The following is a 132,199-nucleotide window of genomic DNA, read 5'->3' on the forward strand; positions in this document are numbered from 1 at the left end:
TCCAAGGTAAGGAAAATTATTTATGTTTTGCAGAGACTGGCCATTGATTGTAATAGCCTGAGTTCTCTTATTGGAATTTGGTGCCGGCTGGTAAAGTAAATTTACGATAGATAATCATAAATGCTGTAGAAAGGATCTAACTCGGTGTTAAGGGTTTCCTCTTCTCGAAGACTTAACGTATTCAGAAATAAGGTATTATTGTATTGTAAATATTTTGTAAACTCTGCCAATATTTAATCATTGTATTGCACCGTAAGAACCTCGGCTCAGGTGCCCGTTCTTGAGTAAATAAAAAATAAACCCAAATTAGACAGTAGGAGAAGAAATTAACCATAGCAAAATATCCCATATTCTTTTGTTAGGTGCACTAGTGAACAACAGCTCTACTGACACTAATTATAGCTTAAGTTGTATAACGGAGAGTGGTAAGAGTTAGAAGGTGAAAATAAGAAGATAACCGTAATTTATATGGTTATGACATCAGGCAGATACAGTAGTCACAGCAAAATACGAAGAAAGGACAATTATGATACTTAACGTTGCAGTACATAAGGTATAAAATAGTTTACACAAGAGCATTAAATTTACCAAGAAATGAAATAGGGCTTTAAGGCTACCCCTATTATATTCAGATATATTTTAATGTTCATAGACACAAATTTTAACCAATACTATATAGGCGAACATATCGTTTCCAAATTACATGTACATCACATTTCCACTAGACGTTAAATTAACCAAGATCACCATTCAAACCATACCCATATAAATCATAATGATATCATTATATGATATGTGCTATCCCCTTAAAGGGTTAAAAGACATCACCAATTCCTCAACACATACATCAATTTCTAAAGCCACATAGAGCATTACAAGTACTGTAAACTCCAGAACATACACCAATGTTAACCGTTGAGAAGAAGATACTTCTTCTCAGGTGACGTTCAAATACCATTTCACAATTCTACATTACATAACCGACCGGTCACGTCCAGAACACTACGTATGGACTATCTATGCAGACAACTCACCAACACACTCATTAAACATGAGGATATAAAATCCAATTCAACTTAGAATAAAAAATCCACGTAATCAGCAGATATAATAAGAAGGGTAAAAAGGGACAATCACCACGGGGTATACCACTATTAGAAGTTTTAACACATGCCAAATACAATAATTACAATATAATTTAAGCAGATTTCACTTGAGACAGAGGAACCGTTCTTATTCTCTTGGCAACTAGTATAGTTACAGGGCTCAAAATCTGTAAGGTAGTACCCAGTCCAGTGCCCGAGTACGGTGCTTGGAGAACATGCACAGTCGTTTAGCGCTCCATGTATTTTACATGTACTGATAACAAGTGTCGCAGTTTTAAAGTCCAGTAGACTGAATTTACCAAGAAATGAAATAGGGCTTTAAGGCTAACCCTATTATATTCAGATTTCACTTGAGACAGAGGAACCGTTCTTATTCTCTTGGCAACTAGTATAGTTACAGGGCTCAAAATCTGTAAGGTAGTACCCAGTCCAGTGCCCGAGTACGGTGCTTGGAGAACATGCACAGTCGTTTAGCGCTCCGTGTATTTTACATGTACTGATAACAAGTGTCGCAGTTTTAAAGTCCAGTAGACTGAATTTACCAAGAAATGAAATAGGGCTTTAAGGCTAACCCTATTATATTCAGATATATTTTAATGTTCATAGACACAAATTTCAACCAATGCTATATAGGCGAACATATCGTTACCAAAATACGTTATAACAATGGGAACTAATTGAATACTTCTGGAAGAATTTGCTACCTCCAACAATTTTAGATACTTCTGTCTAAATGTCACCCCGAACACTTCTAGAGCATTTTCACTTTAAATTTCACTCAAATCACATGATTAAGTGTTGACTATAATCATTCCACCACTGTTGCACACGGAAAGAGCGTACTGTAAGATTTTGGTAGATACAGAATAATAGACAATATTTAAACTGTTTTAGGAGGAAAATGGGGGTGAAACTTATCCATCTGGTCACCGTGTGTAGAAGACACCTGTCTCAAAGCATTACATAGTATATACTGAAGAAATTAACTCTAGACACGCTTGTGCAACAACAGAAAAAGCTAATATGTATGTCAATCACCGTCAATCATCCATGTCATCGCCTCATGATTAAGAAAGCCAGATGTCCGAGAGACTTACTTCCATTGAGCGTTATTTGGCATCGAATATCATGTTAACTAGGGTTGTCATCTATTCCAAATACATAATTTTCTCATGTACCTTATGTACATAGCAGTATGTAGCCTACATTAGATTCTCATGCAATATTTTTAAACAACTTGCTCTCAACCTAATACATAACTTAAATGTTATTACATGTGTCCGCTAGTGTCATTATTTTCCTGTTCTGTCAAGTAATAAATAAAAATTATAAGTATGGGATCCAGCGTGTTTCGTTTTAATTAATTCATATTTTCTTCATCTTTTGCCCCTAACCTCTCCGTGATACAATCAGGTGATAGAATGGTTGGGACGGACATCGCGGCCGCACGGAGAGGCTCACTTTAGGCCGGTCTATTCGTCCTGGTGATCCGGACTTGATCAAGACCGACTCCAATCCTCAAGGGCCTCATACACGCGCAAACTTAGCCGGAGGTAAGTCTGTGCAAAGCAATCTTTCCAGACTAGTCTCTGCGTGTATGGCCGTTAAGTCCGCCGACAAAAAGTCCGCAGGTAAATCTCCAAAATTCTAACAGTGCTTGAATTCAGCCGGAGACTTCACGACGGAAGCGCCCTGTATAGGTGGCGGCAGAAAGTGAAAACGTAATAACATAAGAAGGTGAAACTGCGATCACTCGTCGTATTTATTTGTTGATGTACCATTGAAGTTAAGGTCCGCTGTTGATAGGTAGCGATTTGTTTGCCAGTGTTTTATGATTTGGTTTATTACCGATGGCTGAAGCATCGTGTTCCGCTGACGTGAGAAATTACTCTCATGAGTTCATTGTACAATTCATTGAGTTGTATATTGTTTCCATATCTGTGGAAAATTAAAAGCAAGGATTATTCCAATAAATTAAAGAAGCAAGAAGCTTATGAAATTCTCGTTGATAAATTCAGAGAGGTGGACGTTAACGCGGACAAGCACACAGTCATTAAGGGGATTAATAATTTAAGGTCCTGTTATGGGAAAGAATGTTAAAGAATCCATGTTAAGTGGAAGTGGTGTGGACATCATTTATATACCCAAACTGTGGCACTATAAATATCTACATTTTTTGTACGACCGAGAGCTCTCTTCTACAAGCACTGGAAATATGAGTGAAAATGAGGAAGAAAATAAAAACGTAAGTACACAGCTTAATTACACGTTATCTTTTTATTCTCGTAAGTAGGCCTAGATGGCTGGTTTACATAGGGTGATCTAGGAAGAACTGTAGAAAGAGGTTCCTCTCGTTCCTTGCTTCGTCTTTATGATTTCTGTTGTGCCCTCTTTCTAGTGGCGTAAACACTTCTCTAGTCTCTCCTAAATCACATGCGCCAGAAGAATATGTATTATTGCATTCTCTTCGCAAATAGTTATGCAGAATACATGAGGCGAGAACAATACTTTTCAGATTACACGGTGCTACCCCTATTTCTGTAGGAAAGATACGGAATCTACTGGCCATGATTCCGAAAGAATTCTCCACTACACGCCTTGCACGACTGAGCCTAGCGTTGAAAAGTTCCTCTCGGATGTTATTTCACGTTCACTGAACGGCTTTATGAAGTCAGGCCTGAGTGTAAAAGCCTCATCCCCCACAAAGGCGTACGGAAGACTCTTATCTTCCTCAACAGGCGATAATTTCAGTTGTCCCTCCAGCAATCTGTCGTAAAACTGAGTGTTTTCAATTGCCCCTCCGTCTCACACCCTTCCATTGATGCCAAAATCGAAGATTATATACTCATAGTCTGCATTCACCACAGCCATTAACATCATACTATGGAACCCTTTATAAATGAAGTTAAAGGAACCATTGTTAGGCGGCGGTCTTATTCGCACATGTTTCCCATCTACTGCTCCTAAACAGTTAGGGAATTGCCACTGTATCCCTAACTGTTTGCCAGTTTTTCCATTGTTCTTCTGAAGCAGGAAACTGAAACAAGAAGAGGTGTGTTTTAATAAAAATAATTTAATTATTTTAATTATTTATTTCAGGATGACGATGAAAGAGAAAGCATGTCCCCCTTCAGTGACGATCCACCCAAACCTTCATCCAGCCGCTCTGTAGGGAATTTGCTGCGAAAGGGGAAAGTAACGAGCAAGCAGGATGAGATTCTCGACTTAATGGGAAAGAAAATCACCATATCCAGTGAGAATTATCACGGATTTGGGCTTCATGTGGTTGAAAGTTTAAGAGATATGGACCCTGAAATGGCAATTTATTGCAAGAGGGTAATAAATGAACCTCTCTTTGAGGACAGGTAGGGAGGCTAACAAGATACTCTACAGTAGTACACTCCTCAATTGAGGAAATTTCAGGGTCTATGGTGCCTGAGTAAACAATGTTGATTTTGATTGCAAGTTAATTGTAAATTGTAATAAAAACTTACCTTGCAATATTCCTTCCGTAGAACCATGAAAATTGCCTTACAGACTCGAGGAATTATTCTTCCTAATGCTTGTGCAGACATGATGATGGAGAATTTCAGATCCTCGTAATTTCGGCCAGTAGCAAGAAACCTTAATGTTGCAGATAATTGTTCGCGAGGTGGAATCGATTCTCTCATTACAGTGTTTTCTTTCTTGATAACTGGTGCTACCGTCTGAAGGAGTTCAATAATTCTTAAATAATTATTCCAATCACTGGGTTCGAATCGTAGCTCACATAACAAGTTCACATGCAAGTGTTTTCTTCTTTCCAGCAACCAATTTTTGGTCCACTTAAGTCTTTTCTTGCGAGGCGCTTTTGTGCACAACTTCAACGCCAAGTAACATCTCATCTTCCACATTGACTAATTATACAACAAATTACCGTATACATTTTCAATATGTTTTACAACCAGGCAGGTGAAGTGCATAACCATACAGAAAACAGCTGAGCGCGTATTCAGCTACCTCTAGCGGCTTCGTAGCAAATCAAAATCTGAGCGTGTATGGGCAGTGACGTACATCCGACTTACCTCTCGGAGGTAAGTACGTACAGATAAGTCTCCCGGCACGTCTACGCTGTGCTACGAACCGATTAGGTTGTACAGTGTGTGAGTTGTTTACTTGGTGGTCGTGTGGTGTTAGTTCATGCTTCGTTTCTCGTGAAGGTTCCCTGTGATGGCTGCCTCCAGTGGAGGGGAGGCCCTTTTGGACGATTCGCAGTTAACGGTTGATAATGAAGTTGAAGTGGAAATGAAAGATGATTCTCTGAATAATCAATCTAACGATCAGCGTACTCAAGATCAAATACCTGACAAACAAACAACTCAGAGTAGTCAAAAGCCACCACCTCGGGTTATTCAGAAAGTGTATACCCGGGAACATTCTGGACCATATATTGTCTTGGTATAATCCGTAGCAGACAAAAATGTCGGACAACTTCACCCTATGGCCTTAGGCCGCCTTTTTTATGATAAGAATTTACCAGTAAAATCCATAACACGTCAAGGCAGAAATCGTCTTCAAGTCGAATTCAATTATGCTGTTCAAGCGAATGAATTTCTGTGTCATCCGTTACTGGAGACTATTCGTGCCCGAGCATATATACCCAGCTCAAGCATCTTTCGTGTTGGTATTATAAGAGGGGTAGATAAAAACTTGACTGAGGAGTCTATCCTCCAACATTTAAAATCTGATTATACGGTCAAATCTGTCCAGCGAGCGTTTACAACGTAAAGCTGTTGTCAATGAAGCTATTGAATACATCCCCACTGGATCGGTCAAAGTAGTCTTCCACTCACAACATCATCCACGTTATGTATCACTTTACAGTGTATTTCTTGATGTTGTACCTTTTATTTTCAATCCCATTATTTGCAAAAAAATGTCAACACTATGGTCATACTGTCCGACAGTGTCGGGCACAGGCGTTCCGATGCGGCAATTGCTCTTTGCATCATGCCACAGATAAGTGTACCGAACAGATTACCAAATGTACACATTGTAACGGAGACCATCCAACAGGACATGATACATGCCCTAACACAAACATCAACAACTTGTTAAGAAAATAATGAGCACTGAGCATATAGGTATCTTTTCTTGAAGCAAAATCAAAGCTTTCACCACCGATATATTACCCTGCTCAACATCCGCAACATTTTCCACCCCATCGCTAGCAAACATTACTCCTCCCCAGCTGGAAATCCGAGAAAACGTAAGTTTACTCAGATTATTACGCAATCACCAAGACCTCAACCCCAACCGGTGTACGATCGAGCTGCATATATGGCTATTCTTCGAGATCCACCTAATTCACTTAATGCGCCTGTGAGTGTCACTGGTCCCCCCCCCACCGCTCCTACAGTCACAACCCTCGACTTCTACAGAAAATATCATTTCCCCCATTCCACCTTCTGAACATACACAACATCCAGTTTATCGCCAAAAGGCCGAACTTCAGAAAGATATCCATAACATTATTATCCTTCTACTCCAAGCTGTAGATGGTCACCACTCTATCAGCATGCTATTTATCAACTGCGAGACCGACTATGCGTCATTTTTACTTTGTATGATCAACATAGTTCAATGGAACGCTAGGAGTGTCCTTAACAAAAAGAGTGACATTCAATTAATTATTAACGAAACCCGTGCGCATATTCTTGCGTTACAGGAAACATAGTTTTCCGAGCAAACAAACTTTACGATTCCGGGATATAATCAAGTACGGTACGACATGATGGCCCAGGGTATGGAGGGGCTGCCTCTTTTATTCATTCTTCTATATCATACCAATCATTACCCATCCATTATTACATTCCTCATACCTTTATTGTCGGCATTTCTTATCGTCAACTCCACCTTATTAACCTTTATTGTCCCCCTGGTGTTCATATTTCGGGCTCGAACTGGTCTCAATTTTTCCAACAATTCAATCATCTATCAAATATTCTCATCTTAGGAGACTTCAATCTGCATCATACAGCATGGGGTGGCACTAGTGATACCCCATTTTTTTTTTGCTAGGGGCTTTACGTCGCACCGACACAGATAGGTCTTATGGCGACGATGGGATGGGAAAGGACTAGGAGTTGGAAGGAAGCGGCCGTGGCCTTAATTAAGGTACAGCCCCAGCATTTGCCTGGTGTGAAAATGGGAAACCACGGAAAACCATTTTCAGGGCTGCCGATAGTGGGATTCGAACCTACTATCTCCCGGATGCAAGCTCACAGCCGCGCGCCTCTACGCGCACGGCCAACTCGCCCGGTTGTGATACCCCACGCGGCTCATATCTCCTCTCAGCATCACAACAGCATGACCTAACCCTTCTCAATGATGGTTCACCTACGCGCCTCACTTTACCCGGATCCACACCTAGTGCGGTTTATTTAACCTTCTGTCGCTCAGCTTTGACCCCCATAATTACGTGGTCAACACTCTCTGATTCATATACCAGTGACCATCATCCTATTTGGATTACGTATGGGGTTGGTAGACCTGTACACCCCAACACACTTCCTTACCCGCCAGCAATGTCCGATCCATGCGATCATTCGATGACCAGACATATACATCCTATCTTCAATATCATCTACGCCACAGCTCGGAACACACCATCATGTACTCGTCTCTAGTTACACTTCTCAATCAGTATCTCGATAGTTATCATCCCCTCAAACCATTTGTTACTTCCACCCCCTGCCCTTTCCAATACATCCATTGGTAGGATAATGAGTGTCACCAACTGATATTGACTCGCAAGACTTTATTTCGCACATATCGCCGATCCTTAACACGACATAATCATCTACGACTGAAACATCATATTACTAAAACTAAACTTATTTTCAATCAGAAACGGCGTGCTGCGTCGAGGTCGTTTATCTCCTCACTCAATTCACACATATCTGCTCTTCATTTATGGAATGCCATTCGCATGCTGTCGCGTGCCTCTCAACATCAAGCACAACGAGTCATACCACGTGATATTATTCTTACTTTTCTGCATTCTGTGACCCCTGATTATTCTGTACCACATTTTGAACTACCCCCCATATAATTCTCACCGTCATTACTCCAGCCGTTTACAACCCATTAAATTAAGCGAATTAACAGCTGTCCTTCATTCAGCATCTAAATCCACCCCAGATCCGGACTATATTACATACCATATGCTCCGGCTATTACCTTTGAGTGCAAAAATGTGCTTCTTACTCTTTACAACGATATTTTACTTAGCACACATATTCCCCTCATTGGAATGAATTTTTTCTGATACCCATACTAAAACCTAAAAAATCCCCTATTGATCCGTATAGTTATCGTGGTATTGTCCTCGGATCCTGTATTCGTAAGACGTTCTTAAAAATCTTACTACAAAGGCTGTTATGGACTATATAGTATTATCAGTTAATTCCTAAGTATCAATATGCCTTCCTTAAAGGAAAAAGTACCCATGATCCTATCAATATTTTTACTATAGACCTGCTCCTCGCCAAGCATCGAAAACAGAGTACTCTTTCCGTATTCCTGGATATCAAAAGTGCATACGACTCTGTCCTACTCCACCTTCTTTGGGAAAAACTCGCTGCGAAAGGCATACCTCCCGCCTTTGTTGTCATCCTACAAAACTTATACACCTATCGTTCATTAATAATTAAATCTTCATATCATCAAGTACCTAGCTGCTTTGCTTGTAATGGCTTGCCTCAAGGTGATATATTAAGCGGAATTTTATTTGCTATCTATATCAGCGATTTAGAACGTCTCATTTCACAGTATGCCCGGGTGCTTCTTTACGCGGACGATATAGTACTCTACACATCGCATGACAACATTGATATTGCACGACAACTGATGAGTGATGTCATGAGCAAGGTACATACATGGTTTCAGGATAATGGACTTCAACTTTCTGTTCATAAATGTGCGACGATGATTTTTACTCACAAACGTTCTTATGATCGCTCTCCACTTACTTTTGACGGATGTAGTATTTCTCTTAGTACTCATCACAAATACCTTGGAATAATCTATGATCAAAAACTCACGTGGCAGCGACAAATTACACCGATACGTCAAAAAAATGACGGATACCTTAAAATTCTTAAAACTGTAGTACGTCGTAGTTGGGGCACAGACCCCAACACTGCTTTTTCATTATACACTGACTGACAGAGCAAATGCAACACCAAGAAGGAGTGGTTCGAAAGGGATGAAAGTTGGGGAAAAAACAGAGACGGCACGGACGAATAATTGATGTTTTTTTCAAACCGATATGCAGGTTACACAATGCGCACGGCATCGACTCAGTAGGATGTAGGACCACCGCGAGCGGCGATGCACGCAGAAACACGTCGAGGTACAGAGTCAATAAGAGTGCGGATGGTGTCCTGAGGGATGGTTCTCCATTCTCTGTCAACCATTTGGCACAGTTGGTCGTCCGTACGAGGCTGGGGCAGAGTTTGAAAACGGCGTCCAATGAGATCCCACACGTGTTCGATTGGTGAGAGATCCGGAGAGTACGCTGGTCACGGAAGCATCTGTACACCTCGTAGAGCCTGTTGGGAGATGCGAGCAGTGTGTGGGCGGGCATTATCCTGCTGAAACAGAGCATTGGGCAGCCCCTGAAGGTACGGGAGTGCCACCGGCCGCAGCACATGCTGCACGTAGCGGTGGGCATTTAACGTGCCTTGAATACGCACTAGAGGTGACGTGGAATCATACGCAATAGCGCCCCAAACCATGATGCCGCGTTGTCTAGCGGTAGGGCGCTCCACAGTTACTGCCGGATTTGACCTTTCTCCACGCCGACGCCACACTCGTCTGCGGTGACTATCACTGACAGAACAGAAGCGTGACTCATCGGAGAACACGACGTTCCGCCATTCCCTCATCCAGGTCGCTCTAGCCCGGCAACATGTCAGGCGTGCACGTCTATGCTGTGGAGTCAATGGTAGTCTTCTGAGCGGACGCCGGGAGTGTAGGCCTCCTTCAACCAATCGACGGAAAATTGTTCTGGTCGATATTGGAACAGCCAGGGTGTCTTGCACATGCTGAAGAATGGCGGTTGACGTGGCGTGCGGGGCTGCCACCGCTTGGCGGCGGATGCGCCGATCCTCGCGTGCTGACGTCACTCGGGCTGCGCCTGGACCCCTCGCACGTGCCACATGTCCCTGCGCCAACCATCTTCGCCACAGGCGCTGCACCGTGGACACATCCCTATGGGTATCGGCTGCGATTTGACGAAGCGACCAACCTGCCCTTCTCAGCCCGATCACCATACCCCTCGTAAAGTCGTCTGTCTGCTGGAAATGCCTCCGTTGACGGCGGCCTGGCATTCTTAGCTATACACGTGTCCTGTGGCACACGACAACACGTTCTACAATGACTGTCGGCTGAGAAATCACGGTACGAAGTGGGCCATTCGCCAACGCCGTGTCCCATTTATCGTTCGCTACGTGCGCAGCACAGCGGCGCATTTCACATCATGAGCATACCTCAGTGACGTCAGTCTACCCTGCAATTGGCATAAAGTTCTGACCACTCCTTCTTGGTGTTGCATTTGCTCTGTCAGTCAGTGTATAAAGCAACTATACGCTCCTTTCTGGATTATTCCGCTTATATAATAGACATTGTATCAGTCACCTCTCTTACACCGCTTAATACCCTACAATTTCATGCCTTACGTCTTTGTATTGGAGCCCTTACGACTACTCCTACCAACGCATTACTAGTAGAAACAAGTGAATTCCCACTTGTGATTAGACGTCACATATTCGCACAAAATATCTGCTTAAACGGCTTGCCTTTTCGTCTTCTCCTTTAATTCCAAAATTACAGCTATTACAGGAACACTATCAACAATGTCTACCCCGTTTAGGACAATTTCCAGCTATATACACTGCTTATATTACTTTAAACAGATCCCGCACTTCGATTCTCAGGACTCCAACACTGCCCATGTACTCCATTCCATTTACTAGCCTACACTACATACCCAATATTATTTTTTCTCATAAATCTTTATTCTCAGGATCGTCATCTACTTCTGATTTTCCCTTTCCCATGTCGAAAAACTACGCATAACCCCTTCTGTTAGGGGCGTCGACATCTACACCGACGGAGCAAAACATTCTCAAGGAGTTGGTGCTGCTTTCGTTATTAGCGACTCCAGCACGGTAGAACGATTTCATCTTCTGACTACATTCTCTATTTTTTCTGCCGAGCTATCTGCCATCCAACAGGCTTTAATTTACGCACAACAACTACTATATCACCTTGACAGAAATGGCGTATATGTAACACTTGTATGGATACATGGACATTCCAACATTCTTGCTAATGATCAAGCTGACCTTGCGGCTTAAGAAGCTAGCCGTCTTCCAACCCCCCCTCACAGTAGTTATACCCCCTCTTGACTTCTATCCTAGTCTGACAGACAATGCCTACCGGTCCTGGCAAGACGAGTGGAATCAATCTGCGCGTTATAAAGGCACTTATTATTATCAGCTTCAACCATACATTTCAACAAAGCCTTGGGATCCAAGGGCACATATACACGCCGACATATTACTAACATAATTCGCTTAAGCTTCAACCATTCCCTTACCCCGCAATACAAGTTTCTTTTTTAAATTTAGTTAACCAGCCTACCTGTGTGTGTGGTGATTTAGAAGGGGATAGTAACCATCTATATTTTCAATGTCCTGTCTATTTTGCCTCCCGTCGTAAGTTACTCAATAGTCTGACACGAATGAAATTTCCCTTTCCTACTAGTCTTTCTTGTCTGTTATTTGATCTATCACCTGACCTCATTACAGTTATTAATAAATTTCTTGATGATGCTCAATTGATTCTATAACCATTCCTCATTCAAGACTATTTTACTGACCTATTTCACTGGCGTGTAAGTTTATTCACTCTTTTTGTTTTGGTCTTAGTTTTCTTCTGCTTTCCGTTATACTTTACTCCTGCTGCTACTGTCCTTATCGCTACTGAACATAGCTACTGTCTTTTGTCACTCCCAATACTCGTGCTTCAAACATTATCATACGTATTTCCGGTGCGTTCCTCTTTTGTCAACTAGATCAAACATCGCGTGTTATTGTTTTAGGTTAGTACTTTTATCTCTACAATACACTCTCCGGCATTTATCTCATTTTCCTCCTCAATCCTTCAATGTTTACCCTCCTATTAGTTTTATTTATTTATTTATTTATTTATTTATTTATTTATTTATTTATTTATTTTTTATCCCCTCATAGATCTTTCTTACATGTTTGTCTATCCCAATTGTAGACCCGGTCGTGTTTGAGTAGTAAAAAGACGCCAAGATGGACCACTTCGGCGTGAAGATTAGCACGTTTGTGTCCCTGTACTTTTTTCTATGTCTCCCTCCCTTTTTGCTTATTTGCTTACTCCCCTAGGCCACCCTCCGTACCACATAGCTGCACTCATTCAACAGTCTCATGAACGATCCCCTATACACCTGTCACCCTAACATGAAAAATTTTTCGTTCCATACGGGAATTTGCGTGACATGTCCACAGCTCGATCATAGTTACAGGTAATTGATAATTTTGTCCTCTTCATATTTCTCTCATCTACCTTCGGTCATTATGTTCCGGCTTCCATTTTGAACTAAGTGCAAGATTTTTTCGTGTGTGAACTGTGAATACCTAGACTGATTTCAGGGACATCCGTTTTAAACCCCTCCATTAATATGCGAAAACTTCACTTATCTTATGCTTTCTAGACTCTATCTTGCGCGTGATTTATTTTATTATTCGCATAGTGGCTGGACAACAGTAAAAGAGTCCAAAAGTATCAAGAAAGAAGAAGAAGTCTCCCGGAAGTCTGCGCGTGTATGGGGCCTTCAGACCGTAATATTAAAAAAAAATGGTTGGTTAGAAAAAATCGTGTGGCTATTTCTAGCCGAGTGCAGCCCTTGTAAGGCAGACCCTCCGATGAGGGTGGGCGGCATCTGCCATGTGTAGGTAACTGCGTGTTGTTGTGGTGGAGGATAGTGTTATGTGTGGCGTGTGAGTTGCAGGGATGTTGGAGACAGCACGAACACCCAGCCCCCGGGCCATTGGAATTAACCAATGAAGGTTAAAATCCCCGACCCGGCCGGGAATCGAACCCGGGACCCTCTGAACCGAAGGCCAGTACGCTGACCATTCAGCTAACGAGTCGGGCAACATGGTTGGTGAAGTAGCCGGATTGTTGGGATTGGATAACGCGAAATTATGACGTGCAAACTGAGGTAATTTAAGATGACAAATGTAACAGCATAGGGAAAACCGCTGTGTTTCAAGTACGAAAACGCATCGGCAAAAACTACCAATCACATATAATACATTAGAATCACATATATTCTACTAGAAAAGAGAACAGCAAGCTGATTATTTAGAAATTTCAGTTACCGGTACTCAAAAAACGTTCTCTTATATTTCACTTCGCTGGATAGATGAAAATACATTACAAAACCATTAAAATGATATTTAGAACATCATTTTGAATGTATCCTAATAAATTAAGGTGCGAAATTCTTCAATTTTTTCGTTCTTATGAGAACTATGAAGCATAATTTGTTGCCTTAATTTTGAATTGGTGGTGAATTTCTTATATCAGCACTCAATGAAAGGGAAGTACACCCGAAATAACGACGTTATTGGCCTTACGTCCCACTAACCTTTTTACGGTTTTCGGAGACTCCAAAGTGCCGGAATTTAGTCCCGCAGTTCTTTTACGTGCCAGTAAATTTACCGACACGAGGCTGATGTATTTGAACGCCTTCAAATAGCACCGGACTGAGCCAGGATCGAACCTGCCAACTTGGGATCAGAAGGCCAGTGCTTTAACAGTCTGAGCCACTCAGCCCAAGAACACCAAAAATAATTATATTAACACTTGAACGTCCCTGGTAACGCTAACATAATGTTGACATATGGCATAGCAACACTTCATACAATGGTGGTAACCTTAATGATGAAACGTTCAGACACTAAAGATATAATAGGTGGACGAGCTTCAGTTCGGTGTAGTCTGCTTGATAACAGATAACCACAGAGTGAAATGAATGGTAGTGTAAACCCCTGCGTTACAAACCCACCTAATCCCTCAAATTCACAATTTCTTCGGTTAAACAGTATACAGATTACTCCATCTGTCAGTGTTGCTATACTCCAAGATCCAGCCAAACATTTCCGCAGGCAAGCAGAGATTATTGCAAAATACACTTGCATCTATATCACTCGACACTTTCAGGCACATAGACACTGACGGGATATCACAATATCAATTATATTCTATCTAAATTAATATTTTTGAGGAACACAAATAAGTTCACCGTTTGGAATTAGAGAAACGTCTTCCCTAACCTCAGACTTATTCTCAAAATGATGTATGCACACTAGAGTTTTGTCATCGACTTAATAATCACGATATATATTTGTAATCCATTTCTTTCTTAATGTTTTATTCCGTCGAAAACTTCGGTATAGTTGTAGGAGAGGCATCGCCAATGTTAGGCTTAAACCTGGTTCATAACAGGATCAAAAGAAACTCATTCTCATATTACTGCGTATAATTACAGATCCTAAGTTTCCACTGACTCATATAAATACACTCGCACACTTATATTATACAAAGAAACTAAACTTTAATGAAATTACACCGACTACATACGATAACAAACCAAAACAAACCCACATTCCCAAAATATCCGGCTACTTGATTCGCCATCTTTGAACGATTGCGGGTAGCATTAAGCTCTGAGCATGATCGACTCAAAGACTTTAATATTACTTATCTAGACTCACAGAGCGCGCTGATGCTAAGTGGAATATTGAACACTTTCGCGCATCGCCATGTTGCGGGCGCTTCAGCTTCGAATGCATGGCTAGCACGTGGTAATGTTTACAGACCCCTGCATATTTCGACTTGAATCATGTCTGTAAGTGGATCTAGTTTGGTATTATATGTGACGGAATGATGATATATTGCCAAATATTTTCAAGGAATGTGGGAGCTGATACATTACGTTAGTTAAATTGATCGGCAATATTAGGCCTAAAGTTAGGCATTACCTGTGGAATGGAAAGATATTTGCGAGCGTGAATTCGTGTGCAGCCTTCATTTGTACGGACTGCTATCAGAAGGGATCTGGTATTTCTTTTCACATGTGAGTAGAAATTGAACTGTTAAAAAATAACTTTCATTTACCATAATCAAGAAGTAAACAGGTTAGAGGGTGGTTGATTCAGAGAACGCATGGACGTGAAATTTAGAATATTTAGGCTTCTTTTTCTTGGTTGCCTTTTTCCAGTTCATCGGGGATAATTGTTTAGAATTAAAACGCTGTTCTAAAAAAGACTACATATTTTTCATACAAACTGTGTAGCGGTATTACGGATTTAATAAACCTGGGCATAGAATCCGTAAGATATGATTGATACAACTTGATAAAACCTTCTAATATTAGGGTAAGGAATTGCTTCAAATGATCAATTAACTGAAAATTGATTTATTAGTATCGCATGTCTTAATTTCTCCAATTTTTCCCACTTGCTTTATAATAGAAGAATACAATTGTTAATACGCTATTCCAGAAAAATCTGACATTATAAAGTCTAAACAAAGCTCATTACAATCTTGTCGATCCTAGTCTGCGTTAGAAAACGCTAATCAAATTAACTTTTCACTATGGTATTAATCTTTTTTGTTTGCAAGTGCTTTACTTTCAATTTCATTTTATTTTTTTCTGGTGTAAATCATGGTGCTCATATTAGAGAAAAATTAGAACGCACTTTCAGTTTTAATATGCTCAGATAATATTAATTCAGAATGAGTTTGTAAAAGCAGTAATATTTAAGAAGATAATATTATGAGGAGGGTTTTACATCTTAAATGATAACATTCTTACTTAAGCCTAACCGGGTGAGTTGGCCGTGCGGTTAGGACTGCGCAGCTGTGAGCTTGCATCCGGGATATAGTGGGTTCGAACCCCACTGTCGGCAGCCCTCAAGATGGTTTTCCGTGGTTTCCCATATTCACACCAGGCAAATGCTGGGGATGTAGTTTTAATTAAGTCCACGGGCTCTTCCTTCCCATTCCTAGGTCTTTCCTATCCCATCGTCGCCATGAGACCTATCTGTGCCGGTGCGACGTAAAGCAAATTGTAAAAAATAAAACTTAAGCCTAAACCACGCCGAGAAACTCAAACTAACCCTAGACATTAATTTCATTTTAAGAAATACACAATAGAAGACTAGCACCAGTGTAACGAATGTCAGGAAGCATTTACCTACATCCAAATCACACAAACATGATAATTTAACTTCTACTCATACAATTACGTTATTTCATATCCAGACCAAACCAATCCCCATGGCACAACAGGCCCGAAAGGCCATGGCCTACCAAGCGACCGCTGGTCAGCTTGAAGGCCTGCAGATTACAAGGTGTCATGTGCTTTTTTTTTTGCTAGGGGCTTTACGTCGCACCGACACAGATAGGTCTTATGGCGACGATGGGATAGGAAAGGCCTAGGAGTTGGAAGGAAGCGGCCGTGGCCTTAATTAAGGTACAGCCCCAGCATTTGCCTGGTGTGAAAATGGGAAACCACGGAAAACCATCTTCAGGGCTGCCGATAGTGGGATTCGAACCTACTATCTCCCGGATGCAAGCTCACAGCCGCGCGCCTCTACACGCACGGCCAACTCGCCCGGTAGGTGTCATGTGGTCAGCACGGCGAATCCTGTCACCGTCAGATAGTTTCGCAATTGTAATCACGTATGCTGAGTGGACCTCGAACCAGCACTCAGATCCAGGTACAAATCTCTGACCTGGCCGGGCATTGAACCCGGAGCCTCCGGGTAAGAAGTAGACACGTTACCCCTACACCGCAGAGCTGACATTTCGTATTCAGAAAATGATAAAACATGTATCTGATTGTTTTAGAAAGATTTCTGCAGTCATATGCTTTTTAAACAATCTGTCCAGATGACTGAGTAAAATTTGCTGTAATGACTTATCTGAGAGGAATCATAAGCTATGTACCTTTCATAGAAATATTTTCTTTCACAGGTTTCCTTTTTTGTTGATTTTGAAGATTATTGTTATTGGTACAGGAGTTTGTAAATATTTAATTTGTGTGTTCTCCAGTCTGCTGAGAGACAGGTAATTTTTATCACACGATATGTAATCATACTTAAGTTGTAGACCGCCATTTGAACATGTCTTCATATTTTCAATAAAGCTAAATAATAGGGAACATGCATGATCCGGGGTTTTAATTTAAAATATGCTAATCTGATTCAAAATTGCATGCAGAATTCAAAAATGTGATCAGAATGTACAAATAATAACTCCAAACATGATAAAAATCTACGAAAATGTCACGTCACGCAAGTACGCGATCTCATTGGCCTGACGTCATCGTACAGGTTGACTGAATTAGCAGACGAAATAACACATAGTGTGCTGTGAGAAGCAGGATACACTTCGCGTATTTCTACTTTACGTTAGTGTCTAGTATGGTTAAATTCGAGGTCTATACATTGGATAATAATCTCAGTGGTGTATTTTAGACTTAAAATGAATCCTGCGCAGACAGTGAGGCAGAAAACTTATAAATGGTGTAGAGTTCCGATGTGCAATAGCACATCGCATACCATACCAAACAAATTGTTTATAAACGTTCCAAAGACGCTAAAACTAGGGAGAAATGGATTTTGGCGACCTGGAGAAATGCTGGTGATATATCGGAAAAGTCTACAGTTTATTTGTTTTGAAGATTTTAACGTAAGATGAATTTGTTTGAATTTTCAAATCACTTTTCCATGTCAGCTGTTCTGGTGGTAAAACTTTAGATTTTAATGTATGATGCTTTATTTAAATGCTTCAGTTACATCTTGGAATATGAAAGTAATAAACAGTGCATTAAATAATGCTGATTATTAAAGTATTCTCCAAACCTAACCTATGTTTTGGGTGATCCATGTCAAGATAATAAATCAAAGGGGTTATGAACCATTTTGACAGCTCTAATTCTACCAATATATCTTGGCATGGGACAGTTATGTATGTCTTTATTGAAGAGCTTAATTGGTAAAGAAATTTAGGCTATGTCTAAATACTCTATAATGTAACAAAGAATAGGCGTGTACATCATGAAAGGAAACAACGTGAATTTAACAAATGTATAACTACACAAAACCAATGCTTGTCTGTTGGGGTCTTATAAGTTAACAATGCTCAATTATAATAATGATCATAATATTAATGAAATAAATAACATAATTGCACACAGGTGAAAATAGTGATGTAGGTGTTTAAAATATTATCCAACTTAGCCTAAGTTTTAGGTTATACAAGCCAAGTCAATAAACCGAAGGGTAAAAATACCGCGCGAGTTGCCCGTGCGGTTAGGAGCGCGCAGCTGTGAGCTCGCATCCGGGAGATAGTGCGTTATGAACCCCACTGCCGGCAGCCCTGAAGATGGTTTTCCGTGGTTTCCCATTTTCACACCTGGCAAATGCTGAGGCTGTACCTAAGGCCACGGCCGCTTTGTTCCAATTCCTAGGCCTTTCCTGTCCCATCGTCGCCATAAGACCTATATGTGACGGTGTGACGTAAAGAAAAAAAAAGTAAAAGTCACAGCACCCAAAGACATTCCTGTATTGAGCGACTAAAATGTCACCAGGACACTTGTCTTTTCTGATATGCTCAGCTTGTTAAAAGCCAAATGTAATTAATGTTACTGGCTTCACGCCCCGCCAACTACTTCTACGATTTTCGGAGACGCCGATGTGCAGGAATGTAGTCCTGCAGGAGTTATTTTACGTGCCAGTAAATCTACCGACACGAGGCTGACGTATTTGAGCACCTTCAACTACCACCGGACTGAACCAGGATCGAACCTGCCAGGTTGGGATCAGAAGGCCAGCACCTCAACAGTCTGAACCACTCAGCCCGACTTGTGAAAACTAGATGAAGTCATATTTATCTTTATCATGTTTAACTTTTTCCCTCCACAAAGATATTTAATTATCTTTCATGGGCCCCGGAAGTGGGTAGGCCAGTTGTCCCAACCATAAATATATATTTTTTTGGGAATGATAGATTATAGCCCTATAGTACTATGATCTTTCTTTCTTTCCTTCTTTCTTTCTTTCTTAATCAGTTTATCCTTCAGGGTTGGTTTTCTCTCGGACTCAGCGAGAGATTTCACCTCTACCACTTCAAGGGCAGTGTCCTGGAACGTGAGACTTTGAGTATGGTGATGAAACTGGTGAGGAGGGCCATTACCTCGCCCAGGCGGCCTCACCTGTTATGCTCAACATGGGCCTTGTTGGAGGATGGGAGGATCGGAAAGGATAGACAAGGAAGAGGGAAGGAAACGGCCGTGGCCTTAGGTGCCTGGAGGAGAAGTAGGAAAATACGAAAAGCCACTTCGAGGATGGCTGAGGTGGGATTCGAAACCCTTCTACTCAGTTGACCTCCCAAGGCTGAGTAGACCCCGTTCCAGCCCTCGTACTATTTGTTTTCAGATTTCATTGCAGAGCCGGGAATCGAAACCGGGCCTCCGGGAGTGGCACACATTAACCACTACACCACAGAAGCGGACTAGTACTATAATTCTACCTGTATGTTTATGTTAGCGCTGAAATCCGATTTCTTAATTTACTAATGCTGAAAGCCCGAAAATGTAATGTTATTCTTTAATAGGGGAATCAGTCTAGAAGGAAATGTTGAAAGTGGTGTGATTTCTATCCAGGTTCGTTGTTATCCTAATACTATGGGTTACAGTACATTGCACGTATATAAAAGACGCCACTTACAAACTTGCTTGTTATCCGCGAATTTCTGCGGCCACAAAAGTCACTATTTTTCAAGAATGATGACATTTACACATGATAGATTGTCTGATTGTGCTGTTTTGAACCTTTCTTCTGTCATTTTGAAGTTATTCGCGATCATGAATAATAAACAATCGGCTTTTAGCAACGGCTGATGCACAACGGCTGGTAGAGCTCCATGCGGTACTGGATCGTGACGTCACAGCGCGCCGCTTACGTCAGAGGCCGTTTCACTCGCCTTGCGGAAAGGCACTATTAAATATTTTTTTAATGGTAGAAAACAAGGCAACATACCACAATGTAATACGTTTACGTACTATTTCATTGGTGTACTTTTCAAAAAAAAATATTTTTGAAAATGATGCATGTTCCCAATTATTGACCCTAGGTTTCTCAAGAGACAGATTGTCACGTGATTCTCGTCCTTTGAGTCTGGCCTTCTTGCCATACGTACAATGTTCAAGCACATCAGTTACAAACATAACCCTTATATTAAAGTGAGCGACATGATCATTTTCGAGGTACCGCTAGTGTATTTTTGTAGTAGTGTATTTTACAATCTTCTTAGTCAGTCTGCTAAAGGTTTCTTTTTTTTTTAGGTGCGCCACCTTTAGGCTACCCAAAGGATTTGGTAGATTGTTCAGTTCTTATACAGAAGTATATTTTAATATTATCATAGTCTTGATATTATGTATATTGTGTGTGTACACGGTAGTCGGTGTAGGCTGTCATTAATTTTATAAGGCGAATGTTTTCATGTGTGCGAAATGTAAGTTAAAGCATGAATTCCATACGATCTCCGCGTCAAGCTGAGGAGCGCCCGCAACATGGCGGTACGCGCATGGACATGTCTTCCCCAGTCACTCGCTTCTGCGCAGCCAGCGGTATGGGGCCTTGGACCGACTAGGTCTGAGGATTGGGGAGTCTGTCCCAATCCTTGGACCGTAATATAAAGAAACATGGCGGCCAAGTAGCCGGATTGCTGGTATTGGCTAACACGAAAATATCACATACATATTATATAAGCGGCGATAATTTAACATGTTAAATACGAAAAATCACTTTTATCACGTACGAAAACGCTTCGCCAAGAAGTGCGCACCACATATAATCAACTACAATTGCATATATTCTACTACAAACGATAAAAAGATAAATTTCAATTAGGCAAATGACGGTTTCTCTTAAATTTCACATCGCCGAGTAGAAGAATATACAGTACATGACAAAACTGTTGAAATGATATTTATCGCTTCATATGTAATGTTTCAATATAAATTAAGGCGCGAAATTCCTCAATTTATTCGCTCTCATGAGAAGTATGAAACATAATTTGTTGCCTTAGTTCTGAAGTGATGGACAATTTCTTATATTCAGCACACAAATGAAAGGGGAGTACACCAGAAATAATAATGTTATTGGCTTTACGACCCACTAACTACTTATTTACGGTTTTCGGAGACGTCGAAATGCCGGAATTTAGTCACTCAGTAGTTATTTTACGTGCCAGTAAATCTACGGACACGAGGCTGACGTATTTGAGCATCTTCAAATATCGCCGGACTGATCCAGGATCGAATCTGGCAACTTGGGGTCAGAAGGCCAGCGTCTTAAGCCCAACTACACCCAAAATTATTATGTTAGCCCAATTAATGGCCCTGGTAATGTTAACATAAAGGCCGGTCTCCACTGATTAACATTTAACAACAACATGTTAAATGTTAAAAGTGTTAAATGTTAACTGGTGACACCATCAACATGTTAAATGTTAAATGTTGAATACTGTTTCATTTAACATTGTGTCCACACTTAATAAACATGTTAAACTTAACTTTCTTTGTTTGTATATAGGTAGTTCATCATATCAGTTTGCGGTAATAAAGTTAGGTGGTGTCTAGTATTTTCAAACAAGGACAATGGACTCAGATGAAAAAGATTTGGCCTTTGTTATTGCCACTGTTTCTTCTTGTTATGATATACAAATGCAGTTTTATTAGACACATTTCCTCCCCTCATCCTGCTCATTGCTTCAAAAGCAAAACACTATGAAGTATAACCTTCGTCCGTTCCCGCCCCCCGACTTCAGACTTTTTCTGATTTTTTGCAATACTCGACTGTACTGGGAGCGGAGGTAAGCTAGGTTTTTTCGATGCACTCGTGGGAATAATTATAATATAGACTTCCTGGAAACTGTCGGCTTTCTTCGCTTTATCTCTGTATTCCTTTGATGAGACATCCCACAAACAAGGCCTTTCTATTATATCATTAATTAAGTCCAAAGGAATCTTGCTCCACTCCATTTCTGACTATAAATGTTAGTATAGTGTAGACAGAACGACGCGCGTACGCGTACCGGTACTGGTACTGTATTTGTAGCTTATAACAAAGAGAATGAGTGTTGCGGAGTGTTGTAACTATAATTCTACTTCACGAGAAGCACGTCGTTTGCGTCGTTTGGCTATCTGTTGACATGGAAACGGCAAGGAAGTTGCCGAAGCTGTGCCATCATCTCACGAACAACGAATTGACTTGAAATGTTTTCCACTTGGAGCGGAAAACACGCCAACATGTTAAAAGTGTTAACCTCAACATTCTGAGTTAACATGCAAAGTCAATTGGAAGACACAAACACAATATACATGTCAATTGTAACATGTTAAATTGAACATGTTGGTGTTAAATGTTAATCAGTGGAGACCGGCCTTAATGTTGATATATGGCATAGCAGCACTTTACACAATAATGGTAACCTTAGCAACGAAATGATCAGGCACTAAATATATAATAGTTTTTTTCCCATTCAAGGACATGGGTGCAAAAAACTCTATTGATTCTAAACATTGATATTTAACCACATGGACGAGCTCCAGTTCGGTGTAGTCTGCTTAAAGAGATAACCACAAGCATGAATCGGAAGGTGTTGGTAGTGTAAAACCCTGCGTTACAAACCCATATAATCCTTCCAAGTCACCATTTCTTCTGTGAAACAGTATATAGATTGCTCCATCTGTTACGCTTATACGTTTTGGTACTCCAAGATCCAGCTAAACATTTACGCAGGCAAGCACAGATGATTGTAAAATACACTTTCATCTAAATCAATCGGCAATCTGAAGCACATAGACACTGCCGGAATATCACAATATCAATTATATTCTATCTAAATTAATATTTTTCGTGGAACACGAATAGTTTGGAATTGGAGAAATGTCTTCCCTAAACTCAGACTTATTCTCAAAATGATGTATGCACACTACAGTTTTGTCGTCTACTTCAAAATAATCACGATGTATATTCATAAATCATATCTCTTTTAATGTTTTATTCCGTAGGAAACTTAAGTATAGTTCTTTGAGAGGCATTGCCGCAAACTAAAAGCTAGTCCACAGCGTACGCGCACTTTTTAGAGACAGATTCTTGTACTGTGTTGAGGCGTTGCCTACGAGATATACAAGGCCGGGACATAGCTACTAATTTGTCGCTGAAAAAGCGGTCCGACCGTGTTAACGGTTTGGCCACTAGATGTCAGGTTTCCGTTCTGTTCTTGGCGGACTTTTAACATTGTGATATGCGGAGTAATTGTGATGGTGTGTTGATTTTGTGCAATTTATTTTGAATATTGTTTCGGTCGGTGAGTGTCTGTGAGGTTGAGAAGAAGGTGCACTGTTGTGCACCTCTCTGTATTTCGGATGACACTAAAAAAAGCACGAAAATTGACGTTCCATAGTTTCCCTTCCGAGTGCGGTTTAAGGGAGAAATGGAAGCAAACTATTTCTACGCAAGGTGATATAGTAGGATCTCTTTAGGTACCTAGCAATTCTTCTCATAAAACAGATTTCAGTGTAAGCACATCAATTAAACTTCCTTCTGTTTTCATTGTGTATCCTGTTCACAAACATGAAAATGTCAAACGGAGGAAGCGTCCAGCTCCCAAAAATGACGTGTTGTCATCAAAATTTAGTAAAAGTTCCGATTCAGGTAACGATGAACATATCATATCTTCATACGTTAGCCACAAACGAAAAAGGAGTAAAAGCCCCTCTACAAGTATCTCTGTTAAATCTAAAAATATACGGATGAGAAAATTAAATACCAGATTACAGAAAATGATCTGTAAATTGAGAAGTAGGATACGGGTAATGAAATCAGAAAAAAAGGTTTACGGTATCTGAACTTGACCAAAAAGCAAACCAAATTGAAAAGAATGCTAAAATTGGTCATTTAGGAGGTTTATTCCTGTTAGAACGAATTTAATTTTCTTCTTCTTTCTTCATCCGTTTACCCTCCAGAGTCGTTTCTTCCCTCGGACTCAGCGAGGGATCCCATCTCTACCGCCTTACGGGTAGTTTCCTGGAGCACCAGACTGTGGGTCGGGGGATACAGCTGGGGAGGTTGACCAGTACATCGTCCAGGCAGCCTCAGCTGCTATTCTGAACAGGGGCCTAGCGGAGGGATGGGAAGATTGGAAAGGACAGACAGGGAAGAGGGAAGGAAGCGGCCGTGGCCTTATGTCAGGTACTATCTTGGCATTTGCCTGGAGGAGAAGTGGGAAACCACGGAAAACCACTTCGAGGATGGCTGAGGTGGGAATCGAACCCACCTCTACTCAGTTGACTTCTCGAGGCTGAGTGGACCCCGTTCCAGCCCTCGTCCCACTTTTCAAATTTCGTGGCAGGGCCGGGAATCGTAATCGTACCTCCGGGGATGACAGCTAATCACACTAACCATTACACCATAGAAGCGAACACAAATTTACTTTTACGAGAAGTAAAAAGAGAAATACGGTGAAACGACGCTAAATATTTGCGTAACGGGCATAACATGGCTCACCAAACAGCGGCATCAATAAGAATGTCAAAATATCAGATGTGCGGAGGAAAAGATTGAATCGCTGATAATTGGTGAAAGGACGATTAAACCCAAAGTTATTTATGGCCGCAATCTCGATCCGCTTATCGGATACTCTGAGGTACAAGTGTCAAACTCCCTATTAGATTTCTCTGCTTCTTTCGTGAATTACTCATTTCGTTTAAGCATATTGTAAGAAATACGTTCTAGAAAATAAGTCAAACAATTGCTCTTGGTCTATCTTTGATCTCATATCTGATTGCTGCCTTCTGAATTTACTAGTTTTAACGAATTTTTATAGTTGTTCGTATTCGAACGTGTTGCAATGTGCGGGCGAGACGGAATAGTAAAGGGAACTCTATCGGCACTTGCCGGAAGTATCTCGTGGACGAGTCTAGTGTGCTGTATTTCCCGGCCTTGTGTATCTCGGCGGCAACGTTTGAGGAGTAAGGCGGGAGCACTGACGGTTCCGGTGATACTTTCCTCTTCATCTTTCTTGATACTTATGGGCTCTTTATTCCGGTAATACTGCCAACTGAATGGAAAAGAAATCTGAATTGAATCGATAATATGATCGATCGATATGAATTTCTAATCATTTATTATCTTACGCGAACAACTGTGTCCCACACACAATAAATAATATTATATAACATTTATCGATGCGAAACTTGTTTCTAGCATGAATTCTATAGTTTGGCTTTGCTGTGTGAACTACAACAGTACGAGTACATAAAGTGTACGCCAGATGTCGCACAGTGATCATAAGCGATTCGTAGTTTGTTTTTCAATGGTTGCCTATACGAATCTCGAATATAATCGAGGTCGACCGATTCAGCACTATTATATGGTGTCTATCTATCACTAGAAATTGCGCGTGCAATATACGATAACAACAAACCAAAACAAACCCACAATTCCAACATTTTCGGCTACTCGTTTCGCCATCTTTGAACGATCGAGAGTAGCATCAAATACAGTAGAGACAATATACGACACTTACGGATTTCGCCTTGCTAAAATGGGAGACAATTCGACGGTGGCGCTCCTAGTGACTTGACCTGAATAAATCGCGCTAAATTCAAATATCAATGGAAATGTATATACGGAAATGGATAAATAAATTACGTCTAGAAAGAAAGTGGTATTGAGATATTAACTTCGAAGTTGCTAAAGCAATTCTGGATAAATTAATGAAGAATTATTTAAAAGGTCATTATTCAAAGACTGAAATTAGACATATAAACAAGGTGTGAAATGGACTGCTGTGAAATGGCTTGATCTTTCATTTATGCATTACTTTTTTAGCTTTAGCATACCTGCCTGAAATCTTACGGTTGGATTTGTCTTTCTTCCTCATTTAAAAACAGTGTATCATCACATTAAGACATTTGTCAATAAAAATATCGGCACATTCCTTACACATATGATGCAATGAATTAACATTTAATAGCTGGACAATTTTCCTCTTAACATGAAGCCTACTAACAGAAAGAAAATCTATAAAATCCCGGCTTTAATCTGAGAAGAGGGATAAAAGAAAGAAAAGTTTGAAAATGTTGTCGATAGTGATGCTTTGAGGAATATTTACGTACAATTAGAGTAAAAATATAACATACCCTTGGCTGTACAGTCGAGGATTTTTAAAGTCGCTGGCCTGGAAATGATCTGAACAGATCTTATAATTCTTATACAAGCGTAACGTCCCTTCTTTCTTGTACACTTTATCCAAATCGCTTCTGTGACATTTCAAAACCCACAGATCACACCTACAACAACACATCGGTATTGAAGGTTAACTGCTGCACTATACAATAAAATTTGCGTATTATATTTTAAGCCCGTTAAAACATGGGTCGAGCAGGTCAGAAGATTATGAAATACTATAAAAATCTCTGTCACTGGAAGAATATATATGCAAACACAATATTACTTACATGTTCTTGTCACGAGGGAACCTGAAGAACGAGCGCGCATTTTTTTCTACTTCGTAATTACTGCAGCCAAACACAGCACATACCTTTCCCCTCATGTTGACAGGAGATATCAAGGAATGGCACACGCTACTATTTAATTATGTCAACTCACTGAAAACGCATAATTAACACCAAAAACTTCACACAAAAATACACGTGCTCTTATGACAGAATCAGTACCGTTCAGGTCTATCCGCTAGAGTGTGCTCCAATAGCTGTCCCTCGATATCTCGCTCAGTGTCGTGTATTGTCTCTACTGTATTTGGTAGCATTAAGTTCTGAGGATTGCAGTCGGTCTTGATAATATTCGTATAATCGATAGTTATCGATGTTTACCAATCGTGAAATCGATATTATGCCCACACGTGGGTATTTTATGTCAATTTGGGTTTTTGGATGGTGAAGTGCAGCAAGATGAACCCACTGAATATATAATTTGTTTAAATATATGTGTGTAACGAGTTCTATTTCTTTAATTGACATCATGTGCTGTTGGGTATTTGCAGTGCATTTTTATTATATTGTGCAAGTTTTTTATTTCACGTGAACATAACCTACGTAACCCAACAACATGCAACACGACGATGTAAGTATTACATGGATATCTGTGCTTGAGAAACGATTTTAGAAGGAAACCTGTATTTTTGATTTTATGTCTTTTTTTTTAAAGGTGGTGTGGAGTATCATCAACAAAACATTCTGTTCTTTTAAAGTCAAGTAAGTAATGTGCAGTATTTACAGCCTGTTTCACAAAGGCTTTCTGGGTGATGTAGTTTATAAGTGTATGGTTTTTGTGATTGATTATTTTTGCTTTGTTATTTTAAATTTAATTATATTATACTACATACAAAGATTTTCTGGTTTGTGAAAGGAGAATGTATCTGTCTTCACTGTGGAAGAACATTGTGGTTGGACCTGTAGTTCCATTCCTAAATTTTGTGAAAGAATACGATATGGATCATAGTTACCCAGTTGATAGATAATAGTCAGGAGAAGGTAAGGGGTGAATGAGGGGATGATAGGGAATCTAATAGGAATGGGCAATGTGCTTTTATTGGATTATGATCATCTGTGTGGCATAGTAGGTGGGATTAGAATGGTATTGGAGTTAGGTACGATACCTTCTGAGAGGAGAAGAACGCGAGTTTACAAACAAGAGATCAGGGAGGATTAGAACAACTGATAAAGAATATGGCAGATGAAGACAAGTTACCGGTACTGTAAGTTTCAAACCACAGGGAGGTTGCCAGGAATATCGTTCCGAGCAAGTTAGCCATGCAGTTCGGATTGTGTAGCTGTGCTGCCATTTAGGAGATGGTGGTTTTATGAACCCAAGTGTCGGCAGCCTTAAAGATAGTTGTCTGTAGGTTTCCACTTTCATACCAGGTAAATGTTCGGGCTATACCTTAACGAAGGCCACAGTTGCTTTTTTCCCAGTCCTGGCCTGGACTTTCGCATCATCACCATAAGACCCGCTCTGAGTTGGCGCGATGCTAAACTAATAGGAAAAAATAAGAAAAGGCTGAATTATTGCCATTCATATTTCTAGAGAAGGTGTATGATATGAGCAAGAATGGCTGCGAGTCTGTGTAATAGAGAATAGTGTGGAAACTAAATACGTTGTCTGGTCTTATCTAAAGTAGCTTATATATATATAATTATATATATTATATATAGAGGCCTATATATGCAACTATTAGTGAGAAAATACCAGTGAGGTTTCGTGGCAAATGTTTACAATTTTATGTAGGTACTCATGAGATTCACCTAGACCTTTCAAATGATCTTCCTACTCACTGCAAATATTTTCACCAGTTTTTGGGCAGTCGTTGAACACATTAATACAGCATACAGAACATTTATTTGAATACCACCCTCTATTTATATAGTGCATTCCCTTGAAATTATTTGTCCACACATCAGTGATACATGCACAGACACCAGACTGAATAGCATATACAATATTGGAAAATATTTTACTGTCCACTTTGTCAGCGAATGTTCAAGTTTCCCTGGCTAATGTGACTAGAGTGTAGGCTCCTATAACATTTTCAATTTCCAACAAAGAATATTTTTAGCCCATTCAATTAATATTTAAGCCGAATTAATAAACATTCGCCCTCATTGGTAATAAATGTGCTCACGGCCTTAGTGCACATTATATCAGAAAAAAATGTATTTTGTATATTTGTAGTATAGTAATTGTGAATGAAGAAGCGTGGCAACTCTGTATGTCATCGCCCACAAGGTCACCTTCACGACTCCACCAGTATGGTAACTGGCTTGCATTGTGCCAACAGCAGGCATCAGTAAAAGATGGGGTGGGGAGTGTATGAGAAGCGTATAGTTTTATTGGCGTTGTTTTGTTGTGGAAATCGAGCTAAGGAGTGTTTTTCTACTGTGAAACCTCTGTATCAATGAACGATTTGTGTTTTGGACAATAACCTGGTTTAAAGAAACTAGTGCAACTGTTGATTGCGTCAGATTGGGCCGTCCTAGGGTGTATGCAGAAAGAATTTTTTTTTTTTTTTGTGCTGGTGGCTTTACGTCGCACCGACACAGATAGGTCTTATGGCGACAGTGGGATAGGAAAGGCCTGGTGGACACCTTTGACTTACAGTTCATGCAGTGCTTCTTGAAAGTAAGAGATCTGTCGAGCATCATTCCTAGATATTCTGGAGTGTTGCAGTGCTCCAGTTCGACCGCTGACCATTCTATCTTCTGCTTGTGAGTGGTTTCCCTGTTTCTCAAATGAAGAGCACATACTTGTGTCTTGGAGGGGTTTGTTTAAGCTGGTTTATACTGTAGTATCTTGAGAGATCTTCAAGGGCATTCGTAAAGGTATTCTCCACTGGGTGGATAGAGCAAGGTCATCAATATACAAGAAACTCTTGCTATTAGGGGATGTGAGCTAGTCGTTTGTATATACCGTACTGTATATTGAAAAGGATAGGAGCTAGTATACTTCAGTGGGGAAGGCCGTTCTTCTGTAGTCTCTGTCGAGAATGCTGTTGTTGGAATTCAACCAAAATCCTGTGATTTTGTAAAAGAGTGACGATGAGCCTAGTTACAAATATAAAAGGTACACACTGCATTTACTAACTGAAAAATTAAAGTAGTTACACTGGGTTTGATCCCAGGCTTTGTTAACGACATAGGGAGACGTCCTATTCACATACTAAAAAATATTCACTGTGGAAGAGTCGTTTAAGAAGCAGAATGATCGTGTATGCACGCTTCTCCAAGGAAGCAAGAGAAAAGTTCCATGTGTGCAGCATGGACATCACCCTGCTTCTGTCATGGTATGGTGGGTGGTTTCCCTGCGGGGAGCATCGGGGGTGCATTTTTGTGAAGGTGGAGTAAAGACTTCTGCAGTTGTCTACCAGACAGTGTTGGAAAAGGTGATACCATGGATCAATTCGAAGCTGTTTGAAGGGAAATCTTGGATTTTTTAGCAGGATAGCACTCCTGCACACAAAGCAAAAATGATGCTGCAGTGGTTGGCAATCAATGTCCCATGGGTCATTGCTCCTGTTGACTGGACTAGTGGAAGTCTGGACCTCAGTCCATTGGATTATTCTCTGTGGCAGAAGCTCGAGGCAATAGCTTGTCAAAAACAGCACCACAATATTGAGAAGTTAAAAAAGTCAATTACGTCAGCTCTCGAAAATATTCCACTGGACACGATTCGTGCAGCTATTGATGAGTGGCCTCAGTGTCTTCGCCGCTGTGTTGCCGCGCATGGTGATCATTTCGAATACGAGTATGTTCATTCTGTAGCATTTATTTTGGTGTTTTTTCAGAATATATGTATATTAATGGGTTTGTGTAGTTTTATTTAGTAGTTATATGCATTGGAAATACTGACAGAACTTATGGCAGTACGGTGGTGTATATTCCACAAAATCTATAATGTGTGAGTTATTCTGCAAAATTTATAATGTGGGAGTTTTCAATATTCCATCTAATGCCATTAATTTTAATTAATGGTGAAAGAGCCTGCGTAGCTCTTGCCAATTTCATTGTTCTTTACAATTGTGAATCTTTGAATGACATTCAAAATACATTTGAGAAAACGTCAGATCTATTGTTACTGGCATTAAAAACATATCCAGAAACTTACCTCCTTTGATTCACATCATCAAACCATACACATATGGGAAAAGGAATGTAGAGGAACTAGTTGAGTTTTGTGAGAGGAATGGAATGATTGTGGGCAACACATGGTGTTGGGAGGAAAACAGCAGGAAAGTTACAAGATATGGCTGTGGTGGCAGAAGAATAAAATCAGTAACTGATTACTTTCTGGTGAAAGGACAAATTGCAGACAGTTGATGTATATAACAGACTTCCCACGAGAAGCATATGGTGGAGATCATAGAGTTGTGTAAGCAAAATTGAGAGTGCAGAAAATGGAAAAATTAAAGGAGATAAGAGATGGTAAAATAAAAGTGTGGAAATTAGAAGATAAGAATGTACAGGATGAATTTCTGGAGAGACTGAAACAACAAATTCTAGTTACTGTAGTAGGAAGTGGGGAAGATGAATGGTTCAACTTGATAAGGACATTTGTTAGTGGGTCAGAGAGTGCTTATGGTCGAAAATCAACAAGGGTGAAAGAAAAGGAGACACCATGGTGGAATGAGAAGGTGAGAGAAGCTGTGAAAAGAAAGGTGAAAGCATGGCAAAAATGGAGTAGATATAAAAAAGAAGAAAGCAAAAGGAAGCATCTTGATAATAAAAGAAAATTTAAGAAATTAGTAACGTAAGAGAAGAAAGGTTGGAAAGAATTTACATGAAAGATAGAAATGGATGGAGCTGGCAGTAAAGGAATTATACGAAGTGTTGTCCGGCTCCATGGCTAAATGGTTAGCGTGTTGGCCTTTGGTCACAGGGGTCCCGGGTTTGATTCCAGGCAGGGTCGGGAATTTTAACCTTAATTGGTTTATTTCACTGGCACGGGTGGGGGCTGGGTGTGTCGTCTTCATCATCATTTCATCCTTATCACGACACGCAGGTTGACTACGGGAGTCAAATCAAAAGACCTGCACCTGGCGAACCAAACTCTTGGACATTCTCGGCACTGAAAGCCACACACCATTTCATTTTTTCTCTAATGGTTATGGACAAAATTGTGAAGGAGACAAAGTAAGCATATAGGAAAAGGGAGATGAAGTTATTACTATTTGCGGACGTTAGTGTGGTCTGGGGAATGAACAGCAAAGCAGTTCATGAACAACTTGATGTACTGAATGAAAATATGTGAGCTTGCATGTGGGAGATAGTGGATTCGAACCCCATTGTCGGCAGTCTTGAAGGTGGTTTTCCGTGGTTTCCCGTTTTCATACCAGGCAAATACTGGGGCTGTACTTTAATTAAGGCCACGGCTGCTTCCTTGCCGCTCTTAATACTTTCATATCCCACAGTCGCCATAAGACCTATCTGTGTTGGTGCAACGTAAAGCAGCTTGTAAAAATGAATTGCCTAAGAAGCATGGTAGGAAGGACAGAATGAGAAAGAAAGATGAGGTCGGAATGGAAATCCTAAATGAGAAAGTTGGTGGGAGTAAACTGAGATGGTTTGTACATATAAAGAGGACGGCAGCGAAAAGAATACCAAAACAGGTGATGGGAGAGGATGTTTGAGAAAAAGAGTGTATGGGAGACTTAGAACAAGGAGGATCAATTCAATAAAGAGGAGTGCAAGAGGAAAAAACGTGGACTGGGACAAAATGATGAAAGAGGAATGATGGAAGGGGAGAGAACCCTGACCCGGCAGGATCTGGATAAGATGATAGGAGGCGGATGATCAATGTGACTCGAGTTAGGAATATTCCATCAGCAGTATATAATTTCTTCAAGGCTAATTTGAATAAATTGTACAGTTTATGGAAACAGGCTGATAGGAAACGCTTGGAATTATTTGATGATCCTGATGAGGCTTATACAATTTTTATGAAATATTTTATTGAGTAATTCATTAAACTGATTCTGAGAGGAAAGTTTACACAAGGAGAAAATATCCTTGTTGGTGTACAAAAGAAATTATCACCGGGTGAGTTGGCCGTGCGGTTAGGGGTGCGCAGCTGTGAGCTTGCATCCGGGAGATGGTGGGTTCTAACCCCACGGTCGGCAGCCCTGAAGATGTATTTCTGTGGTTTCCCATTTTCACACCAGGCAAATGCTGGGGCTGTACCTTAAGTAAGGCCACGGCCGTTTCCTTCCCATTCCTAGGCCTTTCCCACTCCGTCACCATAAGGCCTATCTGTGTCGGTGCAACTTAAAACAAATTGTAAAAAGAAATTATGAAAATGAAAGAAAGATACAGAAAACATGAGGTCAGTAGTGCATAAAATTTGTTGTTGTATAGGGAACTTCATAAATATTCAAAGATTCTTGTGGCTAAGGCTTATAAATTCTACATCACTCATCCTGAGTTAAATATTAAAACTAAACACAGAACATTCTGAAATTTCATAAGAAGTAGGAAACACAATACAGTAGTTCATCAAAATATATGACATTCCCGGAATGCCCCCTTGTAAGTAGTAAAACCGAGCAAGTGGCTGTGCGGTTTGGGTCATGTAGCTATCAGCTTGCATTTGGGAGTCAGTGGGTTCAAACCTCACTGTCGGCAGCCCTGAAGATGGTTTTCCGTAGTTTCCCATTTTCAAATCAGGCGAATGCTGAGGCTGTACCTTAATTAAGGTCAAGGTTGCTTCCTTCACACTCCTAGCCCTTTCCTGTCCGATCGTTGCCATAACGCATATGGGTGTCGGTGCGACATACAGCAGATAAAAAAAAAAAAAAAAAAAAAAAAGTGAGCAATTAAGAAATAGCCGATGAATTTGCAAAAATTTTTCAAAGTATGTATTGCAACCAGCCTGCAAATTATAACATTTGTGAAATTAACAAAAATTGTATTAATGTATTGCTTATTTCTGAAACCAGTCAATGAGATTGAATACAAGCGAGCAGTTCAGAAGTTAAAGCCAAAGCAATCCAGTAGACCAGATGTTATACCACCATATCTTATTAAAGGTTGCCCAGATGTATTGATGCTTCCTCTGTGCATTATATATAACTTATCGGTAGTTAGTAGTCAACAATCATACCCAACTCTTTGGAAGTCGAGTAGAGTTTGTCCCAATTTTAAAGTCGGGTTACTAAAGTAGAAAATTATAGAGATATTTCTGTAATTTCTACTCCGGCAAATATATTTGAACGTATTCTGTGTTTTAGAATTTTTAATCGCACAAAAACATATATATCAGCATGTGAACATGGCTTATATCTGAGAATATACACGTCAATAAATTGGATTAATTTTGTTCAATTTATTTCAGACTCTATTAACAGTAATATATACTATGTTGATACGATGTACATGGACTTCACAAAAGAATTTGATAAGCTTGATCATGAGATTTTACTAGTGAAATTATCAAATTTTGGCCGTCTATGGACTGATGACTCAACAACAACAACATTGAAAAAATGACAAATGAAGCATTTAGAACATTAGGATTTATCATTGGAAATTCAAAATACACGGGCGAAAAAATCCAAACACGATGAAATAAGGAATGTAAAATATGGAAATTTTGGCAATATATTTGCCGTGGTAACATATTTAATTGATTAAAGGTACAAGAATACACGTTAATATCCGCGCGAGAAAAGCCATCACAACTGTGCCATGCTGGTCCATTAATAACAGGTATAATCGCCTGATTGTTGAATGCAGGCATGCAAACATGCATGCATTTTGTCGTACAGGTGCCGGATGTCAGCTTGTGGGATGGAGTTTCATGCCTGTTGCACTTGGTCAGTCAATACAGGGACGGTTAATGCCAGCTGTGGATGACGCTGAAGTTGTTGTCTAATGATGTCCCATACGTGCTCGATTGGGACTGATCGGGGGATTGAGCAGGTCAAGGCAACATGTCAACACTTTGTAGAGCACGTTGGGTTACAACAGCGGCATGGGGGCGTGAATTATCTAGTTGGAAAACACCCCTGGGAATGCTGTTCTTGAATGGCAGCACAACAGGTTGAATTACTAGACGGACATACGCATCTGTAGTCAGGGTGCATGGGATAACAACGAGAGTGCTCCTGCGTTCAGAGGAAATTGCTCCCCTGACCAGAACTCCCGGTATAGGTCCAGTGTGTCGACGCCGCAGACAGGTGGAATGTAGGCGCTCACCTGGCCTCCTCCTAACCAACACAGGCAGAACTGGCTTTCATTGGAAAACACAATAGACCGCCACCCCATCCTCCAATGAGCTCTCGCTTGACACCACTAAGTCGCAGACGGCGGTGGTTTGGGGTAAGTGGAATGCATGCCACAGGGCGTCTGGCTCGGAGCTATTCTTCAATTAACCGATTTTGAACAGTTCGTTGCGTCACTGTGGGGCCAACTGCTGCTGCAGGCGCAGTCCACCACACCATAGCCATATGCCGAATACGGCGGTGCTCCCTCTCGGTGGTGCCACGGGGATGTCCGGAGCCCGGTCTTCTTGCTAGCATTCTTTATCGTGACCACTGCTGCCAGCACGCATGTACAATGGAAACATTCCTGCCAAGTCATTTTGCAATAGCGCAGTAGGAAAATCCACCTTCATGTAGCCCTACTATACGGCCTTATTCAACCACAGTGAGCTGTTGATACTGGCCTCTTCATTGTCATAAAGGCATTCTTGACCCACTCACAGTCACTTCGTCCAATCTCACAGGTAGCTAATGCTCTGATCAGCGTCATTTTTCGGATGTATAAACGTGCCTACCAAAGTTCGTTAATCTAGCACAACTCCTTCTTGGTGTTTGGATGTTTTTTTTTTCTGCCAGTGTAATTGAATGATTCTAATACATTACTTGTTTTGTTCATGTGAGTCCTTTAAAAAAAAAATTATTTTACGCCCACAATGAAGCACTTTAATCAATCCATATACATAAGTCTTAAGAGTAGCTACAAATTTGGCTTATGTTTCTTCTTCTGCTTCCAGAACTTCTTCATTCTTTCCGACCTGGCTGCCCTTTCTTTGTCAGTTATGGTGCACTGTTTGTGTGTGAAAGTTTTTAGTTTAAGTCTCAAGTCTCTGTTTCTCAGGATGCTCTTCTCGATCTTCAATTTGCTGCATTGTCAAGCCTAACTCATCTAAATCATCTTGGACTTCTTTGAACCATTATTCTTGGTGTTACTTTTCCAAAAGTGGTTGGAAAGATGTTTCAGTACCCTGGTTTCTGGTAGTCTTGATATGTGGCAGAAAAATGCAACCCTCTTTTTCTGCATTATGTCCATTATTGACTCAGTTTCCTGGTATTCAATTTATTAGGTAATAATCACCATTGTCCATCTATTTGGTGCTTTCTGTTTATGATTCTGGCGTCTCCGAAAACCGTAAAAGAGAAGTTAGTGGGACGTAAAACAAATAACATTAATTATTGTTTATGATTCTTCTAAGGATTCTTCTTTCTGTCTTCTGTAATTTATCTGTTGTTGATTTGGTGTTCAAATTGAATAGTGCTTCACTAGCATATGTTGCTTCACAGTGGCATATACTGAGGGCTACCAAGGCTATCAGTGAAGCCCAAACCCCAAATGAGAACGATGGAAATCTAAAGCACATTGTAAAGTAAGCATCTGGCACAATGTTCCATTCATACAACTTGAAAGCAATGGGAAAAAACTTTGCATTTATTTTTGAGAGCAAGGCATCGGAGACTGATCTTGCAGCCCAAGCTCTGCGTTCCTCTCCCTTCGGCTCACCTCAGTTTGCTGCTGTGTATCCGATAGGTGCGGGAACCGGGAAGGATAGGTATGCGAGGCTTCGCCCCGTCAGATCGCCACTGCTATCAACCATGCATTCCTCGTGTATACTTCATCACCTCATACTCATCGATAACGGAGTGCTGATATTTCACTTCCGTTTTCTTCTACTGTTCATCCTTCTAGGGAGACACCGCAGGACTGCTGTTATAGGAGTAATATAGGTTTCTTTTTATAGGTAGATCTGCTAAAATGAAATGCCATCTTCCACGTTTAATGTTCTCTTTTGTTGCTTGGAATCGAACCCGTGATCATGGGTCGGACATGGTATCTGTATAGTCTTGGTGGTGACCTAATGAGGATGAAATGAATGGCGAAGACTTCATAAACAACCAGTCCCAAGTCAGGGGAATTAACAGTATGAGGGGGTTGGTTCTGAGAATTGAGGCGGGGCCATCGGACCAAAGGCAAACATTCTATCCATTTAGCCGCAAAGCCGGACTTTAATTTGCTAAACCTTAGGCCACTGTCTCCACTGATCAGGGGTTGAGTATTGGCAGCAGCAGCAGAGGCCAGGGCAGTAGCTTGTGAAGTGAAGCAGCCTTGGCAACACAGTTTGCTTCTCCGTCGGCTATTGGCTGCAGCTCAAAATGGTTAAGGGTTAACGTTCACTAAACCAATCATCAAAAAGGGGTAATGTAAGTCTAGTGGAAGCCCATGTCTCGATTCTAGCATACGCCGCTGTTGCTTCAGGTTTAATAATGGAGTTGTTGTGTTTGAATTTTGCATTTATCGAGAGAGATTTCTTCTTGTATATTGGCCAAGTGATACGTTATGCTTGTTTCAATTTAGTTATTCAATTTTCTACTGATACTTTCTCGTTTAAGTTCCAAGTAATAATAAGTAATAATGCGAGTATGCAGTAGGAAAAAAATACAGTTGGCATTTTTTTCTTAAATGTGTTGATGGTGTTATTGACAATGCAGAATTTCTGGGAAGGGAAAAAAATCTAAGCCGAAGTGTCAAATCAGCATATGCATCAATTATTTTATTGTACACATTCACACGCATATTGACGCATACGATCTTGCCTTTAATAAGAATGTGTGAGACTTATAATAAGTTAGCACTATCTGGGAAGCTGGTAAACTCTGCTTCACCATTAAAGGATCTACTGGATTGTATTGGTATTATTTAGCTTGTTATATTTTACTAGCTTGTATACCCATGCTTCGCTATGGAATTCTAGGTAAAACACCACAGGCCTACACGTTCTGAGTAAGATTGAATTAGTTTGCACTGCTCTTAGCGTTACTTGAGAAACACCACGGCGAGGTCACCATATGTTTTTTGATATGAAGTCTATGTTGGGAAGTTGTCATTACAATGACAGGCCTAATTTCCTACTACCAGTCACAGTCGAGTCTGTAAGTTTAGATTGTAATGGCAGGTCCCTTATTTACTGCCGATCAGAATTGATATAGGGAGTTTTCATTTCCTACTTCGTGTCACATTATTGACTACTTCCAGGCTTAGTCCTTCTAGATACCATTTTCCCTTTCTTGCTAAACTGTTCCCTTTTTGTACATACCATTACTCTGGTTTTCTCCGCATTAATTTTCATATTCCACTCCTTACAATACTTCTCGATACCATCAATACTTTTTTGCATTGCAGCTGGCATTAGTGTGAACATGCGTGTTGTCAGTAAAGACAAGACCAGGAATATTTTGATTTTCTAAACATGGTAGTGCAGATCTCTCCTCTCCGTCCTCCGGAAGATGTGGGTGTGAACCCCACTGTCGGCAGCCCTGAAGATGGTTTTCTGTGGTTTCCCATTTTCACACCAGGCAAATGCTGGAGCTGTACCTAAATTAAGGCCACTGCCTCATCCTTCCCACTCCTAGGCCTTCTGCAGTTATGGCTAATCCTTTTTCTCCTTATTGCCAGCTAATGACTTTCCTATCCCATCGTTGCCATAAGACCTATCTGTGTTGGTGCGACATAAAACAAATTCTTCCTCTCCATCATATTCTAGTATATCACTAATAAACAATAGAAACCAACCAAAATACCAACAGAAAAGATAGAAGATTGGTTGAAAAGTTCTGGGGTGAGCTAGAAGAGACAATGGACAGGATACCGAAACACCACACAACAATTGTAATGGGGAACTTCAAAGCCCAAATCGGGGAAGAACAAAAATTCAAGACCATAGGTGGGGAATATCCAGCCCATAAGAGAACTAACAGAATTGGAGAACAACTGATCGATCTATGCAAGAACTACAGTCTAGTCCTTAAGTCCTTTGCTTTTAAACGCCTGCCCAGGAAAGTGAAGACATATAGGTATCCGAACCCTGTGTTAGAGTTCCAACTTGACCACATCGCCATTAGTAGAAGAGATTCCAAAGAAGTGCTAAATGTCAAAGTCCTGAGAAGTGCAAACATTGATACAGACCACTACTTGTCTATGGTCAAAATTAATGTCATTCCTCTCACAAGACTTAGAGATCCCAGCTGCAGAAAGTCGAAAGTTTCAACATTCAATGCGACCACGTTGAAAGATTACAATGACTTCACCAAGACATTAGCTGGCAATAAAGAGAAAAAGGATCAGTCACAACTGCAGAAGGCCATATTAGATGCAGCTACAAAAACCATTCCATCAGCCAGAAGAAACGAACATCCATGGTGGACCACTGCATGTGATAATGCAGTTGTAGGGAGAAGACAAGCATGGCTCAAGTGGAACAGTAATAAGAGCAATGCTAACTTCACAAACTTCTTAACAACTGGGAAATCCACCGCCAGAATTATGTGCCATACGTTGGCCATCTCTATCTTTATCTGGTTCGCTTTTCTGACAAACTCCTTTCCTTATGTTACATATGTGTACTCATTGACATGGCTATTATGACCAACTTGGACTTCAAATTGTACACACAAACTTAGCCCAAAGAGATCACAGATGCCGCCTTTGTCATCCTGTGATTTTACGACGTTGTGTTCCCGATCTTGTCTATGTGGCTTTTACATGGCTCTTCTTCTAAGCTTTTATGTTGGTGAGGGGTTATGGCGAGCGACACTATGTTTCTCGACGCTTGTTTTTACAAGTGTTATTTCAAACGTTTTAAGACGTGAATGCTATTGGTCTCGGAGGTTTCTAACGTGCTTTATTGCACTTATATGAATGGCCTGATTAAGATAATTTAACTACTTTTTTCTTTTCATTTTTCTCCCTGTTATTTGGGGTTGGCCTCGTGAACCATGTTTGTTTTATATCACCTCGTGGCATTGTGCTTGATCACTATTTCTTTGTGGCCCGCCTTTGTACGTTTGTTGTTATCCATGTAACATTATTTATATCAGCTATGTTTTTCTTTGTGTCACAGCTCGGTACATTGATCTGTGTCTTACTATCATTGAGTGTCTGTATTGCGTGAATGAGCTCTGTTGCACCTTGGATGTGTGTTATGTCGACTTTATTCTACGGTTCATGTTGTGGAGGTCTCTATCTTATTACTCATGTATCAATTTGCTCTCTGATGTCCCTGCTATGTGGTTGTGTATTGGAAAAGGCTAGTACATAGGAGGTTTATGCTGCTTTGGCATTTGAGTTGTGTATGAGAGACATATTGATTATGTGAATTGGGCCTCTGATCTTGTGTGGGTTTGGCTTTGCATATCCGCGCGAGACGTTATTTATGAACCGTACTTCTACATTTTTCTTTTTCTTTTTTCTTTTTTTTTTCTTCTGACGTTGTTATATGTTCCCTGTTCCTTGGACCCTTTTAACCTATTGCATAAGTGTTCGAATGTGAGATATGTAGGACACATATCATATTGCTTAGTTGTGTCGTTTGTTCTTATCTGCATTTTCTTGGCCACCTGCATTTTTGTGTGTGTGTTTCCTTAGCAATGCCTTGTTTATCCCTGATCTCATGCGCCATTTTTGCGCGTGACACCTTTTATGATCTTTGGCCCGGCCATATTTTATCTTTTCGTCATTGTTGAAGTTCGTTGGAAACTATTGTTACATTTCATTTAATGACCGTGTGTCGCGATCAGTAAATACTCGTCCTGTTGATGTGGATATCAAATGGTATAGTGCTTTGGGCCAAAGTCTGCGTTATGCAACAACGCTATTTTGATCCTAATGTAACAATTTCTTTATTCTGTATATTTTTATTTATGAAGGTTGAACCTGTTGGCTGAATCTTATTATGGGTAATTTGTTAAGAATGAAGCCATACTTTCCAGTGTCGACGTATTTAACTGTAACATAAAAAGTTTCCAGTCTGTTAAACACACAACAATTTCAATATAAATTATAACACTATAAACATACCTGTAAAAAAATACACACTCTTATACAAAGAATGACGTGTTTCGTTCTACAGATTCTATCAAATCACTTAAAACATGCATATATATGTACAGCGTTGTTTATGTTGCGTAAACTTGTCAATGATAGAGAGTTTAGTGATAATATGAACCAGTATTGACAATAAATTTCCAAGTATTAATATCCGGTAATGAAAAAACTTCTGTACTTATCTAGACTGCCAATGCTAAGTCCGTTGACACCAAACACTATTTCAGGACTGTGGTCATGGAGAGGCAAATGGAAAGTTTTGCATATAGCACACTGCCCTCCTATGCTTCCCCTCTCCTCTCCACGAGCAGTGTGAAGATGGTATCATCTCAGAATTGTGGAAATATGCAGACGAAGATACCATTCAATGTATTCATGAGATTATAGCTGACATATGGTTAACAGAGAAACTAGTGATTGGACCTTTGCTATCATTCACCCTCTGTACAAAAAGGGAGACAAGTCTGATTTAAACAACTACAGAGAAATCTCACTCCTCTCGGTGACTAACGAGATCTTTTCCAAGATTTTTCTCTCAAGATTAGAAGCTCAGTTGGATTCCTGGATTGGAGAGTATCAAGCCGGATTTAGGAAACCAAGATCATTTGCAGAACAGATCCTGAACCATACCTGCCAACTTTCCCGATTTAGGCGGGAGACTCCTGATTTTCAACATTTTTACCCGCCTCCCGATTATTCTATTATTTCTGCTGATTTTAGCTTATTTTTTTGGTGAACTTCAAACATTTGTTTTCAAATCCCACCATTTCAGCTTTGTACACAAGTGGCTGGAAGTCCTTCGCTCATTGGCCGCTTTCAAATGAAATGTCAATGTTTATTAACGAGAAATACGCGCAAATGTGCGATGTTTATTGAAACCTTTATATTGGGATGCGTATATCGATTGTCAGTTTCCCGTTCTCACTTGGTATGTGTTCGTTCACATCAATCTAGTCGATTCTAGAGACTAGTCGCCAGATTTGGAGTTTTTTTTAGTCAGTGACAGAATGTGAAAGATAGCGACTAGTGACTTTTCTAGAGATTTTAGGAACCATTTGGAGACAATTCTGGCAAATTTTAATTTATTATTTGTTAAAAATAACATTGCGCTTCGCATAACCATGCGGGCACGTGATGCAATATATGTGTGCGTGAGTAAGAAAAGAGGCCACTTCTCGGTCAACAGTTCACGAAATAATTGTAAAAAAACCACTCAAGGGAATAAGATGTCGAATTTTCATTTCTGATACCTATGTATTGCTTAGACCGTCATCTACTCATTGCATGAATTTAATAGCCCTCCAACAATAATCACTGCTAAAACATGAGGTTTATTTAATACTAAGAAAAGCACTTTTTGCATAGTAAGCGAGGCTCCATACACTTACTCGCTTGCGCTCATAGCTGTGCGAGCACAAGATAAGATGACTCGGATATCTTATCTTATGATAAATAAACCCTAACTGGGCACTTTTAGTAAAGGTAATAGGTTTCATGAACATCCTCTCTGCTCCAAACATTTCCGATACCAATGCAGTCTTTCAGTGTATTTCATACTGTGGAGAAGTGTGTGATGAATGCATCAGTACGAAACCAGCCAAAGACGACAGCTACTAAGAGAAAAAATTATGACAGGAAAGAAACTTACACAATTTATCACTTCAGAGGGCAGGAGGTGTGTCAGTCATTCTTTCAATTTGTATTGGCTTGCGGCTCTAAGAGGCTAAAAAATTTAAAGGAACACTTCAAGAAAGAAGGGGTGCAGCCTAAAAATTCACTGAAACATGTTAAAGACTTCTCAGATAAAATCTATTCCGTTTGATGATTGTAAACATGCAGTAGACTTTATGAATAATGAACAAAATGAATTTGTCATGCCAGGCCGGATCCCTACAAAACAAAGAAGTGATCTCATGCTTCTCCCAACCAGCATGTCTAAGAAATACGTTCATACATGATAGCCTACTCTGACAGTTGTAAATCATTAGAGAGAATTCCTGTATCACTCTCGTTCTGGTATCTTATCTGACGTACATTTTGCAGTGACATAGTAGTTCAGAAACACATGACTGATCTTTGTATGACTTGTAGAAGCCGTTAAACTGTAATAGGGAAAATGTTAATTATGGATGAGGGGGAAAAAACAAATCTGATGGAGAAGGCTATACAACATCTTAATCACGTCCAAGCAGAGCGGACTGCTTATAAAAACACCATAGACAATTGTAGACAGTTGGAAACTCCATTGTCTCTTGGGCCGCATAGCTGTAACACATACAAAGGCACAATCCATTATAGTTTTGATTTTGCCCAACAGGTGCAACTATACGATCTGCAACAAGTTTGACCCATTTTCTTTCTTACAGGCTACAAAGTGGGTCTCATTGGTGTAGCGTATGAATCACTTAACAAATTTGTTTGGTACATTATTCCAGAAGCTTGTATTGTGGGTAAAAGAGTAAATACTGTCTTATCTCTTGTACATAACTTCTTGGAAAAATTTTCAGTAGTTGAGGAGCAGTTAGAATTCCATGCTGATAACTGTGTTGGGCAAAATAAAAAGATCTTAATGAGATACCTCATGTGGAGAGTTATGACAGGAAAGAACAGCAGTTGAAAAATTTCATTTGGCAGTGGGACACACAAAATTTCAACCCGATTTGTATTTTGGGTGTTTCAAGAGAGCATTCCGGAAAAATGAAAGTGAAGTTATTGAAGATGTAATTAATGTCGCCCATAAAAATTGTCAAGTATCTAGCTCTATTATTCCTGTCGCTGTTGGCACAGTATCCGGAAATGCAACAATTCCTACTTATGAATGGCAAAACAAGTTCCGTGCTGGAATGAAAAGCAAATTAGGAAATTAATGGCTGATGAACATTTCCTTGATTTGTTACATGATGTTGAAAAAATGACATGTTTGTCTTTCACAAGTTTCTGCAAGAACATGTTAGGCAAACATAAACCAGAGAACTATCGTGATATTGTACATGAGCTACAGAGACCATACCACCGTATGGGATGTAACATGTCGCTTAAACTACATTTCTTGAACGAGCATTTGGACTTCTTACCAGATAATCTGTCTGCCATTAGTGACGAACATGGTGAATGGTTCCGCCAGGACACTTTTCAAATGGAAAAGCATTATCAAGGCATTTGGAGTGCCACAATGTTGTCCGACTACTGCTGGACCTTACGAAGAGATATTGCCTCCAAGGAGGAAATATTTTTAGGTACATTTCTTCACTTTTCTTTACTCTTGTGTTGTATTTTTGGAATTCTTGTTGTGAGAGCGTCATTTTGCCAGACACATATAATACATAGGCTGATGTAAGCATTTACATACGCACTACCGTTGAAAGGTGTGGACAGGGCGAGTTGGCCGTGCGGTTAGGAGCGCGCAGCTGTGAGCTTGCAACTGGGAGGTAGTGGGTTCAAACCCCATAAGACCTATCTCTGTCGGTGCGACGTAAAAAAAAAAAAAAAAAAAAAAAGATGTGGATGCCTGTCTATTTCCTGGATTTGAATTTTGTCTTCACTAGTAAACAATTTCACAACTTTTTCAGTATCCATACCTGGGCTACTACAAGACTAATGTGCATCATGCTAGTCAACTTCATACGATTATGTTCCTAATCGGTAGGTATGCTATCATGTGACAAGTATTCGCTACCCTTCATTGTATCAATCAACACAGAATTAATTTCTAAGTTCTGAATGGAATGCAAAGTGCAAACACAAACAGATTTACTGGGTTATTCAGCAATTTCACTGAAAACTGGCAAGCAAAACAGAACATTCGTGGGGCTAATGGCTTTCTGCACGAAGGTGTAATTAACCTGCAAAGTTCAAGTCTTTTTCTTGTTTTTGCATGACTTTCCCCAACCTGCCTCCTGTGCTGAGGGCTGTTATTTCTGTTGGAAATCATGTTCCTTTCACAAGCAATGACAACAAACATTTTAAGGGATAGGAAAAAGTGATCTATTAAGTGATAATAGCGAAAATTTGTGGCACAATACACGAGATATTTTTTATATAGATTTAATACGACGTGAATTGGGACTTAGAATTGACGGCGTGCTAAGCAAGAAAACAACATAAATAGGAATGCACTAATGATGTTTCACTGTATCAAATTAAATTATTAAATTGGTTTTATTCCTTTCCTTACAATACTTCTACTGTTTAACACTAACAAAATGTCATCCTTACTTGACTTTCAGCTCGCTGTACTCTCATTACCACATAGTCCATCATATTTTCCTGAATGTACCTCTGTAATAACCCTTCTAAATGAACTTCCTAACTTACATGTACCCATGCGGTTCAAATGGAGGTCATGTAACTGCAGATCCCTATCTCCTACTCATCCTTTATGATCTACGAGTCTTACTCCAAGTTTTCCACATACTCACTTCATAGTCCTACACAGTATCCCACTGATAACAATCTCTGCTCCCTTAAACTTCTCCTGTGCTGCCATAACCAGATTGCACACATTCCAAACTATGTTGGTACCTATTCCTGCATGTCTTACGTTGTTGGTACCACCGTGAAAACCTACTACCTTTTCCTTACCTTACTCCTTTCCTTCCACTTTCTTCAACATCTGTTTTAACCTAATTCCAGGATAACTCCCTACCCTTGTTCCCTTTCCTCCACACACTTTTCCCACATGCCTTGCAGTGGAGTACCCCATGACTAAAGCCTCAGTGCCACTTAAGATCTTATTTGAATGTGGAATGTAAAATTCAGTTAAATGTGATTTAGTGTCAGTCAGCATTATAAAAATTCTTAATTGCTTAACTTTATGATACTGTTAATTAAATTTAAAAACTTTTACTGTATCTAGTTGGTGGTAGTGTAACATGGTAATTCATTTCTGCTATTTAACAAGTAATGTCATATTTATTCTTTGTTTCAGCACCAAAACTCAGAAGCTCTGCCGGAATGAATATAACTTGACTGGTCTGTGTAATCGATCATCCTGTCCTCTTGCAAATAGCAAATATGCTACCGTGCGGGAAGAAAAGGGTATCATCTATCTGTATATGAAAACAGCTGAAAGGTATGAGTTTATGATAATTACTGTGTTAATACAAACCTAAGTTACTGCAGTATTAAAATAAGTAGTCTTACTTGGAGGGTTCTTATGATTTGTTTAGAAAGCCTATTTTTCACTGTTGCCTAATTAGGGTTAAGTAATGTTGATTTTAGTCAGTCAGCGAGTAATAAAATTCCAAATTATCGTACGTACATTTTTTGGTTTCTTGTTAGTTGCTAATGCAAATACCTTTATTTCTTGTGTCATTGGTAACAAATTATTTTTATATCTATTGATTAATCACCCATCCAAAATATTTTGGGATTACTTGATGTTAACTGATTCTGATTCTTCTTCCTCTTCCAAGTGTTAACTGTAGGACATTTTTATAAAATATTTTATTCTGTACCTTTTGCATAAGAGTCAAATACTAGTTACTTACACTTCAAAGAGTTGTAGAACGTAATGCATGTAGAAAATACCGAGCAGCTTATTGTTTTGACAAATTTTCCATTTTTTTTTTTCATGCATCCTTTGTATTTTTTTTTGCTACTAACATAATAAAAATGTATTTAGATGTTTGTGGAATTATTATGTTTGAATGACTCATTGTATCTAGATTAAATTTCACACACATGTAGAGTATGGCTTTGGATAAGAGGCTACTTACTATCATGCTGTCTCTTAAGAGGCCATTTATTGAAAGAATATGTGAAGCAAATCTGAGAAAATTGTATGTCTGGGGCCTGTGAAAGTGAATAACTATGCTACCAAATGGTTAGTCCTATTAAAAATAAAGCCTGCTAAGTGCACTAAGAATTCATCCTACAAAGAAATCGTATGCAATTTTTCCCTGTCTAACATTTTTTGTGGAAAATATTTTTCACATGTGTTTTGGTGGTTGTTTTAACCGACCAAAACCAGAATAATGGGCAAACTACTAATCTTATTAGCAGACAGCAGAACTTTGAGCTCTAAAAATTGGCATTTTAGGTGCCTAACACAGGTTATTATACAGTTCAATTTAGGTTCTGTAAAATGTAAAATAGGTACTAATAATTTACTAAAGAATAACTGTAATGTAACAAGGTACCACATTTATTTAGTGAACATTAAAATAGAACTCCCCACATATTTCTCACTTTTAACATGTCCATATACAAACTGAATAATTTATTTCCTTCATAATGTTTTATTCATCACTGTTCCTGCAGTTTGCCTTACAATAGACGGCAAGCAATTCTAGGTTTTTCATGGAAACGTTTTAGCATTTGTCATTCAAACTTAACTTATAATCCGAGAAATAGCATTCTACTTTGACTGAAGAAATGGGACAATATTTTAGATTTGGAATGTGATGAAGATGTAATTCAGTTCCATCCTTGTTCTTTCCCATTAAAAAATCAGCAGCAATTAATGTCTTCAGTCCATTGCTTTCCTCCAGCATCATGTGCAACTTATTTTTTTTACCTTTTCCCAGAAGATTTTGCCAATTTTATTTTTGTCATTATGGAGTTCAAATTACACACACCATTGATTCTGAGTACTTGCAAGTTGGAGGACAGCCTGGTTTCTCGTGAAGATGAAGATGTTCTGGAGTGTGGCAAGACTGCGCATACCTAAAGCCGTAAACAATGTCTAACTTTGAATACTTTCTTTATGCACTGCTGTCACCTAATGACTGATATTGAGCACATCATTAACCACAGGCTGATTTAACCCTTAGCACTCATGCGGCGGGCCATGTCCGACAATGAGAATATCCTGCATCGAGTATGGCTTCATGGCTAAATGGTTAGTGTGCTGGCTTTTGGTCACAGGGGTCCCGGGTTTGATTCCTGGCAGGGTCGAAAATTTTAACTATCATTGGTTAATTTCGCTGCCACAGGGGTTGGGTGTATGTGTTGTCTTCATCATCATTTCATCCTCATCATGACGTGCAGGTCGCCTACGGGAGTCAAATCAAAAGACCTGCACCTGGCGAGTCGAACATGTCCTCGGATACTCCTGGCACTATGGCACTAAAAGCCATACAAAATTTAATTTTTTCCCCCCCGCATAGATTCTATGTCGGGCATGCCCAACATGATTTTCTTCCCTGTATAATTCCTTTGTCGGGTTATGCACGCATGAATTACAGGTACAGTAAGTTACTGCCTTCTTTTGACAACAATTTAAAGCATCTCTTTGAAATCAGGCTTTGTGGGCATTCTTTGAAGATCGTTAGACTTTGTAAACAGACATTGTTTAGCAACATGGCGTCATTTGATCAGCATGAGAAAGTAATAGCCAGACTTTTAGATGAAAGTGACATTGATTTCAGCAATAGTGAAAGTTATTTTCAATTAAATGGTGAGGAAGATATTGTGGAACTATATTGTGTTGGTGATCTGAGTGATGAAGATCCCAGTAATGAGAAAAGTATGCTAAATGGCAGTGCTAGTTCCTCTGCTGATGGCTGGAGGGAATCCCGTGACATGGTCTTGAACTTCAAAAGAACCCCATTCATAGGTACGTCAGGTTATAAGCCACCACGAGGGACTAAACCTAAGAGTGAACTTGACTTTTTTCCAATTATTCATGACTGATGAGTTATTGTCGGAAATTGTGCGTGAAACTAACCGGTATGCCAGTGTAATTAAAAGAAATAAGTTTCATAATGATAGATCCGTATTGAACTGTGATTACAATAGAGTAAAATAATATATTATTATTGGTCCACCTTTTCAATACAAAATGAAAATTACATAGGGACTAGTTTCGACCTAGTAATAGGTCATCATCAGCCTGAAGTAAATTAAAGCGTAAATATCGAAGAAAACATAAACAATGTAAACACAAGTACAGTCTTTTTAAAGGTACATACCATGTGGGAAGTTGAGTAGAGATATATTAAAAATAATAACTTCCAATTGACGAAGCACTGAGCGGAAGTTATGTAAAGTTCGGTGCGCCGTATATTATAAAAGACCACTGTGCACTAAATGATGTAATAAAGAAGAATAGTAGGTTGAATGCTGGCTTCTTCTTAGCTGTTGTATATTCGAAGAAGATTACGTCGTATTTTATAAGGTATTGATAGACGTAATCTTCTTCGAATATACAACAGCTAAGAAGAAGGCAGCATTCAACCTACTATTCTTCTTTATTACATCATTTAGTGCACAGTGGTCTTTTATAATATACGGCGCACCGAACTTTACATAACTTCCGCTCAGTGCTTCGTCAATTGGAAGAGTTATTATTTTTAATATATCTCTACTCAACTTCCCACATGGTATGTACCTTTAAAAAGACTGTACTTGTGTTTACATTGTTTATGTTTTCTTCGATATTTACGCTTTAATTTACTTCAGGCTGATGATGACCTATTACTAGGTCGAAACTAGTCCCTATGTAATTTTCATTTTGTATTGAAAAGGTGGACGAATAATAATATATTATTTTACTCTATTGTAATGCCAGTGTAAACATTCAAAAGGTTACGCCCCTCATACGTGAGTCTATGTGGAGGTCGTGGATAGATGTGACTCTTTCTGAATTCAAAGTGTTTTTAGGTGTAATCCTAAATATGGTAATGAACAGTAAGCCTGAATTACAAGACTATTTTTTAGAAGATTGCTTAGATAAGTGACCATTTTATAAAGATGTTTTACGCAAAGAGTTTTATGCAAATATTCTGGATGTTACATGTTTGTCCTCCACCTGTAGGGCCGGGCTGAGTGGCTCAGACGGTTAAGGCGCTGGCCTTCTAACCCCAACTTGGCAGGTTCGATCCTGGCTCAGTCCGGTGGTATTTGAAGGTGCTCAAATACGACAGCCCCGTGTTGGTAGATTTACTGACATGTAAAAGAACTCTTGCAGGACTAAATTCCGGCACCTCGGCGTCTCCTAAGACCTTAAAAAGTAGTTAGTGGGACGTAAAGCAAATAACATTATTATATTATCCACCTGTAGGACAACCACAGAGAGTTAGAAAATGCTGAACATTGCACCTGAATATTGTATTATACTTGTATTATATTTATTTTGTGTTTGCTTTATTTGATTTTTATAAATATGATGTCCATATGTTTGTGCTGTCTCTTATCCCTCTGCAAGCAGATTCTTAAATGGAGCTGGAGAGACGGGCTAAGGGTTAAGGAAGTGGACATTGTTATCAGTGGAATACTGTGTAGGAGGGGTCTTGACTGGAAGGGGCTCAGGGATTTAAATGAGACTATGCAGTAAATATGTGGGAAAATGGGAATGAGATTTCTAGATCCTAATGGGTGGAGAGGAAATAGGGATCTATGCATGGATGCCCTTCACTTGCACAGCAGTGGTACATATAAGTTGTAATAGGAGTTGAATCATGGCTAAGAAATGATATACTAAATGCAAAAATTTTCTCACAAAATTGGAGTGTTTATCATAGAGACAGTATGAGAATGGTAGGGGTGGGGAGTATTCATTCTGGTGAAAGAAGAATTTGTCAGCTGTTAAAATGTTAAAGATGACACTTAAGTATGTGGTAAGTGTCACAACTTTTACCGCACAGCACACACACGCAATCTATGTCTGGTTTGTGGAATCCCTTGTTAATACTCAGCTTGTAGTGAAAGCCGTGTACTGAAAGTCTAGCTATTACATGTTTTTGCTTCTTGTTCTCTCTGGTCCAGGACTTTTCCACCATAGCAGGCAAGCTGTAGAATTCCAGCTGTATTTCTTCTCTCTTCTTATTTTCGTTCCTTAGTAGCTTTTGATATGGTCCTGTTGATGGTCGGTGGTGTTGGATCCTGATGTCCTCTATGAAGTATGTTTCTCTCATCATTTCGTATAGAAGTCGTGAGGGGGCTGTCTTCCCTACTCCCATTGCCCTTTTCATGTACATTGCCTTCACCTTTTCAATTTTGGTTAATTCACCTATTTTTAACTTTTCCCGGATGATCTGTATGCCGTAGGTGATGATCGGGGCAATTGCACTTCTAAATAGTGCCATTGCCGTGCTGATAGATTCCTAATATGTATTCTTAATGTAGTACATTGCCTTGATTGCTGCCACTGTTCTTTCTTCTATGTGAAAACTATGTGATGATGCTGTTGTTTGCAGTGTAACCCCTAGGTATTTGAATTTGTTGACTCTCTCTACTGGAGTGTCTGCAAACATTATTTTGTCAGTTGCTGCTGCTTTACCATCCTTCCTAAAAGTCATCTGTACAGTTTTTTCTTGGTTTATAGTGACATCTTTTTTCCTGGCCCAATTCTCCAACTTGTTAATTGCTTCTTGTATTTCTGTCCTGATGAGAGATCCGATCACCATATCATCTTCATACAGGATTATAATTGTATTTGAGTTCACCTTAATGATTTTCATGATGTGTGCTGTATAGATGTTAAATAGTGTAGGACCGATAGGTTCCCCCTGCAATACACCCTTTGTTTGAGTAATCCGTTTTGATGTTTCCACATTGTTATTCATACATGTAGTTATACTTTAAGAGATCTTCCGTTATCCTTGCAATTGGGTGGTCCTTTTCAGTCATTCCTTTAAGTTTCTTGATAAGCTTCCTCCTGTTTACGAGGTCGAACGCTTTCTTGTAGTCTACAAATACCACATAATACTTCCTCCTAGGGTGTCTAATATGTAGGAAATTGCTTGCAGTGTACTCCTGCTTTTTCTGAATACAAATTGGGATTTGGGATTCTGGGATTTGATTGTCGATAATTTCCAGTATATTTCATTTAGAACTTTTGTGAACATCTTGAACGTAGCACTTTCTAATACCACTCCCCTGTATGAGTCCAAGCTTGTACTTCCTTTCCCTTTATGGAGAATCTTCATTGTTGCTGTTCTCTAGCTTTTCAATGCATTTGTTTATTAGATCCACCCAGTGTACCATATATGAAGTACAGTACTTATTTGATTACTGTTTGCATGAAGGAAGTATACCAAATGAATGGAGAGTTGCTCTAGCAGCCTGTGTGTATAAAGGAAAGGGTGATAAACATAAAGCCGAAAATTACAAGCCGTTCAGTTTGACATGTGTTGCGTGTAAGCTTTGGGAAAGCATTATTTCTGTTTATATTAGACATGTTTGCACAATTAATAATTGGTTTGATAGAAGGCAGTTCAGGTTTAGGAAAGGTTATTCCACTGAAGCTTAACTTGTAGGATTCCAGGAAGATAGCAGATATCTTAGATTCAGGAGGTCATACGGACTGTATCGCGATTGACCTATCTAAGGCATTTGATAGGGTAGATTATGGGAGACTAGGGCAAAAATGGTTTAATTGGACTAGACAAAAGAGTAACTAAATGGGCAGCTATATTTCTGGAAAATAGAACTCAGAGAGTAGGGGAATTTCTTAAGGCAGTTATTGGACTTTTATGTTTTCCTATATATATTTAAATAATATTTATTTTATGTATTTATTATTTAGCATATGGCACATAAAAAACTTTAAATTATTATTATCACATACATGAAATTATATAAAAGTTCTGGCTATTGAAGTATAACCTACATATATCTATATACAAATATTCAAGTTCTTTATGTATCATACAGCATCTGTTGTGACTGTTAAAAAATCCTTGAAGTCCTCGCAGTATGCATAGTCGTGCTAAGAAACAGTCACATTTTGGTGATGAGACTTTTCCCCACTTGTGGAGAGCATCTAAACATATTCCATAGCCAGTGCAGATACGATTGAGGGCTGTCCACACAGAGCGTGGTTGATCAAATCCTGGCGGTTTTTCCAAGAGGCGAATGTCGAACTTCTCTTCTGACAAAATTCTGGCTGTGGAAATAGCAGGGTGTCTTTATCTGAGCTGTTTTCGCTCCACATAGGCTACATTGTTTAACAAAGGCAGCTGAGGATTATCCATGATGTGATATTCTCGTATGAGAGCACTCTTCCTTCCAGCATCAGGTGGTGGAATATGGCTCAGAATGGGTAGCCAGTAAATGGAAGTAAATCGTATAGTCCCACTAATACGCATGGTCTGATTCAACTGTGTGTCTACTTTCTGTGTGTGAGCGCTGTTTATCCACACTTTTCTGCAGCTGAATTAACAAACCCAAGGGCTGAAATTCATAGTGTGTCTGCTGAAGATCCCCAACCAGTACCACACAGTTTATGCAAGAGGTAGTTCCTGCTCCTTAACTTGGCAGCTGCCTTTGTAAGATATTCCTTGTAGGGAAGTGATCCAAAATGACTCCTAGATATTTAGGGCACATTTTATGATGGATTCTGTTTCCCTCAAAGTACACATTGAGAATTCTGTTTGAAAATTTATTTGATAGATGGAAGCAGGCCACTTCTGTTTTAATTGGGTTGGGTTGTAGTCTCCACTGGCGAAAGTACTTGCCTAACGTATCCAAATCTGAAGTTAGGACTTGTTCAGTTACTTCAGATGTACTGTTCTGAGTAGCAATGGCCCAGTCGTCTGCATAACCAAACTTTTTAGGTTTTGTTGCTGGCATGTCAGATAAGTAGAGGTTGAAAAGCAGAGGGGCTAGGACAGAACCTTGTGGCAAATCATTGTTCAGTGTTTCCGGGGAGCTGATATTCTTTCCAATTACTACAGTAAAATTTCTTTCATTAAGCATGTTGTCAATTAGTCGTGTTGTTTTTGGCATGGGATCACCTGTAGTAATTAATTCAGCAGTGCATGTCTCCAAACTGTATCATATGCAGCACTTAAGTCTATAAAGGCAGTTAATGTTTTTCACTTAGTTTAATATCCTGCTTCTGTGAAGGTTTTGAGAGATAGGACCTGATCTGTGTAGCTGCGGTTTGGGCGGAAGCCAGCTTGTTGAACAGGTAGATTCTCAAAAACCTTTTGGCAAATTCTGTTATACCACAGCCTTTTGAGAAGCTTATAAATGACACACAGCAATGCAGTAGGACGATAATTCTTTGGATGGTCATGTGGTTTACCCGGTTTGAGTATTGCAATGATTTTCGACTGCTTCATATTGTATGGAACTGTACCTGTTGCTGTTATATCCGAGAAGAATTCTCATCTCCCTTAACCATCGTTTCGCTTACTTCCCAGAGTTCAGGAGAAATTCTGGATGTATACCATCACTTCCAGGAGCTTTGCCAGCTTTTACATCTTTCAGATCAACCATGATTTCAGGGGTGGAGGAGGGGTTTGAGTGCTCTGATTGTTCACTGATGTTCTTTTTGAGGATACTAAGTTTACATTTAATTTGCAGAGTGAAGGGTTTGTCTCTTGGTGCTCTAGATGTAGACAGTATATTTGCTGCAATCTTATTGGCTTATATGTGATTATTCTCCCTCACCTTCTTAGCTCCTAATTTGTGTAAGAGTGACCATGCTTCTCTGCTAGAGGTTTGGATGTTAAGTGATTCAACACTCTGGGTCCATCTGACACGGCTTAATTTTGTATGGAAGCGGAAGTTGAGTTAGCATAATTTCTGTTTTTTCAAATGAAATTTTCAAACCAATATTTTGAACTATTTCCTGTAAAGATTTTATTTGTTGTTTTGTTTCCTGAATATCATTGGCCAGAAGAGTTAGATCATCAGCAAATCCTAGACAGTTCAAATGTATGTTATCCTTGTGGGTTCCAATTTTTATACGGGCCGATGACCTTAGATGTTAGGGCCCTTTAAACAACAAGCATCATCATCAACAAGCACCAATTTTTGTTTATATTTTTCGAGTTGTTCTTGTACCATTCCCTTATAACGTACTCTAGTGCACAGTTAAAAAAAAGAGGTGACAATCCGTCACCTTGTCTTATATCAATTGTTACCAAGAATGGTTCAGGAAGTTCTCCTCTGAACTTAATTTTAGAAACTGTATTTTTTTTTAGAGTAAGTTCAATTAATTTAATTAGCTTTGGGTGAAGTCTGAAATTTCTTGAAATTTTTTTAATAATGATGGTCCGTGGATGGAGTTGCAAGCTTTCTTGAAATCAGTTGCCCCCTATTACAATAGATGGCACCACGTCGAGATGTCTCCGTGTGTACGTTCACCTTGCATGCCATCTACTGATATACCAGGGAATTGCTTGTAAATGGCATGCCATTGGAGCATGCTATATTCCTTACCATCTGGTAGCCATTTCGAGCACGAGCTGACGTGTGAAGTGTGTGTTACATTACCGTGTAACTCTGCTGTATTTTTATCGTTAACTATTAAATTAACTATATATTGTAGTTGTTTCTATTTTTATTTGTTTTTAATTGTTATGGAGTGGTCTAAAGTCGCGATAGATGTCCTGATTGAGGCCTACAGCAGAGAATTGTGGCTCTACAACAACAAGTCGCCCTCATACCACAATAAACATGCGAGACACGTGGCTTTGGAAAATGTGCGTGAGGCTTTAAAAGAAATTAGACCATCGACAACAAATGGTGACATAATTAATAAAATGAAAAGTTTACGTACTACGTTTGTGGCAGAACTAAATAAAGTTAATAATTCAAAGAAAAGTGGTGCTGGGATGGACAAAGTATACAAACCTTCAATTTGGTACTTCGAAAAACTTATGTTCTTGAAGGACTATGTCCAGCCCAGAAAAGGGACCAGCAGTGCAGCTCTCTCCAGATCACACGATGCTTCCCAAGGAACAGCCAATACAGTAAGTACGGTAATTTGTAAGAATTACGTAAGAATTGGATATTCTTCTTCTTCTTTTTCTTATTATTATTATCTGATATAAGAGTATACCAGTACAATACAGTAGGCCTAGTAACATGTGAATTGAACTGGAAACCTTTATAATGTTCATAAAATTAATACTAACATTCTGTTGCTTATGTCCTAGTATTATATTGTGATAAATTATGGAAACTGAAACATGAATCCAACATTTAACAGTTATTCTTCATTTCAGGTTGAATTTACATGCAAAGCTGTTCCAACCTTTGATAAAGTCCCTGTAGTTGGAGACTGGGAAGTGATGATGCCAGTTCCATCAACATCTAGTGATGTACCACCACAGTTAATTGCTTCACTGTCACCATCATCACCAAATCAACCATCACCACATGAAAGGAGCATATCAAAAGGCCAGAAAAGGAAACTAATTGTGTAAGAGGAAGACAAACTCCTTCAACAAGCTACTTCAGTTCTGGAATCTGTGACAAGGGAAAAACAGCAGCTGTCTGATCTGGATGCATTTGGTGTGTTTGTTTCTAGTGCTTTAAAACAACTAAAGAACAAAGCCCTTGTCTTTCAAGGGAAGAGAAAAATATTTGATATTATACTGAATCTGCAAGAAGAAGACCACAGGCTGAGTGAGTAATGAAGGAAGCCTGGTTTAGATGTTCTTAATTTTAACACTGCAAGTTTTTTCTTTACTATGTTACTTTCTTGTAATTTCACACTGATATGATTTTTCACATACAACACAGTCAAATTAAAATACCACCACATACATGTGGAATGAAATAAGCATAGATTGAATTATAGTACATTTTTGCCTTGTTTTCTTTCCTATTTATTATGTTGATTTTTGTAATTCACACTGGTATTTTTTTTTTTCAGATACAGCATAACATAGTAAAAGCTAACTTATAAAATACTAGCAGTTACATATGGAATGACAGAAGCATAACTTAGATTAAAATATGAATTATGATACATTTTACATTTCCAGCTTAACGCAACAAATTAAACATAATGAACTTTAGTCAAATTTCTAGGAACACCACATTCCACATAGTTTAAATTTAATTTATTTTATTCACATTTATTGTAAGTTAGTTAGATTTCAAAGTATACTTCTGAAATATTAATAATTACAATTCTTTATCGACTCCCACTGGCATGGCACAAAACCAGTAGTATTAAAGTATTCTTGGTAAGTATCTTTTATTTTCCTAGCATCCTCTGCAGACCTCTGCCTCCCTACCCTCTGTAATCCTACAAGATTCTCCTTCCTCCATCCACCAGGAACAACTACACACTGTTCTGTATCTTCCCTCTCTTCTAGATGCCCTACATATCTTTTATTACCTGTAGTTAATAAAAAATTATGCAGTGCACAGGCAGATTGTTATTATTTCCACTGTCTCCACAGGAAGCTCAATTTTTTTCAATAAAATTCTAAATCTGTTGCACAATATGCCAAATGCATTTTCTGATGTGCGCCTAGCCCTGCTCAAGCGATAATTAAATATTTTCTGGTACTGAGTGAGATTCCCTTTTTAAGGCTTCATGATGTTTTCTTGTAGAGGGAAAGCATCATCTGCAACTATCACATAGGGAACTTTGACAGTGCTCCCTGGTAATTGTTTTGACAAAGGGAAGTTGGCTAATGTTTTGTCCATTATTGTATGTAATGTACTATTTCTCAACACACCCCCATCACTTATTCGTCCATTGCATCCTACATCTACATACAGAAATTTATATACTGCATCAACTAGAGCAAGTAACACTATGGTATTTCCTCCTTTGTAATTAAAAATAGTATGAACCTATGCACCTTGTTGGCCTAAATTCAACATGTTTTCCATCAAGAGCACCAAGGCAATTGGGAAAGTTCCGTATTTCTTCATACTGCTTGGATATTTCAAGCCACTCATTTTCTGTTGATGGCATCTGAAAAACAAAATGTGCCATGTGCAAGTTCCATAACAGAATATAAATATAATAATGGAGCCTACAAACTCAACAAATGATGCTACCAACCTGTAGCATGAAACATTTATTTATATCACAGTTTAAATAAAACAGAATTTGTTTTAAAAACTATTGGTTTTCAAGTTGCAGAAATTAGGCCTACTGTATAGTAGGCTATAGTTGCCATAAGCTGATGAAAAATATAGCATATATCCCTGATATCTACTAAGCATGGTAAACTCTACCAACATAACATGAGAATAATTAAATCTGTAGGCCTACCTTCAAGTATTCATCCTTCAGGCTTCCATATATAACTTTACATGTTTCTGGAATTATTGTTGAGCTAGCACTCGCAAAAATCCTAAAAGAACACATCAAACTTTTGTAGCTTTCTCCAGTTGCCAGGAACCTCACGGTCAGCACTAATCTGTTTAAAAGGAAAATAGTGTTAATATTTCGGTTGTAGGTTATATAGGCCTATAAGATGTAGTGTGTTTTAAATAGGAACCATATAACATTCATATATGTACCTCCTTGATGCTGAAATACTTTCTCGCATGTTGGTGTTCATCTTTATGGTTCTGGGTTCTACCAAATTTAAAAGCTTTGTAAACTATACTTCGTCCATTCTCAAGAAATTTTTGTAGGATTCTGAGTCTTCAAGTCATAGCTTGTTATTTAATAAGCTATGCAATTCTCTACCATCTTCATCACGCCTCTGAATCCATGGTCGAGTCCACCACCTTCTATTGTACCATCGTAACTTTCTTCTTCTGCGACGTCGAGAAATCACGGCAATAATAACTGCAGCTGCAGCGGCTATCGTCCTCGTATCTTCGGCGTCAGCCATTTTCTAGCAATAACTTTCCACGGATATGGTAAGCGTGTGTACAAGCTCCCGCACAAGATTGCATACAAGGCAGTGGAGCAAAAAGTTGTACCATCGAGTGGCGCCATCTATTGTACAATAAATGTCCTCGTCTGTTCATGGCTTAAGCATGGCATGATGACAGCAAAGTCCATTTTCCCAGATGAATTACTTGCTCCTCTTGAATATCGGCGAAGCATCCTGATGTGGCTGGTTATTGTGAATTGTAGAGGTCCTCTTCTCTCTTGAAGTTCCAAAGGTAGCTGAATCTGACATAATCAGTTTTAGAAAAATTGCCAGGTCTGACCACGTCGAATAATTAGCTTGATGAACACACTTAACTTCGAAGCTCATGAAAATCTGCAGCAGCACGAGTCAGAATTAGAGAGATTTAATGCATTTCACTCGGGCTTATATTCCCTCAGCTAAAGAGGTCCTGACACTTAATTGGTTGTCATGACGTTCGTTGATTTGCTGTAATTCTTTCCAGAAATTACTGGGCTCCAAGTGAACTGTGACACGCGCTCGTATATGAAAGCGACCTTGAGAAATTCCTGGTCGGCCACGTAACTGACATGTTCTGTCGATCGCTGGCTGGAAAAAATCAATAGTCTGTCCTCTCCTAAAACTCGTCAAACCACTTCTCTGAGTGAGAATACAGCTATTCATTAATAAAACTTGACACTGCACTCCCAATAAAAGAATGATGTGGGCCATTAAGAATACCTAATAAAATGCTTATTATGAGCTAAATTTGAAGGGGTCACTATAAATGTTATTTCGTTTTCTGTTATATGCCATGACTAGCTTCAAAGTTATTATTTGTTCAGAACAGTTTCTCCAGGGTCTGAAGCCTCCCTGGTATTCATCTAACTCTTGATCAAGTTGTTCTTTAATCTGATTATATAGCATCTTAGAGAAAATCTTATATGTGCAATCAAGGATGGAAATACTTCTATAGCTGTCTGGATTACTTTCACCTTTCTTATGAATTGGATTAATGATAGGCCCTAACTGTTGTCCATTGTTCTGGGAATTTTCCTGATATCCAAATCTTCTGTAATAACATATGGAGGGATGTCTGAGTTCCATTGCCGGCATATTTCCACATTACATGTAATAAATATCATTTTTGGTCCGTATTGATGATATGTGATAGGTGGTCTAATAAATAACTTACTGGTATTATTTCTATTATATTTCCACATTTCTACAAAAACCTGGTCTTCTCCACATCACATGCTTTATAGTTCTTAATTTCTTTAAGCACTGTTTCAACTTCTTTTGCTATAGGTGGGTTTATATTTTCTGGTTTATTTTTTATCGGGGAATGTGTATCAGTTAATAAGAGCTTGTCAGGATCATCACTGTTCAAGAGCTTGTTAAATGCTTCCGCCATGATTTTTGAATTTTCCTTATTGTTATGCGCTATTTTTCCATCTTTATTTTTCAACAATAATGTGGTGTGGTTGTAATAATCTCTAGAATTGGTTTTGTAGTAATTTTCCTCAGTAGAGTTAATTAAATCTTTTTGATATTTTCTCTTAATTCTTCTAATAGTTTAATTCTTTTCTGACATTCTTGAGGTTCATGGTGTATTCTTCTGTTTTGTGGGCTTGAAATTTCAACCAAGCTTGATGTCTTTCTTCATGCATTCTATCACTTTCAGAGGTCCACAAGGCATGTCTTTTCCTTGGATTTAATGGAGCTAAATCTTCTGCATTCTGTTTAAGAATTGGTATTAGGGCATCTAAATTTATTGTCTGTTAGTCTTGTAGTTCCTATTCTTTGCTGATACTGGGCATTCTGGATTAACTGATGAGGGTCGTATGTCCTTTTCTCTCCAACTCTATTTTGTCTTCTTCTTAATGCAGTAAATTTAATCTTGATTCTAATTAAGTAATGATCTGAACCAGTGTCTGTTCCTCTTAGAACTTTGACATTGTGGATTTCCTTGTGAAAGAATTTGTCCATATATACGTGGTCTAGCTGCCATTCTCCTTTTGTCCAATCAGGATGTTTCCAAGTTTTAAGTTTGTGTGGTTTTCTTTTAAAATATGTAGATTTGGAGATTAGTCTATGGATTCTGCAAATTTCTATGAGTCTTTGGCCATTTCTGTTGGTATATTTATGAGCCCACTTTCCTACTACATCTCGATACTTGTTTTCCTTACCCAGTTGAGCGTTAAAGTCCCCTGTAAGGATCATGATGTTTTTCATATTTATTTTATTCACTGTCTGATCAAGGAGATCCCAGAAATTATCAACTTCTTGCAGAGTTTTCGTTAGGAGTTTTTTTTTTTTCATTGATAAGGGCATGAGCATTTATGATGGTGTAAAGTTAGTTTGTGGTTTGTAAAGTTAAAATTGCAATTCTCGGTGAGATGGCTGACGGAATCTGTTAGTTTCAAATTTACTGTAAATCCTGTTAATAAATGTAAGAAATTTATTTAAACTTCAACCTATTCAATACAGTGTGAGATGTTAACATGTTAGTTAAACATCATTAAAATAGTTGAGAGATGTTTCGCCCCTTTTATTATTTATTTTATTTTTTATTTTTTAAATTTTATTTTATTTTGTTTTATTTATTTTATTTTATTATTAAGATTCTTTCAATACAGAAAAATGATTTTCATTACTTGTAATGTAAATCCTGTACCAAATTGAGGGCAATGTTTCATGACCCTTTGGCCTGGCTTCCCATTGTACACACTATAACCTTGAGATTCAAATGGATTTTCTGTTAAATTTCTCATTTCTTGGAGCCCTACCACAAGAATATTTTGCCTACCTTATTCGTCTGTGAAGTTCCTGAGCTTTCCAGTTTTTCAGTAAGGAGTTTATATTGTTCATCACAGTGTAGTTAATATGCTTATGTTTGATTCTATGTTTGTATGTTTGGTTATATGTATATATTTTTGTCTTTTAAGTGACTACCCACCAAATCTGATGTAGTCTCCTCCATCCTTAAGGGGTTGGATGGTGGAATTCTTTTACTAAAAAACTTTTCCATATCTGACTATCAAAGGTTATCAACCTTAAGTGGAGCAAGCTCCGATTTACAACTACTGTTGTTAGCCGCAGAGGATATTTATTCAGCCGCCACTGACATGTGAAACAGACGCTGTTGGGGTACCGCCACCAACATGTGGAACTGTTGTGCCCTTTATTGCCTCAAGATGTATATTTTCTGGCTGTAATTTTACGAATTTAAGCCAACCCTCCTCTTTTTTCTGGGCTGGGGACTGGCAGCAGCAATTACTGAGCTACTCAATCCACCCAGCAGATACTGCAGGCAGATGTGTACATATTATTATACAGTACATTTAAGTCTCCCTAATTGCTACGTAGCCATGCTGAGTGGCTCACATGGTAGAAGCACCGGCTTTCTGAGTCCAAGTTGGCAGGTATGATCTTGATATTTGAAGGTGCTCCAGTATGCCAGCCTTGTATCGGCATACTTACTGACACATAAAAGAACTCCTGCAGGAGAAATTCCAGCAACTGTCTCCCAAAAACCGGTAGTAGTAGTAGTAGTAGTAGTAGTAATAGTAGTTCCTGTTTAGAACCTGGTTGATGCTGCCTCTCACACATGTTTACTAATATTGAGTGATGTTGATCTGTGCACCAAGATCCAATTTTGGCGCTTGGTTTGCTTTGGCATGTTGTCTTATGGGCTGCTTGCTTGTAGTAACAGGCAGCTTGCCCAAGAAATTGTTTTGTTGCATTTCTAAAACTGTAGGTTCAGTATACTTTTTGTTTCCTGGTTTGGTCTGCTTATGTGTCAAAATCACTTCATTGACTGTTATAGCTTATTTCTGTATGCAAACAGTTATGATGTATTTTTTTGGAATATAATTAAGTATCATTGATTTAACTTAGAGATTTGTTAACATTGTGTTATGCTGTTTGAATTGGCCCTGAAACTATAAGATTCTATACCCAACACCTTTTAATAAGAGAAGGTTGATTTAGTTAGGCTGGTAATATGGTTCGTGTGATTCCATGAACTTATTGATAACGCTTTGAACCATTCACTTTTATTGTGAAGATCAGACACAACCCAGATAAACACTGGAAAATAATCCATAATGTGGCATAGATTCACTGATAACAGTATAAGATTTGAGAAAAGACTATTTGCAGCCTTCGTTTAATCAAATTCGTATTTCAGATCTGCATTTCCTGGAAAGCAGTGGGAAAGAGTGAAGTTGTCAAGAAATTTTGAGAAGGCTATTCAACAGATCAATGAAAATCTTCTGTATTGGCCTGGTTTTGTCAAGTCAAAATGTAAACAGAGGTTTGTCAGGATAACTCAGTATCTGATTCGCATGAGAAGACTGACATTAAGAAGTCGGTAAGTACAAATAGTTATGTGATATGGCCTATTTTGTTAGTAGTAGTAGTAGTAGTAGTAGTAGTAGTAGTAGTCATTCTGAAATGCTGAATGTATGAGCTATTTCTGGGAACATGAGAAGAGGCTTCACAGACCTGCAGTTCTGTGTACATCTAAAGATCTACTTTCTTCAGGTTAATGTAAGTATAGAATGGCTAGGTTTATGAATGCTTTGAATCTTTTTATTTTGACCTTTTGCCTTCTTTCATTCTTTTTGTACCCTGCCATAAGGGATTCAAGACTCCTTTATCTCAAGTATATGTGTTGAAGCACAGGTAGACTTGATTATGAGTCTGATGTTATGATAATTTTTAAAAAGGTTCTGTTATCAAAAGTATTTCAACTTCTAGATGTAAATCTGCTTGGAGACATTAGCAAAAGTTGTCTTAACACCTTATGCCTCATTTTAAATTATGATTTCTATGAATAAATGGAAGAGGCTGCAGCCGTGTCATTACTCACTCCATAATTAATTTGCTTCTGAAAGTTTAAAAGAGAAGTTTGAGAGCAAGCCTTTATTGGTAGAATGGAACAGAATAAGATTTCTATCACTTTCTTGTTGGGTGTTTAAACTAACATCATCATTCTTCTTCTGTCCAGGAAACTCCTGGGCTGGGCAGTAGATTGCTGACCTCCATCCACTTCTTGCACCTCCCTTTAGACACAAGAGATGCTTGTCTCTTCTGGAGTACTCCCTAGCTCTTTGAGATCCACTTTGACACTTCATATAGGGATGGGCTTGTCACACCAAAAAGGCATTTTATACCTAACTGCCAGGTTTCTTAGAGGCTGTCCCTAACCTGGAGAACAGACACTATTTACAGCCACCTCTAACCTGGAAAACAGATACTGCCTGCTGAACTTCAGTGACATTTTCTCCACTGGCGTACCCAGCACCCAACTAAAGGAGTTCCTCTGCCAAAGGCTATAGGCCTCTTGAGAGAATCATGTTGTTTGATGCTGCCTAGCACTTGGCGTTTAGTTGCTGGCTGTTTGGTCTACTCCATCCTGTAGCAAGTAACCCTGGCTAGACTACAGTGCATATAATTTGTTATTTTAATCCTGTATACTAGTGTAGGCTTTCACAGTCAGTATTAGCTGACATATGATGAGAGCCACCCTGCTTGTGTCATTTCAACGTATTTACAATGTCAACAGAGCCTAATATTCTGAAAGAAGACCGTTATTAATTATTTCTGGTCTTTGTTAAATTGTGAAGGAAATGATTAATGAACCTAAATATTTATTTAGTAACAAAGTATGTTACCGACATGACCTATAATGGTTGAACCGGGCGAGTTGGCTGTGCTGTTAGGGGCGCACAGCTGTGAGCTTGCATCCGGGAGATAGTGGGTTCGAACTCCACTGTCAGCAACCCTGAAGATGGTTTTCCATGGTTTCCCATTTTCACACCAGGCAAATGTTGGGCTATACGTTAATTAAGGCCATGGCTGCTTCCTTCCCACTCCTAGCCCTTTCCTATGCCATCGTCGCCATAAGACCTGTCTGTGTCGATGCGACGTAAAGCAACTAGCAAAAAGGAAAAAAAGAAAATGGCTGAAGTGTTGTTACGATGCATAGCCTTGCCAGAACTTTGTTCAGGAATTGAGGAAATCTTGTAAAAGTTCAAAACTTCACTTGTGACCCAGAAAATATTAACATTTGTACTAAATATCTTGCAATATATTTACTAGTTATGCTATGGGATATTCTTCTTTGTTACCCTGAAAACTAATTTATGCTGTGCTGAGAATTAGATTTCTTGAGCTTATTCTCTTTTCCTTTAGGCGACATCAACCTGGCAATAACCAGCCGGTTACACAATCCAGAAATGACAGATGTTCATTTGATGTATAGATTCTCCAAATGTAATGCAGGAGAAATTAGAAGCCTTTATGAGGATAGTTTCCAACAGCTTCTTCTATGTAACACAACCAACCAGTTACATCATATTATTGTTATCATCATCATTATCTTCATTATTTGCTTTATGTCCCACTAACTACTTTAATGGTTTTTGGAGGTATCAAGGTGCTGGGATTTTGTCCTGCAGAATTTCTTAATATATTTCACATAATATTATTGATGAAATTTAAGATTTTCACCAATATATATCATAAACTGTTTTGCCACTCCTGATATTCCACCAAATAATGTAAAAGAGAGAAACACAATACAATTGAAGCATAACCGCAAACAAGGGTCTGTGTTACATTTTTTTACAAAAACTGATAACATCTATTCTAGGATTGAGGCTATGTTGAGTACAGACCAGAAGCAAAGAGGTAAAGGGAGGGAGACTAGCAGTGTTGCTGGTCTTAGAGCGGTAGGTTCAAATTTAAAGGCATGACTGCCACATGCACGCTACTTGTGAGCTGCTCAATACAGTGAACGCTGGAATTTCTACCACTACTGTGATGACAAGTCTTAAGAAATGAACAAATGTTCGTTCCGGCTTTGCGGTGTAGGGGGCAATGCATCCGCCTGTCACCCGGCGGCCCCGGGTTCGATTCCTGGTCGGTCAGGGTTTTTAATTGTAAATGATTAATATCCCTGCCCTGGGGACTGGGTGTTTGTGTTGTCCTTAACGTTCCTTTCCTCACATTCAACACTTTACACTTCCGCTATTTACAAAATACACGCAGGTTCCTCACATATGGTGCAAGTAGGGGCAAAAGATCTTTCTAGCTCGACACCCCGAACAAATAGCATTAAAAAATCAAAAAAGCCAAATGTTCACAGAAATATCATAACATATACGATGCACTGCAAATAATACAATATAGCTTACCTTCATATTTATAATATTCATATATATCCGTCAGGTTTTTTTCAGTAACCTTATGTTTATGATACCCGTGATTGCCCCGTAAGTTAACGTATCATAAATATAAAAATATCGCTTCCTTTGATCATTAGGTCTTTTCTTTCTAGTCCCGCAGTCTCTGCTAGGCTAAATCTGATGGACCTACCTGGTGTAGGTGTATGCATAAGTCTTTTCCGATTTCACTAAGAGTGGTGCCAGTGAACAGTACGCAGTGTATGAATTTGACACATACATCAGTTTGTTCGCCTGACATTAATGTACCAGCACACACAAGTTGAGTCCACCAAACACTAGTGTCTTGTGTTTTATCGTTCAGTGATCATGTCGGCATTTGTGCCTGGAAAAGAACATTTGTGGCACGCATTGTTTTTCTTATTTAATCAAAAGAAAACGGCTGTGGAAAGTCATCGTTTGCTGGTAGAAACATATGGTGAACTTGCTCTATCGATTAGAACATGTAAGACATGGTTTCGACAATTTAAACATGGTGATTTCAATGTGAAAGACAGTGCGCGCTCTGGTAGACCACAAAAATGCGAAGGCGAGCAATTGCAGGCGTTACTGAATGATGGCCCAACTCAAACTGAACAGCAATTGGCACAAGCATTAATTGTGTTCCAAGAAACAATCTTCAGATGTTTATGAGCAATGGGGAAGATCAATAAACTCGTTAAATGGGTCCCACATGATTTGAATGAACGGCCAGTGAAAAATCGCAAAGTCACTTGTGAAATGCTACTTCAATGCCACAAAAGAAAATAATTTCTGTACCAAATTGTGGCAGGTGATGAAAAATAGATTTATTTTGAAAACCTGAAGTGGAGAAAATCGTGGCTGTCGGTCCTTCAACACTAAGGCCACATCGCTTTGGCAAGAAGACCATGCTTTGTGTCTGGTGGGATCAGAGCGGTATTGTGTATTGTGAACTCTTGAAGCCTGGCAGAACTGTTAATGCACAACGCTATCGCCAGCAAATTATTAAATCACACATTGATCGAAAGACGACGGGAATGGGTCAGAAGACATGGCAAAGTGATTTTGTTACATGACAGTGTGCTGTCTCACACAGCAAAACCAGTGAAATCATCATCATCATCATCATCATCATCATCATCATCAATGTCCCACTCCAGTCGCCCAGGTATGGTTCAAAACCAGTGAAAGACACCTTGAAATCGCTTGGATGGGACATCCTTCCGCACCCGCCGTACTCCCCCGACCTGACGCCATCTGACTATCACCTCTCCCTCCCATCAATGGGGTACGCGCTCGCAGAACATCACTTCAGCAATTTCAAGGTAGTTGGAAAATGGCTTGATGAGTGGTTTGCCGCAAGGGGCAAGCAGTTTTCCTGGCATGGTATTCATAACTTACCTGAAAGATTGGCAAAGTGTGTACAAGCTGATGGCCAATATTTTGAATAAACAAAAAATGAATTTCGCTTGAAAATTACGTGTTTTCTTTACCACAAAAACTGGCAAAAACTTATGCATACACCTGGTACCATCATCCTTTGTTTAACGCAAGATGTAATGCATGTGAAGAGCTATTCGATTTTCATCACTCAACAAAGGCCTTCCTTTCTTTCTTTTCCTCATGAAGCATTCCGGTGAACTTGTGTTGGTTGACATGTTGATAACAGAACTAACTTACTAACACCAAACCAAACCCCTTGGTGCAACATCTGCGAAGGGCCTGGAGATTACAAGGTATTATGTGGTCATAAAGACAAATCATCTCGGTCATTATTCTTGGCTTTCTAGACCGGAACTAACACACTGAATAAATGAACAAATAAATACACTCGCATAAAACACAGAAACAAATACATATTGAACAATAGCTGGCGACCTGACTTCATTAAAACATGGTTGGAGAACTAGGTGTTGCCACATCTTACCCTACATTCTCCTTCCACCACCTGTTGTCCTTCTCCTGATCAAGCCTAGCTGATGATAGTAACAGAGTGGCAATGTCAGGTTTAGTACTCCGCTGCACCTGAACTTCTCCTGTCCTACCCGCTGTTTCTGACCTGTACTCAACACAGCCTGAATCCTAGAATACCTATACATTTAGTTTTAGCTTACGATAATAGATGAGATTACGATGCAGAAAATTCTGAAGTGAAATGTGCGTTGACAGTCATAGAACAAGGGTTATTGTAGGACATGAAAATAATGTACTGTACCTGCTTCCCTTGTGCCAAGCTACAACAATCACAGTGACCACCTGTTCTGCAATACGCAGTGTTATTCTGTGTTTGGAAAGTGAATATTTTCTTATTACCAGTATGAATGTGCAATCTGATAACAGCAATGTTCATGCGCATCTATTACAAAATGTCATAAAGAAGGTGACCAAGGAAGGAAAAATATGGTTTTTAAATAATATTACTAAATTTTGTTGCTGTTGCTTTCTTCCTATTGCAATATTTATTTGTATACTTCAGATGATATTATTTTGAGAAAATAGCATTATCACTTATATGGAACAAGGGTCTGTGTTATATTCTACTAGGCATCCTGACTCAGTAAGTAAAAACTGCTTTGGAGCGTGTCTTCTCAAAACTTGTAAAATGTAACATGATCCTTGTTCAGGGTTATGCTTCAGTTCATAAAATTTGACTTCCATAAAAGTATTACTGCTGTATTCGTGCAAGGACATTTAACCCTCTAGCACTCAGCCTGTCCTGCAGTGTCTGCTTGAAGCAGCTCAGACTATTTCTTTTTTGTGATTTCATGACCAAAATATTACATATAAACACACAAATAACTGAACACGTGGTATTTAAATGAAAAAAAATCTCACTGATGCATAAAACTATGAGCAATTCAGAAATAAATATACCTTGGATGTATTATATGTAATTCAGAAAAAATTAACTAAATTAAAAAAATTCAATGTCAGAAATGCTTCACATTATTTTTGTCTGACTTCTTGACTGTTAACCCTGAAAAAAATAAGAACATTTCATTGTGAATAATTTGATAGCAGTATGATTTGTGTAATTTACTGCAATTCACTCGTGAAGTATGAAAAAGTTATTCACAGCACACAAAAGAAGATCCCAGTTGATTAAATTGCCTAAACTTCAGGCTGAGCCTGAACCTCAGGTCCAGTGTGTCAGTCGTAAGCGACGACAATGTCAAGTGAACTCCAATTATAAACAGAACAAAACCTCTGACACATGTTCTTCATGCAATGAAATAGTCTGCAAAAAATGTTTGTGTAAGGTAATCACGTGCCTATTGCTTATCAAGTGTTTGAATAGGTCTTTAAATAAATAGAGACTGTTATTTTTATCATTTCATACATTTTCACAAGGGCATTCCGTAGCAAGTTTGCCAGAATATTTCATTGTTACCTATTAGAAGTGAAAGAAAATGAACAATTATTAAAATTTAACAATGGACTGATATGTATACAATACATTCCAAAGGTTAACTATGTTGTTTTAAAATAAATTATTGAACATTCACATGTTTCCCAGACCCTGGCTGCTAGATATATATCAGTAAGCGATAGCGGTCATAACGACTTCCTGTGATCTTTATAGGTATGAGAAAAGTTCGGCCGTTCTAGTGTTAAATAATAACATTTTGATTTGACTGCTTGAAGTTTGTATTAATTCTGCCTTAATGAAATGGTGTTGACTAGGAAAAAGCTTATACCGCTGCAGAGGAAGATAGAACGGAGAGAGAGACGAAGGGAGGAGAAGGCTCTGGTGGCTGCTAAATTAGATTCTGCCATAGAGAAGGAGCTACTGAATAGGCTACGGCAAGGAGTGGTAAGTCATATTTATTTCCTTTTGTCTATTTCTTTTGGTGTTTCTTTCCTAATTAAAGTGATATGCTGTTAATGTAAATTATATATACCTTTTGTACTTCTGAAATGCTGTGTGTCACTAATGAACACATTATTTGAAAGAACTGAAACTTAAATCTTTAAATTAGTAACTTCCTTATACTCCTTATATTTTTGTTTCATGGCAGTATTTCTTCCACATAGTAATATACTCTATATACAGTAGAAGTCCGTTATAGCGACCAAAAATTTACTCGCTATAGCGGATTGTCGTTATATCCGATTTTGTATAAAAATCGGAAAACCCCCCATGCACATTAAAATCGGTATGAAACGGCAATCAGTTTGTTCAAAACTTGCATTTCCACAGATGATATCCACACTATGGCTTACTTATTTGTTATTTTTCGAAATCCGATACTACATGAAAGTTCAACCGCACCATATCATTTTATGGTACGTTTTCCTTTTCTGAAGTCTTCACGTTCCTAGCGTACTCTTGTATCTGTGAACTATTACTCTTTCCCATCATGTGTTGTTACCACTATGTAATCTTTCCTTATTCCGGTAGATGGCATCTCATACGTTAGCATAGGTCAAAGCATTTCTTTTGCGCCCCGTCTTGTTGGGTTATCTTTCTGGTTGGTTGTGTGGGGAGTGTTTGACTTGAGAAGATGGAAGGATTGGATTTCCAAGTCGGCTTCATGGCATATAAAAGATATTTTAACAGATTCAAGATGTTTGTACACATCTCGGCCTTTCGAGAATGTGAATTGCTTATATAATTGAGGTATTTAGTTTTCATTAATTTTCTCTTGGTTTTATTATTGCTTTGTTTTGTGCTCACCATGGTTGGGTTGGAAAGGTTTCCCTCATTACATGTGTTTCTAATTTATTTGTGTGTTAACGTTACTTTTACACGCTTGTTTCGGTATTTTCTTTCACCGATCCACTATGTTTATTTTGAGAACAGAAGGTGACACGGATTCATGTGTGTGTATGAGATTGTTTGCTGTGTGCGGCCGAGACCTTTACTCATGTTGCTTCATTAACATTCCACTTGAGCTCATGTTGTATTATTTTATCGCGTGTTCTGTATTATTCATGTCCACTTCATAGACCTGGTATGAATTCAAGCTAACTACGCGATTTGCCTGTTTGTGTTTGTTTTGGTGTTGGAGACACTCCGTCTCTTTAGATGGACCACTTTCTGGTTCATATTGTCTGAGCTCTAGAGTGGTTGTTTATTTTGTTATGTGTTGTGCGTTGACGTTCTTATACGTCCCTTTATTTCTGCGACCTAACCCCTTGGTCTCTGTGTGAGCGTGGGTGGTTCTGACATTTGGGTCCGTGATACCTTTTGTGTCTAATTGACTTATTTATTGTTCGTTTCACATTGCCATCATTGGCTTTCTTTACCTATTTTCTAGTTTAATGTTTTATTCTTTGCAGGTTGCCTTTCCATATTTTTTTGTTGTTTGGCATGAAACCATGGTAACTTCCCTTTTTTCTCTCTACTTGAATTTTATGAGCTCAGTGCACCCCCTCTTCTCCCATTTTAAGCTCTTTTACTTAATAATATTGTATTCTCGGGGGACGGATTTTTATTGTTGGGAGTTTTTATGTCTTATCTGAGGAATTGAAAGGGAGAATGTTATGATTAGGTGCTGTTACGTCCTAAACTTACGACTGTTTAGACCCAATGTGCTACGAAGAAATGTTTTGTACCCACCTGAATTCATATTCTTCAATTAATTAATATAGATGCCAAGTCCTTATACCAAACTTTTCGTCACGTCTTTTATGAAGGTAAACATGTGTGAAGGTGCTATAATCAATGAGTCTGGTGTATTTTGATTGTGGGCCACATATTATTAATATTACCTATTTGATTTTTGGCCCCCTTGTTTTACCTGTGCAACTTTTTTTTAAAATTTTTAAAAATTTTTTTTGGATTTTCTCTCCATAATAAATTTATGTTCTTGCCCTTATTACTATTATATTTATATTTCTTTGCGTCTCTTATTTTTTTGTTATCTGTAAGAGCCCGGGTCCAGTTCCTGGCAGTTTTTTTTTTTTTGCTAGTTTTGATCAAATCCACCGCACTGGATCTTCGTCGTGTTTTTAGTGTCAGTTCAAAGTGTATGTTTAATTTCATTCAGAGAGAAATATAGTACTGTATTTCTCCGAATCCAAGATGAACCCCACTTTTTCCTTTAAAAAATTTAAATCAGGGTAAAAAAATACTTTGTAAAATCATATGAATGCCTTCTTGTACAGTAGGCCTACGCATTTTTAGATGCCGAACATTGACTTTCGCCATGCCGTATTTCTTTTTTTCGCGGCTGCACAATTATTCTTTATTTCCACGGGTTTAAGGACCATTAACTTTGGCATCATAATACCGAAGAGAACCTGTTGAAAATTTGCCAGTAGTACCTATTCCATGCTTCCCTACAATACAACGATCCATCAGCAAATTATTCTTGGTGTCTATAAAACTGTTACTTTTACTCAGCATCAGATATAACCGGCTACCGCTACACGCACGTCTCGCTTGCCGGGTTCGGCCAAATTCAGCAGCCGGCGATGTACAGGCCTAATCGCGAACGTTGAAAGTCAACGAACGAGTTTATTGCACTACGGTATGGCCATTCCGCCCTTGCGTTTTTCGTGCACGTACGATACCTCACAATTTCATCTTCGACTTCTTTAAAGCGTCCTTGTTGCGGACCACCGAATGAATTTTTTTGTACAGTACGCATTTTTTTAGCTCTTTGTCTTCACGCTAACGCCAAATATTGGCTTTAGTTAGGCCTATGCCGCATTTTCTTGCAGCTGCACAATTAATCTGCATTTCCGACTGTTTAATAACTATTAACTTAAAATTGGTATCATAATATTGACTAGAACCCATTGAAAAGTTGCCGGCAATACCTTTTCCACGTATCTTTACAATTAATAATCTTGACCATAGTGGCCAGTATTTGATCCGTATTGACTTGATCACAACAAATATGTAGGTGGATGGTCCTAGTCAATACTAAATATTAATTATTTATATTTATTTACATAAGTCTAGTACATGTTTCGGGAATCTATATGTGTCTATAAAACTGTTACTTTTAGTCAGCATCAGATATAACCAGCTACCGCTACACGCATGTCTCGCTTGCCGGGTTTGGCCAAATTCAGCAGCTAGCGATGTATAGGCCTAATCGCGAACGTTGAAAGTCAACGAACGAGTTTATTGCACTACGGTATGGCCATTCCGCCCTTGCGTTTTTCGTGCACGTACGATACCTCACAATTTCATCTTCGACTTCTTTAAAGCGTCCTTGTTGCGGACCACCGAATGAATTTTTTTGTACAGTACGCATTTTTTTTAGCTCTTTGTCTTCACGCTAACACCAAATATTGGCTTTAGTTTGGCCTATGCCGCATTTTCTTGCAGCTGCACAATTAATCTGCATTTCCGACTGTTTAATAACCATTAACTTAAAATTTGTATCATAATATTGACTAGAACCCATTGAAAAGTTGCCGGCAATACCTTTTCCACGTATCTTTACAATTAATAATCTTGACCATAGTGGCTGGAATTTGATCCGTATTGACTTGATCGCAACAAATATGTAGGTGGATGGTCCTAGTCAATACTAAATATTAATTATTTATATTTATTTACATAAGTCTAGTACATGTTTCGGGAATCTATATGTATTCCCTTCATCAGCTAGTCAAATTAAAATTAAAATTCCTGTACACAAAAGGACATAATAAAAAGGGGGGGGCCCCCCATTAAGAAATCCAAACTATTGCCTATACAATTCAACATTATTTTTAAAAATCAAAGTGTGGATGCATGGAATTAAATTCCATCTAGTCGAATAGGATAAAACACAATAGAATAGAGTCTGTATGCATTAAAATATTGAGCACTATGTTCTTCTTGTGGCGTTAGATCACTGTGTACTTGAAGATCGGATAATTTCTTGTAAAATTCAATTGGAGTTGAGAATAAAGGAATAGTGCAAAAACTTATTATCATGCCGAAACCATCCAATAATGGCCGAACAACCTCAGCCGCTTTTATATATCCTTCATAGTTATATGACAGCCTCACGTACTTCTTGTATCATTATATTGATCATTTAAGGTCATATCACCTGGCTGCATAACACGCAGTTGCCTTTTATTTGATGTCAGTACCCCATATACATGTGTCATGTATTTGTAAATCATATTTTCATGGATGAAAAATTGCTGTTATATTTTAAACCTATGCAAATGATTTATAGTGACTTCATAATACCAAACTCTACTTTAATTGCTTTCCAGCATTTTGAAAATTTGATATCTGCTCTAAATGTTGGTAACTAGTAGTGTTAAAAATACAGATACAGTATCTCCATCAGTTTTAAGTGCAAGATAAATATTTTTATTTGCAATATCGTCAAAGGAAATTTATGTAATTTTTTTCTGAATAAATAAATAAGCGAAAGCATCTTCACTCTTTCTGTCATCACACTTGAATGTATTATTTGAGCCACTGTTTTAATTGGTGTGCATATGCCTATATATGTGCAAAATTCACTTGAATCACTTAGAAGAAATCTTGACTAAGTGACATCATCATCTGGCCAAAGTGGCTATGGCTTTGAATCCAGGCCAATGTATGTGGTCTTTTGTAAGGAAAAATTAACCCTCTGGTTTAGATTCCAAATAAAACTGGAAGTCCAAGGACTATATGATCATGATAGCAACAGCCACGGAAAACTGCAAGCTTATTTGCGTGCATACATGATAGCAACAGCCACGGAAAACTGCAAGCTTATTCGCGTGCATACTTTTGAATAAAAATTGGAAGCTATCTGTCATTTTAAAGGGCATTCAGGATTGTTTGAACACTGCAGTACCAGTTTCTATCTCCTCTCTTTTCTTGTCCTTGTATTGCTTTGTTCTTATTCTTTACTTCACTTCTCAACTAAAGATCTGTCGAGAATGACTTCTTTTCTGATGTAGAATTGAGCTCGTCCTGGGCAGAGATAAAATGAACATTAAAGAATTGGGAATGATGTGTGAAGATAAGATAGATATGAACTGTTACCAACTTCTTTGGTTGTTTAAATTTCTCTCTTAATTTCTGTATGCTTCTTTTCTTTCTGTGGCATCCTAACATACACTATCAGTAATGGAAAGGGAATGAACAAAGAGGAGGTGGATGCAGTTTGAAACCTGACCAATGTGCATGGATTTTTTGAAATAAAAAGTCACACCCTACCCCGTGATTCAAATCTGTATACTGCATATTAAAGCCAAATCTCCAGATTCAAAAGACCTAGAAAGCTGTAATTAGGATCTTAATTAGCCAGACACTCGTTTTTACCAATGGGAACTGATTTACAAAGATTTCCTTACATCCAAAAGAATAATAATAATAATTCACGAACCTAAGTTCCCAGAACGTATAACACACAGTTTTAAAATTCCGAAATATCACTCGCACGACAGATTTTAAGTGCTTGATTACACTACGCTGAAATACCAATAGCTGAATAGTTAAGGAATTCTCAAAATTGGATGAGACCGGTTAAAACACACAGTCTCGGATGTGAAGTCGAAATTCCAAGGCACGCGCCATATTTGCGACGATGAGACTAGGAGAAAATCACATAATTAAAACAAACACAAGGGCGAAGGTGTTTCTGGACCAAACCCAAAAGAACATGAAGAATTTTTAGTGGGAAATTAACCCCATGTTATCTTTGAGATCAACCAGGATCCATCAGATTGGATGGCTTCACAGCGAGGCGTGAATAAAGTGCCCATCCGGTCTCCATGTTCATAGTAGACAGACTCAACTCTCCTTCAGTATCCACAGGCTTGCTTTCATGCACCAGGTCACTGCGTGATCGGTTGCGCAGTCGTTTAGAGCAAAAGCAAGCAAGTTCAGGCTCCCACCAGGAGAGAGCAGCATCAGACAGAGGCATACAGCCTGAAACATAGTTCCAGTCGATACCAAGTAAAGTTCATATGAGTTGAACCACGTTCTCAGACTCGGAAAATATGAGCAGTTCGTGACTTCAGATCACACATTAAATAACATTGGTCCACATCTTGATGAAAGGTATCCGAAAATGAATTCCTACGATAATAAAATCCAGTTCCGAAAATTTATATGAGGGGAACTCATTTATATTAATTCCGTCAGAGGTGTCAGTAATTTAAAACTAGTGCTCACAATGAGAGAACTGATAACTAGCAAATGTACCCGTGCTTCGCTATGGTATTCTACATTGTATACGGATTTTTCCGTAAATTACTGTAAATGCAGTGTGTAAGACTATATTAAATTGCACCTACAAACGGCCTTCACCATCAGACGACTCGTACAATGTTCTACATGCTTGGTCCTGTAACATTTTCCCGTATCACCTATATTTATGGGTTAGATTCAGTTATTCATTGAATGGGGTGAAATTTGGTACAGTTTTGACACACTACTTTATTTTTTTGATACTCATGTGACCCTGGAATCATAAAATTTTGCGAACATATGGCCACAAGTAATGTCAATGTGCCTGCCCAGTGTCATGTTTGCATCTTTCCTATAAGTGTGCCAAACAATAACATACACGTGTAAAAATTACAACATTAAATTGAACTCAAGAAATGCAGTACTATTTAACGAATAAGGGATAGAGATACGACAAAATGTCGTAGGCCCAAAGTTGCAGATCTCTCCAAATTGAAACGTGTTCTTTTGTGATACGACTTACGGCTTAGCCACCAATTATTCCGAAAGGATAGTCTGCACCGTCGTTAAAATTGCATCCATAATTTGATGTTTTCCAGGGCCAAAAGTTATACATTTGCATGGCCTAGAAGATGTATTTCCTCCAAGAAAAGATTGTCCAGGTTTCGGGATTAGCACTCGCATACATACGGAGTAATTAAGGAAGAAAGTAATACAGTTGAGAAAGTTGAAATTAACAGAAAATAGGATTATAACTGAGGACAGCGGGATGAGTATAAATATGTAAATTCTAAGTGAATGTACTTGAAAATCAAATGCCCCTCAATAAATTATGCTGGTATGAGTTATGGATATAAGAAAGCGGTAACAGAGGAGAAATTTAGGCGCAGAGATTCTTAGGTAAACAGATAAGAAGTTGACTAATGGTGTTATTACTTGAGCTATTCGAGGACGGTTATAATCTCCAACGATATTCCGCCAGTATCCCGCAGAATGGCCGGTTGACGCCTCTCTTGCCTTCTACCCAAGGAACAACCACGAATTTGAAGGGATGATGAGGAAAATGGCAATACGTTATTTCGCTGCCGGTATGCAGTCAGAGACGTTGCCATGGTAACCTGTAGGCTCGTTGTCGGTCTGTCGGTCACTCAATGCAGAGCATGATACCCGCTGAAAATATTGAATTTCTCCATCATTTGAAGAATAAGGTAAATTATGAACATAACGAAAGTTGTTTATAATGAAGATGCGTTTCACATTCGGTCCACACCGAGCTCGATAGCTGCAGTCGCGTAAGTGCGGCCAGTATCCAGTATTCGGGAGATAGTAGGTTCGAACCCCACTGTCGGCAGCCCTGAAAATGTACCACCATAATGATTTGTGATAATCCAGCCCCCGTAACATGAGCTCTGGACTCTTGGTATAATTCTGTTCAATCGGTATGTGCCACACAGTGGTTGTTGAAAATGGTTTTCCGCGTTTTCCCATTTTCACACCAGGCAAATGCTGGGGCTGTACCTTAATTAAGGCCACGGCCGCTTCCTTCCCACTCCTAGCCCTTTCCTGTCCCATCGTCGCCGTAAGACCTATCTGTGTCGGTGCAACGTAAAGCAACTAGCAAAATCCCCCGTCTGTTCAAAAATTTTAATATGATATGCATATCAAAACCTTCCCCGGGATGAATATAATGTAAATATGGTTTGGTTGAGATCTATCCAGCCGTTTCGCCATGATGGTGGAACAAACAGACACGAAAAATAAAAAACCACCGATTCAGTCTTGAGTTGACCTAAAATGGATGAATATCTGAAAAATTGGCAAAACAAATGAAATTACAGACAGTGGACCCCCTACAACTTTATTTATATAGATTTGAAATGACATTAAGACATTTTTGTGACATTTTACAACAGCTGATCAATGAACTCATGCCTGTCCATTAGAAACAAAGTAATAATAACAATGATGATGAGAGGTTTTGGAGACCTTAGCTCAATTGCCTGAGGAGCATCCTTACTAGAAACTACCGTCTTAATTTAATAGTAAAATAAATAAAGTCTGGAGATCCCAAAGATCGGCTTCCATGTGAGACTGCATGTACCACCATAATGATTTGTGATAATCCAGCCCCCGTAACATGAGCTCTGGACTCTTGGTATAATTAAGGCTGTACAATCGGTATGTGCCACACAGTGGTTGTACAGCATTTACTCTTAATTGAATTAATGTGACCTGCGACTGTGTCATGGACCGACATCTAACTTTGTGATTTACATTAAAGTTATTGTGGATGATGACCGCAAGAAAAATGATGCTGTAACGTCACGTGGCCCTAATCTAAGTCACTGAGGTTGATGACTTCATGACCATCCAAACTTCAAAGGCTGAACACAGTTAAGTTAAAGTAGTTGATGACCAAGGTTTCCATGTTAATTAATCCCCAGCACATCTGGTGTTCAACAGATCAAAATAAAAAATAACAACAACAAACGCTCACAACACTTGTGACAGTAAAGTCCCTTGCTGTTGGACATGTCCCCTTAATCACTACATTAATAAGTTGAATTTTCCCAGCAAATAAAACTAATATTTCCAGAATACATTTTCAAGTTAGTCACTTGGTTTTAAGCTAATTCTCAAAATACGGTTCCACCGAATTTATTAAAATAATAAATGAAGTAACCTCATTATCCTAATTAACAACAAATTTATCTATCCTGGACCAAGTGGTTTCTTTAAACTCCCTAACTGTTTCAATTAAATTTACGTTGTCACTTGGACATGTTTACCAGAAACATTCCTTTAAGGAAATATTGAAACTTCATTGTTTATTCTCATAGTTTTCTTGTTTCGCATCTGGAATACGAAAGACATTGTCATCACTTCTGGTACCATTTATTTATTTCATGATGTCATTCAACAAATTTACGTTATAACACTAATAATTATTAAGACAGTAGCTTGTATAATCCTAACCTTAAATCCTATAATCTGCATAAATTTACACACAGTGCAAAATAAAACGACCCGTGTCAATCTCTTAAAACTTCTACGGTTATCCCTTGGACTAATTACGGCACCTCCTTCCAATATGCTATCAGGCCTATGAGACTCAAGTGTCGTAATACACCTCACCCAAACTCTAGGGTGGATGGACTACTGCACCTCCATGTGCTCCACATGCATGACCTCATACCACACAAACCTACACTTGTGTCTTGGAAACCAACACATCATACATCACAAACTCTATGGATTGACAAGCTATCATGACATTCAAATAAAAATAATTGCAAGACCTTTGGACAATCGTCAACAACACGAAGCAACATCACTATAGATTCTCAAATTTTGACACCGCTGAAAATGGTTATTTAAAGCTTAACACAACATCGTTTCATTTCCGTCGCACCTATAATGAATCTCAAGTTCTCTACCAAACGGTTCTCTTCTTAAGTAATGAAATCTGTTTCCAAACATTTATTATAAATGACAAAATCTTAGTTACAATTCCTTTCTGACAAATAAGCTGGCTTGTTCACCGAAAACAGGTGGCTTCCTACCTGGAAAGAAGACCCCTCTCGTTATCTCTATAAAAACAAACACGTTATCTCTAACTGTATCAAAAATGAAATCTCGTCTCGTTGACAACTCGCATGAAAAACAATACTTAACCAACACAGAATATGCAAAAAGATTTAATTTAAAACGTCACTAGAAATGTTCCTATCCATCACGGTCCTACGGTTTCACATGGGATCCTAACTATGAAATGACCCTATTCCACTGATCTCTATACATGGATGGTTGTAGCCTGGGTAGCAGTAAGCCGAATAGAAGATGACTGGCATAGTAAGATGGCAGCGAGCGCATGGTGCAGTAGACCACAAGGAGCACACTTGCTTTGTTTATGCTTAGTTCAGTGACGCCAGGTCTCCTGATTGTAGTTCCACGGGTGTTCTATGCTCTTTTATTGCAATACCCCACACATTTACAAAGGAATTAAGATGAAATACATCAATGAAAAATCACTAGTTTAGATATTTCACTCGCTGAATTGAAACCACATGTTACTGCTGCATGTTAGTAAAATTTAAACAAACAACGGAGCCATGCTTGTACCACTACGATTAACACAAATACAAATTACTAAATGTAAATAATAGAAATACATAATATATTTAAACTATCAAAGTATACATGTGTGGCAGATATAAATTGAGTACTATTTGGAAGAGGTACAACATTCTCTCCGTTAGTTCAAATTACAATATTTCCTAACATAACGTAATTGTATTGATTACGTAATAAACAAGTGACTGTCAGCATCCTGAAGTGTACTTCTACGTCAAATACGCCGCGAAATACTTGATGTATACAGCGATTCACTGGGATGAATTCCGTGACACTCCAGAAGTGTAGGCTGTAACTAATACAACAGATATTAAAATGTGTACACACATGCTGGAGTACTTAATGTTCTCGTGGAGAAATAAACTTAACTTGGTTCACTAATGTTGAGATTCACTCCATAATATTTGATAATAAAGTTGCACTAATTTTAGCAGAGCGGATGTCTGGTTGCACGGCAGAATTTTCTTCCCACGTAGTTCCGATAAAAAGTAGCGTTGACCAGAGCAGAGTAACAGCGTAGAACAAAGCAGAGCAGGGCAGCACAGAGCGATTTACTGCGAACATGACATTTTATAGTCTTCGCTCGGGAGGCTTGTACTTTTTATAGATGATCATTGGTTCACGGGGTCTCTTGTAATTGGCTGTGACTGTTTCTTGAAGTTTGCCTGCTCGCAGCATAGGTCGTCAGCGCGTGGCTCGCTGGAAACACGGGCTTGTCACGTGATCTACGCTGCACTCAGTCGAACACGGATCAGTACATCGTCCTTCTAAACGACAGAAGAAACCTGTTTGGTGCTCACCCACAGCTTTCAAAATGATGAATACAACTCCCGGTGAACAATAAAACTTTTAATGTTGACTTGTCGTAAATAATCTAAAGATAGCCAAATTTGAAGGGGACAGTATATTGCCAGCAAGGTCAGAGGGATGCGAATAATTTGTGCAGAATGGGAAGCCAATATACAGCACTATAATATTTGTAATAGCTTACTCCATATTCAGGATATTCATCTACAATACACAAGGAAGTTACCTGAAGAAAAGGATATGGCACTCCACAAACTTGACATACAAAAAAGAAAGTCTTCCCCCAAAGATTGACAGAAGAAAACTATGTGAAATTATGAGAAATCGATCCTTTCAGTCATGGTACCATTTACCACATAAAGGAAAGGGAGAAGTGTTATATTTAGACTGCCAGAAAGCAAACTCCTGGATGACTCATAAATCTTCTCTGTCCTCTTCTGAATACATAAACGTAGTTAAGATGTCATACAAACTTTCCGCAGTCAGATCGGTTTCCGGTAGGTCATTCAGCACAACCCGTTGCTGCCAAAATGGCTCCAACGAGACAGAAACCCTTGGCCATATGCTGGAATTCTGCCGGAGCGCTGAGCTAATACGCAACCATCACCACCACCATGTGAGAACTTTGATTGCTCATTCCTTGAGAAAGTGTGGATGAGAGGTGCACGAGATGGTTCACTGCATCTCTTTGCTATTTGCTTTACGTCGCACCGACACAGATAGGTCTTATGGCAGTGATGGGACAGTAAAGGCCTAAGAGTGAGAAGGGAGTGGCCGTGGGCTTAATTAAGGTACAGCCCCAGCACTTGCCTGATATGAAAATGGGAAACCACGGTAAACCATCTTCAGGGCTGCTGACAGTTGGGTTCGAACCCACTATCTCCCGGATGCAAGCTCACAGCTGCGCGACCCTAGCCGCACGGCCAACTCGCCCGGTCACTGCATCTCTACCGATAATTCTAATCGGAGGGCTGACATCATAGCCATCAACAGAAAGGACAGTAAAGCAAAGGTCTTAGATCCCACCATTCGCTTTGAAAGAGATTGAAATCAGGCTCGGGGTGTGGAGCTAGAACAGCAAGCTATTTATATTCCGTGCTTGCCTTCCATGTCAGCAAAGTATAAAATCCCTATCGATCGGTGGATTGTCAGAGGCCTGCTCTTCAGAGCAAGAGGCACCCTCCCTAGTCAGACATCGACCTTACTACAAAATTTGAAAGTTTGATTCTACAAAATAGAAGAAATAGTTATATGGATACTTAGGGACACTACAAATCATTCATTTCGATCTATACCTGAGAACGTGATTGACATTCCTCCCCCACTAACTCTGGAAGAAAGAAGATAATAACAGCATTAACAATTAAATTTCCACTTTTGGATGTTTTTAAATTCCGTTGAAATTGTAACCTGTCTGTATTCTGGATCTGAATGGTCACCCTCATTGGAGGACGGACGAATTATTTCTGTAAGAAATCTCTCTCTCTAGTGAGAACTTCCAAAGTTGAGTGTGACAAGCAGTAGGCAAGGGTGCCATTATAATGAAAACACTCCTACTCTATTGTGACTGGAAGTTGATTAGGGGGTCTGCTATTATAATGGAAACTCCCCTACTCAAATGTTATTGGAAGTAGGAACTGGGGAGTTTGTAATGAAAACTCCCCATATCAGTTGTGACTGGCATTAGGCAAGGAGGCTTGCCATTATAATCTAAAATCCTAAACTTGGACTTTACATAAAAAACCAGTATGGCGACCTCTCAATGGTGTTTCTCGGTAACGCTAAGAGCAATGCAAACTAATTAAATCTTATTCACAACGTATGTGGTATTTTACCTAGAATCCCATATACAGTGTGGAATTCTGCAGTGAAGCACGGGTACATGAGCCAGTAACACATACAAGTGGATGTCCCATGAATATGACCGCAGTATTAACAGTCACATAAAACTACAAGCTTGCTTGCATGCTTGGTATGGAGCAAATACATTACAAATAAAATGTATGAAAATGTTCGGTGTGTCCCTGTCCTTTTGTGTATTCATTTTTATCCTTATCCTCCCCCATACTGACCTATCATTGTCTTTATCCTTGCATGTGTTCCTTATTCCTAGCATGCTGTATGTTATACTAAAGGCAGTGGGTTGGGATATAGTACCATATCTGAAATACTTACTTGATTGTTGTTTGATTGAAGGAGCTATACCAAATGAATGGAGAGTTGCTATAGTAGCCCCTGTGTATAAAGGAAAGGGTGATAGACATAAAGCTGAAAATTACAGGCCAGTCAATTTGACGTGCATTGCATGTAAGCTTTGGGAGAGCATTCTTTTTGATTATATTAGACATGTTTGCGAAATTAATAACTGGTTTGACAGAAGGCAGCTTGGGTTTAGGAAAGGTTATTCCACTGAAGCTCAGCTTGTAGGATTTCAGCAAGATATAGCAGATATCCTGGATTCAGGAGGCCAAATGGACTGTATTGCGATTGACCTATCTAAGGCATTTGATAGGGTAGATCATGGAAGACTACTGACAAAAATGAGTGCTATTGGACTAGAAAAAAGAGTGACTGAATGGGTGGCTATATTTCCAGAAAATAGAACTCAGAGAATTAGAGTAGGCGAAGCTTTATCTGACCCTGTAATAATTAAGAGGGGAATTCCTCAAGGCAGTATTATTGGACCTTTATGTTTTCTTATATATATCAATGATACATGTAAAGAAGTGGAATCAGAGATAAGGCTGTTTGCAGATGATGTTATTCTGTACAGAGTAATAAATAAGTTACAAGATTGTGAGCGGCTGCAGGGTGACCTCAATAGAGTTGTGAGATGGACGTTGGGCAATGGTATGATAAACGGGGTTAAAAGTCAGGTTGTAAGATTCACAAATGGGAAAAGTCCTCTCAGTTTTAATTACTGCGTTGATGGGGTGAAAGTTCCTTTTGGGGGATGAATGTAAGTACCTAGGTGTTAATATAAAAAAAGACCTTCATTGGGGTAATCACATAAATATGATTGTTAATGAAGGGTACAGATCTGTGCACATGGTTGTTAATGAAGGGTACAGATCTGTGCACATGGTTATGAGGGTATTTAGGGGTTGTATTAAGGATGTAAAGGAGAGGGCATATAAGTCTCTGGTAAGACCCCAACTAGAGTATGGTTCCAGAGTATGGGACCCTCACCAGGATTACTTGATTCAAGAACTGAAAAGAAATCCAAAGAAAAGCAGCTCGATTTGTTCTGGGTGATTTCTGGCAAAAGAGTAGCGTTACAAAAATGTTGCAAAGTTTGGGCTGGGAAGGCTTGGAAGAAAGGAGATGAGCTGCTCGATTAAGTGGTATGTTCCGAGCTGTCAGTGGAGAGATGGCGTGGAAGGACATCAGTAGACGAATAAGTTTGAGTGGTGTCTTTAAAAGTAGGAAAGATCACAATATGAAGATAAAGTTGGAATTCAAGAGGACAAATTGTGGCATGATAGCTATGTGACATAGTGTCATATTTGTAGTCGTTCTCTTACGCTACCCTTAGCAAAGGGGAGGCTTAGGGGACCATTAAGTGTGTGTTCCGTCTCATAGTTGTCCCTTAACACCTGCACGCTCTTAACATTCCCCTAAACTTACCGAAGGTCAGATGAGCTCTCGAGTTCTCTTTGTACACCCAGCATATGATTTCATTTGGCAACATGATTCCAGCAAATGCAATGCTCATCAGGTGTTTAAAAAATGTTTAAGTTTAATGTTAGCTTGTTGTGGGCAATTCTTTTTTACAAAGTGACAGCAATGTTGCTATGGAGCAGTACCATTACCTTTATTTAACCTTAACTTGAATCTGAAGCCTTATCAGGAGTCAGCCAACTGAAAAATTTAATAGAAATAAATAAAAGTGGATTGTAATCAAAGAATTATTGTATAATTACTGCAGCAGGAATGAAAAACTTCACAATCTTTGGAATATTGTCTTTACTGGCACTTTGTGACAATTTACTGGTCGGAGCAAGCTGGCATAACACCGCAGAGATCTCCTAATCTTACTTGTTTGATCTATTTCCTTTCTACTGAAAGAGTTTTGAGAAGTTAGACTGCTACTCTGTATGAACTTGCAAGAAAAATGATCTATCATTCTTCAGATGTTCGACATTGTCATTTTATGACTGTATGTCTACCCCTTAGTCCCATTTCCTGACACGGGGTCGGAGATGAATTGATATGGGATGTTTTTATGGCTGGATGCCCTTCCTGTTGCCAACCTCAATTGAGAAACTAATGAAGATGAAATGAATGATTTTGAATGGAATTGTGCAAGGAGGTGGAAGGAATTGGCCATGGCCTATGAATAGGAACTGTCCTGGCATTTGCCTAGAAGTGAAAATGTGAAATCACAGAAAATCATTCTCAGGACAGGCAACTGTAGGGTTCGAACTCACTTATTTCCCGAATGCAGAGCCTAGCTTCATACCCACAGCACCGGGCGAGTTGGCCGTGCGCGTAGAGGCGCGCGGCTGTGAGCTTGCATCCGAGAGATAGTAGGTTCGAATCCCACTATCGGCAGCCCTGAAGATGGTTTTCCGTGGTTTCCCATTTTCACACCAGGCAAATGCTGGGGCTGTACCTTAATTAAGGCCACGGCCGCTTCCTTCCAACTCCTAAGCCTTTCCTATCCCATCGTCGCCATAAGACCTATCTGTGTCGGTGCGACCTAAAGCAAATAGCATACCCACAGCACACTAACATGTGCGGCCACTCTGCTTGGTTTCAGATATTCATTATTGATTGTTATAAATAGGTTTACTGGAACATTCAAACTCTGCATTTTAGGGATAAATTTTCGTTACTGCATATATCGTAATGTCCATCATGGCATTTTAGAGCATTGTAAAACTTTTCATTTGTTTTTCTGAATACTGACAACTTATCAACTGTTCTGTTTGCATTTTGAGTATCCATAGGACAACAAATTTCAGCCAGTTTAGTGTCTTCCAAGAATTGACAGGCTGTATTATGTTCTCAGATTTTAGGCCTGTAGATTGTAAGAATGGAGCTCTTAAAAGTATCAAGGGAAATATCTTCAAACTTCAAAATGGAAAGCGCATTCCTCTCTGAAGAACTCATTTTAATCAGCACCTAATTTGCTGATGTACCATAGCTCAAAATGTGATTAAAGGAACTTAAAACACTTTCAGCACCAATTGAATTACCTCATATAAGTGAGTCTCTTCTCAAAAATTAGAAAATAGTTGATGAGAGGATGTACATTTCCTTTTAAGAAAATTGTTCATTCTTATACCAGTATATACAGTACCATGCAAATTAATCAGAACAAGGTATGTTTTCATTATAATTGGCAACAGTGTGCTACACATTACTTATTCTTAGATCCTGTGTTCTGTATGCATTCATTGTTCTGTTCATCAACACCTCTTCATCTGCAGGCCTTCGGGTTGAGCTGCAGTTGCTTGGTAGCCCATGGCCCTTTGGGACTGTTACACCGTGGGGTTTATTGATTGTGATACAAAATGCCAAGCGAATTGGAAATAGATGCCTCCTGAAAGAAAATGGAAGTGTTTTATCTGATATTGTTAAGTCAATTCGAGGGGTCAGAGCTCTCTGTCCAGCTTTATGTTCACTTATTTTTTCCAAATCTGAACAATTTTCGTACATATTTCTTATAATTAGGCCCTAATCTGTTTTAGTTTAGGGGCTGTTGGGAAACATTCCGATTTTTAAGGAGCTTAACTCTGGCTCCCAATATTTTGGATAAGAATATGTGGAGGCAAACCATTAATTCCAAGGAATTCAAGAATTATGTAGGAAATTGAAGTATCTAGCTTTCATCTTCACTATAAATTTGTTGACACTAGTGTATGGTTTTGAATTACCAGGTATAAGCCCAATCTTTCAAATTAATTAATTAATTAAGAATGGCAATTTTTGAAAAAATGATGTCTTAAGCAGAAAATTGTAAAAAAAAATAAAGTACACAGAATGTCCTTCAATAAATATTTACCCCATTGACGATCATGTCTTGACGGGTTTCAGCTAGTACTCATTTAAATTCCTTATGGCGAGTGTTGCATTTGATCCACACAACACCTCTCTGGTAGCTCACGAAATAATTCAATTTGCACTGAATGAAACCACATGTTTATTGTACACATAGATCACTTAAAACTAACAAATACATTAAGCCGAAACACGCGTGCCTACTCGAGCTCCTCCATTTTTACACTCACTCCCATCATGCCACTCTCCTCTTACTCAGAGTCCTTGGCCAGTGCTGCCACTGTCCACATGTCAGGTGAAATAAAAAGAGCTAAGCAATCAAACATGCCGCCCACCTAATTTGGACTACAAATTACAAATGAATGAATAAACTGACACAGAAAGGAGTATGTACATTGCAAGTCACCAAAACGAAGAACAAAAGAAAACAAAAAAGGAAAACAATTGCACTGTAAACTCAGCATAGTTCAGTTATCTGATGCTGCAGTATAACAAAAGATACATGGACATATGAATCAATAGCAGAAAAAACACACAACTACACATCCACAGATAATGGGTGCCTCATGCGTCAGTAGGTAGCAAACAGGCATATCTTGGTCACTGGTCGTTGGTAGGTTCCCTTGGCAGTGCGCACAGATACCACACGAACATGACCGTCAGCTCCAGGATGAACCTCCTCTATGATGCCAGTCTGCCACATAAGGGGTGGAAGATTGTCCTCCTTGATAAGGACAAGTGTTCCAGTCTGGACGTTGGTCTTGGGGTTGTGCCATTTGGTTCGCTGCTGTAATTGAGAGAAATAGTCACATGACCATCGCTTCCATATTTGCTGTCGACACCGCTGAACTAGCTGCCATCTAGATACATATGAAATTGAAGTAGTAAGACAGTCTGGTTCAGGGAAGGATGAGAGTGATTCACCAATCAAAAAATGTCCAGGAGTGAGGAAGGAAAATTCATCAGGATTGTTGGGTAAGGGGGTTTTTGGTCGGGAGTTTAAGTACGCTTCAATCTGAGTTAAAAGGGTGTACATTTCTTCAAAGGTGAGAAGTGTGTCTCCGGCTACCCTCTTGAGGTGATTCTTCACTGACTTGATTCCTGCTTCCCAAAGACCTCCAAAATGGGGAGCATGAGGTGGAATGAAGTGCCAGTCAATACCTTCGTTGGACGCAAACTCCTTAACAGCAGACTGATGACTGTGGGACCTCATCAGGTGCTGCAACTCCTTCAGCTTTCTCATTGCTCCAACGAAGCAGGTTCCGTTATCACTGAAGATCTTGCTGCATCGTCCACGTCGTGAGATGAACCTCCGTAGAGCTGCAATGAATGCCTCAGTAGATAGACTGCTAACAAGCTCGAGATGAACTGCTTTTGTGGCCATACACACGAAGAGGGCAATGTAACATTTGGTTCGTGTCCTGCTCCTAGGGGTGCCATGCTTGACATACAATGGACCTCCATAGTCAACTCCACAGTTGGAAAATGGTTTACTGGAGTTAACCCTTGCTGGGGGTAGCTGACCCATGAGTTGGTTTGTCGTGGTTGCCTTTACCTTGAAACAGGTGAGACAGTTGTGAATGACCTGTCTAACGATAGATTTTCCATTAGTGAACCAGAATCTCTGACGTAGAGAAGCTAACACCAACTGACTTCCCGCATGTAAAAGCCTATGGTGTTCATGCAGGATGATGAGTTTGGTGATGTGGTGTTTAGGATGCAATATGAAGGGATGTTTCTGATCGTAGGGGGCTGAAGAATTTTCAGGTCTACCGCCCACCCTAATCAAATTGGCGCTGTCAAGAAAAGGATGGAGCGCCATAAGTTTGCTTTCAGATGGGATCATCTTCCCCTGTTGCAGGTTATGTAGTTCTTGCGCAAAGGTGGAACGTTGCGACATGCCAACGACAACCTTCAAGGAATCACGTAACTCAGCTGTGGTCAATGGCCCATGACGCTTCTCAATAACATTACTTCGAAGATTTTGAAGAAATCTAAGCAAATAGGCTGTCACTCGTTGTAGTCTAGACCAACTGGAAAAGCGTCTAAGGTAGTTGTCCAGGTCATGGTTAACTGTCACGAGGCACATAGTTGGCGCTCGCTCTTCTGGTATGTTAGAGATGGTTTCCTTTAAGACTGGCCAAGTTGATGGATGATTCTGAAGCCAACTAGGTCCCGCCCACCATAGCAGCATTGTCTCAAGTTTCTGAGGTTCAAGTCCTCTTGAAATACAGTCTGCGGGATTGTCTTGTGAGGGAATGTGTTTCCAGTCCTCTACTCTTGACAAGTCCTCTATTTCTGACACTATAACCTCCTTACTTGTTCGCATCGCCCACTACGGCAACGTAATTATTTCCTTGATGTTCTACGCATGGACTGACCTCGTGGTTCAAGCGTGCTGTTACAGCATATCTCGGTTTAATAATGCACAATGAAAATCTTAAAGTCACACTGAAATGAATTCGGTCCACCTGTACTCCCATGAGGAGGAATATTTAATGAAACAATGATGCCGATGCGGTGAAGTGAAGCGTGCTACGCTAAGGTACCGTATCAGTTTGAACATTAGGCCTACGGTTTGCACACTGTGTATCCGGCTCGGAGGACCAAAAAATGTTGCATTTGATCCACACAACACCTCTCTGGTAACTCACAAAATAATTCAAATTGCACTGAATGAAACCACATGTTTATTGTACACATAGATCACTTAAAGCTAACAAATGCATTAAGCCGAAACACGCGTGTCTACTCGAGCTCCTCCATTTTTACACTCATTCCCATCATGCCACTCTCCTCTTACACTGTCCACATGTCAGGTGAAATAAAAAGAGCTAAGCAATCAAACAGCGAGTGTTACGAACGTACTTACTTACTGGTCGGCGCTACAGTCCTTGTAGGTCCTTGGCCTCCTTTATCACCTGCCTCCATTCATCTCGGTCCTCAGCTTTTCTTCTCCAACGTTTAACTCCTAACTTTCTAAGGTCATCCTCAACATCATCAATCCATCTTTTCCTGGGTCTTCCTCTCCTCCTCCTTCCATCAAGTTTCCCTATAAACACCTTTTTTACGGTACAGGTTTCTGCCATTCTCTGAACATGACCGGCCCACCTAATTCTTTCCTGCTTAATTTTAGCAACAATATCTGGCTGGCCAAACAGTCCTTGCAGCTCTACATTTGTCCTCATTCTCCACCCATCCTGCTCTCTTACTGCACCGAATATCTTTCTCAATATCTTCCTTTCCCACCGTAACAGCCACTGTTCTTCTCTGGCGGTCATCACCCAGCATTCTGAGCCATACATAACTATTGGTCTTAGTACTGTTGTGTATATTTTAATTTTTGTATTCCTGCTGACATTCCTGGATTTAAACATATTTTGCAAGGCGTAAAAGCATCGGTTTCCACTTGTTATCCTCTCCTGTATTTCCACGGAGGTTTTATTGTCCTCTGTTATTATAGAGCCTAGATATTTGAAAGATTACGAACGTACTAATGATGACATAAATGTGCTATCCAGGTTTGTTTAGCATGTATTTTAATAGGACATAGACTGGGCTTATGGAATAATGGCGTAATAACCAGGGGTATGCATTAGTTTGTTTAAAAAAAGTTGCTTTACGTCACATCGCCATAGATAGGTCTTATGGTGACGATGGGATAGAAAAGGTCTAGGAATGGGAAAGAAGTGGCCGTGGCCTCAATTAAGGTACAGCCTCAGCATTTGCCTAATGTGAAAATGGGAAAGCATGGAAAACCACCTTTAGGGCTGCTGACAGTGGGGTTTGAACTGACTATTTCCCGAAATTAAACTCATAGCTGCGCGCCCCCTAACGGTATGGCCAACTTGCTCGGTAAATGCGCTAGAGAGGGACGTCTGTGTATTATACAGTCAAAACTGTATATACAGGGACAGCAAGATGAATAGCAACACGTATTAGGATAAACACAGTGACAGATCAGTATGGGATGAGGGAGTAACAGAAAGAGAAAACAAGGATGAACATTAAAACACAAAAGGACAAGGACAGTGTTATCTTCACAGGAATTGGCTCTCTCCACATCATTCTCACTTCTAGACTGGAGATCTGTCAAGATGGTCTCACAGTACAGAAATAAGTTGGTGAGCTTGTCAGGGGCTGAGTGGAAATGGGAAGAGACCACATGAATAACATACTCTGCAACTTCATTCACTGCATACGTGCCCGATTTCTTAAACTTATTGGGTACTCCATGAATAGTGGAAAGCACCCGATAAATACTTTCTAACTTGCGTTAACTTTTGACACACCTATGTTTAATACACACCTTTTGTTATCTCCATCAAATTGTCTACCCATATTGTCTTATTGTTGCCATAGCTACATTGTCTAAAACTTCTATACCATTTCTTTGGCTAGAGAAATGGAGCTTTATGTGCTAGGTTTTTACAACAGTAACAGAAAGAGGACAACATGAAAACACAAAAGAAGCACAGTGCTGTCTTCACATGAATGGGTTCTCTCCATATCAGACTCACATCAAGACCGGAAATCTGTCAAGATGGTCCTGTCATGGGTGTTGATGCCAGTACTCCTGGTGAAGCTGGGAAGCCAAAATGAGTTTGTCAGGACTGAGATGAAATGGATGTAGAAGAACTGAGACTGACAAGAAAGACCACTGGGCTAAATCCGAATCTTTCAAGATTCCAAGGAAAAACTATGCCATTGAAGAGGATTAACGTAGGGGCCAATGACCTAGATGTTAGGCCCCTTTAAACAACAATCATCATCATCAGGATTAACTTAATTACCATAAAGATGAGCTTGTGATTAATGGCTTTCTGAAATGTTGAAACTAGTATTACTCATTACTCATTTTACTTTCCTTAAAGTACCTGAAAAATTTCTAGTAAATTAGAACTGTTGCTGTGTTGTCACACATCTACTAAGCATGTAAGATATACTGTAGTAGAACATTGTATAACCTAATTTAATGAAATTGTATAATGTAATCATGGTCAACACTTGTGAGGTCAAACCCTTTCCATGACTGCTGTGTAAATAGCTATTCCAATATACTGTTCTTATTTATAAACCAACTGTGTCTGTAATGTTTTTACTATATTTCAGTATGGAGATATCTATAACTTCCCACAAGCGGCATTTGATAAAGCTTTGGAGAAAGAGGAAATTGAAGGAGAAGCCGAGTCAGAAGATGAAGAAGAGGTAAATATGGTCTGTGATTTTCTTTCTATAACCCACTTGTTGCCATTTCTTGATGTATGCATAGTCTTGCTTTTGCATTGTCTGTTGGCACAGGCCTGGGCAAAGTGTAGCTTCCACTGAAGTCCCAGTCACATCCATGATTGTGACAATGTGGAAGCTACTGGGGTATGGGTAGTGCAGTGTAATGACATTTGGAGTATGATTAATGCATCTGAGTGTTGTGAAAGGTGTTGCTCATAGGCTCTGTCATGCTGCAATATCAGTTTCTGGCTCAGTGGAAAAAGTAATGGGTAACTAGCTCACCCCTCGTCTTGCCTAGTATGTCTCAATTTGGTGCTGCCATTGGTTGTTGTGGTTTCCTTATAACTGCATAACCCTTGGTGGTGCTATTTGAGAATCCAACCAGCCTCTGGGCTGATGATCTAACAGACAGTTTAACCCTGTGCATTCCTAAGGGCCTGTACTATGACGTGGGTGTGGCAAAGCAGAAGGTCAGCGGACTGACTAGCCAATTGAAATCACGTCAATGACAGAGTAACAGTACAGAGGTGCCAACTATTACGGATTATCCATAATTATTACGGATTTCACTTCACGATTACGACATTATGCTCAAAGGGGATATTATTACGAAGAAGCGACAATATCACAAAAACAATTTTCTACGGGGAGAAGAAAAAGGGGAAAATGAATCCTTTCGAGCGTTACTGCTGAACCCTCCTCTTTTCAGCGTTTGTGAGTTGGCAACGATACTTCGACCGTCACTTCCGTTTGCTACACGTGAGCGTTGAAAATTCATTGTGAATGAAAGAGCTCTTCTCCTTTATAAAACCTTAGGAAAAATCGGAGGGAATTCAGGTCTACATTGAGTAAATCTACACTGGAAACTCTTATGGTTCAGAAGGCGAAATTCCATCACAGGCGGAAGGACGCTTCAAGGAAATCCACACTGAAAAGCAGCTGCGGAGTGCAAAACAAGCTACAAAGAATATTTTATTACAGAACTAACTGGTATTGTGCAAATTTTGCTGTGTAATATCAAATACTTCAGAACAGATTGCTCTCGGGAAGGGCAAAGGGGGTGTCATTATCGAGAAGGTAGATGATACTTTGGATTTGACTTGAAAATTTTCAGAGTGAAGGGGGGATTACTGAAAACCCACTTCAGAGGTTAGCACCTCTGACAGTATTGCAACAGCTTGCATTCTAAGCTAGAGTGGAGAGCAGTGAGGACTTCATTAAGATACGTTCCAAAATTCAAGTTTTTAATTATTTGAATAGAAATAAACATAAATGTTTGTACATTTCTAAATATATTTTAGTCTGATTTGATAGAATCTGATGATGCTTTTTTCAAGAATGTAACATATCATTCTATTTTGAATTAAATTGTTTCTTTTTCAGGTAAACTACTGTTACCATATGTTTTCTTTTCCAGAGAGTTTATAAATTTGTTGAAACTGAAAAGAGATCGTCATACTTCCATAGGTTAAATTGCATACGATCCCTTTGTCCTACAATTAAGTTGAATTTCTAACTTGTCTCAATAATAATGCAGTGACATTAATTTCCTCTGGTGATTTCCTTCTTCTTACTAGAATTTTATAGTTATTCTCCTGGCCTTTCCTTCATAACTGAAACAAATCCAAATGTGTATTTATCATTAAATTCTCTTCCTCAATTCAACATCAGCTGGTACTCCCATCATAAAAATACTACTGGAATCATGTCAAGACTGACATTTAGCAATTATACTTTTCCACAAAAGCCAAAGTGTTCTGAGGCATTGTATTTTCTTATACAAATTATTTGTTCAAATTTTAACCCTCATTCATATAATAAAAAATAAAAAAAAAAATTTCCCAAAAAGATTCTAAATAATCATTAAAATAAATGAATTGCAATAATTCCAAAGACTGCTTATCCGACTACACTCAATTCTTTTGCTTTTTAAATTCCACATAGCCTGTTTGTACTATAAAATATGTCTGGCTCCTTGGCTAAATAGTTAAAGTGCTGGCCTTTTGTCCAGGGGGTCCCGAGTTCGATTCCCAGCCGGTTTGGGAATTTTAATCTTCATTGGTTAATTCTGATGGCTTGTGTGTGTGCCGTCTTCATCATTAGAATTCATCATGGGTAGGGTCCCATCGTTATACACACGCAGGTTGCCTGTACGGCATCAACTTGAAAGACCTGCTCCAGGCCTTTTCAGAGGCCACACGCCATTATTATTATTATTATTATTATTATTATTATTATTATTATTATTATGAAATATGTCAGTCATGTTCTCGGACTTTAAATCTGAAATATGAAAGGGGCTTAATGTACATCAGACATCTACTTGACTTGGGCTGTTTGTGATCTTTGCAATGCAAATTGGTACACTCATACAGCATACTTGACTGGGAAAGGTAAAGGTTCATTTTATTTGAAAATGTACCCTTGGTGCTGAGATAACTACAGTGAAACCTCTTTGTTGGACATTCCCATGATACGGACACTTCTGAAGTATGTAATTTTTATGTTCCAACTGAAATAATATTGAAATAATTATAAAATCAGCTCTCATTTACTGACATATTCAGATATAGACATGGAATGCTTTTTGAGATCTTAATGCTTGCTTTGTTTCCTGTCTGTGGAAGAAATGGAGATTTCAAGTCCTAATACACTGTAATGTGTGTTACAAAGAGGGAAAAATTAGTTTTGAGGGCTGTTCAGAAATGTACTGTATTGACATGAGGACAATAAGAGTTCCATAGTAGTAATGTATCTGCTAGGCCAGCTATCTAACCCTCTAGTATTATTAGCTGGATGCTGTAACCCCTTTTTGGGGGTATATGCATATATTTATAATAATACTGCCGAGGGAATCAAAGTATCGGTGATACCGAGTACTTTCAAACGGTAGGTAGTAATATTACGCAGCGAGTAAAACGCCAAATTGAGATTGGAGGCCGTGGTAAAAAAAAAAGATCTCCAATAAGCATTCCAGAATAACCACAGATAGCGCAGTGGAAAGCAAGCTAGGTAATATTAGAAAATTAAAAGAGAATGGGAGGAGAAATAAGGGACATGACGGGTGAAAATAGATGAGAAACCAAGATAAAATTTGGAAATAGATATATTAGAAGAATTAAATCAAGCTCTTACAATATTAGATGAATAGAAGTCTGTACAAATACAGAGTTTTCCCAACCACATGTAATACAAATTTGTTACACCAAGAATAAAATATCCAAGAGAATAAAAGCAAATAAGAGAATAGGCCAGGAGAGGAAAGGGATGGACAAGAGAATGATGAATACGGTACAGAGAGAAATGTTGAACAACGAGAATAAGAAAAGGATGTACACAGTTACAAGATTGGAGTATACCAGCATGAAGTCTTCTAAGCAAAAGTCTAAATGTAATATTAAAGTTGCCACCTCTTCAATTATCACCCGAATAGGCACAAATTAACGTTGTCATACCAGCGTAAGTCACTGTATAGTATAATGAAACAGTTTCAAAGTATGCAAAAACATAAATGGTGAAGCACTGATTAAGCACAAGTGTGTATAGGAGTTGCAGAGTTGCCGATATACCACACGCACATTTGGAAAGAAAATTGTCACTAGTTAGTCAATAGAGGCTTAGATATTGAAAATACAAGTGAAATTTCGGCCTGGAAATGCACTGCTCCCAGTTAGAATATGCATAGAAAATAGCTCCAAATGCAAAATAGAAGTATTTAAAATAAGGACATTATCAGTTTGTCATACCTCATCTTGAACCAAATAGTTCTGCCCGAAAATGGAGAGTCCAGGGCACATGTCGCTAAGGACGGAGATGACGTTAAAGGTTCCTCCCTCCACACAGGCCAAAGTCCATCTCAACACATTCAGAGGAAGGCCGGGTATTTATAGTGTGGAGAATGAGAAATATGTCTGGAAGATTCCAGAGGTTAGTGGAGCACGCGTGACAAAGCAGGCGATGTCACATGACGTCAGGCGGCGAAAAGGAAGTTAGTTTATTGTAGATCGTAAAGGTTGATAGAGCAGAGTTCGTGCAAGGTACGATGTGTGCAAATTCACATAAGTATGTAAGTTCCAGTTGGAGAGAAAATGCGGTGTGTATCATGATGAGGGTAAGTCCATATTAATAGTAGAAAAAGGTTATGTGCGTGACGAAGTTCATAACAGTAGTTGCCGGTGAAGTGAAGAGTCCGTTACAATGCGATGTACTGAAGAAAGTCATGAAATGTTGCCTAACTGATAGGTCTGAAGTCATTACTGCGATTGATAAAACACATGTTGTAACTTTTATTTTTCTCTTCACCCTAATGTCAATTGTTTTGTCTCGAGTGCTGAAAATGAATGAAAATGTAAAGGTTCGACTAACAACAAAAAAAGCTACTGAGTTTGCAGAAAAAATCTAAATGCAGTGTTCCATATGTTTGTAGATAAATTCTATGTTGTAAAGACACTAATAAGTACAATTTTGCAACGGAAAGACTACATATTAACACATTGACGGCGGGCCCCGAACGGAGGCTGCTACCCCATGTAGACCAGATAGTTCAATCCTCCAGGAAAGAAATTACCCTGCTGCACTTAAACTACTGTAACTCGAAACGTATTCATGATATCGACCTCAAACTTGGAACATGTACTCACTATGTGTCTTAGTAGTCTGTACAGCTTGTGTGATGCCTTTCCAAGCAGTACCATTTGTGCCTCCATTTAATAGTCTTTCTAAGCGCAGTGTAGTATGCATGCCCTGTTTGTGCCATTTGTGTACTTACTGTATTCAAGTATGCCAGGATTTCTCTGTACGGTTACTCTGTGTTTAGTGTTAGCTGTTAATCATGAGAAATATCTAATTTACTGTCACTCGGTACCTATTATAACTGGTCTGTACATAATTAATCACAATTATCGGTAGCCATCGGCAACTGAATACACCCCGCCATGTTGACATTCGCATTGGAGCTCCAGGGAATAGCTCTACATATCTCACATTATTTTGTTAAATACAGGAAGGTTTAAAGAAAGAAGGAGCAATAATTAATATTACATGACTACATCGTTTGGAACTCCTAATCTCGCCCACAATTTCATCAATAATCAAGGAAATACAAGGTGCATAAAAGTGAGAATTCTCATAGCCGGTCACTTGCCTGTACCTGTTGGCTTTCACCTACTGTCAGCTGAGAAACTATGAGAATTCTTAGGTCTCGTCACCCATGTGGCACATCAGACAATGAATCTGCATATAAATGTTGAAATACTTTGTCCTCACATAGGGCCTGTTGCCATGGGTGCGCCATCTTGTACAGTGATTCTCGGCACTTAAAAACACCCGTGTATATACAAAGTTTCCATGGCCACAAAGACCGTACAATTAAAAAAAATACATTGACACTAAAATCTACGATGCCTCTTCTCCATGACATGATTGAAGGTAGTTGAAATTATAACCAACAGATAGCACAGCAAGCTACAAACGATGCCCTTGCATAAAAACAGAGATCTCCGGGGCCCGTCAGCAACCGCTGGCTGCAGTTCTACAGAGATCTCTGGGGCTGATCATCGTTGTGTTAAATCAATATCCTGAAAACAGAGATTATATGACAGGAAAATTTGATGGATTGAAAACAGACACACCTGGGCGTAAATGGGTTAATGCTTTCTCCTAACCAGACCTGGAAATGTTGCAAGAAATTTTTTTTTTTTTTTTTTTTGCTTTATTCACTTTGTTGGGCAGAATTTTTGTTTACGGAACACATAACTAAATTACATAACCAGCACTGGAGTTCAGATTTGCTGATGGTAAGTTGCAAAAGAAGTGACAGGAAGAGGAACAGAATTGCTCAGTAGCTTCTTGGTAGAAAAATTCAGTCGACCAGTATATGAATGTAGAAAAGCATCTAAGTAATCTACAGGGTACAAATAAGCTGTAAAATGACTTATCAGGATATTGAAAGATAAATGGAGAGGCGGGAAGTCATTTCATATCACCTATTTCTGAACAGAAGGAGTATGATCTAGCTGATTCATTACTACAATTTAAGTCCAAGTCACTGCTGTTAGTTGGTCCATATTCCTAAATCAAAACAGCATTATCACTGAATTCGAGAGGATCTTCTTGGATAAAGCTGTCACTAACTCTGATCTAATTTGAAGCTAAACAAGATTTAGTCTGTCAGGATATGCAGAGTTGTCATCACCACAATGTGAATCTGTTCATCTTCTGACAGTCTTGCACAAATATCGAGTTCAGAGTCTGGTACGTCTGAGGGATTGGGTACTTCAAGTTCATTTAGTATTTCTGCTAGCATTTGCTGTTTTACTCTGCTATGAAATACAGACTAATTAGAAAGCTTATGTATATGTGCAGCATCACCATTCAGGAAATATACGAGTGAATAGTAGTTCTTGGGAAACTGTCCAATGGGTCGTTTTCAACCCAGATGATATACTAATGAAAATACTGGAGATTCTAAGTAACGTACACAACTAACAAATCTTTTATACATGCTAAAGCTAACTATCAAATATTGCAAAGTTGGAAATATTATCTAGCAGTACAAATAACTACTTAAATTCTTCTCTCTAGTACAGACAGCTGACAATCCATCTTTCTTTTATCAACTCCAAATCAAGAATGATAGCAACAATTAAACAGACTCCTGTGTAATTATGGGTGAAATCATATTGTGGTTCACTGAAACCATTTAGAGTTTATAAAGCAACAGTTTCTTATATGACAGGAAAATTTGATGGGTTGAAAACGACACACCTGGGCATAAATGGGTTAATGCTTTCTCCTAAACAGACCTGGAAATCGTTGTAACTAAACCTTTTTTCTTTTTGCTCTATTCACTTTGCTGGGCAGTGTTTGCTTTATTTTTGGATATTGAGAGAAAATGATTTTAATGTTTTCTTATTTTCAGTATGTAATGGACTGAATGGTACTTTCTTCTTTTAAAAAATTTCTTTAGGTTGAAGCTGAAGTTGAGGAAGAATTAGAGAACCAGATAATGAACGATGCTGAATTTGTTGCTGCAGATAGCGATGAGGATGATGAAGAGGAGGAGGTTGAGAGTGAAATTGAGGTATTATTCGGCAAAATCTTTAATATTCTCATTTTAGATAAGAAACTAATCTTGGTACTTATTCATTTTTCTAATAATAATGTTATTTGCTTTACTTCCCATCAACTATTTTCACGGTTTTCGGGGATTTGTTTTTCTGTTTCAGGTTGAAAAGGAGCTAGTTTCAGGAGATGATATTGACATTTCTGAAACATCCGATATTGAGGTAAGCTAATTTTAACTCGTATATCGTCTTTTTTTCTTTTTTTAACACTTAGCTTTACGTCGCTCCGACACAGACGGGTCTTATGGCGACGATAGGATAGGAAAGGGCTAGGAATTAGAAGGAAGCAGCCGTGGCCTTAATTAATTAAGGTATAACCCCAGCATTTGCTGGACATGGGAAACCACGAAAAACCATTTTCAGGGCTGCCAACAGTGGGGTTCCACTCACTATCTCCCTAATGCAAGTTCACAGTTGAGCGCCCCTAACCGCATGGCTAACTTGCTCGATCATCATATATCTGAACTCGGAACTATCTTATTAGTGTTTTAAAATTTATTTATGATATGTCATATCTTCTTCCTCTTTTTCTACCGCTTTTCCCACATTTCTCGGGTCGCGGGTGTGAACTGTGTCGCACATGTGGATTTGGCCCTGTTTTATAGTCGAATGCCCTTTGTGATGCCAAACCTATGGAGGGATATAATCACTATTGCATACCTGCCAACTTTTACTGTTTATCCGTAAAATTTATGGAAGTTGCAGCATTTTACAGTTTTACGATGGACGGTGTCATTTTACGACTTCGTGGACAAAAATTTGAAACATTAACATTCGATAATCACTCCACTTCTGTACAATCAATTATTTGCGTGGGTCGAAGGCAAGTCCACGATAGTCAATAACATAACTTATTATTATTTATAAATTTCATTTTCCGTATTGACAGATTCAAAGTATAGATAAGAAAAGTGTTTTTCCACCAATCAATACACAATTTATTTTAAATAGATTAAACTAGTACCGGTTTCGGCTCTTTAACGGCCATCATCAGCTAGTACATGATTTGTTTCCAGCCATTAGACATGAGCCCCAGACGCACTCGCAGTAGAACACAACAAGCCTTCAAACACATCGGCACAAGACTTCCACAACAACTAAAGTAAGTACTCTTTCCATACACACACACCAGGCATTCCTTCATACACACACCACCGGCATACTTATATTACCTTATCTTTACAGACTACAACCACAAACGTAGACGAGAGAGGTGTTACCACCAACTACTTCTAATTCAAACTCAAGACCTCCTGTTTACTATATTAAAACTTACCAGAGTACATCACAAGTTGGAATATATAACACAATATAAAAAATTTCTTCATGACAAAGGTCCATATCAACATGACGCATACCAGCTTCAGAACTTTCTCGAAGATTACCATACACAGCTAAAATCAACATAACATAAAAGCAAAGGAACTACACAGAAGATAGAAGAATGGAACCTATGTAACATGAACTAAAAATTTTTAACAAGTGTCTACCTATACTTACCAAATTTTAATGTGTTAAAATTTTTTTTAAGTGTTATATATTATGACCCATATGTTTTAATATGTCCTACATACTCATGTTCTAACTTATTGTAACTTTTTACCTTGACTACTGATATTTTAATTACATGCTACTGTATACATTTCCATTCCCCATTAGACATCCGGATGTCTAATACAATAACAACTTGTGAATTGTCTAATGGCTGGAAACAAATCATGTACTAGCTGATGATGGCCGTTAAAGAGCCGAAACCGGTACTAGTTTAATCTATTTAAAATAAATTGTGTATTGATTGGTGGAAAAACACTTTTCTTATCTATACAATAACATAACTTTTCTTTTCATCGGTGAGAAACTTCTATTGTACTGCCTGTGACTACATTATGAACAAGTTTCCACTCAAGGATGATGTGTTAAAGCATGCTCAGGTTGCTAGGTTAGACAGTTGAAAATGCACAGTGTTCTTCCATTCACTTTTTCTTGGAAAAGTTTCCTATCATGTTATGCAAGGAAGAAAATGAAACTACAGATGAGTTGGTGAATGAGCTTCAGAGGCAGTTCACAGTTCTTCAGGTAGATGACACTTTGGTTGCAAATCAAGATGCTGCAAGTGATTCCAGTTGGTCACAAATATCAAGAATTCATGGAGCCGATGGAATTCTCAAGTATAACCGAATTTCTAGAGTAATACTCTCTATTCTCACCATACCCCATAGCAATACAGAATGTGAACGTGTTTTCAGCCTTGTGAAGAAAAATAGAACAGAGTTCAGATCACCCATGTCCAATGAATCTCTGGAGTCTATTTCTATTTTGAAGACCAGGAGTTCTGGTCCCTGTTATGATGAAACATTTTCTCAAGAGTTTTTTTGCAGGAAGCTGAAACGGCCACAACTATGACTTTAAAGTTGAACTAGCTGTGATTTGCAGTGTGTGATGTTATTTCTTGCCTGTGTTACGTAAAACAAGTTTTTCAATTACCACATATCTGCTTAATTTATCAAGGAAGTCCTGTTATGTATGTTCCAAACTAATATTCACCACGCCTGCTGCTGTTTAACATGGATTTCTTCTTTATTGTTATGTTCATCTACAAATCATTGGCCTATGATGTAAGTTGATATGATTTCATTGAAGTATCCTGTTTAAAGCATGAATTATTGTATTTTGTAGCCCAGAAGTATTACTATTTTCATCAAGCCGGGGTATAATTTATGAACTTCATTGTATAGATCTATATTGATACAGTTAAAACTAAGAAGCAATGTTAGGTTTTGGTCCACCCAATCAATACACATCACTTTACAAGTGAACTATTTAATTATAAAACATATTAAATATACTTAGGGACATGTTTCATCTCTATTTCAGACTTCATCAGCCATAACATCGCGTGGCAGATTACAAAACTCAAAATTCAGAAATTGAAAAAAAAAGTGGAAGAACCCAATTTTTGAGAAACGCAAAAGATATAAATATTAACACATTATTTACACAAATTGACCTCACTTCTTGCAAAAACTTTTGTCGTCTTCAGTGTTAAAAAATGAAATATAACTTGACATATGACGAGCCTGCCATAACGTCTTGTACGGAATCAATGTCCATTGTTGCTGACAGTTTTTGCAAGAAGTGAGGTCACCGGGCGAGTTGGCCGTGCGCGTAGAGGCGCGCGGCTGTGAGCTTGCATCCGGGAGATAGTAGGTTCGAATCCCACTATCGGCAGCCCTGAAGATGGTTTTCCGTGGTTTCCCATTTTCACACCAGGCAAATGCTGGGGCTGTACCTTAATTAAGGCCATGGCCGCTTCCTTCCAACTCCTAGGCCTTTCCTATCCCATCGTCGCCATAAGACCTATCTGTGTCGGTGCGACGAAAAGCCCCTAGCAAAAAAAAAAAAAGAGTGAGGTCAATTTGTGTAAACAATGTATTTATATCTTTTGCATTTGTTCTTAAAAAGGCATTGGGTTCTTCCGTCTTTTTTTTTTTTTTTCAATTTCTGAATTTCTGAATTTTGAGTTTTGTAATCTACCATGTGATTTTATGGCTGATAAAGTCTGAAATAGAGATGAAACATGTCCGTATATATATTTAATATGTTTTTTTAATTAAATAGTTCACTTGTAAAGTGATGTGTATTGATTGGGTGGAACAAAACCTAACATTGTTTCATAGTTTTAAGCTGGGGTATGTCGAGAATCGTTGGATTTTTTTTGTCAATTGTGAGTTTTACTGATAGCCCTTTTCAAAAGTTGGCAGATATGCTATTGCGTGTTTCTGTTGTGGTTGGCAGTGTGGTGTCTTGTCTGAATATGAAGAGGGAAGTGTTGGGACATACACAGACACCCAGTCCCCGAGACAGAAGAATTAATCAGAAGTGATTAAAATCCTCAACCCAGTCAGGAATTGAACCTGGGATCCTCTGAACTGAAGGGCAGTACGCTGACAATTCAGCCAACGAGTCAGACTATTTATGATATGGCATATACATAGAAATAATTACAATTTAAAATCTAAATGAGAAATATAAACAATTGACTGTGGTGTCACTAAGTACAGGTCTTTCAATTCACTCCTAAAGGATTTCAGAGGGTAGTCGTGAGTGATGTGCTCATTTGTATATAATTTAGACTCTTTATCAGGAGGTTGGGCTTCATTGCTTAGTGAGGCACCATTTTGACAGATCTTCAGTCTTGATGTGGGAAGTGTGGTATAAGGAAAGAGCTGGGTAAATACAGGATAAGAAAAGAGACAAAGATTAAGATGACTATGAGTGGTGAAAGACTAGGAATAATGGACAAAAACAGAAGGAGAAAAGGAACCCAGTGGGTCAGTATAATATGTTTTTGCAAAGCAACGAACAAGTGACAAATCGAGTCATATATGACAGTCGCCTGCAAATGATACCTTAAATTGGAAAATGCCGCTTTTATTTCATCTTTTTTTAATAGTATATAATATAGTGATTATTTTCTTGAAAACCAGAAGTCTCCAGTGAAAATTGAGCATTTGCTGTAAGTTGTCAGAAAGAATTTACTAATTTTTGAGAAATTCTGTTTCACACCTTGTTATCCTGATGCAGTAATGTAGTTAAAACAGTATTAACCCTTTATAGGGCACAAGATTGGGATTTGAGAAATCATCTGCTCTGTAAGATCTACTTAAAAGACCATACATACAAGTTAGTGTTATTTGACCTTTCTACTATAGATCGTTCGGAGCGAGAGATAATCTTGAGTGTGTAATGGTACACTATTGTACCACTTTCTTCTATCCAAGTCTTTCTAATGTAAATCAACTGTAACATGCTTCCAGTATCCTATAAATGAATACCTGAATATTTTAAAGTAGGTACTACTAGTTAAAAAATGTGATTAATGCATACATTTATTGAAAACATCATACAATAATATAAAAATCTAGGTGAACTGCTTTAAAGTCATATTGGAAGAAATTAAGAAAATATGAAAATTTGACTTACTGGGCCAATACAGTCTCATAGTCAGGGGTACGTGATAGACAAGTGGCATCGTTACTGGCTTCTCACCAAGGCGGCCTCAGATCAAATCCCGGTGAATGCCTGTGGGATTTTTGAAATGAAGCATTATGTCTCTCTGGTTCGGATTCCACGTGAAACAGATCATGATGTTCAACAGTCTCATAAAACTACTGGCTGACTGGCTTGCTTGCCTTCTCTCATACTTGGTAGAAAATAGAAAACCCAAAATTATGGACATCAGGTCACTGTCAGTTCTCTCTCAGGGATTGGATTCTATGATTACCTACCGGTCCTGGGTTTGATTGGGAGGTTATATTAAATTTCCTCATCATAAGTTTCTTCCAAATTTTCTTCTGATTTTTTCTAGTGAATTCTCCCTTCACTTATGGATATACCCTTCGGGATCTAATGAACTAAGCTCATTCCACTATATACACTTACTTCGTACCAATGCTCACGTATGGTTTAGAGACATGTACCCTACTAAACAAAGACCTCAGTAGAATCCAAGCAACTGAAAGGAGATTCATTAGAACTATGAACCAGCCGGGCTGAGTGGCTCGGACAGTTAAGGCGCTGGCCTTCTAACCCCAACTTGGCAGGTTCGATCCTGGCTCAGTCCGGTGCAGGGGCGTATTCTCCTTGAATGCAAGGCATTCATTGCATGCGTTATGATAACACAAAGACTTTCTGATGTACGATTTTAGGTTGTTTCAAGTCGAATATTAACGACTTCATCTCTCAGAAGTTCAAAAGGTCCGCGCAACTGTACTGGTTCCGTTGCTTGACTACGTGTGGTGCTGGTGTAGTCTCGCCGTCTACACCACTCTAGGAAGAAAGAGACAGCAAATGGACGAGTTCAGGAAGAAAGGCATTCAATCTTAAAATTGCATTCGGTGGCAGACGTAGTTCTGAAACCCTCCGAACGATGTCGCTGCAATTGAAACTTGGTCAGAATTTGTCACCCTATATCCGTGCTACCCTCTGCCATCTGTTAGCAACTTGGAGAAAGTCGGCATCTTTACAGTGAACGGGACCCACAGATTATCCCCCAGCGAGAACCCAACGTGACGAAACTGACCAATGCCACTGGGGTGACTTACCTCCAGTGCTTGAGTTGTGGCTAACTAGTGAGTTAATTCATTGTATTTTCGGTGTTTTATTATATCTTGCGCAGATGTGGTATTAACGATGGATGAGTCTAAAACGGATATAATTGTAAATCAGTTTGAAAAGCCATTTACTGGCCGTTCGTTTGATGAAAAGATTCAAATAGTTAAAGCCGGGAGACCTCAACCTTCCCTCGTAAATTTCTTCCTCTTCTTCTTCTTAATCTGCTTACCCTCCAGGGTTGGCTTTTCCCTCGGACTCAGTGAGGGATCCCTCCTCTACCTCCTCAAGGGCAGTGTACTGGAGCTTCAGACTCTGGGTCGGGGGATATAACTGGGGAGGATGACCAGTACCTCGCCTCACCTGCTATGCTGAACAGGGGCTTTGCGGGGGATGGGAAGATTGGAAGGGATAGACAAGGAAGAGGGAAGGAAGCGGCCGTGGCCTGAAGTTAGGTACCATCCCGGCATTTGCCTGGAGGAGAAGTGGGAAACCACGGAAAACCACTTCGAGGATGGCTGAGGTGGGAATCGAACGCACCTCTACTCAGTTGACCTCCCGAGGCTGAGTGGTCTCCGTTCCAGCCCTCGTACCACTTTTCAAATTTCGTGGCAGAGCCGGGAATCGAATCCGGGCCCCCGGGGGTGGCAGCTAATTACACTAACCACTACACCACAGAGGCGGACCCTCGTAAATTTAAAAACAGAAAACAAGAATTGTGTACGCACGTTCAATCCAGAAACTTACAGTAAAACTGTTTGGCTCAAGTTCACCTACATGTAATTAGGGTGAGTAGAATTGAAATTTACTTAATACGTTGTGTTAACTGCATGGTTACTAGTTGCATGCCTCAGTGGAGATTCCAGGATACGCCACTGGTCCGGTGGTATTTGAAGGTGCTCAAATACGACAGCCCCGTGTTGGTAGATTTACTGGCACGTAAAAGAACTCCTGCAGGACTAAATTCCGGCACCTCAGCGTCTCCGAAGACTTTAAAAAGTAGTTAGTGGGACGTAAAAACAAAATAACATTATTAACAGAACTATAAACCAAACTACCAGAATGGACAAGATCAGAAATGAAGTGAATAGGAAAGTAGCTGGTATCGAGGTTCCTTTTACCAGTGTCATAAAGAAACGCAGGCTTCAGTGGTATGGTCACGTAATGAGAATTAACAGGGAAAGACCTGCCAGAAAATATTTTGACCTTAATCTCATAGGAAGAAGACCACAAGGAAGACCAAGAAAACGCTGGATAGAGACTGTAAGATCAGATATGGAGGAGAGAGGACACAAATGGGAGAATGTACTGGAACAGAAGATGTATGAAGACAGAAGGAGATGGCGAGCTCTTGTATGCCACACCCGGGAAACTGGAGTTGGGAAATGATGATGATGATGATGATGATGACAGTAAAAACTGGTTAAGACGTCCCTCTCTAGTGTGTTTCCCTGGTTATTATGCCATTATTCCAAAGTCCCAGGACGTGTCCTATTAGATACATGCTAAAGAAATCTGGATAGTACATTTACGTCACTCTTTAGTACGTTCGTAACTCCCACCATAAGAAATTTAAATTAGCGTTCCCGGCCACGTTGCGCGCATGACAGGCCTGTGACAACTGGCCTGGGTAGGGATTTAGTAGAGAACTTAATTTCACGGCGCCAGAGTGTGGTTGCATGTTGGCCTACAGCTGCAGGGGGCGTCAGTCCCAAGCCAGTCTTATTAACTTTGCTCCTGATGTGTTGGTGCTTAATTTTACGTTCATGAGGCCTGTTTCAGACGGCGTGGGTTCCGCGCTTAGCCGTCGGTCTGCCTAGGCCTAAACTAAGAAGTGATTGTTCAAATACAATCTTTCGGATGATGCGTAGGCGGAGAGTAACTGCGCGCGGGAGAAATGTTTCAGCAAGCAGCCCGTGGTGAGTTGCGGTCCCACACCCACAATTACTTGTTATTGGACATCAGTTTTTATGCATGTCATCATACACAGCGGATCGGACGTGCTCACAACTTCAGTACTGTGATCTGTATCAGAAGCTGATAGTGTACCTATAAGGAAGTAGAAATGGATTGAGACGATAAACAAAAATAGGTCTGCTCTCACCCATTTGACATATTTATTTCTCATTTTCAATTTAAAAGTTATTTGTGTGCGTTTTTCGTTTCCTGTGTGATTTAAGTAAGTAAGTAAGTAATTCGTCTTTATTCGTGGCGAAGTTAGGGCTCAAGGCCCTCTCTTACACTTAACCACAATATTTAAAATGAGTAACGTACATATAATATTTAAATAAACAGATCTTTTAAAATAATATGGTACTAATAGAAAATTTTGAGATTGTAATAAAAAAAACTATTATAGAATGTACAACACTACAATCTAAGTGTACATGATAATAAATATAAAACTAACACTAGTGATAATAAGAGACGGAAACACAGAAGAAAAAAAAACCTATAACTAGCAAATATATTTCTAATTTTTATGAATATATGCTCATTCACGCACTCATTCACACTACACACTACAGCGCGGTTGTTATGGAACCCAAAATAGACATTTATAACTTAATAACTTTAATGTCGGAAATACCAGTGGTCTCGTGTTTTGGAAAGCATGATATCATTTAGGCCCGTTATTGAGAGAGTATCCTCAAAATTGTACCCACCTCGTTCTCTAATGAAATGCGAAGGACATAGCATGCGTGAACTATTTTTGTATTTTCTTAAATGTAGAAGGTAAATGAAGACTATGATGGCTCATATTTATTACCCACATTGAAAAGAGTTTTGAAAAAGTTCTGCTGGAAAGCGCGGGGAGTTTTGCACTACTCGACCCATTGTGTGTGTAAGAGTCAGCGGATGCGGGTGAACCTGCGCACACACATGGGTGCGTTTTACTCCTGTGCCATCTGAAAGAGGCCTGAGTGACTTGTGTACGTAAATTAGGCCTATATGTACTTACGTTCGCAGCTGACATATTGGTGCTTAATTTTATGTTCGTAAATGAATTGTGTAACAACGTACATAAATTAGGCCTACTGTACTTATGCATGTGGTTTGCAGGACATTCTGTTATGAAGAAGTAGAAAGCTAGACAGTTTCTAGATGGTGAAAAATCAAAGTTTATTGAGAAAGTGGATGCTAAACCACACACCAAACGTGTGCAAATCACCCAGATATGGGACTTTCCTGTTACAACTTTAAAGATAATTGTCAGATACGTGTATAGTTTGCACTTCTAAGAACGTTTTTAGCACGTTCCCTCTGTGACGTTATTTTTTTGCGGTCCTCACGAAAACGCCCTAACAAGTTTTGACTGTAATAAACTAGCAGTTACCCACGGCTTCGCTCGCGTGGGATTCGTAATTTGATAAAAGTAATTGTTGCTCAGTACTGTACTAAGACATTAGCTGAACTTCTCTAAAGTATAAAAACTCACCGAAAAATTGAGTTTCATTTAACCCAGAAACTTTTTGTAGACCACGTTTGTGATATTGCCTTTTGGAGCTAAGATGACCATGCAACATAGAACTGTATGGGTACATGTAAGAAACAGTCTTCTATCAACATACATACATACATACATACATACATACATACATACATACATACATACATACATACATACATACATACGTACATACACACACACATACATACATACATACATACATACATACATATATATATAGATACATACATTCATTATCATTGTCATTATAGCCTGTTATGCCTTTCAGCGTTCAGTCTGCAAGCCCCTGTGAAATTACTAAATGTCGCCACAATCCTCTATTTGCAACTAGTGCTGTGGCCTCATTTAGTTCTATACCTCTTATCTTAAATCGTTAGAAACTGAGTGTAACCATCATAGTCTTGGTCTCTCTCTAATTCTCTTACCTTCCATAACAGAGTCTATTATTCTCCTAGGTAACCTATCCTCCTCCATTCGCCTCACATGACCCCACCACCGAAGCTGGTTTATGCGTACAGCTTCATCCATTGAGTTCATTCCTAAATTAGCCTTTATCTCTTCATTCTGAGCACCCTCCTGCCATTGTTTCCACCTGTTTGTACCAGCAATCATTCTCGCTACTTTCATGTCTGTTACTTCTAACTTATGAATAAGATATCCTGAGTCTACCCATCTTTTGCTCCCATAAAGCAAAATTTGTCTGAAAACAGACCGATGTAAAGATAGTTTCGTCTGGGAGCTGACTTTCTTCTTACAGAATACTGTAGATCGCAACTGCGAGCTCACTGCATTAGCTTTACTACACCTTGATTCAATCTCTCTCACTATATTACCATCCTGGGAGAACACACAACCTAAATACTTGAAATAATCGACCTGTTCTAGCTTTGTATCATCAATTTGACATTCAGTTTTGTTGAGTTTCTTACCTACTGACATCAATTTAGTCTTTGAAAGGCTAATTTTCATACCATACTCATTGCACCTATTTTCAAGTTGCAAGATATTAGACTGCAGGCTTTCGGCACAATCTGCCATTAGGACCAAGTCTTCAGCATAGGCCAGACTGCTTACTAAATTTCCACCTAACTGAATCCCTCCCTGCCATTTTATATCTTTCAGCAGATGATCCATGTAAACTACGAACAACAAAGGTGAAAGATTACAGCCTTGTCTAACTCCTGTAAGTACCCTGAACCAAGAACTCATTCTACCATCAATTCTCACTGAAGTTCAATTGTCAACATAAATGCCTTTGACTGATTTTAATAATCTACCTTTAATTCCATAGTCCCCCAGTATGGCGAACATCTTTTCCCTTGGTACCCTGTCGTATGCTTTCTCTAGATCTACGAAACATAAACACAACTGCCTATTCCTCTCGTAGCATTTTTCATTTACCTGGCACATACTGAAAATCTGATCCTGACAGCCCCTCTGTGGTCTGAAACCTACTGGTTTTCATCCAACTTCCTCTCAACCACTGTTCGCCCCCTCCCTTCTAAGATGCCAGTGAATACTTTGCCTGGTATACTAATCAATGAGATACCTCAATAGTTGTTGCAATCCTTCCTGTTCCCTTGCTTATAGATAGGTGCAATTACTGCTTTTGTCCAATCTGAAGGTACCTTACCAACACTCAATGCTAATCTTACTACTCTATGAGGCCATTTCATCCCTGCCTTCCCACTATACTTCACCATTTCAGGTCTAATTTCATCTATTCCTGCTGCTTTATGACTATGGAGTTTATTTACCATCCTTTCCACTTCCTCAAGCGTAATTTCACCAACATCATTTTCCTCCTCCCCGTGAGCTTGGCTGTTTGCAACACCACCAGGAAGATTTCCTTTTACGTTGAGAAGATATTCAAAATATTCCTTCCACCTCTCCAGTGATTCCCTATAATCTATTATGAGTTCACTTGAATTACTCAAAACACTGTTCATTTCCTTTTTCCCTTCCTTATAACTTATTCCTTATTACTGTCCAGAAAGGTTTCCCTGCTGCTTGACCTAGCCTTTCCAGGTTATTACCAAAATCTTCCCACGACTTCTTTTTGGATTCAACAACTATTTGTTTTCCTCTGTTTCTTACATCTGCATACAAATCCCTGTCTGCCTCGGCCCTTGTTTGGAGCCATTTCTGATAAGCCTTTTTTTACGTTTACAAGCTGCTCTCACTTCATCATTCCACCAAGATGTTCGCCTTTTCCCATCTTTACACACAGTTGTTCCTAGGCATTCCCTTGCTGTTTCTACCACAGCATCCCTGTACGCCACCCATTCTCTTTCTGTATCCTGAACCTGCTTACTGTTTACTGTTTGAAACTTCTCACTAATCATATCCGTGAACTTCTGTCTAATTTCCTCGTCCTGGAGATTTTCTACCCTTATTCTTTTGCAGACAGATTTCACTTTCTCTACCGGTGGATTGTATAGTCCTAGCCGCCTGAGCACAAGGAGGGCCGTGATTCAGAATATGTTCGGGCTCATTTACCGGTAATCGGGACGAAAGAAGGAGTTTGTTATTGTGTGGCTCGCGCGCTGTTAACATCATTTATGTGCGTAGTTTCGTTGGAGTTGTAGGCCAGTTGTTTTGCTTCCATTTCTGTGCTTCGCCCCCCCTTCTCCCCTATCAGAGTCTTAGGCCCGGTTTCATCAACACTTGTTAGTACTTAACAAGGTGTTAAATCATTTTAACATACGATTTGCGTTTCATCAACAACTGTTAACATTAACAAATGTTAAACTGCGTATTAAAGTTAACATCAACTATTTCCAATGTTAAATGGCTAACATTAGCATTTAGCAACCTGTTCCAAAATGGCTGCTGCGAATCTCGCTTTCGATGCTGAATTGCTATATTTAGATCTTTTACAAAACAATCCTGATCGAAGAAGTGTTCAGCGACGTAATGACTTTGAAAATTTGACGGATGCGGAAGTTCTTCATAGATACAGGTTATTGAAAATAGTCGTTGCTAAGGTTGTTGACGAAATTTGAGTGAGGTTGGAATATCCTACGAAGAGAAACGTACCTCTTTCTCCAGTGTTGCAGGTACTGATAATATTACGATTTTTTGCTACTGGTTCATTTCACATAATGGTTGGAGAAAATGCTGGAATTTCTAAAGCCACTGTTAATAAAGTTGTTTGTCGAGTGTCTGCAGCAATAGCATCCATGAAAAGGAGGTGTATAACAATCCCTTCAGTAGAAGAGCGTCAGCAAATTATCCGCGACTTCTATGAAATAAGCCGTTTTCCTGGTGTTTGTTGTAAGTGCAACAGATTGCACACATGTAAGAATCCAATCACCTGGAGGCAATTGGGCTGAAATATATCGTAATCGGAAGGGATATTTCTCTGTTAATGTTAATGTTCAGGTGATTAATGAGCCTAACCTCCAAATCAGGGATATACTTGCTAGGTGGTCTGGTTCTGCACACGACAATACAATATTTAATACTCCCATATCGGAGCACAGTTTGAAGTGGGACAATTAACGAAGTGATTTTGTTAGTTGACAGTGGACACCCGCTTAAAAAGTATCTGTCAACCCCATTGAAACCCTCGCGGACTTTCTCCCACGCTTCGTCCTTTTCTTTTATCGTCAAGCAATCTTTGCGCTTGCACTCAATAACTTATATATATTTACTAACTAATTCAATTAACAACTCTTTTTCGAAGGAGGAAAAATTAGAATACGTGCCATATTTTACAGCTGCACTCAAACAGAAGCGCATCGGAGCGCGCTGTGAAACAGCATATTCGTACCACTGCCTCCTTGATTCGTACCAGTTCACAATATGGGGAGAGTTAACAGTCGATTACCATATTTACTCGTGTATTAGACCCCCTCGCGTATTAGACCCCCCCTGGCTTTTCGAGACGAAGAAAATGAAAAAAATAAATCTCGCCTATAAGACCCCCAACGTAATTCGTCAGAGAACGATGACGATTCCGCTTCGAAACGGGTACAAGTCTTATTGCAGCACTGATGACATTGCACAAATTTGTGAATAGTTTCGTCCGTACGACCTACGCAATGAAAAACGCGTCAAATCCATGCGTTACATCTGTGTTTCGTAGTTAAGAAATGTCCACCTCTTTAGCGTAGGTCTACTGCAGCTCTGATGACGTCGCACAGATAGGTGAATAGGCCTAGCTTCGTGTCCGACCCGCACATTGCGAGCATGCATCAGTCATGCTATATGTCTGTGTTTTGTAGTTAATAATGTCCGCCAGTGTAATAGTTAGCACAAGAAGTTGCTGTTTTCCGGGGTCTGACTTCGATTCCCGGTACCGTACTGCCAGATTCACAAATGGCAGGAAGGTTGATATGCGGTAAAAGCGGTACATGTAACTCCCCTCCACTGGGGGTGTGTCTAAAAAGAGCTGTACCACCTCGGGATGAGGAAACGAGTTTACTTTAGTTGAGAAATATTCGCGGTTGTTGCTATTTATACAGCAGGCGAGATCATTAACAAAGTGGTCGTTTAACATCTCGTAACTCGGGCCAATATAGGTAAATATTTGGAGAGAAGTAAGTTTAAAACGTGATAAAAGCTATTCAACTAAAACGATTGTTTTACTCGCCAACGTACCTAACAAATAATAATAATTTTATGTCCCCACGTACTTTAAACGATTTTCGGAGACGCCAAACTAAACATGCCCGGGTATACGTTAATAAAAAAAGAGACAACGAACGTACAAAATTAAACGTTATGATAATAAAACGCATTACCGGCACACCTGTAGATATCCATAAATACGGCATATTTTCCTGTTTTTTTTTTTTTTTTCATCGAACTTTTGGCACTATCAGGGCGATAATATACGATACCTAACCTAAACAATGTGGTCTGTCTTATCTCATGGACAGCTGTTTACGCAAATACTGATGTGATAAATGTAGAGAACAAGCATGAAATATACTTAAAAATAAGGGTCTGTGTTTCAACAGCCGCAGTTATCAAAAGAATGTTTCCAGTTACTATGTATTACATTCGGAAGTACAACTCGTAACATACGCTAGTTATCAGCTGATGGTTTGGCATGCCTTCTACAGCACGACTTTATTTGGAAGGAGTGGCTTCTGCTGCATATACACCAACTGCGAATATCAGAGACCATCTGGGAATAGATTTACACTGTTTAGACTCTATAGTCGGGAACGAAATTATTTTTGAAAGGTTCAAAAAGATGGGACCTCGTGTGCTCTTGATTGCAGTGCATGGCTCAAAGAGAATGAACAATGAAGCATGGCTGACGCGACTGACGAGAGATAGCAGTGAAGATGACGTCACTTAGAATGCTGACACGCCGGTAGCAAGGCAGGGAAGTTGGCGGCGCAAGGCGATAATTCAAATGAAAGCAGTGATCAAGTTTACTGTGTGGTAGGCCTTCTGCTGAACTGACAGAGACAAATGACTGGCCATCAAGTTCTTTTGCATCAATATTTAATTATATGATAACACGGTACCCTTATCCCTTTCTTCTATGGGATCGAGTATGAAGTGAGACGAATCTTCGTAGCGAGTTTTTACGGCCGTATGCCCTTCCTGACGTCAACCTCACCAGAGGAATTAATGAGATTTAACGAATGACGTGATATGAGTAACTAAAATGGACTTTTATATGTACCGTAGGCCTAAAAGTCTTGTTCACCATTTTTTGTCTTTTTATGTTTAGAAATACTGCCTTCCGATGAAAATAGCCAGTATAACTTAAATACATTTTAAGTTTGTTAAATAATAGTATAGAATGTTTACACGTACAATTTATAGCTCTTTATAACCTAGAAGTCATGTGTTCGCTGCACAAAATTTTGACGTTATCGCATATTGGACCCACCTTCATTAGTTTTGGCTGTAAAAGTGGGGAAAAAAGGGGTCTAATACGCGAGTAAATACGGTAGTTAATATTTCACAAGAAAAGTTTGATGAAACGCAAGAAACCTAAAAAGGTGTTAAATTTTTAACTCCGTATTAACTAACTACTTGTTAGTATATATTTAACGTGTTGATGAAACCGGGCCTTATGTTAATAACGTATAAGACATATTGAATTGTTTTGTACGTGGTAGTTTCGCGTATTTCGGTGCATAATTTTAATGAGTTGTGTCGGTGACAGTTCCTGGTATTTTCTCTTCACATTATGGCCAAAAAGTATAACAAACCTTATCTTCAAGTGTTCAGAGATATCTATAAATTTCCGTTCATTTTACCGTCTAATAAAAGAAACTACATTTTGTTGCGTGTGACAGTGTGATATTATTTGTATGTAAGTGTCATAAATAAGAATGATTAGGTACACTTACTTGTAACTATTGTTATTTTTTCTTAGTTTGAGATTTAAATTTAATGGTCAATTTGCATTGTAACTGTAGATATGTGTGCCTTTTATCGTATTCTTTCTTTCACCTAGACCATGGCGCAATGTGTGTAATGAAATACAAGAATGAAAATATCTTCCTATTTTTGATTTCCAAAAGTGGGCAGGTATGGAAACATCTAGTGAGAGCAAGACTGCAAGGGTTGAGGTCGCATATTAGGGGCCAGAAACGTTTGATGACGAATGGGAAATGGACACGAGGTTGGACAGTGACAAAACTTCAGGCAATAGAAGAGGGTCTTAAACAGGAAGAAATGAGTAGGATGTACAATATTATAGGTTAGGATCCACCTTTCAATACTCCGTAATAAGATGGTAAAAAGTAGTTACAACCTGTTTAATGGGACCGGTTTCAACACATTTTAAGTGTCATCATCAGCCAATTTGCGAAGATCTTACAACAACTAGCACATTGAATACAGGCAAAAAATTAACATTGTATCATAACGTAGCAATTCAGTAAATGTTCAAAACACAATAATCACAGTCAAGAGAGTAAACAGAACATCACTATCTTGCGCCGAAAACAAATATAGCTGAAGTTCATAAGCAGGTCAAATATTCGCTTATGTAAAGTCGTTGCTAGGCAGGTCTTGTAGGCATTTGTTTCTCCGGCCGAAGAGCAAAAGGTGACGTGAATGAAGTCCTAGGAAAACAGTGTAGGATTTAATTTCGTCAAATTTCAAAGTGGATATATAGGTTTTATAAAATAATTTAAAACGTTAAAAAAGAATAAAGCCAAATAAAAAATATATTTAAAAAATAGGAAGAAATAATGAAAGAAATACGAGGTTCAACTCGAAACAACTTGCCGTAGTAATTGATAAAGAAATGATAAATAGAGAAAGGGGGGACGTTAATTAGAGGGTGGTGATGGTGGTGGTGGTGGTGGTGGTGGTTATTGTTATTAGAGGAAATACAATTGGGCAACAATCCTTAATATAATACTAATTCGAAGAAAAAAGAAAAAGAACCGACACTTCGAAAAATGAAGATATCGGTTAAAGGAAGACAAGGGCCACGAAGGGCGTGAAAATGAAAGACTCCCTAGCCCTCGCAAACCTAATAGCATCGGGGTCGGAAAAGAACAAGAATTGACCAAGGGAGGTCGGACAGGATAGATGAAAGTGAGGAGCCTGGCACAAGTAAGTGGAAGCAATGCCAGGACTCAGCTAAGGGCCGGAGAAACAAATGCCTACAAGACCTGCCTAGCAACGACTTTACATAAGCGAATATTTGACCTGCTTATGAACTTCAGCTATATTTGTTTTCGGCGCAAGATAGTGATGTTCTGTTTACTCTCTTGACTGTGATTATTGTGTTTTGAACATTTACTGAATTGCTACGTTATGATACAATGTTAATTTTTTGCCTGTATTCAATGTGCTAGTTGTTGTAAGATCTTCGCAAATTGGCTGATGATGACACTTAAAATGTGTTGAAACCGGTCCCATTAAACAGGTTGTAACTACTTTTTACCATCTTATTACGGAGTATTGAAAGGTGGATCCTAACCTATAATATTGTACATCTTATTTCTCTATTCAATACGGAACAATAATGAAGTTTTTAACTTTAAATGAAATGAGTAGGGTCGAAGAGGACGTGCACAATAGAAATGGAGGAGAATCGAGTAACAGTGAGATCATAGAAGCGGTTTTAGGATCAGGGAAGTGCGCGTGGAGGGAAAAACACAAGAAATGGCAAATGGACACACACATAGTGAAGTGGCTTGAGGGAGGAAGCAGAAGTAAGAGGAACTATAAATATAGGTAGAAGCTTGAGTTTATAGGAACTGAGGGGTAAGAAGGATAAAAGTGATGAAGTCATAGTAACGAGAAGTAAAAAGTCAAGTAGTATTAGTAAGTAAGCTAGGTAATGATGTTAAAGTATAATTAGATTGGAGGGTAGAATGTGATTAAAGTTAAGTATATTTGAGTGGTAAGTTAAGGTGATGAGGGATGAAGTTTTATGTATGGTTAAGTTTATAATTATAAGTGAAGGTAAAAGTGATTATGATTAAGAGGTTGATTTGTTGGAATGTAAAGAATGATGATAATTAACTAAAGGCGAGAAGGATTAAGTAGGAAGGTGAGTGGAGTATGGTTGGTAGTGGAGTCGAGTTTGCAGTTGGGAATGAGATTGAGTAATGTTAAATATATGATTAAGAGGTTGATTTGGTGGTCTGTAAAGAATGATGGTAATTAATGAAAGGCGAGAAGGATTAAGTTGGAAGGAGAGTGGAGTATGGTTGACAAAGATCCAAATGGTAAGAGAGGATATTTGAATTGTATGTAGTGGTATAATTTAATGTGGAGTCTGGCTTGGTATAATTTAAATTGAAATGTATAGTGGATGCTAAGAGTGATTATAGGTAGATTTGAATTATAAGTGAATGGAAGAGTGATTATGATTAAGAGGTAGATTTGGTGGTCTGTAAAGAATGTTGGTAATTAATGAAAGGCAAGTTGGGAGGAGAGTGGAGTACGTGGTGGTGTAATTTAATGTGGAACCTGGCTTGGTATAATTTGACGTGGAGTCTGGCTTGAGGTTTAAATGAGAGAGAGTATGGTTAAGTATAGTTGTTAGATAAGAGATTGAGTTGGAGGTATGCAAAGAATGGTGGTAATGGCATGGAAATTTTGAATGATAAGAGGTGGAAGTTAGATGATTATAAGCGGTGATAGGGAAGTAGTACAAGTAGAAAGTTGCAATGTGAGGAGAATGTGGCACACAAACGCAGCAGGTGATGCAATGTTATGACTGGATCAGCAAGCTTTAGTAGGTTGGGAGAGAGGACTGTATGAGATGTGGAATGTGCAAGTGGAATGTGCGAGTCCAGTCAGAAGAGACAGGAAGGTTTTTAACCTTCCTGTGCCGTTTTGCCGACGATCGCCATTTGATTTTACTTCACTTTAGTTTATGTCATTTTGTTTTTGTTCATCCAGTTGCCGTAGTACCATGGCTATCGGATCTCCAGAAGGGAGTTGACCGTGGGCCATTTAAACCTAATTATTTTGTTTTGTTTGTTTGTGTATTTGTTCAGTAAATAAGTTGAAAGAGCTTGTTTAAGTCTGGATATTACACAGGGTCTAACAATGGAGGAAAACTCTGTATATACTCATGGAAATAAATAAATAAATAAATAAAATAAATAAATAGTAAATGTATAATAAATAAGAATTGCACAAAACTATACATCATCTATTTCTTCTGTTAACAGAAGAAATAAAATTCCTTTATAGAAGAAAACAATTCCTATACATCATCTAGGTAAATAATAATAATAATAATAATAATAATAATAAAATTAGCAGTAGACTGCCTGGCATTTGCGGACGATCTGGCAATCTTAACTCGTGACGTTTCAACAGCCATAAACCAGATTGAACTCCTGAACGAAACAGCGGAAAAAGTCGGCCTCCAAATATCGTTTGAAAAAACTGAATACATGACCTGCAGCAAAGAACCCCCTAAATTCATGGAGACAAAATATGGCAAAATAAATCGGGTCCAGCAATTCAAATATCTCGGTGAAATAATTCAGGAGAGTGGAATAGAAACAAAAGCCAACGAAGTTAGATGCCAAAAAATGGAAACTGCATATAGATTCACCCAAAATATCTATAACAAAAGTGTCTCTCCAAGCATGCAAAACTAAGACACTATAATACAGTAATAAAACCAGAATGCCTCTATGGATCAGAGACACTAATTTTGAACAGGAAAACTGATCTAGAAAATATTCAGAAAAAGGAACGCAAGATCATTAGAAAAATTTTAGGCCCAAAACTCGTAGATGAACAGTACCGCCTTAGAGGGAAACAGGAAATCAAACAATTTTCTAACATTCACAGCAACATCAGAAAATGCAGATTAAGATTCTTTGGACATATAAAAAGGATGAACCCAGATAGACTTACCAAGCAAATAGTTGAATTTTATGAAAACCGAAGTAAAGCCAAAATGGACACAATAAAATGGATTGACGAAATTAAAACAGATCTCAAACTGGCAGGAATTACACCTGAAGACATCCAAAGCCGGGTTATCTTCAGAGCCAAAGTTCATAAGTGGCAAGTTGACCAAGAGGAGGAACCAAGGAAGAAGACCGGAACAACATGGTCTCAAGAGAGAAAAGAAGCACACAGCAAACGAATGAAGGAAGTGTGGGCACAAAGAAAGGCAAATGCCTGTCTCTAAGTACTTTGCGTAGTCCTAATGGGCTCATTCGCAAATAATAATAATAATAATAATAATAATAATAATAATAATAATAATAATAATAATAATAATAATAATAATAATAATAATTCCTTTTATCCAATATGATCTTGGATTGGGTTGTGGATCATTGATCTCCATAACTGCCTGTCTTTCTTCCTTTCTTCATCAAAGACGTCTCGAAAGCTTGCCACTCTCTAGGTCTCGTTCAGTTTGTTCTTCCATCATTTCCTGGGTCTACTTCTAGGGTTTTTCCCTCCAACCTCTAGTTCAGGCATCGACTTTGGACCCTCGTTCCCCCTATTCTTTACATTTATCCATACCACCTCAGTCTTGATCGTTCTACTCTCTCCACCATTCTATATACACCTACTGTTTCTCATAGTATCGTATTTACTAAGGGAAGTTGAGTAGGAAAGAAGAAAACAAGGAGCCTGGCTCTAGCAAGTGGGAGCAATGCCAGACTTATCTAGGGGACCTGTGGTCACCAACAAATGTTTCCAAGTTGATAGCTTCTGGTTGTTACCCCTGTTAGTCACCATTTATGACAGTTAGGTGATTCTGTGGATGTATTTTATCTCCTGTACCTACAAGGAGAGGACCTAGAGTGCCTGGGAGATAGAATGAAATGGATAGGAATCATATGTACAATAGGATAAGGGAAGACTTAGTGATGACTACATTTTTATATGGAGGGTAGAATAGTGGATAACACTGTCTTTTTACAGACTTTATGGTGGTAATTTTGAATAAAGGGTGCTCTAAAACTCTGAACTTTAAAGAATACAAGAACTAATGCATCAAGTAATACACTATTGGTGTGTATGAGCCAGATAAAGTTTTGATCCATATAACAACCATAGAGAATTACAGCAGTAATGCATTGCAAACATTTTAGTCTTCATATTTTACATTTTGTTTGTACAATAGGTGCATTAGTCACACTTAGAACCAAGGTTATGGAAAGTGGAAACCTTTACCTCCCACTCCTTCAAGTTACAGTGGTCCATATATTTTAACAGCAGACAGTTGCGCTGGGATGATTTCCTGGTGAACTTAAGAGGGTGATGACAAAGTATGTTTCAAAGATAGGTTTACTTGTTTATATATACTGTATTTTGTGTTAGTTATTATATTCTTTTAAAATGATCTATGATCTTTTCTTTTTTACAGGATGTGACATCACCTACACATTCAGATTCAGTGGACAGAAAACTCAAATCTAAGGGCACCCCTCGAAGAAAGCAGCGACCTCACATTGAAATTGAATATGAACATGAAACTGAAACACGTGCTGCTCATAAAGTGTTATGACCTTGGGCATAAAAAGAATGTATAAAGTTAGTATTTAAATAAAAATGGTTAATTTTTTTACCTTGTAGTTTTCTTTGCTACATAATTACACTTTCTTTCTCTTGAAGCTGGTTGTCTGGTCGTAGAGTTACTTTAGATCATTAAAGTTGCAGGATTGTATCCTGGCACAATTAGTTGACGTTAAAGTGTGCGTGTGTACTATCCTTCATGCTCACTTGTGACTTACAGCTTCTCTTAGAAGTACACCTTTCATTAGCCTAAATGTAGTAAATTCAAACTTGTAGAGCTCAGCAACTACGAATGCTACTTGCAATTTTGCATGCTTAACATAAATTCTTTACTATGTATGAAATAATGTTCATAGTTTTCAGCAGCATATTAGAGGTGGTAAACATGTGCTCTGTTCACCTTGAAGGACATGGGTTCAATTCCCCATGAGGAAGTTGAAAAATACTGTATACAGTAAGAAACGAGATTTTCACTTCTGGAGGGGTTCACTCAGCCTGCACCAAAAATGAGTATAAGGTTAATTCATGGGAACAAGACAGCTGGGCAAAGAGGTAACTATTCTATCATACTTAGCGCCAAGGTTACAGATAGTGGAAACCTTTACCTTCCATTCCTTCAAGGGCCTTCATGGCCTGGGAGATAACTTTGCTTTTTCTAATAGTTACCTTTAGAGTTGTATCAGTATTTTATTTTCCAACTAACGTGGGTCTGCACTGTAAATACTACAAAGCACTGAATATTTACACGAGTCTTTTGTTGAAATGATTTAAAGCACCTGGTGATGGATGCAGTTTTTCTACATCTATCTTTTGGCACATGTCAGAGCAAAATGTAGCTTCCACCAACATCTCAGTTCATTTATGGCTGTAACAGCATGGAAGCTGCTGAAGTATATGTGTTGCTGAATAATGACATTTGGAGTACGATGCATCTGGATGTTATGAAAGGTGCTACTCATAGGGCCTTTTGTGGTGCTGTAGTAATTTTTGACCCACTGAGGAAAGCAACAGCAAACTATTTCACTCCTTATCATGTCTTGTATGCCTCATTGTGGTGCTGCCATTAGTTTTTGTGGTTCCCCTGTAACTGCATAACCATTTGAGGATCTCACTAGCCTCTGGCATGATGACTTAGCAGACAGATTCAATAACATACTGTTGAATATTTAAGATATTCCTCCATAAACTTTTTTTCTTTTTTGATGTAGTTTTGGAACTGCACTTGGGCTATTGAGCGTTACAGAAATATGAACATTTTAAATGCAAAATAATTTCTGGAGAACACATGTGATGACAGTCATCAATATCTAATTGTAAAGAGTCTGACCTCAACAACAAAAGTCTGACCTCATTGTGACTTCATCGGGTGATGCCATCTTGAGATACTAAAATCATCGTACCGTGCAGCTAACAATGAGTGTAGCTCTTGTCTCAGTCATGGTAGTATATGAATATCTTTTACAACGAGAACAAGCTCAAAGGTGGGTCCATCCCGGCTTTCGACCACCAATATACCTGTGCTGGCTAAGAAACAGACTAAAGTGGTGGAGAGAATTAAAATCCCCTGCTTCAGATTATAGAGGAAAGTAACTGAAAAATGCAGTTTTTTGGCCCACAGCAGTATACTTCCCCACTTAAGATCAGTATCAATGAATGAACATAAATACATTATCACCATTTGTTGGTTTGGGTATAGGTTTTCTCTTAATACAGTAGCTTGATCTTTAGTAGCATTAATTGATTTACCATAAACATATAGGCCTTATTTAAATTCGAACAACTTATGCTTCAACTTCCCTTTTTAATTAATTAATTAATTTATTTATTTATTTACATTGCCTTAACATTATCAGTGAAAAAGTGCTACATTAATAGGAGATACTCTACCAATAATACAAAATTTACAATGAGGTACGGTAATGTACAGTGTATAGTTTTTAAGTTATTATAGCCTAAGTGCATTAGTTAATATTATCAGTGAGAAGAACTACAAGTAATAGGTGATATTGTATTCATAACACAAAATTTACAATGGAGTGATGTACAATATTGGAAATATATTGATAATACCGAGTAACAACAGCTTAATACTAACCATAAAGAAACTTCAAGAATCAGATATGTGTAAACCAATGTAAAACAGAATTTCGCTTATTGGCCTTGCAAATCAGTATTATTAACATTCAAGGCTATTTGATTAAACTGTTTACATATTCCAACCAGTGGCGAATTTCTTTGACTGACTGACTTGGAACGTCCACAGTAGAATGGTTGCCGTGTCCTCAGATTGGTTAACTTTACACTGAAGTTCACTCTAGCAAGTAAATTGCTATCATCTGTTATACCTTTTATTATTTTATACAGAAATACTTGCGGCTTAACTTCTCTTCAATCAATAAGAGTGGAGAATTAAAATTCCTGGAATAAGTCTTTATAAGACTTTTCTTTTAGAGCCGAAATTTTATGACTTTTATAGTAGACAATTCTAAGAAATTTCTTCTCAACCTTTTCAATATCATTTTTGTAGGATTCGTAACATGGACTCCACACAACACATCCATATTCAAGTTTGCTTCGAACAAATGTATAAAGTGTGGTCAAAGTACGTATTTTTTTCAGCTCCCTAGAGTTTATTATTATGAAACCTAAGGACTTACATCTTTCATTAACGACTTTTCGGTGAGCATTTTGAAAGACATTGTACTGAGCATTATGAGCCCTAGATCCTTTACTGAGTTTGTCTTCTGAAGGAATATGTTATTAATTTTATAATTAAATAAAATTTAAGTGTTTTTCCTAGAAAATGTTATACTTAAGCATTTATAAATATTAAACATTTTATTGTTGATGCTCCAAACATAAATATTGTCAATGTCTTTTTGCAATTCAAATGAATCTTCGTAAGTAGCAACAGTTTTGTATAATTTTAAATCATCAGCATATAGGAAACAATTTGAATGTTTAATAACCCGTGGGATGTCATTGATGAAGATCGTGAAGAAAAGAGGTCCTAAGTTAGAACCCTGTGGTTCACCAGAATTAACAGCGTACACAAAGGATTTGGTTTAAAAGTACGTTAAAAACTGTTGTCTGCCAGACAGGTATGAAGAAATTAGAGTTAGAAAGGAATATGATAGCCCATAATTTGACCGCTTGTGTAACAATATATTATGATCCAGTCTGTCAAAGGCTTTTGAAAAATCTGTATAGATCGCATCTACCTACCTTTGACTGTCCAGTGCATTATAAATATCTTGGGTAAAGTTTGTAAGATTTGTTAGACCTTCCTGGATATAATCCATGCTGATGAGGGGAAATGTAGTTTTTAACCTGTCTGAAAATCCTATAGAATATTATTTGCTCAAAAACTTTAGCTGGAGCATTAATTATAGAAATTGGTCTATAATTCTCTACTTTGATGTTATCTCCTGACTTGAGGATGGGACAAACCCTGCTTAGTTTCCAAATGTCCGGAAAGATTTGAGTTTTTATAATTATAGATGATACATAAAGGTTTCATTAGTACTCCAACATAACCCTTCATTACATATGGTGGTATACCATCGGGGCCACTTGATTTACCAGGCTTTAGTTTCTTTACTGCTTTTGAATATTCATTTTCATCAATATTAAAAACTGGCAAAACATCAGATGTCTCTAATATATCCAATTCTGTAATAGAGTACGAAGGTTCCTGTTGAGAATACACTCCTTTAAATTATGAAGTAAAGCCGCCTGCAATCTCTTTACTATTGATCAAAATAGTTCCATTGAACGTCATTGGATTGGAAAGTTTATTGGTTTTCTTTCTACATTTAATAAAGTTCCAAAAAGCTTTAGGATCACTGCAAATACTTGATTCTGATTCTAACACACAGGATTTATAAGCCTTAGTATTTAATGCTTTAGTTTCTCTTCTAATATCTTTGTATTTATTTAGATTAAATTCAGAAATTTTGAGCTTTTCCTATGATACTCCTTTAGTTGTATTAAGGAAATAATTTCTTTAGTAAACCAACATGGATATGAAGTTTTCTTCAAATATTTTCATTTAGGAACAGTTCTCTCTATTACTGAATCAAATATCCTATAAAAACAAACCAGTGCCTCATTCAGATCTTTGAAACTTTCCAATTCATCCCAATCTTCATCACGTAACTGACTGTAAAGTTCATGAAAGTTAGCCTTATGAAAATTATAACTATTAACTCTCTGAGGTTAAATTGATTTTGCATTGTGTTTCACATCTAATTCAACAGACAAGGAAGGATGGTAAGGATCTTCCAGTACAAGATATTTTGATTCTCTTGTCGGTTTAACACTATCGTTTAAACTTGTCAAAATTAAATCTAATGTTACATTGTAAGAATTTTGAATGTTATTTATTGATGTCACAATGTATAACTGTAAGAAATGTGAAAGGGCTCTATACCTAGGACCTCCCTGAAACAGATTGAAGTTCTTTCCTGTATTTAAGGGAAGGTTAAAGTCTCCTAATATATTATTGTGTTACTTCTCTGTAAAAAGTCATTTTTATTGAATATTTTGTAAAAATCATTGTAACATTCAGTATTGGAATTAAGTGGAAAATAGGTTACTAATACATAATATTCCTTTTGCATTAACCTGATTTCTATACAAAGTATTTCAAGATGGTCTGTTCTAACGTCAATGTTGACTGCTGAAAAATCCTTGCAAACTGCTACCAAAACTCCACCCCCTTTTCTATCTTCCCAATTTCATTGAAATATGTTATATTTTTCACTAATCACTTCATTATCAAAATAAAATCTCTTTATTTGCAAATGAGGTGTTTACCTCGGTGGCAAATGGTACACTAAAATACATTATTGTCAAGCACTAAATATTAAATTAACAAGAGAATAAAAATTTCCTATAATACAATATTATATAATTTACGCTAACGATTTTTTCTATTAAACACACAGCTCATCCTTAATAAATTTACATTGTTTACAAAATTCTACTTATAATATCTCCTGTACTACATACAAATATAGTCATCTGATATACAGTATGTGGAATTACTTCAAATGATACTGTACAACTGGTATAAGATTAAAATTTACATTGCATTTATTTACTTTTTCTTTTCTTTACCCATTCTGGAACCTAAGTAGCATAATGACCTGCTGCGTCTTAACCAGAGCCCCTTTTACCACCACTTTTCAGAGTTCCTGAAGGACCTTCACAGCTACCGTAGCGGTCCCAGGGCCCTCGAAGTTCCCACTGTACTTCACACCTACAGGCAGTCCCCTACTTTGGCTGTCCAAACTCCTTAGACCAGGGGATGGAATTAATTTATTTACACACATTTTTAATTTACAATAACCTGCACTGGTCGAATGCCCTCTAACACTTAATTTATTTTCTCTGTTGCTGTTTATTCTCTTCTTGAATATCTGTACAGATTTTGGAAAAGGATCAAACACTACCCCTGGTAAACTGTTCCACTCCTTCACACCCTTCCCAATGAATGAAAATTTACCCCAATCGCTTCTGCTAAAATTCCTTCTAATTTTATATTTGTGGTCAGTCCTGCCGATATAATTATTTTCCAACTGAAGCCTGTCACGGATATCTCCCCATGCTGCTTCTCCTGTATAGGCTCTATATAAACCTATAAGTCTAGTTTTCTCCCTTCTCTTTCTTAAAGTTTCCCAACCTAGTTTCTTTAACATTTCTGATACACTACTCTTTCTCCTGAAATCCCCTGTTACAAATCTTGCTGCTTTCCTCTGCACACTATCTGTTTCTTTTATTAGGTATTCTTGGTGAGGATCCCAAACACTGTTTGCATATTCCAATAATGGACGAACCATACTTAAGTAACTTTTCCCTTTTAATTCTTTGTTGCATCCTTTAAGTAGCCTCATTATGACATGTAACGATCTGTATGCTTTCCCAACAATGTCATCCACATGACCCTTCCAATGCAAATTACTTTCAAATCTTACACCTAAGTATTTGCACTTGCCATCTTTTGGGATAACTACCCCATCCAAAGTATATTCAAATTCAGTTTTAAAACTCCTGTTTGTAAATGTTGTAACAGTTGATTTGCCTCCATTAACTTTCATGTTATTCTCTTTAACCCATTGTTGGATACTCTCAAGGTCCCTTTGTAATTCTGAACAATCCTCAATGGTATTTATTTCCCTGTAAACAATTATGTCATCTGCATACAATCTTATTTTTGATGTTATATTGTTCCCTAAATCATTTACGTATATTAAGAAAAGTAACGGACCGATTATACTACCCTGTGCAATTCCCTTCCAAACTTTCTCTTCCTGCGATACGTTAATTCCTACTTTGACTTTCTGAACCCTTGAATTTAGAAATGTTTTTACCCAACGTGTAACCCTTACGTCCAATCCTATTCCCTCCAATTTCTTTAATAATATTCCATGTTCCACTCTATCAAAGGCTTTGGAAAGATCTATGGCTATGCAATCTAACTGGCCTCCTGAATCCAATTGATCTGATATGTCCTGCTGAAATCCCACCAGTTGTGCCTCACAAGAATATTCCTTTCTAAATCCATACTGGCTCCTCATGAACCAATTTTTATCATCACATATCCCTCTGATGTACTTTGATATTAAACTCTCCAGTATTTTACAAACTATACTGGTCAGGCTGATTGGTCTGTAGTTCTCTGGTTTCCTTTTATCACCCTTTCCTTTATAAATTGGTATTATTATAGATTCCTTCCATTCCTTTGGTATTACACTATTATTTATGACATAGTCAAAGAGAAATTTTAAATAAGGCACTATATACCACCCCATTGTCTTTATTACCTCCCCAGTAATTTGATCACTTCCTGCTGCTTTTCCTTGCTGAAGCAGTTGGATTTCTCTGAAAATATCTTCATTTGTGAACGAGAAGCTTCTTGTTTCCCTCTGTGTCTGTCCCTCTGTAACTTCTGTTTCGGTGTCCAACTCCTGACAATCATCTACTGAATCTCTAAATTCCCTACTAAAGACGTTTGCTTTCTCAGTATCTGTTAAATACTGTTCACCCCCTTCTCCCACCATTATAGGTATTTGGATTCCATTTCCTTTTTGATTCCTGATATATGAATACAGCTTTTTCCATTTCCCTTTGTGGTCATTACGCTCTTGAAAAATGCCATTCATATAATTCTCTTTTGCTTCCTTTTTTATTCTATTCAGTTCCCTCATTAGCTGTTTTCTACTTTCTCTACTCTCCCTACCTTCTTTGATTTTCATGTTTACTATTCTACATTTTCTTTTTAATTTTCTTATTTCCCTTGTATAATAAACAGGGTCTGAGGTCATTTTACCCTTCTTAACAGGTGCAAATCTCTTCTCTCCTTCCCAAACGATTCCTTTGAATTTAGCCCAAAGTGTATCCACATTACTCCCTTCACTTATCCAACAACTGAATTGTGATTTAAGGTAAGTCCCAAATTCATAAACTTTAGTTTTTCTGTACAATTTCTTGTCTTGTATGACCCTCTTATTAAGCCTTTTTGGTACCAGTCCTACATCCATTATTACAGCCTTATGGTCACCTATTCCTTCAATTACCTCAGTTTTATCAACAATTTCCCGTGCTTTAACCAAGAATACATCTAGTAAGTTATTGAGACGAGTTGGTTCTTGTACTTCATATTATCACAAATTAATTTTATCCCTAATATTTCATCCCTTTCATCGGTAAACCATTCATGTGAACAATATGTTTCCTTCACCAGAATAAACAGTCCTCCTCCCTTTTTATCTCCTCGGTCTCTACGATAGACTGTGTACCCTTCTGGAAATACTTCTCTATTACCCACCCCTTCTCTCAACCATGATTCCACTCCTATCACCACATCAGTCTCATAAGATTCCATCAATGTACCGAATTTTAATTGTTTATTTACTACCCTCTGACAGTTTACCAAGAGCAATCTCAGACCCCCTTCCTCCCTAAGAATTGACTGTTGCAATTGGGTAACTTGAAATTCCTTACTTTCCTGAGTTTCATTTACTAGTTGGCTGAGCCAGCTTGAAGTACAGCTGGCTCTTTCTACTAGTTTTTCTGGTCAGTATTATAACTCAAGGGAGTTGCCTTTTTTACAGTACATATCTTATGATTAATAAAATCTAGAACAATATTTGCTATCTTTCGTTTACCTGAATTGTTTAGATGAAGGCCATGCTTTGTGTAACAGTGTCTCTCGAAACTGCTGCTATCAATTACCTGTGTATTACGAAAATGTTTACAAATTTTAACCATATCTGTATTAACTTTGTCCACTTCAGTGTTCACACACGAGTCTCTAATCATTTCATGCCTGTGGGGCACGTTCACTACAAAAATGTTAGTGTGAGTCAGCTTACCTAGTGTACATTTAAGTTCCGAAATAACATTCTTAGCGTCGTTGTGAGCTACGTCGTTCGTCCCGCCGATGATGACTACTGCATCGCGACTTCCGAGATTTCTTGCCGCCTGCTCCATGTTTTCCAATACCTTCTTAATTGGGGCCCCAGGATAGATGACTGCCGATGCTGCAATATCTTCATTGACCATTTTCTCCGCAATTCCCCTCGCCTGGCTATCACCAAATATAAGAACGTTCGATACTTTCGCCGGTGCACTGTGTGGGATTTTAGGCCTAACTTTGCCGCTTCTCGTAACGGATTTTGCGCTATACGTTTGACTGCTTCCTATACGGATACCTTGCGTATCGCTTACTTCCCTCAGGGATGAAAATCTATTTTTGGTGTCAATTACAAAGTTGTCCTTATTAAACTGTACACTTTTCCTCCTAGAATCTGAAGCAACTTGACACCACGCGCTAGAATTCTCGGAGCCAGCTGTGTTCTGAGTGTTTACTGGTACCGGTACTTTCGATTCCAGTACACGTACCTTTTCCTTTAAAATCTCATTCTCCGCTTTTAATGCTTGTAAATCCTGTTGCAATAAAGAGAGAATTACAAGTACATTATCATTACCTCTATCCTCCAAGTAATGAGACGCCAGCGATTCGTTGACCGTTGTAGGCCTAGGTTTGTTACCGCTATTCAAATTGCTCTCGCCACAGCTAACACAAGTCCAAGTATCTTCATTTTCAGCAAAACCAGCACTACATATACACTCAAAATGGTACCAAATTAAACACTTTTCACACTGGATACCATTCTTCACTCGCTTCTTGTTTACACCAAATTTATTCCCGATTATTTCGCAAGAGAACCGGGAGCTATCTTCACTTACATCCTTCGCTGACGCCATCTTGTTCATGACCATCGTACACCACTGGGTACAGCCAAGTTTCAGTTAAGACTATTATGTTAAAATCTGTTGCATGAGTACCAGTATACATTTTGGTAGTCTTTGTATTTAGCCTTCTAACATTCTGGTAGTAAATACACAAAGTACAGTTTGCATCCCCCATTGTTAATTATTAAGACAGATTCTTAACATCCTCCATTGATTTTAAGGTATACACTTCTCTGTCGCTTTCCCGTTTCTTTAATTTTATGTTGTTAGTTACGTTACTGAAGTTTTCAAGGCTCATCATGTTCATAAAGTTATTTAACTGAACTAACTTCTGGGAACCAATGAGCAAATCATAACTAGGAGTTATTTCAGGAATATTAAAATCTCCTAATATTATGAGTGGCTTGTTAATAAGCTGAGTGGCTGATTCAATAATTGCATAAAACTCTTCATATTTAATTAATTTTGTGCCAGGAGGAAAGTAAACTATGCATACAAACAAAATACATATCAATAAAGAGCTTAAGACAGAGAATTTCTAGATCTGTTTCTAAATCAATTAGAACGGCTTTATGTTTGCTGTTAACTGCAGTAATAACTCCTCCTCCAAGAGAGGATGAGAGGATTATGGTCCCTTTGGAATACTACAAACTTCTTGTCAAACAGCTCTGAACTATTAATGGAATTTGTTAACCAGTTTTCTGATAGACCAAAAATATACTGATTTTTCCTCATCAGGTTTAGATCAAATTCTGTGGTCTTTGATCTCAGACCCCTACACTGTTGATAGTAAATATTTAAATGATTCCTGCAGGGGAGCCATTCAGCTGGGTGATTTAACTTTTGTGCACAAAAATAAGTACCGGACAACTGGACAAGGGACTGCAATAAAAGTGAAAGGGCCTTGAGCGGATAGGAATTTCCCTCCTCTCTGAAACGACCACAGAGCTCTGGTACACTCCCTATGTTATCAAAATAGACCTTAAGCAAAAACATGAATACTACTATTTCGATATGTATGAATTAGCTTAACGTAAGAAATTTCATTTTTTGTCCGTATTGAACTGAGAATTACAATGAATAAACTTTTAATGTCCACCTATTCAATACAATAATAATGTTGTTTATAGATGTAATTACAACATTCTAATTATATACAGTACTAGTTTTGACGCATTTTTGCGTCATCTTCAGCTGTACAAATAAATCGGAAAATAGGTAAATTATATAAAACTCGTGATAGATGTTGATTGTGCGTAATATAAAACCCTATGAAATCTACATTAAAACAGTGACACATAATAAAACCTTATTGAACAAGTTAAAGACTTGCGAGTCAAACATACACTGAATGCTGAATAACAGTTCACAAGTTGATTCATGTCCCTGTGGATATACAGTAGTAAGCTCAATAAATTTGGTGAGCATTTACAATAATAAAATATTTTGTGTTTAAAAACTTTTTAGACCTTGTTTCAACTATGGTCCATAAACTGCGGAGTCATCTTAAAATAATCGTGAATATTGCTGAATGAAATTTAGGTATGACAGAATTCTTCAATGTCTAAGGCCTATGAGGTGGAAACATAAATGACTCCTTAAGATGTAAACAGGAACTATGTTTCTCAGTTCAGATGAAGCCACTTCATCAGAGGTCCCGAGGGACCAATGATGTTTTTAGCCCGTCGACCAGTTAAAGGCCTTGAGTGCTATTTCTTAGTGGGATGGTAATTAACATAACGGTAGTGTGGAGTGTGGAGTTGTGGTAGGGGGGTCAAACTGACCAGAATATGGTCTGAGGGGGTGCCCTGATAGGGCGGGGGTTGGGGGGTGGCGTTGGTTCTCTAGTTAGTAGAGGCCAACGAAAAGGGGGAGCAGTATCGGGTGGGTGGTCACCCATCCAATAGGTGACCACGCCCAATGTTGCTGTCATAAAATAGTATTGGGGTTTAACCTAATTATACGGAGGAAGGTTAGGGCAGTCTGAGTGGGTGATGGTGTAACACGTGGTGAGGAGTTAAACGTCTGGGTACTGGGTATTGCTTGAACAGGGGGGGATTAGTTGATAATTAACTGGCGACTTGGCATGGTCTGGTTAAGGGACGTGAGTAGCTGGATGAGGAGAAGGTTGAGCAGGGTAGGGTTATCGAGACTTGGCGGGGCGGGGGTGTGGGTGGGTGTTGGGTTTGAGGTGTTGGTTGTGCGGAGGAGTGGCTGAGGAGGTGTGTGTGTGTAAGTGTTGTGCGTGTTTGTAGTGCGCCTTGATTGCCTGAACCTGTGAAAAATAAATAAAAAACACCAATAATGATTCGAAGCGGAAAGTTTTAAGATTCTACTTG

General features: G+C 38.7%; 1 protein-coding gene across 2 annotated transcripts; it reads left to right on the top strand.

Annotated features, from left to right (window-relative positions):
- Positions 1–27,167: 27,167 nt before the first annotated feature.
- Positions 27,168–120,651, top strand: Rbm13 (RNA-binding motif protein 13). Of its 2 annotated transcripts, none has more exons than XM_067144286.2 (9): positions 27,168–27,415; positions 27,500–27,546; positions 45,905–46,048; positions 62,662–62,844; positions 69,368–69,497; positions 91,833–91,937; positions 98,917–99,030; positions 99,176–99,235; positions 120,451–120,651. In XM_067144286.2, exons 1-9 carry the CDS (start codon positions 27,401–27,403, stop codon positions 120,589–120,591), a joined length of 939 nt encoding a protein of 312 aa, XP_067000387.1. In that variant the 5' UTR covers positions 27,168–27,400; the 3' UTR covers positions 120,592–120,651. The 2 variants fall into 2 exon arrangements, with proteins under 2 accessions (XP_067000387.1, XP_067000388.1); XM_067144287.2 differs by having other exon boundaries at positions 27,169–27,415; positions 91,833–91,928.
- The last annotated feature ends 11,548 nt before the right edge of the window (positions 120,652–132,199 follow it).

Source organism: Anabrus simplex, chromosome 3 (assembly GCF_040414725.1).
Source record: "Anabrus simplex isolate iqAnaSimp1 chromosome 3, ASM4041472v1, whole genome shotgun sequence".
Taxonomy (NCBI): domain Eukaryota; kingdom Metazoa; phylum Arthropoda; class Insecta; order Orthoptera; family Tettigoniidae; genus Anabrus; species Anabrus simplex.

Coding starts and splice junctions, on each gene's coding strand:
- Rbm13 (XM_067144286.2), top strand. Junction 62,845..69,367: donor AGACTGACATTAAGAAGTCG/GTAAGTACAAAT, acceptor GGTGTTGACTAG/GAAAAAGCTTATACCGCTGC. Junction 99,031..99,175: donor AGGTTGAGAGTGAAATTGAG/GTATTATTCGGC, acceptor TTTCTGTTTCAG/GTTGAAAAGGAGCTAGTTTC.